Source organism: Ranitomeya variabilis, chromosome 7 (genome assembly GCF_051348905.1).
Source record: "Ranitomeya variabilis isolate aRanVar5 chromosome 7, aRanVar5.hap1, whole genome shotgun sequence".
Taxonomy (NCBI): domain Eukaryota; kingdom Metazoa; phylum Chordata; class Amphibia; order Anura; family Dendrobatidae; genus Ranitomeya; species Ranitomeya variabilis.
Genome location: NC_135238.1, coordinates 219,874,320 through 220,010,472, shown reverse-complemented (window position 1 = coordinate 220,010,472; position 136,153 = coordinate 219,874,320). Strand labels below are relative to the sequence as shown.

The window sequence follows — 136,153 nt, the reverse complement described above, 5'->3', positions numbered from 1 at the left end:
AGTGCAAAATAAAAGAAACTGGATAGATCTCACCCGTTCCTGTACAGATCGATAACCAAGGACCACTCTGGAGGAGAAAGGGGTATCTGGTCCACTATTGTCCCCTGTCGTGCCCCATGTGAGTGGCTTCCTATCAAGGGCAGTACCCAAGTATTTACAGATGAGACCAAAATAGAACTTCTTGGTAACGTCACTCGCCGTGTTTGGACAAAGAAATATGAGTACAACCCCAAGAACACTGTCCCAACCGTGAAGCATGGTGGGGGAAACATCATACTTTGGGGGTGCTTCTCTGCAAAGGGGACAGGACGACTGCACCTTATTGAAGGGAGGATGGATGGGGGTCATGTATCGCGAGATTTTGGCCAACAACCTCCTTCCCTCAGTAATTGCACTGAAGATGGGTCTTGGCTGGGTCTTCCAGCATGAGAATTACCAGAAACACAGCCAGAGCAACTAAGGAGCGGCTCCGTAAGAAGCATTTCAAGGTCCTGGAGTGGCCTAGCCAGTCTCCAGACCTGAACCCAATAATCGTTTGCATTTCTCCTCTTTTCTCATTGTTGCTCCCTGTAGGAACTTCAGGTCCCTGGATTTGACAGCAGAACTGTGTTTTTTTGGCTGAGGTTAGTAGGAACCTGAACCTGTCCTCCTTGTTTACTTCTGCTGGAACCACATCACAAAGCGCTGTCTGTTTTCTTTTCTATTACATAAATCGACTAAGAGAAGCTCAGAAAGGAGAAGAATGAGTGAAAAACTCCCAATCAGAACGATCTCACTGACAGATTCTCAGATAACTCGTTCTGCAGCCGGCAATGGACAATACAACACAGAGGCTACAGAAGGCAAACGGTGCGAAATGGTGAATGAAACCCAACTGCACAAACAATTAGGCCGAGTGCAGACGATCTGGAAGTAGCAGCACATGTCCGCTGCGTCTATTGAATGCAGGCGAATCCACGTGTCCACTGAACCGTGCGGATTTACCACGTCCAATACATTCTATGGGTGAAATTTCTCTTGTGGAGACTCATCTCCGCAAGATACATAGACATGCTGCGGTCTGGAGAGACGCGTCACATGTTCGTCTTCGCGGGTGATTCATGGGCGTCTGTGCACACATAGTGGACACGGGAGTTCTAGAAATCCCATCCACTATGCTGTAACATCTGGACGCTGAACAAGTACACAGCATCCAACCGGCAACACTTAGGCCGGGTTACATTAGTGTTCCGAGTCCACAGAGTGGTGCTGTGGACTTCTTTCCTTAGCTCCGCCTACTTTCACATGCGTCCTGCGTTCCTATCTTTAACATTGTGTACGCAGGGACATGCATTGTATGCCGATGCGTCGTTTTGACGTGCCCGCCGAACACAACATGTTGCATTTTCTTGCATTCGGCGGGCACATCAAAACGATGCACGTGGACGCCTCCGCATACAACGCATGTCCCTGCGTACACAATGTTAAAGTTAGTGACGCATGCGGAAGTAGGCGGAGCTTAAGGAAAGAAGTCCGCAGCACCACGCTGCGGACTGAAACGCTAATGTGAACCTGGCCTTCCTGATCATGGGAACGTACCCTTAGAAGTCAAAAAACACACGCCTTTAAGAAAAACAACCACAATGCGTGAAGGTGTACAACCCCTTTCAATGAAAGAAAAAAAGGATAACAGCCCTGAGGTGGAGAATCACATTACCAGCTCGCTTTTAACGCACAATGAAAGTTGTAAAATAAGTAAAGGAAATCATTTTGGAGGGAGGGAAGGGGTTAAATATGAGGCCATATAAAGTAGCTTTCATTCTATGGGGGCATGATGGGAGTTGTAGTTCTACGCTTACCCTGGTGGCTGAACAGCCTCCATATCTTGGTGAATAGGATTCCCATTCTTGGACGCTCTCCTGTCGGCGGCACCAGGCGACTACAGGCCGCTTTACCTCACGGGCCGCTCTCCCACGGGCATGTCTCCGTCACTAGACGCTTCCCACAGCCGCCATGTCCACAGCTGGAATCAGCCACTGACACCCCGACTCTTTCATCTGACACATAGCTCGTCGCACAGCTAATGACGTCAGCAGGGAGCACCCAGAATAAGCTCCTTCCGTTCTATGTCCTCGATTCAGCGGCCATTTTTCTGTCGTCCGTCGCGTAGCCTTTCATTATAAATTGGTCTTTGACAAAATGGCTGCCTCCATTCTACTTCAACAGCGTTACTGGAGACATAAATATTAGCTTTGGATTCGCCGGAAACTGAAACCATGAAAATCTAAAGAGAAAAATTATTGCAGTTTAATTGTAGGATGTAAGCTAATTGCCATCTGTTAATGATATTGTCGTCTTCACTTGTTAAAATAAATGAGCAAATGAAAAGTAAATAGAGATGTATTACCCATAGTAACCAATCAGAGTCTAGCTGTTATTTTTACTAGCTACGTGAGAAAATGAAAGCTGTGATCTGATTGGTTTCTATGGCTGTGACAGAAAATAGCAGCAAAACTGACAGAAAAAAATGTTTTTTGTTGCCCATAGCAACAGAAGGCTGCATTCATTTTTTCCAGTGTTTTTCCTTTTTTTTTAATCAACATAGATTTTTTATATTTTATTTACAAGTTTTTATTGGCCAGATTTTGGAGTATATGTATAAATTACTTATTAAAGGGGTTGTCTAGTGATGATAACAATAAATTTAATGATCACCGCACAGACTGATGGTGTTCCTGTGATGTCAGCGCTGTCTCTCCCGGCGGTCACATGACATTGTTATGTTGCTTGACGGCTGCGACCTTCACTGTTCCATCGAGGCAGAAGTCCACTCATTGTTTTTTTTTATTTTTTTGGTATAAAAATTATTATAAACATTATTATTTAAATAAATTAAATGGGTCAGCAATATGGTTTTGGGGCTCTACATTAGGGGGCTGATGATTTTTCTGCTATCCATTCAGACAACAGGTGATAAACCCCCTTCATCCCTCCCTGCAGGTGATAAACCCCCTTCATCCCTCCCTGCAGGTGATAAACACCCTTCAGCCCTCCCCGCAGGTGATAAACCCCCTTCAGCCCTCCCCGCAGGTGATAAACCCCCTTCAGCCCTCCCTACAGGTGATAAACCCCCTTCATCCCTCCCTGCAGGTGATAAACCTCCTTCATCCCTCCCCGCAGGTGGTAAACCCCCTGCATCCCTCCCCGTAAGTGATAAACACAATTCAGCCCTCCCCGCAGGTGATAAACCCCCTTCAGCCCTCCCCGCAGGTGATAAACCCCCTTCAGCCCTCCCCGCAGGTGATAAACCCCCTTCAGCCCTCCCCGCAGGTGATAAACCCCCTTCATCCCTCCCCGCAGGTGATAAACCTCTTTCATCCCTCCCTGCAGGTGATAAACCCCCTGCATCCCTCCCTGCAAGTGATAAACCCCCTTCATCCCTCCCCGCAGGTGATAAACCCCCTTCATCCCTCCCCATAGGTGATAAACCCCCTTCAGCCCTCCCCGCAGGTGATAAACCCCCTTCAGCCCTCCCCGCAGGTGATAAACCCCCTTCAGCCCTCCATGCAGGTGATAAACCCCCTTCATCCCTCCCCGCAGGTGATAAACCCCCTTCATCCCTTCCCGCAGGTGATAAACCCCTTCATCCCTTCCTGCAGGTGATAAACCCCCTTCATCCCTCCCTGCAGGTGATAAACCCCCTTCAGCCCTCTCCGCAGGTGATAAACCCCCTTCAGCCCTCCCTACAGGTGATAAACCCCCTTCATCCCTCCCTGCAGGTGATAAACCTCCTTTATCCCTCCCCGCAGGTGGTAAACCCCCTGCATCCCTCCCCGTAAGTGATAAACACAATTCAGCCCTCCCCGCAGGTGATAAACCCCCTTCAGCCCTCCCCGCAGGTGATAAACCCCCTTCAGCCCTCCCCGCAGGTGATAAACCCCCTTCATCCCTCCCCGCAGGTGATAAACCTCCTTCATCCCTCCCTGCAGGTGATAAACCCCCTGCATCCCTCCCTGCAAGTGATAAACCCCCTTCATCCCTCCCCGCAGGTGATAAACCCCCTTCATCCTTCCCCATAGGTGATAAACCCCCTTCAGCCCTCCCCGCAGGTGATAAACCCCCTTCAGCCCTCCATGCAGGTGATAAACCCCCTTCATCCCTCCCCGCAGGTGATAAACCCCCTTCATCCCTTCCCGCAGGTGATAAACCCCTTCATCCCTTCCTGCAGGTGATAAGCCCCCTGCATCCGTCCCTGCAGGTGATAAGCCCCCTGCATCCCTCCCTGCAGGTGATAAACCCCCTTCATCCCTCCCTGCAGGTGATAAACCCCCTTCATCCCTCCCTGCAGGTGATAAACCCCCTGCATCCCTCCCCACAGGTGATAAACCCCCTTCATCCCTCGCTGCAGGTGATAAACCCCCTGCACCCCTCCCCACAGGTGATAAACCCCCTTCATCCCTCGCTGCAGGTGATAAACCCCCTGCATCCCTCCCTGCAGGTTATAAACCCCCTTCATCCCTCCCTGCAGGTGATAAACCCCCTTCATCCCTCCCTGCAGGTAATAAACCCCCTGCATCCCTCCCCACAGGTGATAAACCCCCTTCATCCCTCGCTGCAGGTGATAAACCCCCTGCATCCCTCCCCACAGGTGATAAACCCCCTTCATCCCTCGCTGCAGGTGATAAACCCCCTGCATCCCTCCCCACAGGTGATAAACCCCCTTCATCCCTCCCTGCAGGTGATAAACCCCCTTCATCCCTCGCTGCAGGAGATAAACCCCCTGCATCCCTCCCCACAGGTGATTAACCCCCTTCATCCCTCGCTGCAGGTGATAAACCCCCTGCATCCCTCCCCACAGGTGATAAATCCCCTTCATCCCTCCATGCAGGTGATAAACCCCCTTCAGCCCTCCCCACAGGTGATAAATCCCCTTCATCCCTTCCTGCAGGTGATAAACCCCCTTCAGCCCTCCCCACAGGTGATAAACCCCCTTCATCCCTCGCTGCAGGTGATAAACCCCCTGCATCCCTCCCCACAGGTGATAAATCCCCTTCATCCCTCCATGCAGGTGATAAACCCCCTGCATCCCTCCCCACAGGTGATAAACCCCCTTCATCCCTCGCTGCAGGTGATAAACCCCCTGCATCCCTCCCCACAGGTGATAAATCCCCTTCATCCCTCCATGCAGGTGATAAACCCCCTTCAGCCCTCCCCGCAAGTGATAAACCCCCTTCATCCCTCCCTGCAGGTGCTGCTCATTCATGTGTATTTGGGAGTCCATATAGATATCTTACGATTGACTGATATATGAAGTGTATGGACCCATCAACCCTTCCAAGACCGGCCAATAAAATTGTGTCGCCAGTTTCAGAAAATCATAACATTGTATTTTTTATGTTGATGAGGCAATATAAGAGACTGGTGTTTTTGCTTGCTTAGCTGTAATTTTTATTTATGCCATTTTGGGGTACAAACGAGATTTAATCACTTTTGTTGCATTTTTTGGGGGGGGAAGTCTTTTTATTTTATTTTTCAAATTGAACATAAAAGCAGGCACTTCCCATCATTGAGCTGTCTTCTGCAGGCGTCAAACACATTTCAGCCTAGTTAAACATGTTCCATTGTGGAGGAGTGCAGGGGAATTGAGCTTTACGGAAAAGCCATTAACCCTGGCAATTATTTAAAAACACACAGGCAGCTATCCTGGTGTAGATGGCAGGAGATAAAAACGTCCAGGCAGGATACTGTACAGGAGCAGGGAGTGCACAGAAGCATCCTGTGAATTCTACAATTAGATTAGACCTATGAAAACTCAGAGAGGTGGGGATTATCAGGAGAACACAACGGAGGGAGGGGTCCGCAGCACCGAGGAGAAGCAGAGTGCTGCTGGAATATGTCGTTTTAGCAGTGTAAGAACAAGAATGCCCATTCTGCTTTGTAAAGAGATAGATAGAGATGAAAAAGCGCAAAGGTACAGGAAGGAAACCTTATGTTGGTTTAGTCTGTAGATTAAAACCACAACACTATTCCGTAACCTTTTTTTTTTAGGTTATACTGACAGGCAGTGGCCAAATGAAGTCCAAAAGCCTTTTTTTGGCATCCGCCTAACTAAAGGAACATTATGGAAACATTTTTTTTTTAACCTCAAGAGTTTTCCTGGTGTTCAAGCTAATCATTAAAAAATCAATAAAACTGAGCCTAACAACTCGGAGCGCTGCAAATAGTGTTACGCATTGTTAAGCCTCATTTTCTTATCTTAAAGGGGTTGCCCTGCACTTCAATAGAATGTTTCTATTTTTCCTTCGGAATCATGCAAAAAAAATTTTAATTATGGAAATACCTTTTATTCTTATAATCGTGTATAGTCTGACTGTGTACTTTTTCTCTTTTTGTGTGTGTAATGATACTGTGACAGTAATAATGTTTAACACTTAGACTGTGACATGCCAGGGGACTATGATTAGTAATAATGACGCCGAACTGCAAAGGTCACACACATACTGACGTGTAACAGCGGAGAACTCGATATCCTGGGGTTGTGATATGCTAGGTGTACGCTGATTGTCCAGTCCTGCTGCTCATAAGAATGGAGCTCATTTACTAAAGGAAGCCATGCACATTAGGATATACAGTAATTGCATCGTGTTACAGAGGTCCAGTAATCAAAATTAATATATTGTGAAATGAAATGTCTTTCATATATTTTCATGCAATCCAATTAATATGTTACATATTGGTCATAAACCCTGACCTTCTGCAGATATACAGAGGAACAATGTAATTTAAGCTATTCTATTCTATTCCGTCAGTGTGATTTTACTGTACACCGCACTGAATTACTGGCTTTTCTATAGAACACCGCTGCGTATTTCTCGCAAGTCACATGCATGGTCCGTGTGTAATCCGTATTTTTCTCGCCCCCATAGACTTTCATTGGCGGATCTTTTGCACAATCTGCTGACAAACGTAGCATGCTGCGATTTTCTCAGCCCGTAAAATACGGCCAAGAAATATATGGCTGGTGGGAGCTGCCCCATAGAGAAACATTCGTCCGTGTGCAATGCACTGTTTTTGCACCTCTCGCTCGTCCGTATTCCTCTCTAGTGTGACCCCGGCCTTATAGTTTCCGCTGGACGTCTGTAGACCTTTATACTGTCCTGTTTTGTAGAGTTCTGCAGTTCTATAATGTTCAGTAGAGCTGTATAAAGTTCTACCGGTTTACAAACTTCTGTGGCAGGGTCATACATAAAAATCATGGGGCCCCATAGCAGAAATTGTAATTGGGCCCCCCAAAAAATATTCATGGGGGTCACAGAAGAGCGTATTTCATCCTTTACAAAGTAATTTGCCTCCTACCGAAGCCCTAGTTTCTCCTTTCATTGCACCCATAAAGTATGATACCAACAAATGTGCCAAACAAACACTGTATGATACCCCCACAGTTAATTCCTCCACAATACCCTCCACTCACACAGTATGATGACCCTACTCTACCCCACCTCAACTCACCCAGAAAAGTATGGTGATCTCCAACAAAGTATGATCTCCCAACTTTGACCCCCTACGCAGCCCTCCATGCAATATAATGAGCCTACATACAGTTTAATGGCTCCACACCTCACCACACTGTGTAATGGCCCTCACTAGCGCTCCTAACAGTATAATGGCCTCCACACAGTATGATGGACCCCACACAAACCTTCACACTGTATAATTGCTTTCATACGGTTTAATATCCCCACATAACCCTCCATAAACTATAAAGGCTCCCACATAGCCCTCCAAATATTATAATGGCCCCCACATAGCCCTTCAAATATTATAATGGCTCCCACATAGCCCTCCAAATATTGTAATGGTCTCCAGATAGCACTCCATATAGTATACGGCATCGCATAATCATCCATATAGTATACTGCACCCCATAGTCCACCATATAGTATAATGCACTCCCGATAGTTCTCCATATAGTATAATGCACTGCCTGTAGTCCTCTATATATTACAATGCATTCCCCATAGTCCTCCATATAGTATAATGCACTCAACATAGTCCTCCAAACAGTATAATGCACCCCTATAGTCCTCTATGTAGTATAATACACTCTCCACAGTCCTCCATATAGTATAATGCACTCCCCATAGTCCTTCTTATAGTATAATGTACCCCATAGTCCTCCATGTAGTATAATGCACTCCATTGTCCTCCTTATAGTATAATGCACTCCATAGTCTTCCATATAGTATAAGGCACTCCCATAGTCCTCCACATAGAATAATGCACCCCATAGCCCTCCACAAAAAATAATGCATCCCATAGTCCTCTATGTAGTATAATGTATTCCATAGTCTTCCTTACAGTATAATGCACTCCATAGTCCTCCATAGAGTATAAGGCAACCCTATAGTCCTCCTCATAGAATAATGCACCCCATAGTCCTCCATACTGTATAGTACACTCCCCATAGTCCTCCATATAGTACAATGCACCCCATAGTCCTCCATATAGTATAATGCACTCCTCATAGTCCTCCATACAGTATAATGTACTCCCCATAGTCTTCCATGTAGCATAATGCAACCCCCATAGTACTCCATACAGTATAATGCACTCCCTATAGTCCTTCACATAGTATATTGCACTCCCCAAAGTCCTCCATACAGTATAATGCACTCCCCATAATCCTCCACATAGTATAATGTACTCCTCATAGTCCTCCATATAGTATAATACACTCCCCATAGTCCACCACCTAGTATAATGCACTCCCATAGTCCTCCATATAGTATTATATACTCCCCATAGTCCTCCACCAAGTATAATGCACTCACTCCCCATAGTCCTCAATATAGTATAATGCAATCGTAACGGAGCAGGCACACTTATGTTTACGGCTCTGCCCGCAATAGGGCAGATCATAGTGCATAGACGCAAGCCAGCGATTTCTCTGCACAAGCTCGAGATTTCGCCCGGCTATGTGGAAGATGCAGAAGGTGTCATCCACGTCAATTACAGCAGGAGGAAGGCTATCAGCAGCTGGGACCAGGGATAGAGAAGCCAGGAGGAGGGCTGGAGACCGCAGAAACCACTCCTGAGGGATCAGACCAACAGAATTAACATAAAAAAGGCACAGTAAAACCAAAAATACTCTGCTGCAAAAAAAATCAGTATACAGCAAGTGCTAATAAAAGGATGGAAAAACAGGGTATTTGGTTAATACTTTTTTTTGCAAAAAATGTATATTAAGTTGCTCTACCAAACGTCATGGTATACCCGTATTAGAACAGGTTTTTTTTGGTTCTACAAGACCAGGGAGTTTGTCACCCCTCATTGTGAGTCGTGCACTTAAGAGCCATTCTATGCAACGTGTCCACATTGGACATTTCCTTTCTGAATCCTGCTCATAGAGGTATTATACATATGACTAGATTTTTAAATACATCAGAAAGGAATTTACATACATTAGTTAGGACTGCTCTAATACGGGTATACCTTGACGTTTGGTAGAGCGGCCCTGTGTTTTTCCATCCTTTTATTAGCACTTGCTGTTTACTGATTTTTTTGTTAAACAGAGTATTTTTGGTTTTACTGTGGGTTTTTTTGTGTGTTTTCAGTCTCTTGGTGGTGTGAACCATGTCCCTATAGGCTTGTTCACTGTGTGCACGGCTCATGTGTTTCTGCTTAACATGCAGCGCAGGAGAACTTCAAAAAGTTTTTGAGAGGCTATAAAGGTGGAGTCAGGGGTTATATAACTATTGATGGAATGCAGCCGAGGCGCTGATTAAGGTCATAGTTTTAGTTGACACAGGACAAAACTGGTGACAGGTTCCCTTTAATAGAGTTGTATATGTGGGTGGACATAATACAATAAAGTTCTAGCGTAACTAGTACACGTATAGTGTAACTTACAGAGTTTTCTGCGGTTCTGTAGATCTTAGTAGGGTTTTATACATACAAGGAGAAGCAGGAGCAACCAGGTACAGTTTATCAAAGTATTATTTATTATTAATAGGATAAAGACCAGTAAATCCAATAACCATAGACCATCACAAAAGTTCATCAAATAATAAGACAAATACAGGAAGAAAACACACAAACAGTGTAGAAAAATTCTGGAGGTTACATATTGCCGCTGCCCAATAGTGCAAACTTGTACATGAAGCTCTAAAGTGCTTGTGCAGTGCCATGAGCCATTATTATCAAGGAAGCCGCCCCTTACATAAGAAATCTCAGGAAGTCATTACCAACAATAAGTGCATTTCCTAAGGGAGAAGGCTTACCATAGGCAGAGGTCAATATGTCCCCAGTGGGATGTTGCATGACCCCAAAGAAATGACCCCATGACGTTTCATTGGAGAAATTTAGGACACCCAGCAAAGCAGTCAAATTTACCACAAAGGCTCCTGAGACTAGGAGGATTTTTGTTCACATGTATTTATATCACTCCCAGTTTTGTCAGTTAAAGGGTTACGCACTTGGTTGTGGAACCAATGTGCCATGATCCGAGAGAGAACCCGGAGGGGTGTAACTAGGAGACCACCTGACTCTTTGCTAGAGCCCCTGATGGTGGGGTTAGACTTGGCTCCAGATGAACGCCAGTTGCTACTCCAGGACAAACTCACGGAGCCATGGCGGCTAACCCCCAAGGGGGACAGTGAAGCAGAACCAGCCAGGAACTGGATAGCAGGAGGGTTATGGCTGGTAGACAGATGCGGGATCAGGCACAAGCAGAATAGGTACAGGAACAAAGGACGGCCACAGGTATAGGGTCACGGGTGCAGGCACACAGGTGATAGATCAGGCGGATCAGGAGCAGGACTGGGCTCAGTCAGGATGGATACAGGTATGGGTTCAGCAGGACGGACTGGAACAGGCGCAGACAGGGCATATAGGATCAGGTAAGTGGGGCGGACAGGATGAGAGAGCACGAGTATGGGGACCTGACAACTAGCTAGCAAGATATACACTGACTAGATTGTGGCCCGATTCTAATGCATCGGGTATTCTAGAATATGCATGTCCCCGTAGTATATGGACAATGATGATTCCAGAATTCGCGGCAGACTGTGCCCGTCGCTGATTGGTCGAGGCAACCTTTATGACATCATCGTCGCCATGGCAACCATTATGACATCTACGTCGATACTGTGCCCATCGCTGATTGGTCGAGGCAACCTTTATGACATCATCGTCGCCATGCTGTGCCCGTCGCTGATTGGTCGAGGCCTGGCGGCCTCGACCAATCAGAGACGTGGGATTTCCAGGACAGACAGACGGAAAAACCCTTAGACAATTATATATATAGATTAACTAAAGTTGCTAAGGCACCTCCCAATAGTGGAGGATGCTCTATATACCAAACGCCTGGGGACGTCTTTAGCAGCGCACTGGCCCTGTAAGATGTAGGGAGCACACGCGCAGCACGCAGGTCCTGGGAGGAAGCAGAGGCCGCGGCAGCGCGAATAGATAAGTTCCTGCAAATGGAAGGAAGGGGACCCATGCAGGGCCACCGGCACAACTGTAATATATAGGATAAAGGATAACTTGCTGATCGCAGGGGGTCCGAACACTGGGACGCCCAGTGATAACAAGATTGGGGTCTTGAATGGAGCGTACGTGCGCATGCTTGACCTCTGCTCCACTCATTATTTATGGAATTATCGGAAAAAGCCAAGCACTGTACTCCACAGTCCTCTAAATAATAAATGAGGTGGAGGTCAAGCATGTGCTCCTCTGCTACATTCAGGGCTTCAGACTATCTCGGGATTGCTGGAGTGTCATAGAGGTGGAACTATCAGCAAAAAAATATATATTTTTGTTAATAAAATGCAAGATGCCCCCTCCACTGAATAGAAGATTTTTGTCAATAAACAGTGTACACAGAAAGCTGTCAATTAGTGGTGTGAGCCGGGTTATACACAGCTCAGCATTCAGGGAACTAATGGACCTGCAGTAGAGAAAACTGTGATTCTATCACAACTGCTGCACCCAGTAAACTAAGTGATACATAGCTGGAATCAGCATCTCTGTCTCTACATCATAATACTGTCACGGGTTTACTGCGACAGAGAGGGACCAGAAGAGCGCAGGGTCTGCTTGCATGTACTCCTGCACTGATTATAAGCACTTCTCCGTCATATTAAACAGTGCAGGTTTCTGTTATCAGTGCAGGGGTTAAACTGTTCAGCTTAGAGTCTCTGAAGCGTTCCTGCTTGGATGATCTTAGCTGTTCAGTATTGGCCGCTCCCCGCTCATATATATACTCACCTCTGAAATTCTAAATTGCCAGTGTTATTCTTGTACTGCCTGATGTGGAGTGGAGGTGTCGATTGTTGGTAGATGCGTTTGGAGTGTTGATCTGTGACTGTTGCTTGGTGTTTTGGCTGTGTGCAAATCCTTTTCCTCTCCTATTTGGTTTTCCTTCCTTTTCTCCCCGGTGTTCCTCTCTGTTGTTTGTGAGTGCATATTTGTATGTTTGGTGTTTTCATTTATCCAGGTACATCCTCCCTTGTTAGCCTGGTTTGTGTGTATTCATAAACTATTACTCTCCACTTCCCTGGGTGGGGGAGGGGGAAAGATATAGGGCTGATGCAGGGTTTCAGCAAGGTACGTGGCCCCGGCGTCTTCACCATCAGAAGAAATCCAGAAAGCAGGGATAGCTAGGGTACCCCTAGCATTAGGGACAGGAAAGGTGAAGTAAAACAAAAAAAGACACAAAACACATACATTTAAAAGATTTTTTAATTTATTATAGAAAAAAATGTTAATGCAGTTAAATTTTTTTTTTTTACTTCTAAATTTCATAAAACAAATCCAGAGAAATTAGGATGCCAGAAGCATGCAGTCTGCATTTGCTTTGTTAAATGTTCCGTTTTTTTCACAAAAATAACACCACTTTTTTTAAATCTCTGTAAGCCACTAAAGCAGAGGGAGAGCAGAGCATGCAACACTTTACGCCTTTGCATAGTCATTTTTTTTTTTACCCAGCATGCCTTGTTGAATGCTACACATATCCATAGATAAAAGTAGAAAGGGTTAATCAGCAAAAACATATACAAATTTTTTTTTTTCTTCCCCGACTGTTTTGGTTTAGTAAAGGCAAAATTAATTTCCACAATCCAGCTTCAAATGTTCAGCTTTGGGTATAGATCGAGTTTCACAACATGACATAAGCATCAGTGGGAATTCACATTTATTATAATGATGACAGATTACGGTAATAATTTTATATTTGCTCAGTTATCTTTAGTTTTTTTTTTATCACAGACTTTTTTAGTACACCTTTACCTCTTTATAAAGCGCTATCTACTTACATATGTGCTCTTGTTAAAATATATCTATCAGGTGATATCATCCATATTGTATGCCAAACCAGTGGTCTTTCTGAAATTGCAAAGAATTAGGGTTTTATTTTTCAAAAAAATGCATTTTGTCCTAAAATTAAAAAAAAATAATACATTTAAAGGGGATGTCTCAGGACAGACATTGATGACACATCGCTTCGGATTGCTTCAATGTTTAATTAAATGGAACTGACCCATTGCCATTTTCTATTTATGACATTTATTTAACCCAATAGTGAGTAGCCGACACTGAGGCCATTTGAGAAAGCTGAGCCTACAGGAGACATAAGTACACAATGATCAATATCAGGCACGAGACAACCCCTCAAGTCTGTGACTTGTCCTCTTCTGTTCAGTTGATTTTTAACCTATTTTTTGTTTAATCTATTGCTAATTAAGTTGGGAAACCAATATGGTCATCATTAAATCACCCATAGGGGCTAACAACCAGTTTCCCATGGTTCTGAATGGCAATCTCTGCCCATATGCCTGCATAGTCAGAATAATCTTTCAGACAAATAATTTGTGGGTAGTTGTAATGGTGGTCACATTGGTCTTCCCAGAAACGAGACTCGCCGAGAAACACAGTAGAATAGATAAAAACTGTAAGACAAAAGAGGAAAACTCAATTTTTTTTAAATTTATGTTTGAAAACAGCCTTTAAGGAGAACCTGTCACTTTCCATAAATATATAATTTTGTCACCTGATGTAAACGCCACTGTTCTCATGAATCTGTCGATGTTTTTCTTTTCTTCCTGAGCCTCTCCGTTCCTGAGATATTTCCACTTTTTTCCTGTATGTAAATCTAGACTTCGAAGCTAAGTGGGTGTGGTCTGAAAGGAGACGCCCTCCGCGAAGAGTTAAGGACCACCCCCACTTAGCTAGATTTACATATAGAAAAAAGGGGGACATCTCAGCAACGAAGAGGCGCAGGAACAAAAGAAAAACATCGCCGGATTCAGGAGAACAGCGGCATTTACGTCAGGTAAAAAAAAAAATACATTTATATAGAAAGTGACAGGTCCTTTTTCTTTACTCAGCATTTCAGGAACACTGGTTCAGCACACAAAAAAGGCTGGCTCACTATATCAGTTTATGCTATACACCATGGCAACAATGTCAGTGCTACTTATTACATGGAGCAGAAAGTGTCGTATATCGTTTTAAATAAAATATGAACCCGGAAAATAATCATCTTTATATATACGGCAATATGACACCAAACATTGAATGAAACACATCATGGTGACACATTAATCTACAGATCTCAATATATATATATTATTTTTCAATTTTCTTTATTAAAAACACAGCTGCCAAACGTGACAATCATTATTTAATTTTTGTAAACTAATCATCTTGTGCTAATTAATACAAATGTGCTTTATTACTTCAGTTTCAAATAATCGATATGGCAAAATATATGTATATATCTCTATTTATAATCTAGAACTATCTATACATTACATTATTTGGTCTATTCACCAGAAAATAATTACGCTCAAAATATGTGTCTATAGGATGCTATTGCATGTTGGGAATGTGGCCAGCCAATTGGCTGTGGAATTTAGGCACCATCGAAAATGAGGGTTTTCAGGGTGTCAGGGGTATAAGCACAGAGGAGATCTCTAGTTTATCTCCAGATGCTTAGGACAGGTGTTCACACCCTTGAGTACAATCAAGAACAAATTAAAATGAATGTTCAGCCACCTTTGAATATTATTTTTTCTATAATTCTTTTTTTTTTTTTTTACTATTTTCTAATGTGGTTCAGAGCTCAGTTTACCAAATAGAGAGCACCAAACTTCCCAGAGGACTGGTCCTTTGCCATTAATATGTATTTTTTTTAACCTGCTGTAGATGCTGCTCCTCTCCTGAATCCGACGTTGTTTTTCTTTTGTTCCTGCGCCTCTCCGTTCCTGAGATATGGCCCCTTCTTCGATGTACATCAATCTAGTCTTGTTAGACAAGTGGGCGTGGTCCTAAAGAAGACCCCCACTGAGAAGAGTTGATGACCACCCCCGCTTAGCTAACCAAATTACATTTACATACTGAAAACAGGAGGCCATATCTCAGGAACAGCGAGGCATAAGAACAAAAGAAAAACAATGCTAGATTCAGGAGAAAATCAGCATTTACACCAAGTAAAAGAAAATTACAAAATTTATCGCAAGTGATAGATACTCTTTATTTTTGACAGCTACAATATGTAACCATCAATACATGGAGTTTAGGCGGTTACTGCATAGAATTAAAGAGATTATCCAGCGTCATAAAATGCAAATATAAATTAATTAAACTTAGTTCATGTAAATTCGAAATCTGCACCAATATTCCAATTTCAGATCCAAAATCCTAGTCTTATGGTCTTCACTTCCACCTTGGTTCCAAAACAGGCAGAGAACTTCCTCCCTTTGTCTTAGCTAATGACCCGATGATGAGGGTTGGCTATGTTGCTCACTTCATTAATTACGCCAGCTCCTTCCACCGTCATAGTTGAAATAGATACAGAGAATGGAGCTGGCTTAGCTAGTGAATTGAGTCTGACAACCAGCCCCCTTCACATGTCGGCTCTGAAAATGCGATATTGCTGCAGATTTCAGAAATCAACTCCATCTTTTCAAAACATAAAGAAATCTTTTTATATCTTTGGACAATCCCTACGGTGAAACCACACTGATCTGGTGGCCGATGACTACTGGAAAATGGTGGCTGCACCACCTAGGTTCACTCCTATCTCAAGAAAACATATGAAGCTTTGGCCTCTAAAGTTACATACCTTCGTAAAGGTGGTTTCAGTGCAAAGGAAATGTAATATTACACGGCGATAGAAGCAATGGCTCAAATCCACCATTACGGAGACTGCCAGAATGGGAACCACTCATATAGAAGGGCTCCCCCCGTATAATGTCTGTATGTTCCTATAGGGCATATTTCAGAGGTCTTAGCTACACAACCCCTTTAAATTGCAAACTCCCTGTTTAGAGCCTACACTCTAGACCAGTGTTCCCCAACTCCGGTCCTCAAGAGCCACCAACAGGTCATGTTTTCAGGATTTCCTTAGTATTGCAAAGGTGATAATTGCATCATCTGGACAGGCAAGCATTCAGTCACCTGTGCAATGCTAAGGAAATCCTGAAAACATGACCTGTTGGTGGCTCTTGAGGAGCGGAGTTGGGGAACACTGCTCTAGACAATGGGCACTGCTATGGGATCAGATGTGTGGGGTCATTTGAAAACCACAAAACAGCCATTCGCAAATTTCTGATATCAACTTTCTTCTGTCCTAGGTTCTGCAAATTCTCAGTCTTTGCAGCAAACTGAAGATGGTTCTAAATTTATGGACCCCGGGAGTAGGCCCTCAATCAAGTATCCAGTATCTACCTAGCAATTTCCGTGAAATGCACAAAATCTTCTCCCATCAGTTGACATATGCATCTCATGGGGGTTTTTTGTGGCAAATCCCCCCACCATTGACTTCAATTGGGAAAATATGTCATAAAGGCCCAAAACAGTAGTACCAAAAGGTGTGGTAGTACCAAAAGACTGGCCACCAGTCTGCTTCTACCATCTGGGCACCTAGCCTCACACAGTCAACCACCACCAACTGATACAATTGGCCAACACTAAATAGCGTGAAGTTCCTAATTCTCAATCCGGACTGGTATCTCCGAAAGCACGGGATATCATTAACTGAAGTTTGATTGATGACTCTCTTACACCAAAGGCCCAATTCATCATTGAATTTGCATAGTAATTTCTTCTTTTTTTGGTCAATTTTGTTTCAACGCTTTTTACTTATTTTTCATTTGCGTTTTAATTTTTTACTTTGCTCCCTTTTTAAAAGTTTATTTTATATCTGTTCACCTATTTATATCTTCACCATTGTGGGCATTGTTTGGGGTTTCAAGATGCCTTTGGCTGACATGCCATTTGAGACATTTATACAGTTGCAAATTTTTTGAACAAATACACTCCAGTTCCTCTCTCCCCGGAGTTATTTTATCTATTTTGGACTTTTTTTGCACATATTTTGCCAAAAAAATGTAACTTTCTTATAAAAGTAAAGAGCATTTTTGCTTTTGCTAATTACCGTATTCATGAAACACTTGAATAATTTGGTTCAAAAAGCTTCTACAAATGCCAAAAAACAAAGAAAAAAAAAGGAAAAAAAAGGAAAAGTGACTTATAGAAAAAAACGCAAATGATGAATCGGGCCCCTAATGTTTTTCTGCTGAATAGACCATTACTTTTTGAACCGCATCATTACAGTCCCATTTTCCCCTCATACTACTGAAGGGGGATATATTAAAAAAGTAATTTTATTCAAAGAAATATACAATACAAAAAAATTCATAAAATATCATGAATCACAGGTAATATGAAACGTGTCCTGTTTTTTTTGTACGTGGATACGTGGTGTGCTTGGACATTTTGTATCCACTTTTTAGGTTGTATGTATTCTCAACACACCCTACTTTAAGAATACTATGGGAATCATTGTCATGGTGACTTGAAGGTCCCTACTTATACTTGATATGCCTTTTGGTTAGGTCTTCATCAGTCCTAAAAAAGGAGAAGTCTACTAAGGCTCAGAAACCTGTGGGTAATAGTGGATACTACCCCAACAAGGTGCCCACTAGAGATGAGTGGATCAATTTGTTGGACTCTGGTTCAGTGTCCTGTTCGGAAGCACCTGGTGGTTAGGTGGGAGGCCTACGAATTTCTTACCTTCCAGCGTTCCTGGCTCGGCTTTTGGTTACCCAGGGCTGGCGCAACGTCAAATGTGTATCACGTTGCACAGATGACATATCTGACAAATCAGATGCCACACCGGGGATGCTGGAAGGTCAAGGTCTATCCACCAGATACCACTCAACTGGACCAGAGTCCCAGGAACCGATCCGCTCATATGTAATACCCACAAGCTGAGAAATATAGAGCTCGCTACGGGTCAATGGCACGTCATACATGACATTAATCCCTGTGTTTCCCCTCTATGCCCCCCAAAAAAGGAGATTTTTGTGTACTCACCGTAAAATCTTTTTCTCCGAGTCATCATTGGGGGACACAGGACGAATGGGTGTTATGCTGCTGCCACCAGGAGGACACTAAGTTAAACACACACAAAAGATTAACTCCTCCCCTGCAGTATACACCCACAGGCTGGACAATCCAGAGCCAGTTCGGTAACAAAGCAGTAGGAGTAAACCAGTTATCAAACAGAAAACATGTCATAGTCAAAACACAGACTGAAAAGAACAATTGAGCCAACTAGGCTAACAGGGAGGGTGCTGTGTCCCCCAATGATGACTCGGAGAAAAAGATTTTACGGTGAGTACACAAAAATCTCCTTTTCTCCTACGTATCATTGGGGGACACAGGACGAATGGGACGTCCCAAAGCAGTCCCTGGGTGGGTCACCAGAAGTTATAAATGCTGTGCGAGCCTACAACTACAGATGAGACACAGCCGCTTGTAGGATTCGCCTACCGACGGAAGCGTCTGCCGAAGCCTGAAAGTGCACATGGTAGTGTTTCGTGAACGTATGTAGACTGGACCATGTAGCAGCCTTGCAGACTTGTGCTGCCGATGCCTGGTGCCGGATGGCCCAGGACGCGCCGACTGACCGGGTAGAATGAGCCTTGATCCCCGGAGGTGCAGCGTGACCCTTGACATGGTAGGACTCTTGGATGGCGGAACGAATCCACTTGGCAATGGAGGCCTTGGAAGCGGGTAGTCCCTTCCGTGGCCCCTCCGGAAGAACAAACAAGGCATCTGATCTACGGAAAGACGCAGTCCTGGAGACATAACGTCTGAGACCCCTCACTAAGTCCAGAGTGTGGAGCGCCCTTTCCGTGGGGTGGGAAGGCGCAGGGCACAGTGAGGGAAGAACAATTTCCTCATTAAGATGGAAAGAGGAAACGACCTTCGGAAGAAAAGTCGGACATGTCCGCAGAACTACCTTATCCTGGTGGAAAACGAGGAAAGGAGGTCGGCACGACAGAGCTGCCAGCTCAGAGACACGTCGAATAGACGTGACAGCCACGAGGAAGACAATCTTCCAAGACAAGAACAGTAAAGACACCTCGTGCAAGGGCTCAAAAGGTGGCTCTTGAAGAGCACAGAGAACTAGGTTCAGGTCCCATGGTTCCAAAGGCATCTTGTAAGGCGGAACCATATGAGAAACCCCCTGGATAAAGGTCCTGACCTGCAATCTGTTTGCGATCCTTCTCTGAAAAAGGACCGAGAGAGCAGAAATTTGGCCCTTAAGAGAGCTGAGTGCAAGACCCAAGTCTACGCCTGATTGGAGGAATTCCAAAATGTGAGGAATAGAAAAACGGAGGGGGGAACGCCTCCGATCCCTGCACCAGGCGAAGTATGCCTTCCAAGCGCGGTGGTAGATGCGCATAGAAGAAGACTTGCGTGCACGGAGCATGGTAGATATCACCGTCTGAGACAACCCCTTCTGCCTCAGAACCCAGGACTCAACGGCCACGCCGTTAAACACAGGGCCTCTGAGTTCGGGTGGTAAATGGGCCCTTGAGACAGGAGGTCTGCGCGATTCGGCAGCCTCCAAGGTACGTCTGAGACCAGTTGAACCATCTCGGCATACCATGTCCTGCGTGGCCAATCCGGAGCGATGAGGATTACTGGAATCCGTTCTGCCCTGATCTTCCTGATAACCTTCCCCAGAAGGGGAATTGGGGGAAAGATGTATGGGAGACTGAAGCCCTGCCATGAGAGGACAAGAGCGTCGGCTCCGAAGGCTGAGGGGTCGTGAGACCTGGCCATGAAGACGGGAACCTGACAATTGAGGCGGGATGCCATTAGATCCACGTCCGGGGTCCCCCAACGAGAGCAGATCTGGTGAAAGACTGCGGGATGAAGAGACCACTCTCCGGGATCGAGGCTGTGGCGACTTAGAAAGTCCGCTTCCCAGTTTTCCACGCCTGGTATGAAAACTGCTGAGAGAATGGAATGATGTGCCTCGGCCCAACGGAGAATTAGCGTCACCTCGACCATGGCCGCCCTGCTGCGAGTGCCCCCTTGGCGGTTGACGTAGGCTACTGCAGTAGCGTTGTCGGACTGGACTCTTACCGCACGTCCGGAGAGGAACTGCTGAAAATGATGGAGGGCTAGTCTGATTGCCCGAATCTCTAAGATATTGATGGGTAGCTGGGACTCCTGCGGCGACCAGCGACCCTGGGTCGAGTGACGCTGGAACACTGCACCCCAGCCGAAGAGACTGGCGTCCGTTGTGACAACCAGCCAGTGCACCGGAAGGAAAGACTTCCCCCGAGTCAGGGAGGACCTCTCGGTCCACCACCTGAGGGATTGTCTGATTTGGCGAGAGAGAAGGAGACGGCGGTCGAGCGAGGCGGGATTCCTGTCCCATACTGCCAGAATGGCGTGTTGTAAGGGCCGGAGGTGAAAAACCGCAAAGGGCACTGCCTCCATTGCCGCCACCATCCTGCCGAGTACCCTCATGGAGAAGCGTAGGGAGTGAGAGCGAGGTTGAGCAAGCTTCCGGACCTCTCTCTGTAGAGTAGATACCTTTTCCGGAGGCAAGAGTACTAGACCCTGAGAGGAGTCTAAGATCATGCCCAGGTAGGGTATGGTTTGGGCCGGGACTGGGGAAGATTTTTTGAAATTGAGTTTCCAGCCCAGGCGTGAAAGAGTATTTATAGTGACATCTACCGCCTCTGAACAGGACCGGAAAGAGGGACCCTTTATAAGAATGTCGTCCAGGTAGGGCAACACCACTATGCCTCGAGCATGGAGAATGGCCACGGCAGCCGCCATGACCTTGGTGAACACCCGAGGAGCGGTGGCCAGCCCGAACGGTAGGGCGACAAACTGAAAATGGTGGCCCTGGACCGCGAAGCGGAGAAAGCGCTGATGAGACGGCAGAATGGGAATGTGCAGGTAAGCGTCTTGAACATCTAGAGATGCAAGAAACTCGCCCTCTTCCAGAGAGGCAATTACCGAGCGGAGGGACTCCATTCGGAATTGACGCACACGGACGTACCTGTTGAGGAGTTTGAGGTCCAATATCGGACGTACGGAGCCGTCCTTCTTTGGTACAATGAAAAGATTGGAATAAAAACCTTGGTACCTTTCGTCCTGAGGTACCGGGATGATGACCCCGTCGTCCCATAGCGATTTTATGGCCTGGAAATACTGACGGACCCTTGCTCTGGGAGGAGGGGACTGAAAGAAACGAGATGGGGGAAGAGAGACAAACTCTATCTTGTAACCGACGGATACCAGATCGCGGACCCATCGGTCGGGAACTACCGAGAGCCACGCGTCCCGAAAGAAGAGTAGGCGGCCGCCAACTCTGTCGGTGTCCTTTGGCGTCTGCCAAGAGTCATTGAGGAGGAGACCTGTTAGATCTGGACCCCCTGGACCCCTGTTGTCTGGGTCTGCCTCTCCAAGAGGGAGAAGGTTTGTAAGATGGCTGGGAGGTTCTGTCCTTGCGCTGACCTCTCCCGACGCCAGGTGGCGCGGAGGAAGGATTGGACCAGTTGGAACCGAAACGGAAATATCGGCCTCGGCCCTGTTGGTTGCGAAAGGGACGAAAGGTCCGTTGCTGGGGAAGGAATTTGCTCTTTCCCCCTGTGGAGTCTGCGATCATTTTATCTAGTTTGTCCCCAAACAGACGTTCACCCTGGTATGGAAGGGACGTGAGAGATTTTTTGGATCCTGAGTCCGCTTTCCAGTCCCTGAGCCAAAGGGATCTGCGGACCGTGACAGCATTGGCCGCTGCCTGTGAGGCACAGTTGGCCGCGTCTAAGGATGCGGAAACTACAAAGTCCCCCGCTCTGGCAATCTGAGTGGCCAGGTGAGAAACCTCAGGGGGTAAGTCGGCATGAAGTGCAGTAGAGGCTAAAGACTCGGCCCAATGGGACATGGCTTTTGCAACCCATGTGGCGGCAAAAGAAGGAAAGAGAGAAGCCGAGGAAGCTTCAAAAGCCGAGCGAGCCATCTGATCAATTTGTCTATCCGTGGGATGCTTGATGGACGCGCCCTCGGAGGAAGATAGAACCGCCTTTGTGGCTAGCCGCGACACTGGCGGGTCCACGGAGGGTGACTGAGACCACTCCTTAGCAAGGTCCTGAGCAAACGGATACTTCAATTGCATAGCCTTCTGACCTGAGAAGCGTTTATCCGGACGGACTCTATGGAGATCGACAATGTCCTTGAATTGAGGATGCGTGGGAAAAAACCTATGAGCCTTTGTAGTCCGCCCAAATGACACGGGATGAGCCGCCTTAGACGGGGCTTCCTCCTCTAACTGTAGAGTCTGACTTACAGAGTCTATGAGAGAATCAAGGGTCTCTTGGTCATGACGGTACTCTGGGGAACAGGACACGCTGGAAGCGTCGTCCAGAAAAGATTCCCTGCTATGATCTGGGGATGAGTGACGAGAGACTTCGCTCTCTGAACCAGAAGGCTGATCACGGACCGGAGATATTACCCTGGACCTCTTTCTATATGAGTGAGGGCTTCTGGAAACGGAACGACCTCTGGGCCGTGAGGGGTTCTTAGACCGCGTTACATCATCCTTGGAAGTACCCTGGGTAAGGGACGGCTCACGGAGGGACTGTATCGTCCTTTCCAAGGATGCCACAGATCGAGCAAGGGAGGACGCCCATGCGGGGGTACTAGGTTCAGTACATTCCGGGTCAGAGGCCGGATTATCCTGTGCCGCGGGCATTTCACAGGCAGAGCACAGCGGGGTGGTGTGACCTCGGGGCAGAGAAATCTTGCAGGAGGTGCACACAGCAAAAATAACAGAGTGGGTCTTTCCAGTCCGTTTTTGCCTAGACTGTGACATATTTGCTGTGGAGTGAGCGTACTGGCAGGGGAGAGAGGCAATCCTATTGGGTGCGTCTCACCTAGGATCCGCGGTGGCTTGGCAGGGAGATCCTGAAGCTTTCCTCCTGTCCTGAGCGCTGCGGTGCTGCAGAGCCGCCAGTGCACTTCCTGGTCCAAGATGGCCGCCGAGAAGTGAGAAGGGCGCTTCTCGGGAGCGAGAAGCGCCCAGGGAGGGGGCGTGTCGTGGGCGGGCGGCGGCATGCTTGTGGGCGGGCGCTGTAGTCCGACCCAGGCCTGGGAGCCGCCGAGCCCTCTCAGAAAGGAAACGCTGCCCAGCGGCTATAGAGCCGCACGCTGCCCCGCGGCTGCAGAGCCACCCGCTGCCCCGCGGCTGCAGAACCGCACGTTGCCCCGCGGCTGCAGAGCCGCACGCTGCCCCGCGGCTGCAGAGCCGCACATTGTCCTGCGGCTGCAGGGCCGCATTTAGAAGAGAGTAAGGGGGGCTCCCTGCTGCCAGCTGGTCGGTCCCCGCACTTACCTTGTGCGATGGGACCGATGCTCCATCCACCTTCACCATGATAGGGAGAGGGTGGAGAGCTACTGCCGCCATGTATCAGCCACTATATCAGTGGTGGTGCAGTGGGCGGCTGCGCGGACGCCCTGTCAATTTGTCCGGCTGTGCCCTGGCTCCAGGAGACTTAGGTGGATGATTAGTCCCCATGGTCGCCTGAGAAGGATGGAAGGAGATCGGGACGCTAGGGAACCGTCGCCACACTGAAAGGTGAGCCAGGGCTGGCATCCATCGTTGCGGGAAAGGATACAGGAGGAACGCTCCGTGTACTTGCCCGTTGTTGGTGCGGGAGAGATCAGAGCTAAAAATTTGCCTGTCGCTCCCTTCTTTCCGTTAAATCAAAAACTAAAAATTGGTGGGGTCCTGAGGACCCAAGTGCCTCCTGAGACACTAAGTAAGAACTGGCTCTGGATTGTCCAGCCTGTGGGTGTATACTGCAGGGGAGGAGTTAATCTTTTGTGTGTGTTTAACTTAGTGTCCTCCTGGTGGCAGCAGCATAACACCCATTCGTCCTGTGTCCCCCAATGATACGTAGGAGAAAACAATTTTTTAGGTGGGCGATACGATGTTCTACAATTAACACCGTTTAGGCTTTGTTCACTTCTGCCTCCTGACTTCCGTTCATATCTTGTATAACAGATTGCAATGGCACCCGATAGATAGACCCAATTATAATGGGGTCTGCCAGGGGTCTACAGAGGTTTCCTGCAGTTTTTAATATGGGCACATTCAAAAGTAGCTTGAACTTCCAAAGGTGGCTCTGAAGTCCAAACAGCAGTGTGGACACAGCCAAGAGTTCCGTAAATTCTGTTACAAAATTTCCTTCGTGCTATTAAATTTTTCCCAGAGTAGGCATTTATCGCTATAGACAGCACAGACTTTATAGAAAGAAAGCAAGAAAGAAACCGTCTCTGTTGCCCATAACAACCAATCACAACAAAGCTTTGATTTTTCCAAAGGAAAATTTGAAATCAAAGCTGAACAGTTGCTAGGGCAACAAGGACAGTTTCTTTCAAATAGTTTCGTAAATCTCCTCCACTGTGTTGTCATAGCAACTAATCATATTTTATTCTTACAGTAACTTTTTTTAAAAAAAAGTAAAAGCTGAACTGGAATTTGGTTTCTACCGGCAATAATCCTTGTCTGCTCTAACTGTGACAAGGACGCCATCGGGTCCTATTGGGTCTCAGGGCCCAACTGCTATCACTGCACCATTAATAAACATGGCCCATGGGTTAAAAAGGTAAAACTGTGTTGCTCCTTTTAATCTATCAATGTGTTTTCAGACTACAAGAAAAAGGTTCGAAAGTTACATACAAAGTACACGGGTCCAATGATCAGTGCATAGTTAACCACTGCTAACCATGGCGCTATCATGCTCTCAAAACTATGTAGACAGGCAGCATTAATATCTTGGCAAAAGTAATTATTGAAGACTCTTTCAATAAAAGGGGGCCAAGTATATGTAAAAAAAAAAAAAAGTAGACTAACTGAAAACACACCATTCACATACTACTTGCAATGACAGTGCAGTTGAGAATTCACAATTATGAAGAATGACAACTTTCACAAAGGGGCTTTTAAAGAAAAAGTGTAGGAGGTGGTCTAAAAGATATAACAGCTCTGGCTATACAACCCTTAGAACCAGAGGGCTGTACAGTATAGCATGTTTGGCATTCAGCTGAAAAGGACTTAAGGGTGGAGCAATGTGAGCTACTGTCTGCTATTGGCAGCTGCTCACAGTGCCCCTCCCCCAGATGTTCTTTTCAGCAAGATGCTCGCTGCATAGATGTACCTCCTGGCATCTACGCGTTTAAACCATTATTTTCATCTTTAAACTTTTTTTTTTTGTTTATTTTTTTTTGTTTTATTTTATTGCATTTCTTCATCATTTGAAATAACAAAGGAAAATTGCAACAACAAAAAAAGTTAAAATCAGGATGGAATTTCATATTTTTCCTATGATTTTACAAAACCTGATTAAACACGGCCTAATGGAAGACTTGAAGAGAAGTTTTTAGTGTTTTTTTGTTTGTTTTTGCTTTATTTTATAGCCATTTTGTTTGTTTTCTGACTGCATGCAGACCAGTCCTACCAACCTACACCGTCTAAAATTCACTGCTTCATTATTTCTTATCTAAACTGCTCCAAAAATGAAACTTAGATGCCATTTTGTAATTTTGGGCTGGATCCATGACACCCCAATGTCGCCTTCATAATTTCAGCATTATACCAGTATTAGATGAATCTAGTCTGGCCAAATTTGCTGCAGTCTTCCTATAGAAAACTATTGGACATTATGGGCCCGATTCATCATTTTGGACTTTTTTCGAAGTCATTTTTCTTTTTTGTTTTTCAGTATTCGTTGCAGTTTTTAGAACCAAATTCTTCAAAACGGCGCACATAAGTTTCATGATTTTTACGCAAAATGTTAAAAAATGCTCTTTATTTTTCTGCTTACCATAATCTTTTTTGTGCCTTTTCTGAGCAAAAAGTACATGATCCTTTAACGTGAGGCAAACAGCTCTAACATTTGCTCAAAAATTTCTGGCTTACAAAATACCTCTCTAGGAGGGGGAACTGGAGAAAAAAAATTTTTGCAACTTTTTGAAAGGTTGCAAATCATCAGCAAACTTCTCAGTTACAAAAAGCTTGTCGAAAATGGCATGCAGAGAAAAAAAAATCAGATGGACAATTAGAAAATGAAGTTCAAAATAGGCGCAACTTAAAAGAAGAATTTAGCCCAAACCCCAAAAAAAGGTCAAAAAATAGGCGGAGATGCAATAATGAATCGGGCCTTATGAGTTGTAGCACTTGACAAACTGAGCTCTGCTGTACCCGGTCTCAAAAACTTCATGACGCTTTGCTTTGGTGTACAGAAATATGATTGTTGATCATTATGACTAAAGTGAGAACATAGGAAAAGGGTACAAAAAGAATGTAATAATTTTTAGAGAATCCTTAAAGGGGTATTCCCATTTTATGACATGATACAATATCGCTACTTTGTTTTGAATGGGGGGTCCACCAAGAGGATTTTACCCTTACAGCGGCCCTCCTGGCTACCCAGCTGTGCAGGGAACTGTAGCCAGCCGCATTTACGTGAATGTCAATGTGCTGCAGTACCAATGTGCTGGCCAGAGTATTGCTCAGCAGGGATAAAATGCATGGCCTTGGCTGTAAAGGGCCCCTTTATTCTCAGTCTCAGAGGTCACACCCTTGTCATTCACATCCTTATGGTATTTTCTAGATGGGAATAACTCTTTGATGATCATTTCTAAATGGGTTGGTGGCTACTTAATTTTCCTGGTGGCTTAGTGTTCCAAAATCTGGAAAAATGCACATTATTAGATTTCTCATGCAAAAACTAGGACTCTGCTGATTCAGTGAAGGCACTCCATGCAGACATTAGGTGAAGAAAAGCAAATTTCTGCCATTATATCCATGCATGACATTATCTGATTTGCAAATCTGGCCACTTGAAACGTATGTACAAAAATTAGACCAAGAAAAGCTATGGTATGACATCATAGGCATGCATGACATCACTGGTCGGTGTGACATCACGGTAGAATGTTCCTCAAAGATAGGACAGAGTACTTTGACACTGAAGGCAGAGATAGTAAAATATGCCCCTTTCTCATAGCCAATCCTCATGACATGATAGCAGTCATACGGGCAAAACTAGGCAGTGCATGAACTCGTGTTGTGCACGCCCCTGAGGACCCGCCCAAAGCAAAATATAGTGAATCACTTTAACATGGGTAAATAAAAAAGATTACATGCACTAGCCAATTAGGTCAGGTCTTACGAAAATGGGGGCACTAGTATTATTAGTGCTTACCCTTGCCCCCCCCACACCCCCACTTTGGTCCTGCTAATGTGATATGACTATATACATTAATGTATTCCCAATGTTAATATCATTTGCATACATTGTGACTAAATGGAAAAAGCAACCAGACATCAAATAATAGTAGCTTAGATAATACATGCAGTGGATGCCTTAAAGGGAATGTGTTAGGGCAATTTTACTACTAAAATTTGTGTTATGGCTGTATAGATCCTATTTCATCAATAAAACTGACACCTGTCTTGTAGTAATCGGATGTGCCAGCACTAAGAAATCAATCGTTAAAGTCACATGCAAATGAACCAGGAAGTGCATTGATGCACTCTGAGTACACGCCCCCAATGGACTTTTTGCCTAATTTGCATATATCTTCAAAGCCTGATTTCTCAGCACTGGCACATCAGATTATTACAAGACAGGTATCATTTTTATTGTTGTCCTAGGACCTATGCCATCACACCACTAGTTTCCACAGTAAAATGGTCCTGATAGATTCTCTTAAAGAAGAGAAGAAAGCAAATTGGGAGACATCAGTCTTTCATTTTCTCTATAACATTGTGTATAATTTAAAAGGAAGTTGCAGCAGTAACCAGGTGCGTAAGGGGAACCAAAGGCCCCTTTGCCACATGAAGAAACAATAGTACTAAAATAGGAGAAGATATTTTCGGGGGCCCTGGTACAGATTTTCAGGATTCCGGAACTTTTGCTTTGCAAATAACAGACATAATGTCAGATTTTGGTTACCTTCTATAATTACATGACTGTATCCACCAATTCCATTAACCTATTCAGTGCTGGAGTTCTACTGACATGGTAAAAAAAGGCAGTTAAGGCAAATAAAGGAGTTTTGTCTTAAACCGTCCTGCTGAAGAATTCCTACAAATCTAACAATCTATTCTCCAGGACCTGGCATTATACAGCGCTGTTTTCATGCGTCCTTCAGCATACAGTACATAGATAACATTTCTGTACATTTTATGGGCTGTCAATGTGTTTTATAGAAAAGCACCATGTATCTCGTTCTTGTTCAGCGGATCTCGGGTTATAATCGGAAGATATACGGGTGACATAATCCAGTCACAGAACGCTCACTACCGCCAACTGTGAATATGTTACCAATACTCCATCAGTTTATAAAAGAAAAGACAATAAATTATGTCAACCTTAATTTAAAGGAATTGTCTGGCTTAAAAAAAAAGATTCACAAAAGCCAAGACCCTATTTCAGAATTCTGAGTATACAGAGATTGCCTAGTTTAGGACCCTTATCTAATAGCCATATGGCGAGAGTGGCCACATAGAGGGTCTCACATGTCGGAGGGACCAGTGACTATATGAACATCTACAATTCATACATTGTTATGCTTCATTTCACCTGCGGGGGAGCTGCTGGGAAATTTAAGACTTGCTTTTTGGATTTTCCCACAGAACATAAGGGGTCTTAGTGGCACGGCAACACCCATCTATCAAAAAATAATTGTTTACAGCAGATCACCCCTTCACCCGTCTAAGTAAACCAAGTTCGAAAAATAATTAAATACCACAATTAACACCAAAACATAGGATTGCATTTAAGAAGCATTGCTTGATGATCTGTCCTCAAGCTCATGGTATGTGACATGTTTACATCAGTAATTATACCCCCTAATTGCAAGAAAACAAAAGATTGATCCATGCCTAGTTTACTGTGTACGACCTTCGCATCGGGCCACTCTCAGAGCGAAAATCAATATGACTGCCTAACCTATACCTAACCCCAAGAAAAGCGATGTCAGAAGTGTCCAGTAGTTCCAAAGGTATAGGGTCTTATATGCCTCGGGTTCGCCCCTCTGGACTGTATTCTGTTTTAGAAAGGAGTTCTACATCAAATTTATTAATTGTGGAAGTTGAGATTAAAAAAAAAATCACAAGATTTGACTGTTGTTCCTATGTATGAACTAAAAACAATCGTTTAGATGATGAAACGGTCCCAGGGTAGGTGATGAATGTAAGATCGCTGGTGGTTTGACCACTAGAATCCACACTGATCACAAGAACGGGGGCTCCAAAGTTCTTTGAGTGAAAATAACAGTAGTGAGCATGTGCAACCTCTGCTCCAGTCACTGTCTACAGGAGTGGTGGTCGCACATGCTCACTACCGTTCCATCCACATAGGCAACTTTGAGAAGCTATGCTCAGGATCTGTGTGGGTCTTCGCAGCCGGACCTCCAGTGATCGTACTTTTAACCCTTATAAACCTATTACAATATGGTTTAGCAGAGAAAAGATAAGGAAGAGAGTTGGCAGCTTGACCTAAATTTTAATCAGATTTTTGATAAACTGGTCAATCCGAGGCTGGACACGCATCTGTCTGAGATGGTTTAGTGACTCCTGCATTGAGCAGGGGGTTGGACATGATGACCCTGGAGGTCCCTTCCAACTCTGACATTCTATGATACTATGATTCATGACCCAACAGTTTAACCTGATCTAATAGGACGTAAGCCTTAGACTATAGAGTTGTCTTTATATTGGGTGCCAATCTTTTCCCAATCCGGGGCTCCCAATACCAACTCTTGTGCCCCATTGTAGGGTCCATTGGTACCATCAATCAGTTATGTAATGTTGACGAAGGTTGGCATAGACAACCCCTTTGCATTTGTCCATTACTCATATAATAGAAGAGGATCATCTATTTCAGTCCTCCGTTAGTCAGAGCAGGAAACTACGAGGAGCATGTCTGAAGAACCCATATTCATGCCCACAAGGTCATCTCTTCCAATAACTCACCACAGTTTGGGTCATTTACACCTCGCGATCTGACAATCTGCCCCGACCGTCCTGTTTTCAGCTCCAATGCATAATATATGTACAAATAACTATTCCCACGCATGCAACTAACAGCAGACATCTGCATTAATTTGGGCGACATTGCAATGGACACTACTTACAGAATCTAAGTTTTTCGACGACAGTGAATTTAAGCACGTTGCCAAGTATACCAGTTGCTAGAATACCAAGAAAATACCTTGCATATATAAAATTTCTCAATCGTATTTTATGAGCACCTAAATGAAGTCCAATATTATTATACCGGTCAATCTGAGAATTATGTGTTGCCATAATGTCAGGTACAGAATAAAGTCAACGTTAGCCAGGCTCAGTTATATTTCTCTGGTCGTTTTATATATTTTTATCTATATGGGTCGAGAAGGGGGTCTATTAACAAAAATAAGTAAATAAACAGGAGGTCCTGTTTGAATGGTTAATGTCATCCCAAGGTATGATGTAGTCTAATAATGAAGGTCTATATAATAGATTTTCCTACAGTTCGGTTCAACACAAAGTTTAACGGTGGGCCAAGAAATGGGGGATTGGTGTTTTGTTATTTTTTGATTATAGGTATATATATTGCAAATTAAAATGAAAAAAAAAAAAAGACAAATTAACCAACAAGCTGGCTCCTCACTCTGGACAAGAAGAGCCATACTTAGGTTGACTCCACCCTTGAGGATCAATAGGCGGGACCAGTAATTGCGGAAGTATTATTTTTGGACTGTTATTATGATTTACCCTTTTTACTAAAGACGACCCAATGACATTATCAACAAAACAGAACATTACTCAGATTGACTTCTCGGCGATCAGTTACACCTTAAAGTGTCAAGTCACACATTGCGGAAAATTGATCAAAAAAGGGAAGTAGAGCGCTCACATTTCCGAAAAATAAAAGCAGTATGCTATCTTTTGCTACAGTAGTTTTGATAAATCTTAGTCGATATTAGGCTATAAACAATTCTTTGCCATTTGAGTGCCTCAGTCATGTGACTCTAGTCCAACAGGTTTTTTTTTTTGTCCCATCAATAACTTTTCATTCAGCAGTAACATGTGCACCCAACAAAAAGTTTGTAGCCCGGGTTTTATAGCACATGTTCACCTTTTAACCCTGTGTCATTTTAAGATTGCAGCTTCAATTTTTCTGATACAGATCTTTAAAAAGTTGCACAGAAATAGAGATATATTATGACAGCTTCCCGCATACAATTTTATTACTATATTCAATACATAAGCAGTATGCAGTTGGCTCCTAAGCTCCCCCTAGGGGTGGCCATGATATTATCATTTACCTCTGTGTCTGTGCAGGAGGTTCCGAGTTCAGTATCAGAAAAAAACGATGCTCTGACTGCTAAAAAGATATAATAAAGATATATTAAAATATATATTTGGTACATAATAGTGCCAGGCAAAGATTAACATTTTAACTTTGACAATATCCTGATTTCTAACTTTTGTAATGCAGAAACACACCGCAATTTGAAAAATATGTCTATGTATATTTTTTTTTTTATTTTGCATTAAACTAGAAAATAACATTTTTTTTTTGCTGTAGGTAAAACTGTATGAGTTTGTCTATGTTTTTGTCCAAAGCTCATCAAAGTGAAATTTGATGTCATTATTGCCTATTTTTCTCTATTGTTTCAACCCCCACAAAAAGAAACCCACAAACATCTGAGCATATTTTTGTAAAAATGTTAAATTATTTCAATCAGATTTTTGGAAAGTTTTAAAATTCACTTTTAAGCTTTGTGTGTTTTTTTTTTGTTTTGTGTATCACTATTACTAATAATAGGAAAACTGCTGAAGACATGTTTAATATTATATAGTAAAAAATAAATGTATAGAGATTTTATGTTATTTTTTTTTTTAATTATTAAACGTTCTCTTTTCTATACCCATCGCACCCGTAATCCTATCCAGGTTATTTTAAAGTGACTGCAACATGCTCAAGTAGACTTTCCAGTCAATTTACCCGAATTCCAACAGGAATTGGCTTTATAAATTGGTTCCAACTGGAACTGTTCTTTTGGAAATTTCCCAGTGCGGGAAATTGTTCCTATACATGCCTTGACAAGTACCCTAACACAGAAGTGACCTACTAAAAATCCTCAAAAGCCATGGGCCGGTTAAGCCACGAGAATCTCCTCACATGGTAACAGTTTTAGTTAAAAGATCCTATGCTATCAAAGGATCACCAGTGGGGGGGGGGACCACCAATGAAAGGTCAACTGGAATCATCACTCAAATTAAGAAGTTGGCGAGATATCTGCTCATCCCAACATAACGATGGAGGTCATGTTCATTCCATATGCATTTTTGAAAAACCCACTATGCCTTTTCTACCCTCTATACGGCTCAGTAGATTAAGTAGAAAGATTAAGCTTTCTGTGATTAACTTAACTTTCTGGCTTGCTTATGGGAGGGGACTATCATAAAGACAGTTATTCCAAAAGATCTACCCTTCCCATCGTTAGAAGCTATAATATGTTTAGGGAAGAAAAATTATGATAGAAGACACATTGGAGAACCCATTAAGAGATGTATCCATGCTAGGACCACTTGTTATCCATGTAAGGAGATTGTGAGGACCCACCCCTGAGCAAGTCCCTGTGCAAGACCCGCCCATGCTTTACCTGGTTGTTTTATTTAACTTCATGCAAGGAGATCTCCAAAACTTCAACGGCCCAGGTTATCAAGAAGTAAAGTGGACAACCCCTGCCCTAGACTACAAAATGGATGTGTGCAATAATTGTTGTAAACACATACTGCTCAAATGTAAATGTCAAAGCAAAAAAAGAAGGTTTGTTGAGAGGGCACAATAAATTTCTACCTACACGGAACTACTTATGAATGTGGTTAAGCATTTTGCCTGTGATGTAGCATCAAGTGACACTCGTACAGCTGGCAAAATAAAGTGATTTGTATATTCTATCTACCTTATGTTGCTGTCCAAAACTTGACCTTTTTGTTGTCTTTTTGACCCGCAATGCATTACTAAAAACAATGCACTGGAAGTTTCCTGGACAGCAAAACGGTCAGTGACCACAATTTTTTCAAGTTCAAAAAAACTCAAAGCCTGTGCCTGGAATCATGGCTATATCCTCCTGGAGAGCCGCGGTTCCGATGAGGTTTATAAGTGTCCTGGTAGGAATCGGAGTACTCTTCTTCCACAAGAGGATAGTGGTCACGACTGTGTTGAGAACTGGAAGACAAGCGGTTTCTGCTTTTCCGAGCTCTTTCGTTGTGATAATTTTCATCTGAGGTCATTAAACTTCGTCTCTCGATGGGGGAATTTTCGGTCGAGTGGTTACTATGTCGCATTCGTTGGCTCTGCAAATAGCAATGAAATGAGAAGGATTTTCGATGGTTTTTTACTCCATGGTACACCAAGTTTGACTTATACGACTGGACCTGTTTCTTTTATTTTCTTGGAAAGCTACATGAACACGAATTTAGCCACAAAACCATGAGAAAATACAGATTTTGTCACAGTTTCTGCTTTGCACATTTCACCTTTTGCATTGCATTGAACATAAAGACTTTAAAATCTGCATTTCATTATCTTGTGATTACTAGAGATGAGCAACTGATTCACTCTGCCCTGGTCCCGCGTCCAGTCCTCCGCGGCAGTCTGCTTCATTTCAGCGACCTGGGTGTCTCTGGTGGTCACTAGGCCCCGCAAATTCATGATGTTCGTCGTGCTGCAACTTTATGATATTGAAAGGTCTAGTGAGCGCCTGAGATGGTCAGTGTCATGAATGTATTTGTAAAATAGGACCAATCTCTCAGACCATCTCTTGAGAGGCGACACGTCACCCTCATATTGAGCACAGAAGCATGACTTCATCATAAAGTGTAAATGAAATAAAAGGAGCTAACATGAACATCCCATCTGACCCCTGTTGCTCTATGACCCCCCTGCTGTGAACAGGTAATTGAAGTAGGTTATCTGATGGGGAGCAAACATAAAATCTGGACACAGAGGCCGGGATATGACAATTTTCACGCATGGGTTAATAAGTTTCCTTTCTTCAAAGCAACGTTTGGCCAAGAATGTCAGACACTTTGGCATCGGAATCTAGATATGAATATTGAGGTTTTGTGACAGGCATTGATCCTATAGTTATGGGAGACATATTTTCAGCATCGTGGCCCCAGGACAAACGCAATGCATACTATATACTTGCATTTCGGTGATACCTGCCTACCAGCCCCAAATTAATATCTGCCAGATGGATAACGTTGTATATGACATGTCTCATATCTATAGAAAGCTAAAATCATGATCAGAGATATGGCATTTATATCTCCCGCCTGGAACTTCCAAGGGTGCAGATTTCTTTAAGGTTGGGGATCTCATAATTTTTGGTACCTGATTCATATCTCATTTATCCGCCTGCATCTGAGGTCAGATGGATAACGTTACATATGCCATGTCTCTTATCTGTTGAAAGCTAAATTTATGATCAGAAATATGGCCTTAGTATCTCAAGCCAATTGTTAGGGATCTGACCGCTGCATCCCATCAAACCTAAAGTGGTAGTGATTTTTCTGCTCTACGTCCCCCCTGCACAAAAGCGCCATGGGCTGTGCCGGGAACTGCAACCAAACCTTCTCTATGAGAGAGGAGGTCGGTTTAGTTATTAAAAATGGAGCAGCCGGCCTCCTTCACACACAGCCCTGATTACTTGACAGCAAAGGGATAGACATTGCACTTCTGACCAGGACTAAAAAAACCATTGGGGCCATTTTGGAAAAAAAAAAGGTATATCGGTAAGTTCTTTAAAATCAAATTATTAAAACATCTAAAAGTATTTTTTTTGGCATTGAACAACCCCTTTAATTTTGTACCTTTTTTGAATTGATAGTACAACATATTAAATAGGATTTTCCTGTATTAAGGGGATATTCCATCACTTGTTGATCAGTGGGGATCTAACTCATCCGCACCAATACTCAGAAGAAGGCTTTGCATAGTGGATGACTGGGAGCGCCTTCTGCCCCTTTGATTTGGGCAGGGGCAAACATATCATTGGTGTAATTTGTGGGAGGCAAGGGGGCCCATTTCCATCTTAAAAGCTGGTGGAATTGTGCATTATGATGATCTATTGGACTGTAAAGGGCCCTTATTGTGTTCTTGCACTGGGGCCCTCTTCTATCTGTGTCCACCAGTGGATTTGGGATTGCTGGATAACCATAGATCAGACCTGTGATCCTAACCATATGGAATCACGTTGTATGATCATAATACCCCTTCAATTATGAGTCTGGTCACAATTAAGGATTCGGTTATCCATGCTGGATACAGTTATTTGGTTCTGTCTCTAAATAATCAGAAAAATGGAATATTGTCATCCCATGACCGATACCTGTAATCCAGAGATCGCTGTTGGGTATGATGTGAGAGCGGTGGATCCTAGGTTTCTCCCCAGAAGAGGAGTCATGGGTGTGCTACTCGTGGTATGTGTGGATCGCCAGTAAGCTTCTAGATAATCCGCCAAGTGCTCACAGGCGTCTTCTAGTTGATTCTCATCCAAAATTACATCAAACATTTCCTGTTCGGCAAAAATAAGAGGAAATGTGGATCTTGTAAAATAATCGACAGTGTTATTTATTTTTTCCATAAATCAATTAAACTTAAGATATACTATAAAGTTTATTATTTTTATCAGAGCCTCTTGAACTGACCTTTCATTCTCAAAATTCTCAATTCACGGATAAAGTATGAGATAGGAGATGACAGTTGGTGCTTGTAAAATGCTATGGAGAGAGGAGGAGCTAGAGGCGGAGGCAGACATTCCGCTGCAAGTTCTTCTAAAATGATAGTTACAATTTAAGGTACAAATTGGTAAAGAGAATGTTCTCTGTTATAGCGAGGAGAGGGACTATTTCTGTTAACGAGCTGATTATTTACATTATTTCTGTACAGCAAGGAGCCAGCGAGTTTAATTAGTGGTCTCCTTAAAGGGACCCTCCAGCCAAAAACGGTGTAATGACTTATATAGGGCTTGAGGGGTCAAGCTGGCCACAGGGACTCTGTCCTTGGTTTTATTTTGTCTATATCTTTGGACCATGCATTTGGCATAAAACAGAATATCAGTTCTTTCAAAAGGAACTCATTGTCTCTCCTGACATTCCTGTTTTTAGTAAATAATTGTATTTCCCATAATATATAAATTCTGGAGCATCTGTTCTTATATCTCTTCATTGTGCGCTGCGGAATATGTTAGCGCTATATAAATAAAATTATTATTATAATTATTATTATTGTGCTGTTCCTCTGTTATTTCTCTGAATAATTTGACATCTGGGTGTTTTCAGTCAGGGGTGAGTCCCTGCTCAGTCTGATACTGTCCAATCATTTCTGCACATGTCAGACTGTGTGGTGACGCGCCCCTTTGATCAGTTGTTCATTCATTCATTCATTCGTTCATTCATTCGTTCATTTATTTCTAGAAGGAATAACAGGAACGACACCACTGTATTAAGATATATGGCGTAAGGAAAGGCGACGCTTGTTAGAGCTGGACAAAAACACCAAAAGTCGCTAAATATTAGCGCAGCCTCGAATTGCGTCAAACTTTTGCAACTTTTCAAATATTTTACTTTCCAACAAAATTTAGGCATAAAAGCTTTGATGAAATGGGCCCAATGTCCTTCCTGATCACTGCCATGAATATGCAGCGGCACAGTTTTCTGTGTGTTGTATATGGTGTGTATGTATGCAGCAATAATATGTGTGTTTATGTAACAAAGCTGTGTGTGTGTGTGTGTGTGTAGTAGCTCTGTGTGTGTATAAAGCAGTGGTGTGTGTTTATGTAGCAGAGCTGTGGGTGTGCAGCAATGATATATGTGTGTATAAAGCAGTGCGGTGTGTGTTTATGTAACACAGCTCAGAGCTATGTGTGTGTATGTATGCTGCAATATTTGTATGTATCAGCTCTATATGTATAAAGCATTGGTGAGTGTATGTATGTAGCAGAGCTGTGTGTATGTATGCAGCAATGATATATGTGTGTATAAAGCAGTGCTGTGTGTGTTTATGTAACACAGCTCAGAGCTATGTGTGTATGTAGTAAATCTGTGTGTATGTATGCTGCAATATTTGTATGTATCAGCTCTGTGCGTATAAAGCATTGGTGAGTGTATGTATGTAGCAGAGCTGTGGGTATGTATGCAGTAATGAAAAAGCAGTGCTGTGTGTGTTTATGTAGCAAAGCTGTGCGTGTATGTAGCATTTTCAATTGTGAAAGAAACATACATTTTTGATTGATAGGCAATGCACATTGAAGTAACATAAAATTACATATACTCACTGGTGGACATTGGGCAAGTTTGTCAGCAGCTACTAATTGGACATTTAAGTGTTTGCTTTGGGATTTTCCTCTGGATTTGATGAGTCGCTGTAATACCTGGAATACAAGCATCAAGTATTTTATCAATATAAAAAGTTTAGATAAGAATCAAGTCCTGCACATTCCTACTACTTTATTATGTGATTAGTTTCTTGCTTACTACACTATACTGCTTCTGCTGGTCTTTCCTTGCTCATTGACCGAATTGAACAGACTTTTAGCTCACTACATGTGACTCCCATTTTAAACTGGGAAACTTCATGTCCCAGCATCCCCCTATTTCTCCTTTCTGGCTCCTTTTTCATTTGGATACATTCTGGGCTATAGCTGTCATACAATGGAGTAACAGAACAAGCTCTCCCATTATTAAACTCCTTAGATGCAATGGTCACTATTGACTGTGGCATCTAAGGGATTAAATTGCCAGGATCGGAGTTAGTTCCAGTTCTGGTCATTGCAGCAGTCTGTCAGCTATATGTAACAGCTGATATTTGGTGCAGATGATCCTATCGGAATAACTATCTCAAACTGTCAAACTCAAAACCTCAATGTACAGTACAGTTACAATGTGGTGCGGAAAGAGGTTAAAACAAAATACAGTAAGAGTCTTATCTCCCCTTAGTGGCAACTGCTGCTGTTTAGTTCAATTCCAACAAACCACTCCTGTAACCCCATGTTTTTTTTTAGTTAACTCTCCTCCAACTCACTGAGTATATTAAAACAATGCATCCAAGTCACCTGCAAAGCAATGCAGAAAAAAAGGAGCTCCGACCCATACAAAGTAGTATTAAAGAGACTGTGTCATGAGAAAATGACCTACAGTTTAAAATCAGTGGACGCTGATTAACTGCAGAGATCACATTTTACTGACTGCAGAGGTTACATTTCACTGACTGCAGAGGCCACATTTCACTGACTGCAGAGGTCATATTTCACTGCAGAGGTCACATTTCACTGACTGCAGGGGTACATTTCACTGACTGCAGAGGTCATATTTCACTGACTGCAGAGGTCACATTTCACTGACTGCAGGGGTACATTTCACTGACTGCAGAGGTCACATTTCACTTGAATGTAGAGGTCACATTTCACTGACTGCAGGGGTACATTTCACTGACTGCAGAGGTCACATTTCACTTGAATGTAGAGGTCACATTTCACTGACTGCAGAGGTCATATTTCACTGCAGAGGTCACATTTCACTGACTGCAGAGGTCACATTTCACTGACTGCAGAGGTCACATTTCACTGACTGCAGAGGTCACATTTCACTGACTGCAGAGGTTACATTTCACTGACTGCAGAGGTCACATTTCAATGACTGCAGAGGTCACATTTCATTGACTGGAGGGGTCAAATTTCACTGACTGCAGAGGTCACATTTCACTGACTGCAAAGGTCACATTTCACTGACTGCAGGGGTCAAATTTCACTGACTGCAGGGGTCACATTTCACTGACTGCAGAGGTCAAATTTCACTGACTGCAGAGGTCATATTTCACTGACTGCAGGGGTCACATTTTACTGACTGCTGAGGTCACATTTCAATGACTGCAGAGGTCACATTTCACTGACTGGAGGGGTAACATTTCACTGACTGGAGGGGTAACATTTCACTTGACTGCAGAGGTCAAATTTCACTGACTGCAGAGGTCATATTTCACTGCAGAGGTCACATTTCACTGACTGCAGAGGTCACATTTCACTGATTGCAGAGGTCACATTTCACTGACTGCAGAGGTCATATTTCAATGACTGCAGAGGTCACATTTCACTGACTGCAGAGGTCACATTTCACTTAAGTGAGAAGAAATAGTCTCCTAGCTCTATATTATGGCCATTGATTGATTGCAGCGGTCTCCTGATGGTCTCCCACGGGAAAAGGAAGCATCGAAACAGGTGAGGATAACAAGGGGAGTATGTCAGTATTATTTTTTAATATCCCCATAGTCCCTTTATTATTTTTAAGTACAAAATGCTTTTTAAGACAAACCGAAAGAGAGTAGTAGACAGTGTCAGGAAGAGCGCGGTCCACGATATAATTTCCGAAAGTGTGACACATGTGACAAATACTGTTACCTTTGGAGAAGACACTTTGACGTGAACGATAATCGGCGCTAAAGACGTCTTGATTAGTTGTGCTGGATGATTAATGGTATCTGCATCTAGAATCACAAGCTGTAACGAGCGCGCCAGCTCAAAGATTCGCTCTATTTCACTCTGTACTTCGGCTGGGAAAAAGAATGGAGACAATTATCCCTATGCAAACATAATCCAGGCCATTGTCTTACAGCAAATAATTACAACAAAAAAAGCAAATACTGACAAGCAGGGAAAAATCTGTCATTGACAAAACATTAACAGGATAAAAAGCGCAATAGGGCCTTATCTGGGTATTTTGGGTAGAGATTTAATGGAAAGCTGCTCACCTGTGAGATTCGTGTGTGACACGACCACTATCAGAACCTAGTTGTCAGCCACCGTGTTGTGTACGATATATAAGTGGCCTTCCAGTGCGCTGCCGACTCAGGAATGAATCGCAAACAGTTTCATGGAAGGTGGTTTATTTGTCAACTCGTTTCAGAGTCAAATCCGACTCCTTCCTCCTGAATATCAACAGCACTGGAAGTCTGACTCTACTATTGACAAAACATTGGTGCAAACAATGCAAATTGAACTTTAGCGCCACCTATTGGAAGCAGCAATCCTAAAAGTCAATATTGACTCTTCAAGGAGCCTTGCAATATGATTTAGGATAAAAGCAAACCAGAATCTCAAATTTGCAGACACGGTGTTTTGGGATATTGCCCCTCATTAGTGCAAAGTATGAGACCTGATTTGGCTAGGTGAAATCCCCAGCACCCCCTGCTGGCAACAGGAGATACTTCACCCTACAATGCAAATCCACAGCACCCCCTGCTGGCAACAGGAGATATTTCACCCTACAATGCAAATCTACAGCACCCCCTTCTGGCAACAGGAGATATTTCACCGTACAATGCAAATCCACAGCACCCCCTGCTGGCAACAGGAGATATTTCACCCTACAATGCAAATCTACAGCACCCCCTTCTGGCAACAGGAGATATTTCACCCTACAATGCAAATCCACAGCACCCCCTTCTGGCAACAGGAGCTATTTCACCCTACAATGCAAATCTACAGCACCCCCTTCTGGCAACAGGAGATATTTCACCCTACAATGCAAATCCACAGCACCCCCTGCTGGCAACAGGAGATATTTCACCCTACAATGCAAATCTACAGCACCCCCTTCTGGCAACAGGAGATATTTCACCCTACAATGCAAATCCACAGCACCCCCTTCTGGCAACAGGAGCTATTTCACCCTACAATGCAAATCTACAGCACCCCCTTCTGGCAACAGGAGATATTTCACCCTACAATGCAAATCCACAGCACCCCCTTCTGGCAACAGGAGATATTTCACCGTACAATGCAAATCTACAGCACCCCCTTCTGGCAACAGGAGATATTTCACCCTACAATGCAAATCCACAGCACCCCCTTCTGGCAACAGGAGCTATTTCACCCTACAATGCAAATCTACAGCACCCCCTTCTGGCAACAGGAGATATTTCACTCTACAATGCAAATCCACAGCACCCCCTTCTGGCAACAGGAGATATTTCACCGTACAATGCAAATCCACAGCACCCCCTTCTGGCAACAGGAGATATTTCACCCTACAATGCAAATCCCCAGCACCCTCTGCTGGCAAAAACCCTACAATAAAAATGCACAGCACCCCCTTCTGGCAACAGGAGATATTTCACCGTACAATGCAAATCTACAGCACCCCCTTCTGGCAACAGGAGATATTTCACCCTACAATGCAAATCCACAGCACCCCCTTCTGGCAACAGGAGATATTTCACCGTACAATACAAATCCCCAGCACCCTCTGCTGGCAAAAACCCTACAATAAAAATGCACAGCACCCCCTGCTGGCAACAGGAGATATTTTCCATGCACAGCAATTCTGAAGCATCCCCAGTTGGCAAAAGACAATATTTCAGCCCACAATGCAAATCCACAGCACCATATGCTGGAAAGAAAATATATTTCATATACTTTTTTTGCTTTATTACGTTACTTTATATATCTTCTTGTGTTTTTTCACCCATATTTAAGAGCGCAACATATTCATAAATCAACAATTATACCCTTCTGATGATAACCTGACCTACGTCAGTATCAGTATGCCAATACTTATAGCCTACGTAACTATACCCTAAAATATGTTGTAACAGGACTCTAGGACAGGACAACCTTGGAGTCCTTTCTAAACTATTGTATTTAAAGGAGTTCCCTTTGTATCAAAACCCCACTCCATTTTTATTGTTTCAATTAATACTGAGCTCAATATTAAAAGGCAGAGATGCTGAGAGTCACACACTCACAAGTTATTGCATGAGTACAATTTATATTTGGCAAAGTTTGGAGAAGTTCAAAATTTTTGCAAAGTCGCCCCTTTCACAGACCAAACTTTTCCACTCCCTTCGGTTTCCTGTGTCTGAATGCAAGAAATCCCTCTGAAAACAGACCTTCTGCTTTCTAGGAGGTTTTAGCTGAGCTTTGGAAATTTGCCAACTCTTCTCGGAATCAGGAGGTCTCCCTATTTTTTCACCAGAAGAGTTAGTAATTATGGTGCAAGGAACGGTTCCTGGTCTTTTAATGATGGCGTACTCTTAGGACCGGCTATCATTACATGATCCATCAGAAAAACCTAGAAGTGATGATCATAGAATCATAGAATGGTAGAGTTGGAAGGGTCCTCCAGGGTCATCTGGTCCCACCCTCTGCTCAATGCAGGAGTCACTAAATCATCCCAGACAGATGTCTGTCTGGCCTCTGAAGACTTCCATTGAAGGAGAACTCACCACCTCTTGATTGAAAGCCACTAGCCCATCATTGAGATACAGCCATATGTGAGCGCCATTACTCCACCTTTCCGCCAGGTCAGTCCCCCACCAGTCACTTACTAATAAATGCATTCAATATATTGTTCACAAGACCCATAAATAACTCCGAGCACAAGACCTGGCTGACATGGATCTCTAAATATATACCTGCGATCTGTGCACATGTGATTTACACGGCATCGAATTATCAAGTTTAAGAAATCTGCTGTTCACATCTAATTATCGCTTCCCTTGGTGATGACTGGATATAGCTACACTGCGTACTATGCGGCTTAAAATATGGCGAGAATGTTCGCGAGTTATCAGCGCGGACGGATAATCAGCGAGTGTGATTAACGAACCATTAAATGGATATAAATATACAAGACTCATTATTCTGACATAGTGTCGTTCAGAAAAAGATTGCGGAATGGCTCCTGTTCATCTGTTTCAATCGGATTTATTAAGATTGAGAAAAGTTCAATGGATGCAATGAAGCAAAGCATTGAAAGGTGTTAAAATATTCTTAAAGGGATAACCCCTTTAACTAGTATTTCCTAATAGCGTATATGAGATTCTAAGACCCCCTGATTAATTAAAGGGGTTGTCCTGGCCTATAATATTGATGACCTATCATGTTATTAGCTGATCTGCAGTACCCAGCAGCGACCACTACCCGAGCTAATAACAGGTGATCAGTGGGGGTGTCGGCTATCAGACCTCCACCGATCGGATATTGATGACCTAGCCAATAAATAGGCAAATGATATTATATGCCCGGACATCCCCTTTAAGTCTTTGATTTATAATAAATAGTTACATTTTGTAGAGTGATGTAATGAAAGATCCCTTTAAATGGCTTTCACGGGTAGGAAAAAAACGCTTGCTATCATATATAATACAGGGTCCCTTGGATTCCTGTACTACAATCGCTGCTCTTAATCCATCAAAAAGAAAATATCAGCGGAAATATTCCATGAAACAATTCGCTTGTGTTGGGTTTTAATTAAAGGCGCGCGGCCCCGCTGGTTAACATTTCATTCAGACTATTGATTTTTGTGGCTGATCTTTGCTTTTCACATCAGCAGCCTTGGCAAGATCTACGGCGTATCTGGAAATGTAAGTGGATTTGTTGTGTTAAGTTGCACAGTAATTCACAGTGACACCCACTGTCAGTCACACGGAGAGCGCAGCCCGCATTAAAGGGACGTGTCATTCCTTCTCCGAGAAAACCGCTTTAGAGACCCAGTGGTCTGTAGCACGTTTCATAAACCGAGGGAATGTGTGCAGACAAATGTGTCTAGTAATTGAGAGGAAAAATTAGCCTGAAATTCCATTGTGCGCTCACTGAAGAAAATGACGGCAACTTTTTTTTTTTGCAAACAAGCATGAAGTGGCACATGAACGCACTGGATTATGTAACTAAAGATGCTGATATGACACAGCAAATGCTAACACAGCTCGTATCCAGGATGAAGCAGATATAGCAAGCGTACGGTAAAAAGGATTTCTGGGATGTTTACATGGATTTACATTTAGTGAAAGGGATCTCTCACTACATTTCATTATATAAACTGCATATATTATGAAATAGATCCTTTACCTGATGATGCTGCTGTACTTACTGTGAAAATCCATGTCAATGGCTGTATAATGCTTTATGAAAGTTTTCTCCCATTCTATGTCCACCTGACTAACAGATCCTCAGTATCCCTCCTCCCTGATTCTGAATCTTAACTCATCTAGTCAGACAGACAGCTCTGCAATGTCTCTCCTCTCTGCTGCTACTGAATCTCCAACCACCTAGCCTGATTGACAGATCCTCAGTGTCCCTCCTCCCTGCTGAATCTCAGTCAACCTAGCCTGATTGACAGCTCCTGTGTCTCTCCTCTCTGCTGCTGCTGCTGAGTCTCTGCTAAGTTAACATGATTGACAGCTCCTCAGTATCCCTCCACTCTGCTGCTGTTGATCCTCCGCCCACCTAGCCTGATTGACAGCTCCTCAGTGTCCCTCCACTCTGCTGCTGTTGATCCTCCGCCCACCTAGCCTGATTGGCAGCTCCTCAGTGTCTCTCCTCCCTGTTGCTGTTGATCCTCTGCCCACCTAGCCTGATTGACAGCTCCTCAGTGTCCCTCCTCCCTGCTGCTGTTGATCCTCCGCCCACCTAGTCTGATTGGCAGCTCCTCAGTGTCCCTCCTCTCTTCTGCTGTTGATCCTCTGCCCACCTAGCCTGATTGGCAGCTCCTCAGTGTCCCTCCTCCCTGTTGCTGTTGATCCTCCTCCCACCTAGCTTGATTGACAGCTCCTCAGTGTCTCTCCTCCCTGTTGCTGTTGATCCTCTGCCCACCTAGCCTGATTGACAGCTCCTCAGTGTCCCTCCTCTCTTCTGCTGTTGATCCTCTGCCCACCTAGCCTGATTGGCAGCTCCTCAGTGTCTCTCCTCCCTGTTGCTGTTGATCCTCTGCCCACCTAGCCTGATTGACAGCTCCTCAGTGTCCCTCCTCTCTTCTGCTGTTGATCCTCTGCCCACCTAGCCTGATTGGCAGCTCCTCAGTGTCTCTCCTCCCTGTTGCTGTTGATCCTCTGCCCACCTAGCCTGATTGACAGCTCCTCAGTGTCCCTCCTCTCTTCTGCTGTTGATCCTCTGCCCACCTAGCTTGATTGACAGCTCCTCAGTGTCTCTCCTCTCTGCTGCTGTTGATCCTCCGCCCACCTAGCCTGATTGACAGCTCCTCAGTGTCCCTCCTCTCTGCTGCTGTTGATCCTCCACCCACCTAGCCTGATTGGCAGCTCTTCAGTGTCCCTCCTCTCTGCTGCTGCTGAATTTCCGCCCACCTAGCCTGATTGGCAGCTCCTCAGTGTCTCTCCTCTCTGCTGCTGCTGAATTTCCGCCCACCTAGCCTGATTGGCAGCTCCTCAGTGTCCCTCCTCCCTGCTGCTAATTCTTCACTCATCTAGCCTGACTGACAGTTCCCAGTATCTCTCATCCCTGCTGCTGATGAAACTCTGCCCACTTATTGTTACAGCTTTTCAATGTCTCTTATTCCTGCTGCTACTGAATCTCCGCCATCCTAGCCTGACTGACAGCTCCTCAGTGTCCCTCCTCTGCTGCTGTTGATCCTCCGCCCACCTAGCCTGATTGGCAGCTCCTCAGTGTCCCTCCTCTCTGCTGCTGTTGATCCTCCGCCCACCTAGCCTGATTGGCAGCTCTTCAGTGTCCCTCCTCTCTGCTGCTGCTGAATTTCCGCCCACCTAGCCTGATTGACAGCTCCTCAGTGTCTCTCCTCTCTGCTGCTGTTGATCCTCTGCCCACCTAGCCTGATTGACAGCTCCTCAGTGTCTCTCCTCTCTGCTGCTGTTGATCCTCCGCTCACCTAGCCTGATTGGCAGCTCCTCAGTGTCCCTCCTCCCTGTTGCTGTTGATCCTCCGCCCACCTAGCTTGATTGACAGCTCCTCAGTGTCTCTCCTCTCTGCTGCTGTTGATCCTCCGCTCACCTAGCCTGATTGGCAGCTCCTCAGTGTCCCTCCTCCCTGCTGCTGATTCTTCACTCATCTAGCCTGACTGACAGCTCCCAGTATCTCTCATCCCTGCTGCTGATGAAACTCTGCCCACTTATTGTTACAGCTTTTCAATGTCTCTTATTCCTGCTGCTACTGAATCTCCGCCATCCTAGCCTGACTGACAGCTCCTCAGTGCCCCTCCTCCCTCACACTGCTCAGTACCAAACACTTGAGCTCTATCATTATTTTGATTTTAGGATTATACAGCCATTCTGTCTTGGATTTTTACAGTAATTACACCTGCTTCCTCAGGTCTTAAATGTTTATTTCATTATGTATGCTGTTTGAATTGTAAAATCTGGTGGCATCCTCATTAAGTAATTGGCAAGAGTCACGGAACAAGCAGCACCTTCTTCATTGTACTACTAAGGCAGTGTAGTGGTCTCTGGGGTTGTATTTCTGTCCTTTTGATTTAAATGAGAAGAGCTGCAATACCAGAAAGAGCCACTGGGGCATAGACGGCGCTGTGTCAGGTCATTGCAGTGAGGAGGCCTAGTCAGCGGAGGTCGCGGAGGGGCGTAAATTCCAACTCCTCCCAAATCCATGGCCATCAGTGTAACATCCTGAATAACCTTATTTACATTTTGGCATTGATAAATTCAAGTAGGTAAATAGCAGGATGTTGTAAGAATTAGAACGCTTGTCTGGGACGTTGGCCAACTCCTAATATATCTATCAACATGAGGGTCCAAGAAGGAGGAAAGCGTAGCTGCCAACAGTCCCAAGTTTACTGGGATTGTCATGATTTTTCAGTGGCCATCCTAGGATGGAAAAATGGCGGGGTTTGTGTAGATCACAACAAAGGGTGGGCATTACCAGGGGAAATCGGGGTCTTTCTGGGCAGGTTTGGGTGGGGCCTAAACACCCCCTCATTACCAAAAGTAGTTCTGGTAAGTATGAAAAAGGAAGAGGAGAATGGCTCCTCGGGGGTGGGGGGAACATGGGATTTCAGGGAGGGTCCTAAGGGCTATTAGATGTGATCTAGAGATGATAGAAATAATGAATAAAAGAAGGAGAGAAAGAAAAAAGGATGAAAGAAAACAGAGGGAAAAAGAAATAAAGTGTGAGGTAGGGAAAGAAAAAGAAAGAGAAAGAAAGATAAAAAGAAAGAAAGTGTGAGGTAGAGAAAAAGAAAGGAAAGATAAAACGAAAGAAAGAAAGTGTGTGGTAGGGAAAGAGAAAAGAAAGAGAAAGAACGATAAAAAGAAAGAAGTGTAAGGTAGGGAAAGAGAAGGGAAAGAGAAAGAAAGAGAAAAAGAAAGAGAAAGAAAGAATGAAATAAAAAATGTGAGGTAGGAAAACAGAGAAAGAACGAAAGAAAGAAAGAAAGAAAGAAAGAAAGAAAGAAAGAAAGAAAGAAAGAAAGAAAGAAAGAAAGAAAGAAAGAAAGAAAGAAAAAAAAGTGTGAGGTAGGGAAGAGAAAGAAAGAAAAGGAAAGTGTGAGGTAGGGAAAGAGAAAGAAAGTGTGAGGTAGGGAAAGAGAAAAAGAAAGAGAAGAAAGTGTGAGGTAGGGAGAGAGAGAAAGAAATAAAGAAAGAAAGAAAGACAGAACGAAAGAAAGAAAGAGAAAGAAAGAAAGAAAGAAAGAGAAAGAAAGAAAGAGAAAGAAAGAAAGAGAAAGAAAGAAAGAAAGAAAGAAAGAAAGAAAGAAAGAAAGAAAGAAAGAAAGAAAAAAAAAAAAAAAAAAAAAAGAGAAAGGTTCCAGCCTCTATGGTGCTGGCAGAATACTGATGACAAGAACAAGGTTAATTCCTTCTTTGATTCAGCGTTGGTATATAGCATAGGAACCATAAAACTTAACTTTTAATATATAAGAAAACTTAAGACCCTAATAAGCCAAATATATGACATTAACATATACAATGTGCTCACGACGAACCAGTGCAATAAAAGAATTGGGGGGATGGCCCCCGTTTCGCTGGAGATTACCCTCAGGGGGCGGCATAAGAGATAGTGATCAATAATACGGTTCAGTCCCTTTAACCCCTGTCGCGCACTAACAAGGTCAGCACCCCAGTGTAGCCCTGCAATAATGAACCCCGGCCATTCCTGTGCGTTTCAGCCTTATCTCGTAGGCCTCATCAGGGGAATTGTTTTTAGTCACCGGGTAAGTATATAAATACTAAATATTGAACGATCCTTGAGCCCTGTGTTGGCACTATTAGCTCAGGCCAGGCATGTCACATATGATAGCGCCTAGTGTGTTCCTATCATCTTCCTCTGCCGCCCCCTGAGGGTGATCTCAGCGAAACGGGTGACATCCCCCCAATTCTTTTATTGCACTGGTTCGTCGTGAGCACATTGTATATGTTAATGTCATATATTTGGTTTATTGGCGTCGTAAGTTTTCTATCCTTTATATATTAAAAGTTACGATTTCTGATTCCTATGCTAGATACCATTGATCCATGGGGAAAGGTCCCGAGCGGCCATATTGGCTACATCTTCTTGGATTCAGCGCAGTCTTTTTCGGCCCTATGTGCTTTGCTGATACTGTAATTAGCTGCAGATTTTCCATCCATCATTTCTGGACCTTGATATCTGTATATTGAATATTCACCAGTTATTTCGCTTTTATTATGACTTTTGCTGTTTCTGAAAATGTGAAGTTCTTACCCAAACTGGACCTGGTGTTTGAGCGCTCGATTATTGCTCTTCTGCTGGGATTATTCAGGACCGATCTCTTGGCCAGAGAAATGTCAGCGGTGACCCTTGTGATGGATATCCTAGGATAAGGCAGAATATGTGAAAATGACAGACTGATATCGATCAGAGGACGAGTTCATGGATTTTCACACTTTGTTTCTGCTGTCCATTGTGGCAGCAGTTTATATTCAGAATATTTCTGATTGGGCTACGCATAGATTAATGGACTATGATGATCTCAGCCATACTGCTTAGTTATTCTACTTTTACGCTACCGCTTTCTGTATTCTGCTCCTGCATAGACTTCTATGTAAAGCATCTGCACAAAATCAGAAAAAAAAGTCTAATTTTTTTTCCCTCAGGAATAGTGCCACCTTTGCCACTAGGTTGTGTCAGGTATTGCAGCTTAAATGAAGTTGAGCTGCAGTACTAAATACAACCATGTACAAGCGTGGCGCTGTTTCTGAAGATTGGGGATTGTTTCAGTGTGCACAGAACTTGTGCACATAAAACGGTATAATATTTGTCTTACGAATGTTGTAGTGCCCCCCTCCCGAACTTATATATTCCATGTAACCGGCCAAAATGATGAAAATGGGGGATTCCCGTGCACAATGTCCCACATGGCCCATGCACAGAATGTAGAATGTCACCTATGTAATGCATGGTGGGTTTTTTCCCTCACCTCCCATCAAACCTGTGCTTCAGGAAGTCAAAAAGGGCTTTCTGCATCATGTCCGTCACCTTCCCAGAAAAGAGGAGAATGAAGATACAAGGAGGAAAGAAGAGAACAGAATAAGGTGAGAAAGAAAGGACAGAAAATGGAAATGTCCTCACTATTCATTACATCCAGCAGCTGGGAGGGAACCGCTACGTGTCCTTCATGGAAGGAGTTAACTGCTGCGGATAATTTCCAGGATTTAACTGATCTGTTCTTTGAAGAATCAATTATCGCCCACAAAAATAATCGGACAGGTTTCCCTCTCGTTGAAAGGACATAAGCAGAATTCTTCAGATCTACAAAGTATCAGTGTCTGGGAACGGGGCTGCGGATAATCATTAACTACACTTTCCATGCAAATTATATCTATCAAATCTATCTATCTCTATTTATCTATCTATTATCTATCTATCTATCTATCTATATCTATCTGTTATATATCTATATATCTATTATCTATCTATTATCTATCTATCATCTATCTATTATCTATATATTATCTATCTATCTATCTATCTATCCATCTATCTATCATCTATATATTATATGTCTATATATTATCTATCATCTATCTATATATCATCTATCTATTATCTATCTCCTATCTATTATATATCTATATATCATCTATTTTCTATCTATTATCTTTCTATATCTATCTATTATCTATCTATCATTGATTATCTATCTTTCTATTATCTATCTATTATTTATCTATTTTCTATCTATCCATTATCTATTATTTATCTATCTACCTATCTATCTATCTCATATATCTCATATCTATCCATGTACAGGAGCTTCTCACACAATAACAATATCATCAAAAAGTTAATTTATTTCAGTTCTTTAATACAAAAAGTGAAACTCATATATTATGTGGAGTTATATACAGTTGATGGCCTTTTCTTAACAATCCTTTCAAGGCTGCGGTTATCCCGGTTGCTTGTGCACCTTCTTCTATCACACTTTTTCCTTCCACTCAACTTTCCATTAATATGCTTGGATACAGCACTCTGTGAGCAGCCGGCTTCTTTATTATAACAAATAACCTAAATTCATTTATTTATTGATGAAATTGATTAAAAACTTCAATTTTTATTGTACCTCAGTTAAAACCATGACACAACTACAACAGATAGACACATAAAACACATAACCGTGCTCTCTATTCTGACCCTACGATGGGGCTTCTATGTCATGCACTGCCTGACAGCGGAGGTTGGCACCCTAAACATAAAAACGAGATTGGCGCCCCCACTCGTCGGCGGCTGACCCTAGTACTCCTGCAAATGGCTCTAAATAAAGTGCTTCAGGCTCACTCTCACTTGTAACCGACAGGAAATTGATAGAGCAACTAGAGGAGCTGATTAAATCTGTATGTGTTGCACGGAGCTCTTTTTTACAGGGTGAGAGACACGGACTAAGACAATAAGTGAAAAATCAAAGAAAAATGTGCTCGTGCTCAAAAAAGAAAACAACTCACTCAACCTGACCCCTATTGATAACAAGCCTGCCTGGCTGTGGGGGTTGGCACCCTACTGTGCAGCGGATATGGCGCCCCCACTCACCGACGGCTCACCCTAAACTTGCCCTATTGATAATGGGCTAATAGGAAATGCCATAAAAACATGCCGATAACACCCCAGGCAGTAGACAATAATTGCCAATACATACAAAAACCTGTGACCCTCAACCGAGGACTTCACAGCGATATTTGCAAACAAATGGGTAGGGAGTGAGAGTAGTTGATACTTATCAGAAAAGTAGATAGACTGAACGCCTCTACGCGTTTCACCAGAGCGGATCGTCAGCTGACACAGTCAGTGCAGGGAAGCTCTCGGCAGCAGCGCATGCATATTAGCAGCGCTCTTGCCGAAAGCAGTTTTAACCCTGTGGACACCGAGGGACGTGACAGACATCAGAATGTGAGTATGTACTGTTTTTTTTTTAACTTTTACAATGGTAACCAGGGTAAATATCGGGTTACTAAGCGCGGCCCTGTGCTTAGTAACCCGATATTTACCCTGGTTACAAGTGAACACATCGCTGGATCGGCGTCACACACGCCGATCCAGCGATGACAGCGGGTGATCAGCGACCAAAAAAAGGTCCTGATCATTCCCATCGACCAAAGATCTCCCAGCAGGGGCCTGATCGTTGGTCGCTGTCACACATAACGAGATCGTTAGCGGGATCATTGCTACGTCACCAAAAGCGTTATCGATATCGTTATGTGTGACTCAGCCTTAAGGGACATTTTTAAACACTTAGGATGCCTTTGCAGGTGTTTTTTCATTAATTATTCTAATTTACTGAGATAACGACTTTTGGGTTTTCATTGGCTGTAAGCCATAATAATCAACATTAATAGAAATAAACAGGTGAAATAGATCACTCTGTGTGTAATGACTCTATACAATATATGAGTTTCACTTTTTGTATTGAAGAACTGAAATAAATTAACTTTTTGATGATATTCTAATTTTGTTAGAAGCTCCTGTATGTATCTATCTATCATTATCTATCCATCTACCTCTTATCTATTATCTATCATACAAATTATCTATCATTCTAACTCTATCTATCTAATAAACATCCATTTATAAAGTTAGATAACCATTTTATATTTTTAATTTCTATACATCTATATCTTTTACATATACGTTTGACTTTTCCAATTTTAATAAAAAGTGTATGTTTACTGTACAAACTTTTTATTGCTTTGTTTGGATTTAATTGGTATCATGGCAAATTGTATAATTTAAAGGGAATCTGTCAGCAGGTTTTTGCTATTTAATCTGAGAACAGCATAATGTACCGCAAGTGAGTCTGATTCCAGTGATATGTCACTTATTAGGTCATGTGCTGTAGTTTCAATACAATTTGTGTTTTATCAGCAGGAGATTATCACTGCAGGACAAGGTCTCATGTGCAGACCAGTCAAGCTACTCTGCGTAACCACACCCCCACCACTGATTGGCTGCTTTCTGTGTATATCGTCAGAAAGCTGCCAATCAGTGGTGTGGGCGGGCTTATACACAGCTCAGAGTTGAGGACCACAAAAAAGACTACTTTTATATACAGGGAAGAGGGGGCAATATCTCAGGGATGAAGAGGGACAGGAACAAAATAAAAACTGTGCCAGATTTAGAACAGCTGCATTTTACACCAGGTACAAAAAAAATACATATTTTTGAATGCAGCTCCAGAATACACTCCGGCTCCTACTGGTGCCCAAAGCCATCAAATCTTTCTGCTACTGTCATTAGATGGTCACCTACCTCATAGCCTTTGAGTGATGGACCCACTAACACTACAGGCCTCATGGATGGAACAACGTCGTAAGGCGCAACATGTTCAGTCTGAAAGCACAATAACATGGCATTAATGACTGTGCAGCTGGCAGTCAGAGGACGAGCCGCGAGATGCAGTCACAACAACTCACCACTTTCTGCTTCGGCTTGGCTAGAAAACAAAGAGAAGACAGTCACATCCATGTACCGAGAGATTATGAATGGAAAGCATGTGTTACTGCATCGAGATGAAATATCACAGTGCCAAAATAAATACCAAAATAAAGCAGCAATCAAGAAGTTATACACATATAATACAGGCCTAAAACGACATAATAAAATAAATAGTGGGCGGTTTGCTCCAGAGAAGGTAGCCCCAAAGGAAGGGGGAAAGTGCAAAGTCCCCTCGCAGCTCCAGAAGAACACCTCCAATGGAGGATACAGACACAGAAAAAAAAATGAAAGCTCCGTCTAAGGAGCGCAGAAAGAAGACTCTGACACCAGGATAGGGTTAAGCCACAACGCGTTTCAACGGAAATACCGTCTTCATCAGGAGGACATTTTTTTGTTCCCCTGATGAAGACGGTATTTCCGTTGAAAGGCGTTGTGGCTTAACCCTATCCTGGTGTCAGAGTCTTCTTTCTGCGCTCCTTAGACTGAGCTTTCATTTTTTTTTCTGTAAAACGACAATGTCGTAATGTGTGTCGTAATGGACACATGTTCTATCTGTGAGAAACAGACATTTAGGTAAGGCTGTAAGACCAGGAGCCCCTTTACGGAAGCTGTTTTTGGCCTCTCGACTAACACACATTTTTTTTGTCTAAACGTAGTCATGAAAAGCAGCGGTGATCTGAAGAAGGGGAGAGAAGCTGCACAACACTTCTCCAATATCTGGTTTTCCTGTAAGTCCGCCGCCGCCGCGCTCTTGGCCCAATCATTAGCCGTTGTTCAGACATCAGAGCTCCGGACTTTCTAATATTAGAAGGAGGCTCCCCGGCTCCATCGTGTGTTGACAGGCGGCTGCAGATAAGAGGTTTTCGCACATCAGGAGCCTCAGATATGTCATTATCCAGGGGAGACATCACTTTGCAGCTCTGATTATGCACATAAAAGATGCCGATTATTATTTATTCCAGTAGCACCCAAACTGAGACTAATTATATTTGGCAAAGATGCAGCAAAAGAACCAAGGGCGAAGGAGGCAAAAAAGGCCAAATATGGCACTAATAGAGACATTCAAAAGACTGCCATGAATAGTGACAGCCACAGTGACCATATAAACAGTGCCAACAACAGTGACCAAATACATAGTGACACCAATAGTGCCTACATAAATAGTGCCACCCACAGTAACCACATAAATAGTGCCACCCACAGTGACCAAATAAAAAGTGCCACTGATAGCGCTCATATACATAGTGCCAACCAGTAACAAAATAAATAGTGTAACCGATAGTGCTCACATAAATAGTGCCAACTACAGTGACCAAATAAATATTGCCACTGATAGTGCCAACATAAACTGTGCCACCCACAGTGACCACATAAATAGTGCCACCTATAGTGCCCACATAAATAGTGCTAACATAAATAGTGCCACCCACAGTGAACAAATAAATAGTGCCACTGACAGTGACCACATAAATTGTACCAACCACAGTGACCGCATAAATAGTGCCACCCACAGTGACCACATAATTAGTGGCAACTACAGTGACCACATAACTAGTGCCACTCACAAACAGTTCACAGATAAATAGTGACAGAGTGCCCTAAAGGAATATCCGCTCACATGATTAACATAGCCAAAATGCCACACATGTGCCAGCCAGAGTGCACCAATTAATAGTGTCAGCCGGATTACCCACATAGGTGTCTCCATGGAGGCAGAATCAGGAGCCCTAAAATCATGAACCCATGGAACGCGTTTGCCATGTGCTGCATATCGTTATACACACAATTATTTATTATGCTTTGCTTATATGGCGCCATTAATTTCCACATCACCATACATACATTATCATCACTGTCCCCCATTGGGGCTCACAACCTAAACCCTGAGCCCAGGACCCCAGCACTACAATACAACAGTGCTAACCACTGAGCCACCATGCTGCCTATAAGTGCCATGGTTAGAAGGAAACAAATAATTAAACTTACCCAGCTGTAAGAAATTATTTCTGACTTTGCTGTGTAGACTGAGAATGGGTTAACAGAGCCATCTCATCATTAGAGGGCTGGGTCAGCAGTTCCCGAAATATTTCAAAAAAATGTTTACAGCAAGATCATATTTGCCATTTTTTCAAGAAATGGAGGATTGCAATGCACTTCAAATTTTTATTTGAGAGATTACACCACCTTTCCAAAGGCCGCTCCCCATCCAACCACGCTCTGGTCCCATCCCCTCAATTTGTCAAGGCATGGTGTCACAACCATAAAAAAAGTTAGGGTATTTTGTTTTCCAGGAGGCTTACGTGGCACAAACTAGATTTGCTACCTTGTTTGAGGATCCAGGAGGTCTCCCTTTTTTGTGGGGGTGGGGAGTAAATTATAATTGAAATTCCGAAATAAAACAACATGGAAAAGTAGGGAAAAAAAAGCTAAAAAAACCCTGTCTACCATCTTTGTTGTATAAAAAAATATATACAAATGACTCATACATTAACTGATCTGATACTAATGATATAACAAACAGCCATAAAGCTTTTATTGATTGATATAAAATGTAATTATAAAGAGGCCACCATGCCGAATTATATGGACAGCTTTCAACCTAGTGCTACGGTATAAAATCCAGACATAAAAAAAACAAATTCCTCCTCACCAGCAGATGGTGGGGTTGCCCGAAATGTTCCCGTTACCATTTCTCCAAGGCTTGAAGATGAAGTGCCACTTGGTTTACTGTGGAAATAAATACATTAATTAATGAAACCTTAAAGGAACATTCACTATAGAAAAATAATAAAAAATCACTACAATTGAGAACTATATAAAATGATAAAAAAAAATATGTAAAATATTTGAATAAATTGCTTGATATTTTTTGTGCTAATTTTAAGTTAGGAGGTGCTATATTTTTAAAAATTTCTACAGGATTCTTGTTACTGGATTGCAGCGCACTGTGTCAGACTTTCACACGGAGTCAGCCACGTCTGCAATTTGCGCACGTGCCTGGTCTGATAATTTAGTGCACACATATTCCTAAAATTCTTTTACAGTTCTTTATTTTATTGCATGTGGTTATTGACGACGGTAATGATAGGGGCTGAACAGCCAGCTGGAAGCGCTAGAGGGGGCTGTCAATCATGGGTGATGGAGAGGAGCACATTTTTGGTGCTGAGGATCAAGGCAAAACGTAAAGGGTGTAAAGAATTTTTTTAAAATTTAAAAGTACATTTCGATATTGCACAATTATGGCATATCTGCATCTATCTAGAAAAATGAATTCTGTCTTCTTTCGAAGATTCGAAGTTCACTTCTTTCGAAGATTCAAATTTTCTACAACCTCTTTAATTTTTAAATTGTTATTTAGAAAGAAAATTGAACAATCCGGGGTATTGTTTTGCTTTCTTCTGGATGAACCCAGTTTATAAAAACCTTGACTTACCCTGTATGAAATCGCCCTCTCTTCTGTTCTTGCTGTATTCTAATATTCTCCAGTCTCAGCGGACTTGGAATGAAGCCGATCTCACAACCTTCTTTAACTAACCTCCCAATCCACCAGTCATTGTTGTATTTCTAAAATCCACAAACATTTGTTTTTACAATTTCAGGAAAAAAATTGTGAACAATTTTGACAAATCTTTTGATCAAATTTTGTCAAATTTTGAAATAAAATTTTGACAAAATTTTTAAATCGAAGTTTGAGCAAATTATCAATAAAACCAGCCGAGTTGTATAGAAGTCTTGGGACCTTATTGTGCCTCTGTATGTCTCCCTAGCTATGAAGCTGACCAGAATTACTATATGGTGGCAAGAAAAAGGTTATTCCACGATACTGGAAATTCTGCATAACCAAAGGGTGAGGTAAAAGGAAATTGAAGTATATCTGCATGGCTTTCATTACATAACCGAGGCCAGGTACTGACATCACAGTCACAGTTTTATGGCTCTGCAGTACATCAGGAGTAAGTAATATATGGTTGGCAAAGACTTTTGTGCTGAAGAGGTTAATCAAATCCTTCCTCCGGAGATCTGGCACCTGGTCAGTTTTCCTTTTAGCCTTAACAAGCTGCGGTCTGACCGCTGATGTTTTATTAGCTGGTGACAGGTGGAAAGAGAAATCCATCCCAGATTTACCTCTTTAATGTGTAAAAAATCCTTGGCATCGAAAGAAATAGCAGTGCCCGGTACAGGGACATCTTCATCCAGGGCCCCGCAGTAACTCACATTCGTCCTTACAGCAAATGCCACTGGTTTGGTCTAAGGACACAAAGACCCGTCATGAATATCCGTGTAAATCTTACGCTCTAGTTCAATGGCAGATATTGACTTTAGCATTTACAGTAGACGCTGCCAGGTTATTAGAGAATTACAGAGGTAGTCGAGCTGAGCTTGATGGTAGGGCAACTTTCAGACTTTCAGAAAACTCAAATCTAGCACCGGGCATTTTACAGTCATAGGAGCCTTCATGCCATTTTGAAAAAAAAGCATAACAAGTCTGAAATACTTTTAAAACATAACAGTTCAGCATGTGCAGGTCTACATGTGATCCTTCTGCTACATACACATATCTTTACATATCCACCAGAAATAATTTGACCAAAATATCATTGATCCAGATGTCATAAACATTTGAGCCATGAAGTCAAGAAATATCCAGATAAGACACCAGGATAAATCATAAATTAGCAGGTTCTGAATGGTAAAATGGGTGATAACATGAAGAAAAGCTCCTGTTTCCACCCACACCACTCAATTAGGGTCACTGGAAAGAGTGAAGGGGGAGAGATGACAGTAGCAGATTATTAATGGGAAAATGGGTGATAACATGAAGAAAAGCTTCCGTATCCACCTACAACCCTCTGTTAGTATCACTGGAAAGAGTGAAGGGGGAGAGAAGACAGTAGCAGATTATTAATGGGAAAATGGGTGATAACATGAAGAAAAGCTTCTGAATCCAGCAACAACCCTCTGTTAGTATCACTGGAAAGAGTGAAGGGGGAGAGATGACAGTAGCAGATTATTAATGGGAAAATGGGTGATAACATGAAGAAAAGCTTCCGTATCCACCTACAACCCTCTGTTAGTATCACTGGAAAGAGTGAAGGGGGAGAGAAGACAGTAGCAGATTATTAATGGGAAAATGGGTGATAACATGAAGAAAAGCTTCTGAATCCACAAACAACCCTCTGTTAGTATCACTGGAAAGAGTGAAGGGGGACAGATGACAGTAGCCAGTTCTGAATGGTAAAATGGATGATAACATGAAGAAAAGCTCCTGTATCCACCCACACCACTCCATTAGGGTCACTGGAAAGAGTGAAGGGGACAGATGACATTAGCAGATTATTAATGGGAAAATGGGTGATGACATGAAGAAAAGCTTCTGTATCCACCTACAACCCTCTGTCAGAATCACTGGAAAGAGTGAAGGGGTGAAGTAGAGATGACAGAATCAGGTTATGATTGGTAATATGGATGATAAATTGGAGAAAAGTTCCTGTTTCTCCACCCTGTGATCACTGGAGGTTAAAATATAAGAAAGAAGACAGTTAATAGGCTGTGTTTAGAAAGAGGGCTGATTACAGGAAGAAAAGTTCTGGCATACTCCAGTCTGGGGTCACTGGAGGCTGTTACGAGTGAGGGATGACAATAAAGGCTCATTCAGACATCCGTGCTTTTTTTCATGTATGACAAAAATATTCCTAGTTTCGTCAATGAGATTAAACTGAGTTTGGTCTGAGTTTCATAAATTTTTCTCGGAGGAGAAAAAAATAAGTTTTTCTACCTTTTCCTATCTAGTAGTCCATGGAAAACGGACAGCACTCAAATGCTGTCTGAATGTTGTCCAATTTTTGCACAGATCCATGGACTTGCATTGCTGATTTTGATCTGACACCTGGATCAATATCGGACATACCTCTGCGATTTTGCTCTGTCCAGAAAAAAAATTCACATCTGAACAGTTCTGTAGACTGTACAAGGTATGAGTGCTATCCGTGAAAAACATGGATAGAACTTATATATGAATAACGGACGTCTGTATGAAGCTTGAGAGACTGCAATTAGTAAGAGGGGTGATAACATGAGAAAAGGTACTGTGTCCCATATTGGGGTCTATGGAGGCTGGGCAGAGGGAGAGGTCACAGCAACAGCCGTAATTAGTAAGAGGGTTTCATGACATGAAGACAGTTTCATGTATCATCCATCCTGGAGGTCACTGGAAGCTCCACGGGGTACAGGTAATGGTAACAGGCTGTGATTGGTAAGAGGGGTGATTATATGAAGAAAATATCCTTGGGTGGAGAGATGACAGCAACAGGTTGTAATCATTATAATCTTTGCTCCTAATGCCTAAGTCTCCCGCTCCCGAGTCCCAGCCTCTTCGTTATACACACACAACTTGTAACTTCAAAACATCGCTGATCCTCAAATATTGCCCCTAAACTATGGATATCGCTAAGAACCTACGATCTCTGCTGAAACCCTAGAATTCTAGACACGGCAAGCATTTGATGTCATGACTTCTGTGGAACATGTTGGTGCTATATAAATAAAATGATTATTTTGTAGCCTCTCGATACTCCTGTATCCTCTATGACATGGTAGGATAAAACTTTTGTGCTTATTTGTATCAACAATATCATATATTTACTAAATACAAGGAGGGGCACACCATTAAAGCAAACCCTGACTCTGCTATAGGGTCTGAAAAGGGGCAGCTGAGAATGACTTAGTGCCAATGTGCAATGTGAACCCCCGTCCTGTCCAAGAAATAGGGTTAATATAATGTCAGTTTATAAGACGGACCCTTTTTTTTCTATGGGGTCCCTTTTGCTCTACATACTGTATGCTCCACATGATATAACTGGTATTGATATACATGATACATTTGTTGGCTTTGATGTGATTACTGCACATTGTTTCCTCATATGTATCTATGTATCTGATATGATGCTTTCGGTCAGATTTCTAGCGGTTTCGCCTCTCGGTGTGTGCCTTACTTTGGCTCTCTCAAGTTGCACTGCAGCTTGCTGTTCTCTCTCTTGGCGTATTGCTTCTCTGTCTTCTTCCAGAGAGACATCAGAATCGGATGGTCTGCTAGTGTAAGAATCTGCTGATCCCTAAAAGACAGAGAACACGAATTAGGTCAAGATGCAACGAAAAGAAAGACTTCGTACAGTATGTCCAGCTATAGGTTTATATGGGTTCTCGCAGGTTTTGGACAACTATATAACGACCAGCATAAAATAGAGAATAACAGGAGCACGCACTGAGACAGATTTATTTATCCAATAAACTTAGACATATGAAAATGCACCAAATTGTTCCCAATGGCTCAGAATGAATGATAAATTTGGATATTTTTGTCTATTTTTTTTTACTACCTACTAGTTGGTTAACTTTGCATCACTATTTAGCTCCAAAATTTTTCTGCAGTCGTGGTCAAGTTATTATTATATATAAATTATTTTCCTTTCTGCTAAGCTACACCCCTTGTAAACAATCCACAAAACGTATCTGGAACACAAGCACAGAGGTCTAAAATGAAATCAACAATTTATGCAAAAATGTGCAAAATTTGCTGCATTTACTGCATACTTTCTCGGAATGTCCAGGAGGCTCCGAGAAAATGGGAAGAGTTGGAAACTTTCCCAGTCACTGGAAAAGCTTTGAAAAAACTACCAAAAAAGCAGTGTTTTTAGTTTTATTTTTTATACATTTTGCAGAGATTTTGGCATTCTGGGGATAGGAAATGGGTTAAAAAAGGGGGTCCTGCGAAATGATTCAGTACACTGTAGAATCTCCCGCAAGTTCAATTCCAAAAGTAGTCAAGTATGATTTACTACCAAAGTCAAGGTGCACTTACAAAAACTAAGTCTACCATAGTGTACCATTAAAATCACCGAATCAGTTACTGATTTTCACGGACTTTCTCAGAAGCGAAGACATTCGTTACAGCTGCTCTCGAGACTCATGAGAGACTCCTAATGGGAGTCCACTTCAGTAGAATAAGGTTTCATGTTCAGGAGACTGTATGGGGTGAAACACAGAGTTTTCAGGGGCTCCGGTGTTGTGCTCCAGTTCCGAATTTCCGTGATATTCTAGGGTATATTTGAAAACTCTACTGCAATGTCCGAGAGACTCCCAGAAAAGGGGAGCTCACCCGGATTCCAAGAGGAGATGCCTAAAGTTGGCAAGTATGTTCTACAGGAAGACGCATGAGATAGCGCATGCCACAATTTAACCCATTCTTGGCAACTTTTATGGAGGTCCCTCCAGGAGATGGTTGACGAAGAGATGGTTGCCGTAAATTCCAATCTACCTACCATCCACTGTATATGACTTTTCTGGACATTTGGCCCACGAGGCTCCATCACAAGCAAAGTGTTGCTTCCCATAAGGTTTTGGTGATGCCCGGAAGATTTGCAAACTCTGGGAGATCTACCCATTTTTTCCCCGTAAACCCTATTATGACTTTGTACATTACAGCTTGTAGTGCTTGTATTGCAAAACCGGTAGATTGCAGAATTTTTACCAACATCTCCCATAAAGCCGCTCGGTGCTGCTGTAATTTCAGAAACTGGAGCTGGTGCCTGTGCTGCATTATTCAATCACTATAGTTACAGGCAGAATATTGCAGTGAGGCTGCTGTATGTGTGTCATCTCAAGTCTCCCCGGGACTCCCAGAACTGGCTCACATTTCACAGAATTAAAGGGAACTGTACATTGCATTAGCTATGTACAGGTCATTATGGGTCGGAATAACCGTAGTAGGTGCCAGGTTTCTCCCCTGGGGCAGGGGTCTTTTGCTTTGGAAGTAAAATTGCAGTATTTTGTAGGAAAAAATATGGCTGTATTATATGGGGTCCTTAAGGTCCAGATGTTGCATTTCTTAAAGTGGCACACAAGAAAGTTATCACGATGCAGAAAATTAGCACTTACAACAAAAACCATTAGACTCGTACAGTTAGGTGTCAACTTACAACTTTCTGCTTCTGAATATCTTTGTCATTTTAAGAAATGCTACATCGGTACCATTGTTTGCATTATTTAGCTACTGTATAGCAGTATTATTTTATCTGTTGTTCAAAATCTTCTTTTTTTTTCTTTTTATCAAAATGGCCTTGAAAGCTGTAGCCTTTCTGGGAAAGAGCTCAGTACATTTATACATACGTATCAGATTCCTCGCTGGCGTATATTGAAATGTGATGGTGTGACGTGTGAGATTAAAGACAGAGCTGGTGTTATGTTAAAGCATGAATATTCTCGCTAACAGTCCGGTATTTCACAGGACTATCCAATTATTGTAGTCATGAACAGGACGATTTTATTTTCAAAAGGAGTCCATCCTGGCAGTTTGAAAAAGTTTATTCGAAACGTGCGTCGGGGTGGAGGGACATCTAAAAGCCGTGGCCGTAGCCCTGCACTAGCTCGTACCACAGCAAACATCATTCTTCTATAACAGTCTAGCAAGCTATTTCTCATGATGCACTGACCCTTTATAAGAGAGATATATTTTGCACATATGCACTTGCACCTTTCATTACTTCTGGCCCCATATGGATATTCAATAGCGGGATGGATTAACTTGTTTGTCACCCATTGTATGAGACAGTGACGTTATATATTCTGTTCTATTGTATGAAATGATATAATTGTGAATCAGTGTGGATCATATAAAACAAACTCTGTGTGTAATATTTGGGCTATTGTGCTTATATTGTAAGGCTGGCCCTATACTGTTTTATTGTGAGTTGGTCCCTACATTTTGAGGCACCTTGTTATATTGTATTTGTGTTCATTTAATTATTTCTAAATAAAAAAAATGATATTTTAATCTTCTAAGTGGTCACTTGTGTATCTACCATCATGAAAGTGATGTTTTGGTGGTGGCATAATTGATTCCAGTCTCAGGTAGGGCTGAGCAGGGCTTATAATGTTCACAGGAACATGTATCCACAAAGGCCATAGAATACAATACAAGCACCAGTAGAACGTGGAAGTACAAAGTCATGTCTGGGGTCTCCTTCACTATCCAGAAGCCTCAACTTTTACCTAATGGATGACAAAAGGAATAAATGACTGACGCTCTCCCCAAATATTGTTGTCTACTACAACTCTCCACCCAACACCTGATTGACAGTTCCTCAGCGTCCTTCTCCTCTGCTGCTGCTGAATCTCTGCTCATCTAGCCTGACTGACAGATCATTACTGCTCCTCTTCTACTGCTGAATCTTTGAATCTTTGGTTATCTAGTCTGACTGACAGTTACCCAGTGTCTCTCCTCCTCTGCTGCTGAATCTCTGCTCCTCTAGTCTGACTGACACCTCATCACTGTCCCTCCTCCTCTGCTACTGAATCTCTGCTCATCTAGTCTGACTGACAGCTCCCCAGTGTCCCTCTTCCTCCTCCTCCTCCTCTGCTGCTGAATCTCTGCTTATCTAGTCTGACTGACAGCTCCCCAGTGTCCCTCCTCCTCTTCCTCTGCTACTGAATCTCTGCTCACCTAGACTGACTAATAGTTCCCCAGTGTTCCTCCTCCTCTGCTGCTGAATCTCTGCTCATCTGATTTGACTGACAGCTTCCCAGTGTGCCACCTCTTTTGCTGCAGAATCTTTGCCCATCTTTCCTGACCGACAGCTCATCACTGCCCCTCCTCCCCTGCTGTTGCTGAATCTCCGCAAATCTATCCTGATTGACAGCTTCTCTGTATTTCTTCTGTGCTGCTCCTAAATCTCCATTCATTTAGCCTGATAAATAGCTCTGCCCCTCCTTCATGCTGTTGCTGAATCTCATCCCATGTGGCCTGATTGAGAGCTCTTCAATGTCCCTTCTTCCTGCTGCTGATTCTTGACCCATCTAGTCTGATTGACAACTCTTCAGTGTCCCTTCTCTACTCCTACTGAGTCCCGGGCCCACCTTAACTAATTGGTAGCTCCTAAATGTCCCTTCTTCTCTGCTGCTGCTGAGATCTCACTCTGCTCAGTACAAGCTGCAGTTTTCAGTCGTCAGGCTGAGAGGGTAAAGAATTAGCTCATGAACATATCGGAATACACCTATATGATTATTTTGATAGATATAGCACACCAAAAATACTAAAACAATATTTGTTAAAGCAAAAAATAAACCTTATTCACAAAGAGATATTAAAAATGTTTAAAAAGGTAAAGCACCACAGATAGACAGAGGTGGGTGATCCTGGAAGCCAAAATAAATCACCACATATTGTATAAGGTAACCAGGAATATTAGAGTAACGGTTCAATCAAACATATAATTTGTAGAGCTACAGTCCATATTATAGCAGCAAAATAGTTGTAAACAAACACATGTAGTCAGCAAGTGCATTGAAAAAGGTAAGTACCCATAGTGTTAATTAAAAATCATAAATAGATAGCTGTATATATGTCAGACCATAAGGTAGAGCTAAGTTATATTACCTGCAGGTAAGGGGTTATCCAGGCACCCACACTTGACACGTGTTTCGCAATGAAATGCTTCATCCAGGGTGAAACGCGCGTCGGGTGTGGTGGGTGCCTGGATAACCTCTTACACAAGGACCTCACTTTCTCTCTCTGTCCCTTTTAGGTAGGACACTACCCGCCTGGCAGGTAACTCGAGCCTTTTTACAGGGTCTCTCAGATGACTCCGGGCTCTATGCGTTACTGTGTCTTTGGGTGTTAATGGCGGACAGGAAACTTGCAATCTGCTGTCCGCCGATTTCTGCTGTGGGACATAAAGTTACCACCACAACCTCAGTCTTCCAGCCACCGGCTCCTGCACTTCAGCGTGGAGGAAGCTCAGTCTCAGCTTCTCTCCAGCTCTTCAACTCGCCTTTGCTCCTTCCTCCTTTACTCTGTCTACAACTGTTCCGTTCCTTTCCAGGAGCTACAGAACACGGGTCTCCACGGCCTCCGATTTCCTCACAGGAGCTGCAGATCCTCACGTCTTCTCGGCCCCTCTCTCTTCCTGACTGCTCTCAGTCCCTGTGTCTGGCAGACTCCTCTACTTTCCCTCCAGCCAGAATATATATAGGGGAGCCACCCACAAAATTGGATCAGAGCTCCCCCTTCTGGCCTGGAGCAAGAACATGTTGCATGTTTGTGATAACTGTTAAGGGGATCCTTACTCGCTTCCAAGCATGGCATCACCCTCCACATGAGGAAGGCAATACCACTGTAACAACCAGGAACCTGGGGTGTTACAATGACAAAACTGACTTCACTTTGCGAAGAACTTTGTAATTTGACTCAGCGCCTATGCAGAGCGCAACAGCTGATGGCAAAATAATCTCGACTGCTGCACTCTGTGTATGAACTGGTGACAGTAGCCATTGAGTCAGAAGATGTGGTGCTTGCCAGCGCCATTCGGTATGCCACTGAATAGAGGGCCCCTATGCAAGAACAGTATATGGAGCCCCTCACACTAACCAATAGCTTATCATGCAGCACCTACTTTTATTTGTACAATCATCCTACCTCTCTCAAGAGGGATCAGTAATTCTTAGCACAGTCTACTAGTCAGGAGTTGCACAGGATGCCCATATAGTATATCCCTACCTGGTGCCGGCATGGAGGATGGAGCCCAGACATTCGGGTCGAAAGATAATTCACTCCTCATGTTATATCATTCATGGTGTTAACTTGTAGACATTGGAGATTTAAGAGAAGGAAGGATGTATGCCGCTTCCATGCTCTCGACATGAGCCGCCATATTACACACCTTATAATTTCACGCTGAGTGTGTTTGTGAAAATGACTTTCTGGCAAACGCAAACAGCTTTACTGCGTATAAGTGAAAATGAAAACCGTTAACCCCTCAGTGGTAGATGTAGCGCCAGATCTTTGTCGTATTCATCGGTAGAAATTTCATTTATAGATTAGTTTTAACCAATGATAAAGGCGTTTGTTCACTTCTATTTTTTATTTTACAAATGGGCCTGTGGAAATCCGAAAGTAAAAAAAAAACATTCTGACTTGCCGGAATCTTGCCGCTTCTCTGCACCACTGCCTGTGCTCTCCCCCCACCACAAATTATTATTATTATATTTATTTATATAGCACCATTAACCCCTTCACCCCAAAGCCTGTTTTCAACTTCCTGACCAGGCCATTTTTTTCAATTCTGACCACTGTCACTTTATGAGGTCATAACTCTGAAACACTTCAACGGATCCCGGTGATTCTGAGATTGTTTTCTCGTGACATATTGTACTTTATGATAGTGGTAAAATTTATTCGATTTGACTTGCGTTTATTTGTGAAAAAAAAAAACGAAAATTTGGCAAAAATTTTGAAAATTTAGCAATTTTTAAACTTTTCGTTTTTATGCCCTTAAATTAGAGAGTCATATCATACAAAATAGTTAATAAATAACATTACCCACATGTCTGCTTTACATTAGCACAATTTTGGAAACATAATTTTTTTTAGGGTTAAAAGTTGACCAGCGATTTCTCATTTTTACAACAAAATTTGCAAAACCATTTTTTTTAGGGACCACCTCACACTTGAAGTCACTTTGAGGGGTCTATATGACAGAAAATGCCCAAAAGTTACACCATTCTAAAAACTGCACCCCGCAAGGTACTCAAAAAAATTTCAAAAAGTTTATTAACCCTTCAGGTGCTTCACAGGAATTTTTGGAATGTTTAAAAAAAGTTGAACATTTAACTTTTTTTCACAAAATTTTTACTTCAGATCCAATTTGTTTTATTTTACCAAGAGTAACAGGAGAAATTGGACCACAAAAGTCGTACAATATGTCCAGAGTATGCAGATACCCCATATGTGGGGGTAAACCACTGTCTGGGCACATGGCAGAGCTCGGAAGGGAAGGAGGGCCATTTGACTTTTCAATGCAAAATTTGCAGGAGTTGACATTGGATACCATGTCACATTTGGAGAGCCCCTGATATGCCTAAATAGTGGAAACCCCCACAAGTGACACCATTTTGGAAAGTAGACCCCCTAAGGAACTAATCTAGATATGTGGTGAGCACTTTGAACCCCCAAGTGCTTCACAGAAGTTTATAATGTAGAGCCATAAAAAAAAATCATATTTTTTTTCACAAAAAATGATCTTTTCGCCCCAAATTTGTTATTTTCCCAAGGGTAACAGGACACATTGGACCCCAAAAGTTGTTGTGTAATTTGTCCGGAGTACGCTGATACCCAGTGTGGGGGTAAACCACTGTTTGGGTGCATGGCAGAGCTCAGAAGGGAAGGAGCGCCGTTTGACTTTTCAGTGCAAAATTGGCTGGAATTGAGATCGGACACCATGTCGCATTTGGAGAGCCCCTGATTTGCCTAAACAGTGGAAACCCCCCCCCCCACAAGTGACTCCATTTTGGAAAGAAGACCCCCCTAAGGAACTTATCTAGATGTGTGGTGAGCACTTTGAACCCTCAATTGTTTTACTAAAGTTTAGAATGTAGAGCCGTGAAAATTAAAAAATCACTTTTTTTCCACAAAATGATCTTTTAGCCCGCAATGTTTTATTTTCCCAAGGGTAACAGGACCGCGGCATCAGAGGGGTTAAATGCCCACGATCGGCGCTAGCGCCGATCGTGGACATTGCTGCGGGGTGTCAGCTGTCATATACAGCTGACACCCGCACACGATCGCCTCGGTGCTCACTGTGAGACCGCGCGATCGTGCCGCCGTACTAGTACTGCGGTTTGCGGGAACTCAGTTCCCGCAGAGCAGTACTAGTACGGCGCTAGTAGGGAAGGGGTTAATTCCATGGTGCTGTACATGGGAAGGGGTTACATCAAAATACAAATATCACCTACAGTAAACAAACCAACAACGACAGACTGATACAGAGTGGAGATGACCCTGCCCGTGGGGGCTTACATTCTACAGGATTATTATGGGGAGGAGACAGTAGGTCGGGGGTTGCCGTAGCTCCAATAGTGGTGAGGTGGCCGTGTGGTCATTACAGGTTGTAAGCTTTCCTGAAGAGGTGGGTTTTCAGCTTTCTTTTGAAGGATCCAAATGTGGTTCATAGTCGGACGTGTTGGGGCAAAGAATTCCAGAGGATGGGGGATATTCAGGAGAAGTCTTGGAGGCGATTGGGTGAGGAGCGAATAAGCGTGGAGGAGAGAAGGAGGTCTTGGGAGGACCGGAGATTATGTGAGGGAAGATAAAATCTCATTGCTTCCTCTTCTGGACCAGACTGAATGTCCCTGCTGCAGCCAATCAGAAAGTTGCTTAAAGAGAACCTGTCATCAAGTCAAAAAGACCAGTTCTTTTATTACCGCAGGTCCCCTGAGTAATGTTTTTTTCCTTTAAATCACTGGTTTCAGAAATAGGAGTCTTTTTATCTAGTGATAATTTGTATAGTCTTTACTAAGAGGGCGTGGCTCACTGGATCCTCTGGGGCGTGTCTTTAGGCTGCTCTGCATTATAATGTTGTTAGCCACGCCCCCTTCATCAAGATCATAAAAATCAGCACTAAATTAAAAGGCCCCTATCTCTGAAATCATATGACGGATTTAGAAAATAAAAAAAAAAGAATATTCAGGAGAGCTGTTGGAATAAACTAGGGGCAAAAACTGGACACTGTTGACCTGATGACAACTCCTTTTCAACTTTGTATATATCTGTGCAAAGATGCAGCTTTTCATCTGTAAAACAATATGTGTGCATGGCAGAAAAACGTGAATACACAGCGTTGCCTGATAAAATCGCCTGTAATTTGAAGTTATTTTCTGTTAAATATTTTTCAGCCATTCGTTATTTGGATGACAACCAAGAATAATGCCAAAATATCTCTGGTAGGGAATGGCGAAACCACTGAATTTTCCCTGGACTCCTGCTGGGAGCTAGAACAGTAAAGTGGGATTCATATGTTATTCTCAGTTCTGGCAGAAATGTTCCCACCTTTTCTTCGTCCGTCTGTGGCAGATTCTGTCTGGGTAAGTTACAGATCGATCGGTCATGTAATACCTATTTTTGGAGCACAATGACCATTTGCCCCCAGGAACAACAGGTTATTGGGTTCCTTTGGAAATTGGGAATATATGACTGCTTACCTAAGCAGATGTTCCTATAATATCACAAATGCAAAACTATAAAATACTAATTTCTTATTATTTTAAACATACTGGATTATTTATTTCAATACTTTTTCATGCCAAGAAAGTCCAAGTCCACAACAGTTCCTACATAGGAAACCTAACCCATCACTCATACAAGCAAAATGGCAGCGATTAAGACAGACAGAGTTCAGTCGTAAAACAGAAGTCTGGTGAAGGTCAGGGCAGGCCGCAGACAGGTAAATGGGGCTAATGGATAGTAACAGGAAACAATACACCCTAGAAGAAAGCAGGAATCTAATGGATTTTATTGCTAATGCTCAAAATGATGCCAGAAGATCTGTATAAAATCCAGAGCTGCAGGACAGTGGTTGATACCAGGGGTAATTAGCGCTCCTGGCTTTTTCATAGACTGTAAATCTGCACATGGCCCGCAGCAGAGCTGTGCAACCCAATTGCGGCCAGGAAAAAGATGCTGAGCAGTGCAGGAGGTAGGACGGTGCAGTGTGTTATTTGCACTAAAGACCTTTTCAAAACTCTTTGTTGTAAGATTGCACTTACTACGTGTCTTGGGGGACACTCGCTTGGCACGGGATTCAAGCACACGGGCACGGTTTTTCACACAAAACAGTCTATTTGGTTTATTAAAGACTCATAAGCCATATCATGAACAGTCCATTACACACTCCATCATGACTTTTGGATATGGGTTGGATCCCACTCCATCTTAAGACCACCATAACTTCTGTAAACCTAGGTACTAAAATAAATACACACAACACATTATTTTGGTTGTCGAAATGGCCACAGCTTTATTTAAATCACAGGATTAAACAATCACAGTAGGAGTCAGGTGGAGTGCTAGTACATTGGGATTCACAAGTACTGCGATATCCCCAGCTGTCTGACATACAGCACCAGGACAGACAGCCATAAAGGGGCGGCACGCACTGGCTTGCCATTCAAGCAGAGCCAGTAAACTTTCAGGGCACCAATGACCCTATTATCCTCACTCCTGAGCTTAACCACTGTGCCCGCCCCTGATTGATGTTACCATTACAACGTCCTTGAGGCTGGTCACCAGAGCCAAGCCTGCTCACCACTATGAGGTTTTACATCCTCTATTACCGTATTTTTCCGACCATAAGATGCACTTTTTTTCCTCCAAATTTGGGAGGAAAGTGTGGGTGCGTCTTATGGTATGGATGTAGCATGTGGGGAGGGGGGCAGCAGTGAGTGGGATTGCACTGTTATCCCACTTCAGGATGTCCCCTCTGCCCGGAATCAGCGCTGGGAAAACCATTTGGTCCCGATGATTAAGTGCAGTGAATATTCATTAGCGGCTCCCCGCCCATCCATCAGCTGAGCGGTGAGCCGGGAGCAGCAAATGAATACTGCACTTAAGCAGGGACACACATGGCTTCCTCAGCGCTGATTGCTGCAGCAGCTGGGGAGATCCGTGTGTCCTGGGGAGGAGGCAGCAACAGCAGGGGCCAGAGCGGAGAGGAGATCGCTGTATGCATGCCTGCCATGCCTGGATGCCGAGTGCTGTGCACAAACAGGACCTGTGTGATGTCAGGAGTGGGCGGGCTGGAGCATCACATGGCAGCTCAGAGCCCTCCCTCTTCTTGACATCATCACAGGTCCTTCAGACTCCCCACTAGAATCTGCAGCTTCCTCTTGTAACCTGTGCTGTGGAGAGGCAACAAGAGGGAGGGCTCTGTGTGTGCAGCCATGGGATGCTTTTACCTCACCACAGTGTGGCTGGCTGCCACAATTAAGAGGTTAGTCTTTACAATACACAATAAAGCACTCTGCCACTCCTGTGGTGAACTATAACTCCCAGCATGTCATAGGATCTGCAGCACATGCTGGGAGTTATAGTTCTCCCATGGGATTTTAAAGCAGCACTCCAGTGTTATTTTGCAGTGCTGGAGTGGTGCTTTCACTATAAGCCCTGTGCCCCCAATCTTATACTCACCCTCCAGCATCTTCATATAGTACTTCACAGACACCACACTGGTCCCGCAGCTTCCAACATAATAACATACTATTATATGTAATAACACCACATATAATAGTATGTTATTTATGTTATTAAATATTTTACCACATTTTTTTGCTTCAAATATTTTTTTTCCCTATTTTCCACCTCTAGAACCTGGGTGCGTCTTATAGTCCGATGCGTCTTATAGTCCAAAATATACGGTAGTTAAAATGAGTCCACCTTAACTTGTCTGCAACTTCCACCTGACTCCTAAACCGCAAAGCCGTGACGGGTTATAAATTCCAAGACTCATTTGCCACTTTTTTTTTTAAATAATTAAATCATTTTTGTAAACTTAAAAACTAGAAGTCCCTGCAAAAGCATTAACGGGACTAAACTTGGCAAACCTCCGACTCATAAAGAGTCATCCTACAATGCTCAGGAGAGGAAAAAAACCCTGTGGAGGAAACCTCCAGGGAACCATGGCTTAAGGATTGCCCTTCCCTTGGGCTTAGGTTACCACAAATAATAACTCTTTATAGCCAATATATAATTAAACCTGGTACAAGATATACAATGACAAATTCAAAAATACAATGAAGCATCTATCATTATACAAGCAATAATTAAAAAGTTTTAGGACAGAGAGTATAAACAGGGCGGGAGGGCGGGTACTGTTTCCTCCTGTCCATCTTGTGAGAGAAAGAGGGAGAGCCAGAGTTGCCTCCCCTATATAAGCTCCACCCTCCTCACAGTAATACACCAGGCACAAACATCTAAACTCCTTCCTCTTAAAGCAACAACACTCTTGTTTAAAATCTACACCGCAATACAAACAAAAGCTGCAGGAGTTCTCGGTCCACCCATCCCCAAGTCATGGCCACCTCCGTCTAGTCTCCGGTGGTTTCTGGACATCACATTAAGTCTCAGATTCTTAGTCTGTGGCAACTACACACTCTGGTCCTCGCCTGACCAGTTGTCATGGGTTACCATACAGTTCATAGAACAATAAGCACCAACAGTCTATGGAGGTACCTTACAGGAGCTTCTGCTACACCTGCTGACTCCTTGTCAGTCCTCTCTTCCAGGTAAGCTGCCTCACAGGGATCACCAACTTGCCTGGGCGGCACACATTAGTCAGTCCAGACCCACCGAAGGACGGTAGCTTCCCCAACAGTTTCACTGTGCGCTTTTCAGGAATCTGGTCCTACTCCCAGGACCTCCCAACACACAAGCATGTGGCCTGTTCAGGTGCTATTCAGGACTTCGTTCAACACCCCAGTCATGTGACCTGTCCGGGTGCTATTCAGGATGGTAGTCCAACACCCCAGGTCACCAGGTCCAAAGCCCCACCATGTGCTCTTCAGGAAGCCTCCTCCCAGGTCTTCCAACACAGGCTTCAAACAGGAAACTCACAGGGACATACACAGGACCATGTGACCCACACCCTGGTCACATTATATACCCGTAACCACTCCCCTGGGTGGGAGTGTGGGTGTGTGTGGCTAGTTTGTCCCGCCCATCTCACATAACTAGCCCCGCCAGCCTCCCATGCTAAACATACAACACTCTAACTATAGGACTACAGGTCCCAGAACACTACATCGCTTCAGGCTGGCAGCGCAGAGTCTTCTCCTCTGCGACACACGTATCGGCCATTCACAATACTGCCGGACTTTATCACATTACCAGTTATGCCTGCGATTGCCATGCATTCTCACAGCCTCAATACGCCTCCATGCGTATACTGGGGAGACCATGCAGCGCCCCCTACCTGTTACAGGGGTCACTGCATCAAATTGCATGCAACTTTAAAGCCTCATAATTTTGCTTCCTATTTTTTTTATTTCGGCTTCCCTTTAAAGAGTTCCTGTCACTCGCTCAAAAATTTGAGTTAAATTAATTTGCAAAGAATCCCTGAACTTCCCTAATTTAGCCTCTCTTTTCTGTTTTGCGTCGTGTCACTCCATTGCAGAGATGTTCAGACTTGTTGATTTCAGACCCCAGAATGTGAAATCTCTGCTTTGCAGTCCAACATGGCATTTTTTCAGAGTCTTCTCTGGGGACTTGAGAGTTATCCCCCTTCCTGACAATCATAGCTCAGCAGTGTCTGTGCCTGTTGAACTACTAAGTCAGGCTGTGATTAGCAGTGTCTGGGAGGGAGAGGTGAAAGTGTATGCTCCCAGAGAATACTCTTAGGAAACAACCAGTTGGGCTGCAAAAGAGAGATTTCACATACTATGCTCCAAAAGCAACAAAGCTTAATATCTCTGCAACGGCTCGACGTAGCACAAAACTGAAAACAGCAGCAGAATCAAGGGAACCTACTGATTTATATAAGGCATGTATCTCAAGGGTTTTTTTTATAGCAACTGACAGGTTCCTTTTAACTTTAAGTTTTAAAAAACAATTGGATAGTAAAATTTGTAGCTCAAGTCTCCTAGACCTCAATGCAAAATCTGCAACAAAGGACAGTAACACACGTAAGATATAGAACCCAACAAATGAAAATGGGTCCACAATTATAATTCCAGATTTTGCAACTTAGAACAAAGGGAACTGGTGTCTCAAATTCCCTAACAATGAAGTCCCTCTAAAGAGGAAAGTCCTACACAGATTAACACCACCCAGAAACAAAAAGCATGGCCCACTTATTTCATAGACCTCATGGAAAATGGTTTGACTCTTAACCAGGAAGTCCTTATTTGCCACATGAGGCCCTCATTCAAATTGGGCAAAAGTCGTAAGAACCAGTCGATAAAGATTAGCCAGCTATCTTAACTTTATGGAGGCCTCCTGACTCTCTCCCGACTGAAGAAGGTTAACCTAGATGATGAAATTACTGGTGGTTTTCTCCTTTCTCCCCATTAGTAAGGCATGAATGTTCAGATGAGCTCTCATGTGAATGGTGGAATAGTGAGAAACTGCCAAACCATCAGCCAATATCCATCTCATGTGTTGGCCAACTGTACTGGAGCCTACTCATCTACTAGATGGTTCTTTGGGTTAGAGCTCTTCACCATGACTAGGTGTAACAACAACGCACCATTGAAACGCCATTGGTCAACAGGACAATTACAGAGACAGCTATTTCCAAAGTGTCTCGTAAAGACAACCAAGTATAGGAACTTCAAAGGAACAATGCTAACAAAGAACAAACCAATTTATGTCGATCATTTCTACCATGTCCTAGCAAGCCTATCAATACCCAGCCTACCTCCACCCCCTCATTTCATCAAAATACAATCCTCCAGAGATTACTGCCCACTCTGTCCAAACAACATCATCAGCAGCGGTGGCGGTGTACCGTAAGTCACTAAGAGATGGCTCATTTAAAGACTTTCCTTCTATTATTCTGCAAATGTCTGCTTACATAATGCATTGTGTTCATCTCACAATTCATCATTATTTCTCTCTACTTTCAGTCAAGGCCAGGATGCTCACTGCCTTCAGTTTACGTCTCACAGGATTTTAACCACTTCGCTCTGGGGATATAATGATTACCTCATTTTCACACTTATTGCAGAAGCTGAGATTATCTTTTCTGGAGGAATTGAATTTGATTTCTTTTTAATCATAAAACAAACAAACAAAAATTACCAACAACTTATAGAGCGAGCCACCGCATGCATCCCAATGGACCCAACATGCAGCGCCCATGATGCTGGATGGTAGGAACACTCTCATCATCAGTGTGATCCCCTGGCACTCTACCTAAATACTGTGGCCAAACCAGAATGGACTTGTTGGCTTCCTCGTCCATAATCTTGTAGAGAAAGAATTGTGTAATGTTTATTTTCTCCGAGGCATGGCCAGTGAAATAGTTTAAAACTTCTTCACGAAAGTCAATAAGTGCCTTCCATAACATTGTATACCTACGGAAATGGTCTAATCTAAGGGGCCCAAGGCCACCTCGTCTTTGTCTACAGACCACCCTTAATTAACCGATATATCATGGTATCTACACCAAGCAGCCATAACATTAAAACCGCTGGCCTAATATTAGGTAGACCTCCCCAGGGTTGGACTGGCCCACCAGAGAACCAGAGAATCCTCCGGTGGGCCCTAGGTTTTCGTTCAGGAGAGTTCATAATGCAAATCTTGTAGTCGCTATGGGGCTCTTCAGTAGGGGATAAAGGTGGGCCCTCAGAATCAAATCCTCTGGTGGGCCCAATGTTCTTCAGTCTGATATTGGACCTCCCTCTTCTGCTGTCAAAACTTGTGGGCTCTACAAGACCTCTAGAGATGTCCTGTGGTAACATGCCCTGAGATAGAAGTGTTTTTAGATGATCAATCGGATAGAGATCTAGGGAATTTGGAGGCCGAGTCAACATCTTCACATCTTTGTGATGGACCTGAAACCCCTTTGGACCCCTACTCAATTTTTGCACTTTAGTTTTTTTCTTCCCCTTCTTCAGAGCCATAACTTTTTTTTTTTTTTCGTCGACATTGCTTTGTGAGGCCTTTTTTTTTGCAGAACGAATTGTATTTTTTAATCACACCATTTATTTCATCATGAGATGTACTGGAAAGTAGGAAAAAAATTCAATTGCAGTGAAATAGCAAGAAAAAAAAGCGCAATTCCGCAACTGTTTTTTGAGTTTTTTATTTACAGCATTTATTTTACAGTAAAAATGACTTGGCAAAATAAATCTTTAGATCAGTATGACTACAGAGATGCTAAACATGCGTAGTTTTGGTTTTATTTAAGTGGTGAAAAATGTTTCAGAATTTTGTAAAAAAAGAAAAAATTGTATCGCCATTTTCAGTGAACCGTAACGCTTTCAATTTTGGGGATATGAAGCTGTGTGAGGGCTTCTTTGTGCCATAAGCCGATGTTTTTATTGATATCAGTTTTGGTACATATGATGTTTTGATCGCTTTTTATTACATATTTTTGCAGCGTCCAATAAAAAAATAATAATTCTGGCGTTTTGATTTATTTTTCGTTACGCCATTTATTTATCGGACTAATTTATTTTATATTTTGATAGATCAGGCTGTTATAAACACAGCGATATCAAATATGTGAATTTTTTTATTTCTTAATTTTAAATGGGGTTGGTTGGAACTTTTATATTTTTTTCTGATTTTTTAAAACAGCTTTTTTTTACTTTTCACTGCTTTGGTTAGTCCCCTTAGGGAACTTGAAGCTGCAATCGTGCAATCGCTTGTGCTATACATAGAATCAGCACTGCTGTATATAGCAAGTATCATGGTCTCCTATGAACGTCAACTACACGCTGGCTATCACAGGAGTACCATCCTGACAAGTACAGAGGTCTTAAGCATACTCCTGGCCGTCATAGCAACACATCGGCACTAGTGATGAGCGAGTGTACTCGTTGCTCGGGGGTCCTCCGAGTATTTGTTAGTGCTCGGAGATTTAGTTTTCATCACGGCACCTGAATGATTTACAGCTACTAGCCTGCTTGATTACATGTGGGGATTCCCTAGCAACCAGGCAACCCCCACATGTACTCAGCCTGGCTAATAGCTGTAAATCATTCAGCTGCCGTGATGAAAACTAAATCTCTGAGCAGTCATAAATACTCGGAGGTCACCCGAGCTTGCTCAGGAAAACCCGAGCAACGAGTACACTTGCTCATCACTAATCGGCACCCATTGACCACAGGCGCAACAATGGGCCATAGAATGATGCGCCCCCTGCCGATGCACTGTAAATGCCACTGTCAGAGATTGTGTAGCTGTGAATCCAGCTCTGCTGTCAGAAAGACTGGTTAGAAAGCTCAGCACGATCTTTATGTATCACCCACTGCCTGTCTTCTCACTCTGCTCCTACCTGCTCGTTCCCTCTCCCCTAGAGTATAATTTGAGGTGTAATATAGTCGACCACGTCACAGGTGCGACATTGGGCCATAGAATGACGCGCCCCCCTGCCGATGCATTGTAAATGCCACTGTCAGAGATTGTGTAGATGTGAATCCAGCTCTGCCGTCAGAAAGCTCAGCACGCTCTTTATTTATCACCCACTGCCTGTCTTCTCACTCTGCTCCTACCTGCTCTTTTCCTTTCCCCTAGAGTATAATATGAGGTGTAAAATAGTCTGTCTTGCCTTGAGCAAGATAGAGATGGGCTGTTTTTACAGAGTAAATGATGAGTTCAGGATGTAAATGGGAGGGAGAGAACTGGCTCATAAGTGGAAAAAGAATCCCAATTGTCTGATATATTGCAAAGTTTCTAATATTTGCCCATACAATTAATTTATGCAAAGGTTGTTGACAGTAAAGTTCACAGGGCCAGTGTTTACAGCCCTTCGGTGGTCTCGGTCTGCCGGCCAGCCTGGAACGTTGCCCACGACTGCCACAGAACATGTCTGGTGTAGGCTTGATCTTGCAGCAAGAAAGCATTCTTGAAAACCTGCATCCTGCGGAGAGCGCTTACAGTTTTTGTGCCAAGTTGACCAACGCTTCACGGGTCAAGGTAGCAGAACTTATTAACTCCACGACAAACAGGGTTAAGGGTTTGATGAATGGAAGCAGTGGCAAAACTATGTTTCAATATGAATATTTTACATTTATACCAAGTAGATACTATGAAATAATAGACAATGTCCAAAAATTAAGGATCTATTTATTTCGGACTGACAATCGTTTTTGTTCTTGGTGAGATAAGCCTCCGCCAGACATGACTGGAAGTGACTTTCTTATAGAGAGCACAAGAGCACTCGAAAGAGCGTGCGCTCAAGTGTATGGGAGGGTCGGGCAAGATAGATTGGGACCGATCGATTATCCAATCATTTGGCCAAGAGCTATTTATTGTGTATTGGCTTTAGAATAAGGGTGACCACACACATCAGATGGCTCGTGTCCATCCCCCCTCCATACATGTGCTTGGCTGAGCCAGCATTTGATCTCTAGGGAACACGGGCCTAAGACACTGCCAGACTCTTGTGTTGTGGAGGGCAACCATCTTATTGTCTCCTTCGTATGGTAGTGTGGATCGTGGACATCTGTAGGTCTTGGTTAGAGGTCGATGGGTCGTAGACCTTTTTATTGATGTTATGACCATGTCTCCTTTTCACATCTCGTTAAATCAACGGAGTTGTCCACTATACAATACAAGAAACATCCACATACGTCCCGGACAGGAGCCGTTCCAGCGATCTCGCCCAACGCTGATGTGACAATTTTGTGTCTTGTTAGCGCTGCAGTCAATCTGCGACTGGGAGACACAACGGCGTCGGTCCGGGAAGCATGTAGATGTATTTTTATTATTATTTTATATTTGGGGTTGTAGCATTTTAGACGGTTTAGATATTTTTTTTTGCATAGTACATAGCCATCCTATCGACACTTTCCTAAATTTTTGCCTGACGTTACAAACAGCCGAACGACGCTGTAAAATAAAAAGCATCGCGACACAATCCAAAGTGGTAAAAGCGACGTAACAGACCATCGGCACTTTAACGTCTGCGCTTTACAAGCCCCGTGTTAACCTCTTTTACCAGCGCTGCAACATGTTTCTCGGCTCCACGGCTGGCACGGAAGGGGGAGAGCCATATGATTTTCTATGTGATATTTACCGCGGCTCTGAAGCCGCCAGTAAGGCATTAAACATTCAGCAGCTCTCCCTATGTTGTTGCTTGGCACAGGGTGAGGTCGGCTTTCACAGCCTACGGAATAATTTGATTCAAATACAGCACAATCGCGCAGGTAAAGATTACAGTGCAACCCTCACTTACTCCATGGGAATCTGTTACATATGAAAGCTAATTGATCCTCTTCAATTTGGAGCAAATAATTTTCCTAGAAAAGCTTCCAAATAGCTTGAAAATAATACTAAGTACTGCTCCTGCCATACAGGCGCGTTCACACTACTTCCCTTCTAGAATTGCTGGCGGCTTCCCAAAATTCTAATTTTAAAGGGGTCACCCTGGATTAGGAAAGGGGGTTGCTGTTTTTTTTCCTAAAGCAATGGGTGATATCAAATAAATATGGCTATAAAAAAAACTACTTTTTGTATTTGCAAATAAAATCACCCAAAAATCCATTTAAGATGCATTCAAACTTTGAACAGTTAATAAACACTTTACGTACTTGACTATATAGGGTGTTCTTAACCAAAAACATCATATTCTTTTTGAGTTGACAGTTCCTCTTTATCAGCACTCTACCAGCACTATAGGTGCTAGGACTCCCTTCACTTCCCAGCTTTAAATTGCTCCTGCCGTTGTCCAATAGCTTGGCGGCGTCTTTGCTGCTAGAGATGGATTACACTTGACAACAGGCAGGACATAAAAAGAGACACTCTGCACTTCGGAGGGGTTTTTTTTTAAAGGGAAAGATTCTATAATTTTTAAATAAAGTGATTAGCAGATTGTCTATTTATCACATTATCTATCAAATGAGAACAAATTTACTAAAAGTACAGGGAGAATTTAAAGGAAAACTCCAGATATTTTATATTGATATATAGTATCAAATAAAAAAAAATGCAGAAAAGTTTAAAGTTTTTCGATTGATGCAATTTTTTTAAATACTTTTCTTCCTTGTAATCCTTTGTCCACAAGCGCAGGTCAGACTCACACAATGTCAGCCAAAGTGCCTCTATTATCAAGAGTATCGGAGAGACCCCCGTTAACAGTGCCTGCAGAGCGCCCCCAATAAATTATAGTGCCCACGTAAAGGTGGCAACAGAGTGACCTCAAGAAGCAATAGTGGCAGCAAAATAGACCCCATAGACTGCCTGATGCCTAATTTTTGAGCTTTTCTGACCTTGTATGGGGTTTAGTTGACTGGGTGCAGCTAACACCTGATATGATGAGATTTTGTATATGGGGGGAGAGTCTACTAGGAACGTTCCGGCTTGGAATAATAAGTGTCATGCAGATAAGAGTCACAGACGGCGAAGTCTTCCATTTATATCGTGAGCTATGTCAGTGCTGGAGCCGGCGTTTAACTGTTTAGTTGTTGGGTTGTCAACGTTTTTATCGTTTTTCTAGGACGAATAGCACCATCAAGTATGAAAGACTGCGCAACAGATGCTCGGAACTTGGCCACCAATGAAAATACGAGTACAGCCTCAAATGTGGAAAACGGACATTAGTCACTAATAAAGAGAACCCAAAGCATTAACCATACACAATAAGGAGGAAAGATAAAAGTGAGAGCTCACCTTTCACTGAACTTGGCATTTTTCTTAAAAAAATTTTGTCCAAGAGACCAGATAAGTGTCAGACAATGGTGGATAGCCATGAGCTGGTCTATTGGACAGAGTCATGAGTTTGAGATAGTGAGAAATATCTGTGTTTGGAGTCAGGTCTGATGAGACGAGAAGTGACCCTGCAACCAGACCGGCTGGTGTCACCATTGATGTGGATAACTGCTATTATTATTAGGTCTGCTGGATGAGTGGTAAACTGAGGTGGCCTTGGATGATGTGAATGGTTTAGGTTTAGGACCGTCTCCATTCTTTTATCTATATTGTCGTTGGGTATAAACCGAGCTGCCCTGGTTGAAGCAAGTGACCTGAGTGACCTAACTAATGCTAAACTCTGCAACCATCTGCTATGAACTATTTTGTGAACTGTATCATGAGACTGCTGCTGGTAACTGCAAATCTCAGGGCCTCAACTCTGATGTGTAACCATCAAGCTCAGTACCTTAACTCTGATGTGTAACCACCAAGCTCTGTGCCTCAACAATATGTAACCACCAAGCTCAGTGCCTCAACGCTAATATGCAACCACCAAGCTCGGTGCCTCAACTATGATGTGTAACCATCAAGCTCAATGCCTCAACTCTGATGTGTAACCATCAAGCTCAATGCCTCAACTCTGATGTGTAACCACCAAGCTCAATGCCTCAACAATAATATGTAACCACTAAGCTCAGTGCCTCAACGCTAATATGCAACCACCAAGCTCAGTACCTCAACTATGATGTGTAACCATCAAGCTCAATGCCTCAACTCTGATGTGTAACCATCAAGCTCAATGCCTCAACTCTGATGTGTAACCATCAAGCTCAGTGCCTCAACTCTGATGTGTAACCACCAAGCTCAATGCCTCAACAATAATATGTAACCACTAAGCTCAGTGCCTCAACGCTAATATGCAACCAAGCTCAATGCCTCAATGCTAATATGCAACTACCAAGCTCAGTGCCTCAACTCTGATGTGTAACCATCAAGCTCAATGCCTCATCTCTGATGTGTAACCATCAAGCTCAACGCCTCAACTCTGATGTGTAACCATCAAGATCAAGTGCCTCAATTCTGATGTGTAACCACCAAGCTCAATGCCTCAACCCTAATATATAACCCCCAAGCTTAGTGCCTCAACGCTAATATGCAATCACCAAGCTGAAGTGCCTCAACTCTGATGTGTAATTGCTAAGCTCAGTGCCTCAAAACTAATATGTAGCCACCAAGCTCAGTGCCTCAACTGTGATGTGTAACTTCCAAGCTCAGTGCCTCAACTCAAATATGTAAATACCAAGCTCAGTGCCTTAATTCTGATGTGAAACCACCAAGCTCAGTGCCTCAACGCCGATGTGTAATCAGCAAGTTTAATGCCTCAATACTGATGTGCAGCCACCATGATCAGTACCTCAGCTCTTATGTGTAACCACCAAATGCTATATCTCAATAGTGTAACAGCCAAGATTAAAAAACTTTAACAGCTACACTAGTTGCCTCACATTGTTGTCTCACATTTATAGTGGTTCTGATGTGGAAAGCTATGAATAACTGGTACCGCTTTCCAGCGAGGTTTGGACTGAAACTGAGTTACACTCGGTAGCATACGAAACCATACTCGAGACTTACACACTTGATGCAGAGGAATCTGTGAAAAATAGTGGCATAGTGCCTAAAAATACCCCCAGAGGTGCAGAAACAGTCTATAATAAGAGGTGTGTCCCAGCAAGTTACAAAAAAGCTGGTCTAGCCTCTATTACACCCATAATAGCGCAGGGGGGCTGACAGTCATCTCCACTTGGTGGATCATCCAGAAGAGATTGAGGTCCCTGGGTCCCAGTGTAGAACCGCTCAGTGAGGTTGTGAAAAAGTTATGTGTTCATCTACAACTGCATTGTGAGTTTCTTCAAAGGCGAGCCCCTCTTGCAAGTACAGTACACTTTCAGGGAACACATGATTACTTTTGCCAAAACTTTTTTTCACCTTTGCTTCCACCTCAAAAATGCAATACAACCAACAAAGAGCCTCTGCAGTGTTAGGCTTCTTACACACAGCACACTGTTGTGTAACTGGTAGCATTTTCCATGTTATGTCATGTGTAACACCCCAGGAAACCGGTTGTTACAGTGATGTTGCCTTCCTTTCGGGGAGGGTGATATCATGCTTGGAGCCAAGGAGGATTCTCTTTACCAGGTAAGCACCTACATTCAACATGTTCTGAATCCAGACCAGAAGGTGGAGCTCTGAACCCGGATTCAGGGGAGCTTCCCTAACTTTAAGTGTTCTGGTCTGGAGGAGGAGTGAGATCAGTCTGGAGCACACAGTGAGGAGAGACGAAGGAGAGAGTGTGGAGAGTTGTGCAGCCAGGACTGAGCTGCAGCTCCGGGAAAGGAATAGAACCCGAATGGTTGGATAGTAGTGGAGCTTAACAGGAAAGAAGCACAGTGAAAGAGAAGGGGGCTCAGAGGGGAACAGTGTCTGGACACCCTCAGAGCTGGACACCGGGAGCCCGAGGTCGTGTTGCACTCTAGGACGCACGACAGAACCGGATAGCATAGGACTGTACGTTATTTGCCCACACCAAGTCTGAGGCGAAGCAGTAATCTGAGAGCCCGGGTCATGATAGAGACCCTATAAAACGGCTCACACTGCCCACCGTGCAGGCCCCTGTCCAAGGACAGGAGAAAAAAGGGGTACCTTGCCAGAAAGCTACAAGCAGCAGGGACTTCACCAACTAGCGCAAGTAGGAAAGGCTTACAGACCTCACCTGGGAGAGGGATGCCCTATTGCCTCCAAGCCGACCGGACCACAGCTACACCTGTACCTGGTACCCTGGACTGAGGCTGACTGCTATCATCAGTAAACCAGGTAAAGACATTATAACCCTGTGTCCTCCATTTATTTGCCGCCATCCACAACACCAGCCATACACCTTGGGAGCCCTGGGGACCCCGCTTCACCTGTGGGAAGCGTCACCATCTTGCTGCAGTAACATCACCCCAGAGGACCCCTTTAAACAGGGTTCAGGTGATATCAAGAGGCAGCTTAGAACGCCATGCCAAAAAGATGGAAAAAAAGTAAATGTGCATATTGGGTAGAATGCCGCACAGCTATGGTGCATATGTCAATAGTTAGGAGCAGTGATCTAACCCTGTGGCTGAAAAGAGCAGTGACCTAGAGATCTGGCGTGATTGTGTCGACCTGCTGGAGTGTTCCATGGATAGAGATTGCCTAGGATATTGCAAGTGGTTACAGACTACTTCCATCTTATAATTTGTACCATGGGCCAGTAAAAGCTGGTTCCTGTTGCTGTGTAATCTCTGTAGATTTTTATATGTAAACACCAAGGACTGTATCTCAATTCTGAAGTGTAACCACCAACTCTTTGCCTCAATTTGGAAGTGAAACAACCATCAAGCTCTGTACCTCAAGTTTGATCTGCAACCACCAAGATCTGTGCCTCAATTTTAATGTGTAATCTCTAAGCTATGTGCCTTAATTTTGATGTGTAACCACCAAGCTCTGTGACTCAGTTTTTAATGTGTAATAACCAGGCTCTGTGCCTCAGTTGTGATATGTAACCACCAAGCTCTGTGTCACGATACTGTGTGTAACTGCCAAAATTTTGTTCTCATTGAGAAACTGTAACATCTATGGCTTTTGTCTCATACTAAATAAACACCTGTTACTGTTGAACCTTGCTAGGTCTGTGTGAGTCATTGTTCCAGCCTCAAAGAGGGTACCAAGTTAAGGGTTCATGTGCGACACCACCCAACACACAAACAAAACTGACCCTCTTACAGGAACAGTCATGTCATATACTTATATGGGTGTTCTTGTATCTGGTCATGCACATAAGGCCAAATACACATTGGACCCCCAATGACAGCTGTTGGAGTAATAAATACTCATTTGTCATTACAAATAATAAAAAATAGAGACCTAACTACATGCTATGTGTGTTATATATGGGACATGAGATTTTGGGGAGTGACATATTGGATCTCTTGCTACAAAGTCTAAATTTTCTGGCTTTACATGGATCTACAACATCATGGCAGACAGGTAAGTTCTGCGACAACTGAGCTATCGTAATGCACAATCCCAATAATACATATTGTAAATCACCCCTGAAATGCTGAGGACCCCAACCAAGAAGGCCAAGGCTCCAGCTGAAGTTGTAAATCACCCCTGAAATGCTGAGGACCCCAACCAACAAGGCCAAAGCTCCAGCTGAAGTTGTAAATCACCCCTGAAATGCTGAGGACCCCAACCAACAAGGCCAAAGCTCCAGCTGAAGTTGTAAATCACCCCTGAAAAGCTGAGGACCCCAACCAACAAGGCCAAGGCTCCAGCTGAAGTTGTAAATCACCCCTGAAATGCTGAGGACCCCAACCAACAAGGCCAAAGCTCCAGCTGAAGTTGTAAATCACCCCTGAAATGCTGAGGACCCCAACCAACAAGGCCAAAGCTCCAGCTGAAGTTGTAAATCACCCCTGAAATGCTGAGGACCCCAACCAACAAGGCCAAAGCTCCAGCTGAAGTTGTAAATCACCCCTGAAAAGCTATGGACCCCAACCAACAAGGTCAAAGCTCCAGCTGAAGTTGTAAATCACCCCTGAAATGCTGAGGACCCCAACCAACAAGGCCAAAGCTCCAGCTGAAGACAACCCCGATTTGGAGGTGACTTTATAGTAAATTATTCGCCCATAGGGTCTGTTTCTTATGGAACAGCACACAAATAACCTATTAATTATATATCCATGGTGTATAATGACAACAGAGCTGATGTTCAGATGGAGGGTGGACTCAATAGGACTTTGCAGATATATCCTTTCTATAATGCAGACTCTAGTCATGATTGTCTTCAGCTATAGGTCCTGAAACCACTGACCTAACCTTATCACAGTATATAAGCTAAATTGGGTGCATAACTATTGGGGGTATGGTCACAGTGAAGCGCCGGAGCCTGAGAGGGTCACAAAGTCTCTCTGCTCCATATGATGACACCAGTCCTAAAAATGACATAATAGGGTTTGGGGCCGAGGAACGTCCAAGTTACCCCTTTGGTTTTGAGGATAGGGTAACGGTTACGATGTGATACTTTAACCTTAGATAAAAGCACAGACCTCCTTTAAATTCTAGAACAATTTCCTAAACCCAGCCCCAATGTGTCCGATAGAAATATGAGGTCGGTGGTTCTGATTTTCCCTCCAAGAGCTGCTGTTACTACACAGGGGCTACATCTCCAGAGAGCGAGCTTGTCTCTTCTTCTAAAGATCCCTCCTCCTCCTCCTCGGCCTCCCCCTGAAAAGGATAGATCCTGCACATCTTTTTTTTTCCCAGGCAGGAGAAGCGTTGCCCTGCCTCCTCCTTCTTCCATCGACATTTCAATGCAAAAACATTGCAAATAATGCATATTCCTATCAAAACCTCCACCCCTTCCCCAGCGAACGAAGGGGATGGTGCACGGTCCGCCGTGGTCCGTCACTGGTTAATATTGCAGGAGAGGCTCAACGGGCACATGGGCCACCGTGCAAATCTGCCCTAAAAAAAAAGCCACAATTGACACCGTAGCTTTATAACTGCCGATGCCAGGACAAAGGGATCAGTCGCCGCTGACATGTAATCTTATCCGATCCCCCCCGTGGTTATCACACCAGTAAGTTTACACATCTGCAATGACGTAGGCACCGGACCCATTTATGAAAATTAATGACTTCTTACATAACGAAATATAGCCCTGCCCGGTACATTGTTGCATTGCTGTCATCACACCGGACCGTCACCGATCGCCCACCCTTTCCATCCCGAGCGTGCCCATGAGATCTAACATTGGCCTTATCATTAATATATAACATTATCTCTCTATTAAAGGGATATCGTTGCAGGTCATTCTTCTTTTGCAACATAGACGACCAATGACCCTACCAAAATCCAAAATCCTTCCCAACGGGGGGGTCCCTTTAAGCATCGTGAATGACCTGCCATCGCCGGTACAGTCAAACCCTTTGCAACAGTCAAGCATGCATCTTCCTAGATGGAAGGATGAAGAAGAAGAAGGAGGAAAAAAAAGAAATGCTTACCGCCTCCGAATCTTCAAATCCATGTAGGTACAAATTGTCGTACATGGAGGTCTAGAATCCAATGCACCTTTCAATACAGAAAGAAAAAAAAAAAAAAAAGAAGAAGCTAGCTCGACCACTGCTGGGAATTGAAGGCCTCAGCAAGACACCGAGCCTGAACTGTGATTTTTTTTTCTGTTTGTATTCCCAAGCCAAGATGCTGTTCATTCATATTATAGAGGGGAGGTTATCCCTAGAGGCAGTTCAGACCTGGCATTTTTATCTGTGTTCCAAATTCAGAGCATGAAAGCAAAACCCTTCCCCACCAAGGACTGGTGAGAGACCCAGGAATGTGCCCTGCGATTGGCTGCCAGCTCTCAGCTGAATGTTCATTTGCTTTGATAGTAAGATGACGAGCAGAAGGTCTAGAATGTGCAATGCAAGAATCCTTCCCCGATTCCTTTTCCTTTTTTTTTTTTTTGCTTTCCTCCCCCCCTCCCCGTTTGGAAATTCCTGCTTGAATCCTACGCCGATTGCAAGCCAAATATGTTAAAATAAAAAAAAAAAAAAGAAAATTGCAACAGTTTTCACTTGTTGTTTATTTACACTGTGAATGATTACTGTTTACTAAATGGATTCACAATGAAAAGGAAACAATTAGTTACAAATTATTTACTCAATAAAGATAACATTTTTCAAGTCTGTTGCCATTTAGCTTTTTTCATTTCTTGCAAATCATTTTTGTTTTTCTTTTTAGGATTAAGGAGGAGTAAGGAACCCATAAAAATAATTTGTAGGGAAAAATAAATCGGGAAATGGTTAGGGGTTGTGATAGGGTGATGAATAGGCAAGAAAGAAAGTCGTTACCCAATGTACAATCATGTGCATACAGTACAACTATTTTGCAGTAGTTCCTGGGAAAGTTGGGTGATGCAAAACCCGCAGACATTTCAATACAATGTTCCTTTAGTCTTGAAAGACCGATCTTTCTGTCATTTTTGGAAATAGTAAGATTTGCCTTTCAGGATTTAGGAAAAGTTGAAGGGGATGTCTGGGCACGTGATATTGATGACTTACGTCAGATGAGAAGACTTTATGCTTGGCTTGGCCTGACCACCCGGTCCATGCACTAACTGCTTCATAGGCATATATAAAGCAGTGACTTAGGATACTCAAGGGTTGAGCTGGTTTTCCATTCCTTACACAGTCCGTGTTTCATGGATGTTTGAAACCTATCTTATTTTTAGGGTAGATCATAGATATCACATCAGTGGCGGTCCAACTCCCAGCATCCAGACCGATCAGTAGCGATCTCTTGGACAGGAGATGACTACCCCTTTAAACTCTTTCTGAATCTCCTCCACACAATACAAGTGCTTCTGCCTCTAACAGCAGCGACCAGAGATTGCTCCGATTGCTGCTGTTTAGACACATGCTGGTGTCAGTCTCTGACAATGATGTTTCAGTGTTGCAGTGTAGGTGAGTGTCTGCTCCGGCACCCATCACCACCTCATGACACGATTATGGGGTGCCGATGGATTGCCTCATTGAAGGCCTCCAGAGCCAAATCTTTGTCTTCCCATGAAACTGATGGGAGAATGTGATTTTTAACACATTCTACAATACCAAAATATTGCAGTATATAGTACAAGCGAGCAGACGATGAAGGGTCAAGTCCCCAAAGAGTTGCTAAGTAAAAATTAATTTAAAAAGATTTAAAATATTTAAAGAAATAGAAAATAAACAGTAAAGTTTGAATCCAACCCTTTTCCCAATCCAAACATAACAAAATTTAAAAAAGCTAAAAAAAAAATAATAAAAATAATGATAAAATTGGCATCGCCATGGCTGAAAAATAAGAACAATGACATTATAAAATTCTTTAATGCATATAATAAAAGGCATAAATAAATAAATGGCAAAACGCAATAAAAAGCAACCAACATGGTACAAGTATGTCTCTTGAAAGAGGGGGAGGAGAGATCGAGAACACAAAGTATAGAAATCCGCCTGGTCACCAGTCGGGAAGGAGCTAAAAAGCAAAACCCAAGCCAGGTCATGGAGACATTAAGGAGACCGCAGACAGGAAGCAGGATAACTGGAAGCCACAGACAGACTGGAGACATCCCAGAGACTGCAGACAGATAGCAGGGTTACTGGAAGCTGCAGGCTGACAGGAGACGTCCTGGAGACCACAGACATGTAGCAGGGTTACTGAAAGCCAAAGGCAGACTGGAGACATCTGTAAGACAGCAACATGTCGCAGGGTTACTAAAAGCTGCAGGCAGACCAAAGACCTCCAAGAGACCACAGACAGGTAGCAGGGTTACAGGAAGCCGCAGAAAGACTGGAGACATCCCAGACACTGCAGACAGGTAGCAGAGTTATTGTAAGCTGCAGACAGACTGGAGAGGTCAAGGAGACCACAAACAGGTAGCAGAGTTACTAGAATCTGCAAGCAGACATGAGACGTCCTGGAGATGGCAGACAGGTAGCAAGGTTACTGAAAGATGCAGGAAGATCGGAGACATCTGGGAGACCGTAAATAGGTAGTAGCGTTACTGGAAGCCGCAGCCAGACCAGAGATGTATGGAAGACTGCACACAGATAGCAGGGCTTACTGGAAGCCGAAGTCAGACATGAGACATCCGGGAAACTACACACAGGTAGCAGGGTTACTGGAAAGCGCAGGCAGAATGGAGACCTCTGGGAGATCGCAGACAGGTAGAAGAGTTACTAGAAGCTGCTGACAAACTGCTGGAGACATCTGGGAGACCACAGACACGTAGCAGAGTTACTGGAGGCCGCAAGCAGAAATTATTATCTATTTATATAGCACCATTGATTCCATGGTGCTGTACATGAGAAGGAGTTACATACAAAGTTATAGATATCGTTTACAGTAAACAAATTTGCAGTGACAGACTGGTACAGAGGGGAGAGAGGACCCTGTACTTGTGGACTTACATTCTACAGGATTATGGGGAAGGAGACAGTAGTTCGGGGGTTGCAGTAGATGCGATGGTGTTGAGTTGGCCGCGTGGTCATTGCAGGTTGTAAGCTTTTTTGAAGAGGTGGATTTTCAGGTTCCGTCTGAAGGATCCAAATGTGGTGGATAAGCGGACGTGTTGGGGCAGAGAATTCCAGAGCATGGGGGATATTCTGGAGAAATCTTGGAGGCGATTGGGTGGGAGCGAATAAGTGTGGAGAAGGAGGTCTTGGGAGGACCGGAGATTACGTGAGGGAAGATATTGGGAGATTAGTTCAGAAATATGCGGAGGAGAAAGGTTATGGATGGCTTTGTAGGTCAGTGTTAATAGTTTAAACTGGATACGCTGGGAAATTGGGAGCCAGTGAAGGGATGTGCCCTGATCCGGGCACATGGTGGGGTAGAGATGATGGTCGGCGGCACAGTGGAAGAAGCGGAAAGTTCAATAGATAAGGTCGCAGTTGAAGCACGCAGTCCAGTGGACACAGCCACAGGCCGGTCCTTAGCAGGCACCGCAAGGATGGGACTAAGCAGTGCCTCCGCGGTGGTGAGCGGAGCCAAGGTATGCACTCTATCCTGGTCACTACCCAGTGCAGATGTCTCCCTGGGCTGGGGGTAGAATGTGTCGGCAGTATCGCTAGCCGGAGATACAGGGACAGCTGTATCACTACTCACAAGCTCATTCCCCGCCAAGTGTCCTGTCTTCCCGCTCAGACTGCTATTTATGTCAGACCCGCCCCCCTCAGTCAGGTGTCCTGAACTGCTCCGGTCCGAAATGTCTTCCCCCTGAAACACTGGTGACAGCCCGGACAGTTCCGTCCCAGACACGCAAGAGAGACCGCAAGTTCGGCTCTCCTCCCTACAGACACATAGCAGAAGTCTTGGAGACGGCAAACAAATCCCAGGGGTCCTGGAAGACCAGGAACAGGTCGGGATGCACCAACAAACTAAGAGATTTAATGCCAAGACACAGGTGTGTGTCTTGGTAGACGTTGTATAGACCCGGGCAAATGATCACATGGGATCACACCGGGACACCTGCAAAGCCCGATGTGAAGCACAACAGAGGTCAGCAGACTTGAGTGAGGGGAGCACAGTCCGCATCCAGGACAGGTGCGTAACAATAGTATTTGGGAAAGAAGGAAGCAAAATAAGGTAATTCAGTAGATTACAAAAATGCATGACTTTGTAATGCCTGTAAAGCCCCTCAAAACCTCCAATATGAAGCAACCACGTGCCATTTATAACACTAGTGTCTTCTTCTGTGGTAGAGGGGCTCGACCATCCCTAACACCATTGATTTCCAACATGGGGCTCTCCAGCTGTTGCAAAACTGTAACTCCCAGCACATCCTGACAGCCGCAGGCACTATCCGGTAAAACCAACAATAACTGAAAACCAGCAGAAATCCATTGCCACCAGTAAAAGTCCGTTTATCTGAATCCCTTGCCACTGGCTGATCGGACCTGGAGGGCACATATTTGTTGAAGTAGATGTATGTATTTTTCCTCTACAATCTGAAATAGTTTTCATGCTATAAGTGCCTCCCTGATTATTGCCCCCATCTTCAATCTCTTAGAAGACAAGAACAGCAATTATAGGGATATCCAGGTATTGATTATATTGCTTTCCACAGACTGTAACATAAGGTATAATTGAAGCCCGGACTAATTAATTTTGTGGGAGCATAAAATTACTTTTTGAAGCATTTGTCACTATTTTAAGTAGCACATTCATTTTCCTGTAGCGGGTGCATAAACTTTACCCAATGCTTAGCCTAATGGTGTAAGCCTCGGATGTAGGCACCAATCATTTTTCTCCAGTTGTGTCAATAACAAACTCATTTCAGTCAGACTTTGACAAATTGAATGAAGAAAAGAGCTGGAGACAGAAAAATCTAGGGGATTTAAAGACGCAGATTGGATATTAACTGTGCATCTGTGGTTATAGGGACATCTACAGAAATGATAGGGCCCCTTAGCAAAATGTAACACAACATTGTAACTCAGAAAACCAGCATTATTACATTGATTGGAGTTCCAAATCCTCTGCTTCCTTCATTTAATTAAAAAAATATATATATATCGATATGCGGCCACCACTAGGGGGAGCTCACTGAATATGGATTTATAAAGAGACAGCTATGACTTGATTCTGTAAATGAGGCCATAAAGTGAAAATCATATAGAACCACCAATACAAAAAATACTTTATAGATAGAATAAGTACGATGTAAAAATACAATTTTTATTAAGCAATAAAATAACAAACATGCATAAAACAAGGAAAGACCACAGCTAAGGAACAATGGTGGACAAACCCCCTTTTAAATCATACGTACAAAAAAGGCTACATACATATCATATATTAGCAGGAGGAGCAGAAAGGGCCTACAAGGCTAGTCAAGGTAAGAGCAGTGTATAAACAAAAACACAACTAAATATGTCCATATAGAATATAGTCAGACTAAAAAATGATATAAAAAGTAGTTATAATTAGTATATATGCATCCCAGTATGAGATCTGGCAAATAAAAATAGTATACTACTCATGATATACACCAGGGATATAGTAGACCACAACAAATATTAAAGGAAAGCGTGTCAAGAAAATTATACATCAATATACCTGCAGCAGACCACCTAAGTAGGATTCTAGTAAATCATTACCTTAAAGGTTTGTATGTCCAGGAGGCCACTACACCCGACGCGCGTTTCGCATTGAAATGCTTTATCCAGGGGTGTTGTTATTTTATTGCTTGATTTTATTAATTGTTTAATAAAAGGATGCCCAGGATGTTGCTAGAGTCTATAAAATTCATTGTCACAAGTGTTATGACCTGGGGGTTAAGGAGCAACATGGGACAAGCTCTGAGGAGGTGGTATCTGTACTGACCGCAGTTCCTGATCCTAACACCAACACTAGAAGTAGCCGTGGGATGTTCCTGTCACTCCCTAGACACCTCGTCACAGCCTGAGAACTTACTACCCCTAAAGATGGAAACAGAAAGCTATCTTGCCTCAGAGAAAATCCCCAAAGGAAAGATAGCCCCCCACAAATATTGACTGTGAGTGGAGAGGGAAATGACATACACAGAATGAAAACAGGATTAAGCAAAGGAGGCCAATTCTAACTAGATAGAGAGAACAGGAAAGGATACTGTGCGGTCAGTATTAAAAGCTAAAAAATCCACACAGAGTTTACAAAAATAATCTCCACACCGACTCATGGTGTGGAGGGCAAATCTGCTTCCCCAGAGCTTCCAGCTAAGCTGAATATATCATACTGAAAAGCTGGACAGGAAAAAACATAACTTGAGCTGAGCGATTAAGTCCACAGCAAGTGGACAACAAAAGAACAAGCAAGGACTTATCTTTGCTGAAATAGACAGGCAATCAGAGAAATCCAAGGAGAGATCTGAATCCAACCAAGAAACATTGACAGCTGGCACTGGCTGAAGACTAGAGCCAGGCTAAATAGCAGAGCCAGGAGAGATGATCAGTGGAAGCAGCTGCTAATGCTAAACCCAAGGAGCAGCAGTTCCACTTAAAACCACCGGAGGGAGCCCAAGGGCAGAATTCACAAAAGTGCCATTTACAACCACCGGAGGGAGCCCAAGAACGGAATTCACAACAGTACCCCCCCCCCTTGAGGAGGGGTCACCGAACCCTCACCAGAGCCCCCAGGCCGATCAGGATGAGCCAAGTGAAAAGCACGAACCAAATCGGCAGCATGGACATCGGAGGCAACAACCCAAGAATTATCCTCCTGGTCATAACCCTTCCACTTGACCAGATACTGAAGCTTCCGCCTCGAAAAACGAGAATCCAAAATCTTCTCCACCACATATTCCAACTCCCCCTCAACCAACACCGGAGCAGGAGGATCCACAGAGGGAACCACGGGCACCACATATCTCCGCAACAAAGATCTATGGAAAACATTATGGATGGAAAAAGAAGCTGGAAGGGCCAAACGAAAAGATACCGGATTGGTAATCTCAGAAATCTTATAAGTACCAACAAAGCGAGGCTTGAACTTAGGGTAAGAAACCTTCATAGGAACATGACGAGAAGATAACCAGACTAAATCCCCAACACGAAGCCGGGGACCAACACACCGACGATGGTTAGCAAAACGTTGAGCCTTTTCCTGAGACAACGTCAAATTGTCCACCACATGAGTCCAAATCTGCTGTAACCTGTCCACCACAGAATCCACACCAGGACAGTCAGTAGGCTCAACCTGCCCTGAAGAAAAACTAGGATGAAAACCAAAATTACAAAAAAAAGGCGAAACCAAAGTAGCCGAACTAGCCCGATTATTAAGGGCAAACTCGGCCAACGGTAAAAAGGTCACCCAATCATCCTGATCAGCAGACACAAAGCATCTCAAATAGGTTTCCAAGGTCTGATTGGTTCGCTCAGTTTGGCCATTTGTCTGAGGATGAAATGCTGAAGAAAAAGACAAATCAATGCCCATTCTAGCACAAAAGGACCGCCAAAACCTAGAAACAAACTGGGAACCTCTGTCAGACACAATATTCTCCGGAATGCCGTGCAAACAAACCACATGCTGAAAAAACAATGGAACCAAATCAGAGGAGGAAGGCAACTTAGGCAAAGGTACCAAGTGGACCATCTTAGAAAACCGGTCACAAACCACCCAGATAACAGACATCTTCTGGGAAACAGGAAGATCCGAAATAAAATCCATGGAAATATGCGTCCAGGGCCTCTCAGGGACCGGCAAAGGCAAAAGCAGCCCACTAGCACGGGAACAGCAAGGCTTGGCCCGGGCACAAGTCCTACAGGACTGCACAAAAGAACGCACATCCCGCGACAAGGAAGGCCACCAAAAGGACCTAGCAACCAAATCTCTGGTACCAAAAATCCCAGGATGACCAGCCAACACCGAACAATGAACCTCAGAAATCACCTTACTAGTCCATCTATCAGGAACAAACAGTTTCCCCACTGGACAGCGGTCAGGTTTATCAGCCTGAAATTCCCGGAGCACCCGCCGTAAATCAGGGGAGATGGCAGAAAGAATCACCCCCTCCTTGAGAATACCAACCGGCTCAAGGACTCCCGGAGAATCAGGCAAAAAACTCCTAGAGAGGGAATCAGCCTTCACATTCTTAGATCCCGGAAGATACGAGACCACGAAATCAAAACAGGGACCATCGAGCTTGTCTAGGATTCAACCGCTTGGCAGACTCGAGGTAAATCAGATTCTTATGATCGGTCAAGACCACAACGCGATGCTTGGCTCCCTCAAGCCAATGTCGCCACTCCTCGAATGCCCACTTCATAGCCAACAACTCCCGATTGCCGACATCATAATTACGCTCCGCAGGCGAAAACTTTCTGGAGAAGAAGGCACATGGTTTCATCAAAGAACCATCAGAACTTCTCTGAGACAAAACGGCCCCTGCCCCAATCTCAGAAGCGTCAACCTCAACCTGAAAAGGAAGAGAAACATCCGGCTGACGCAACACAGGGGCAGAAGTAAATCGACGTTTAAGCTCCTGAAAGGCCTCAACAGCCGCAGAGGACCAATCCATCACATCCATCACCTTTCTTCGTCAAATCGGTCAGGGGCTTAACCACACTGGAAAAGTTAGCAATGAAACGGCGATAAAAATTAGCAAAGCCCAAAAATTTCTGAAGGCTCTTCACAGATGTGGGTTGAATCCAATCATGAATGGCCTGGACCTTAACAGGATCCATTTCTATAGCCGAGGGAGAAAAAATGAAATGCAAAAAAGACACCTTCTGAACTCCAAAAAGGCACTTAGACCCCTTCACAAACAAAGAAAGCATTAGCACGAAGGATCTGAAATACCATCCTGACCTGTTTCACATGAGACTCCCAATCATCGGAAAAAATCTAAATATCATCCAAATATACAATCATGAATTTATCAAGATAATTCCGGAAGATATCATGCATAAAGGACTGAAACACAGATGGAGCATTAGAGAGCCCAAATGGCATCACAAGGTATTCAAAATGGCCTTCGAATGTATTAAATGCTGTTTTCCATTCGTCACCCTGTTTAATACGAACAAGATTATATGCCCCTCGAAGGTCAATCTTAGTAAACCAACTAGCCCCCTTAATCCGAGCAAACAAATCAGAAAGCAAAGGCAAAGGGTATTGGAATTTGACCGTGATCTTATTGAGAAGGCGATAATCAATACAGGGTCTCAAGAAGCCATCCTTCTTGGCAACAAAAAAGAATCCCGCTCCCAACGGTGACGAAGACGGGCGAATATGCCCCTTCTCCAAAGATTCCTTAACATAACTCCGCATGGCGGCATGCTATGGCACAGACAGATTGAAAAGTCGGCCCTTAGGGAACTTACAGCCAGGAATCAAGTTAATAGCACAATCACAGTCCCTATGAGGAGGAAGGGAACTGGACTTGGGCTCATCAAATACATCCTGGAAATCCGACAAAAACTCAGGAACTTCAGAAGAGGGGGAAGAAGAAATTGACATTAAAGGAACATCACTATGTATCCCCTGACAACCCCAACTAGTCACAGACATAGATTTCCACTCCAGCACCGGATTATGTACCTGTAACCATGGAAAACCCAGCACAACAATATCATGCAAATTATGCAACACCAGAAAACGACAATCTTCCTGATGTGCTGGAGCCATGTACATGGTCAACTGTGTCCAGTACTGAGGTTTATTCTTGGCCAATGGTGTAGCATCAATCCCCCTTAAGGGAATAGGGCTTTGCAAAGGCTGCAAGGAAAAACCACAGCGTCTGGCGAACTCTAAGTCCATTAAGTTCAGGGCAGCGCCTGAATCCACAAATGCCATAACAGAAAAGGACGATAATGAGCAAATCAGGGTAACAGACAAAAGAAATTTTAGGCTGTACAGTACTAATGGTGACAGACCTAGCGACCCTCTTAGTACGCTTAGGGCAATCAGAAATAGCATGAGCAGATTCACCACAGTAAAAACACAGCCTATTCTGACGTCTGAATCCCTGCCTTTCTGCTCTAGTCAAAATCCTATCACATTGCATAGGCTCAGGACTCTGCTCAGAGGACACTGCCATATGGTGCACAACCTTGCGCTCGCGCAGGCGCCGATCAATCTGAATGGCTAGAGACATTGATTCGTTCAAACCAGCAGGCGTGGGAAACCCCACCATAACATCTTTAAGGGCTTCAGAAAGACCCTTTCTGAAAATTGCTGCCAGGGCATACTCATTCCATTTAGTGAGCCCAGATCACTTTCTAAATTTCTGGCAGTATACTTCTGCCGCTTCCTGACACAGAGCCAGCAAGGTTTTTTCTGCCTGATCCACAGAATTAGGTTCGTCATACAGCAATCCGAGCGCTTGAAAAAATGCGTCTACATTAAGCAATGCAGGATCCCCTGACTCAAGGGAGAATGCCCAGTCCTGAGGATCTCCACACAGCAGAGAAATGACAATCTTCACCTGCTGAATGGGGTCACCAGAGGAACGGGGTCTCAAAGCAAAAAACAATCTGCAATTATTTTTAAAGTTCAAAAATTTGGATCTATCCCCAAAAAACAAATCAGGAGTAGGAATTCTAGGCTCTAAAGCCGGAGTCTGAACAACATAATCTTGGATACTCTGTACCCTTGCAGCGAGTTGATACACACGAGCGAACAAACCCTGAACATCCATGTCAGTGCCAAAATCCTGAACCACCCAGAGATTAAGGGGAAAAAAAAGACAAAACAGGCTGCAGAAAAAAAATAATGGCTCAGAACTTTTTTTTCCCCTCTTTTGAGATGCATTCAACACATTGCTGGCCGGCTGTACTGTTATGACCTGGTGGTTAAGGAGCAACATGGGACAAGCTCTGAGGAGGTGGTATCTGTACTGACCGCAGTTCCTGATCCTAACACCAACACTAGAAGTAGCCGTGGGATGTTCCTGTCACTCCCTAGACACCTCGTCACAGCCTGAGAACTTACTACCCCTAAAGATGGAAACAGAAAGCTATCTTGCCTCAGAGAAAATCCCCAAAGGAAAGATAGCCCCCCACAAATATTGACTGTGAGTGGAGAGGGAAATGACATACACAGAATGAAAACAGGATTAAGCAAAGGAGGCCAATTCTAACTAGATAGAGAGAACAGGAAAGGATACTGTGCGGTCAGTATTAAAAGCTAAAAAATCCACACAGAGTTTACAAAAATAATCTCCACACCGACTCACGGTGTGGAGGGCAAATCTGCTTCCCCAGAGCTTCCAGCTATACTGAATATATCATACTGAAAAGCTGGACAGGAAAAAACATAACTTGAGCTGAGCGATTAAGTCCACAGCAAGTGGACAACAAAAGAACAAGCAAGGACTTATCTTTGCTGAAATGGACAGGCAATCAGAGAAATCCAAGGAGATATCTGAATCCAACCAAGAAACATTGACAGCTGGCACTGGCTGAAGACTAGAGCCAGGCTAAATAGCAGAGCCAGGAGAGACGATCAGTGGAAGCAGCTGCTAATGCTAAACCCAAGGAGCAGCAGTTCCACTTAAAACCACCGGAGGGAGCCCAAGGGCAGAATTCACAACACACAAGCCCCAAGATATGTTTTTCATGACACCCCTTTTACCCATGAAAAAAAAATCAAGGGTGATGTCTTCTCGTATTGGAGTAGTTCACTTTGTCGTTTGTTTTCTATCTGTTTCAGACCACTATGAAACCTTCCAGCCCCGGCTTGTCTCTTGACAGAAACTCCCCTGACCTCATGTGGTTACTTTATCCCCCTTTGTCTTGTCCCGGTCCTCTATCTCTTGTTTTATTTCCTAACCTTCATTTGCCCATTACTATTTGCGTAATATACCTGTCAGGGGTTTACTTGGTAAAGTGGATTCTCTAAGCTGGTGGTCTGGGTAAACAGCACAGATTGCAGGCAATGGTGCAGCAGATCGGGTCTTGATGAATGACACATGGATCAACAAGATACAGGACAGCAGGGTATGCAGGATAGCAGATAAGAAGAGCTGGTAGCACAGATACACAAGTTAACAATAACTGTATAGGAACCTGATATTTTCCAGCATGGATGCAGTTAATCACAGGCATAGTCTGATATATTTCAGCAAGGTAATGGTTAATCACTGGTATGACAGGAGGAAAAAATGTCTGGTATAATCCAGCAAGGAAATGGTTAATAGCAGTGATGTAGTGTATGCAAATTGGGACTTGTAGCGAGGAAATGGTTAACCACAGGATAACAGTGAAGTATAGGCAAACTGGAGACTCCCTTAAAACATGTGTTACTTTGACTACAGAGGCCAGATGTGATCGATGGTTTGTCTCTGGACAGAAACTCCCTCGACCTCATGTGGTTACTTTATCCCCCTCTGTCTTGTCCAGGTGCTCTATTTCTTGCTTCATTTCCTAAGGGTACCGTCACACAGTGAAATTTCCATCGCTACGACGGTACGATTCGTGACGTTCTAGCGATATCGTTACGATATCGCAGTGTGACACGCAGCAGCGATCAGGGACCCTGCTGAGAATCGTACGTCGTAGCACATCGTTTGGAACTTTCTTTCGTCGCTTGATCACCCGCTGACATCGCTGGATCGTTGTGTGTGACAGCGATCCAGCGATGTGTTCGCTTGTAACCAGGGTAAACATCGGGTAACTAAGCGCAGGGCCGCTCTTAGTAACCCGATGTTTACCCTGGTTACAAGCGTAAACGTAAAAAAACAAACAGTACATACTTACATTCCGGTGTCTGTCCTCCGGCGTCTCAGCTTCTCTCCACTGTGTGAGCGCCTGACGTCCGGAAAGCGAGCACAGCGGTGACGCGGTGACGTCACCGCTCTGCTTTCCGGCTATGGCGCTTACACAGTGGAGAGAAGCAGAACGCCGGGGACAGACACCGGAATGTAAGTATGTACTGTTTGTTTTTTTTACGTTAACGCTGGTAACCAGGGTAAACATCGGGTTACTAAGCGCGGCCCTGCGCTTAGTAACCCGATGTTTACCCTGGTTACCCGGGGACTTCGGCATCGCTCCAGCGCCGTGATTGCAACGTGTGACCGCAGTCTACGACGCTGGAGCGATATTCATACGACGCTGCGACGTCACGGATCGTGCCGTCGCAGCGATGGAAATTTCACTGTGTGACGGTACCCTAACTTTCATTTGTCGTTTACTTTTTGTGTAATATACCTGTTAAGGGCTCACCTGGGTAAAGTGGATTCTCTAAGCTGGTGGTCTGGGTAAACAGCACAAATTGGAGGCAATGGTGCAGTAGATCAGGTCTTGATTAATGATACATGGATCAACGAGACCCAGGACAGCAGGGTACGCAGGATAGCAGATAAGCAGAGCAGGTAGCATAGATACACAAGTTAACAATAACTGTATAGTAACCTGATATTTTCCAGCATGGATGCAGATAATCACAGGCATACCGTGTATTATATTTCAGCAAAGTAATGGTTAATCACTGGTATGGCAGAAAAACACATTTTGACTTGTATAATCCAGCAGGGAAATGGTTAATAGCAGTGATGTAGTGTAAGCAAATTGGGACTTGTAGCGAGGAAATGGTTAACCACAGGATAAGGGTATGTGTCCACGTTCAGGAAACGCTGCGTTTTTGACGCAGCGCTGAGCCGCAGCGTAAAAAACGCAGCGTCCAGATGTTACAGCATAGTGGGGGGGATTTAATGAAATCCCGTCTCCACTGTGCAGGAAAAAACGCATGCGTTTTTCCCGTGAAAACGCACATGCGGTGCATTTTTTAAGAACGCAGCATGTTGCTACAATGAGCAAAACACGCAGCAACACCGCAGGTGACCTGCCAGTGACCTCAGGTGCATTTTTGGTCAGGATTTTACTTGCATAAAATCCTGACCAAAGCCTGAAGCAAACCTGACCGTGGACACATACCCTAACAGTGAAGTATAGGCAAACTGGAGACTCCCTTAAAACATGTGTTACTTTGACTTTTGAGGCCAGATGTGATCAATACTTAAAACAATTGTGAGAAATGGATAGCTTGCTGGCTGAGAGGTTGGTGTGTGCAACACCTAGTAAGCTGAAGTAAGTTTGGAACTAATGCTGATGGTAACATGGAAGTCAAGAGTAGCAGAGGTCTTGGTAGACACTTGGCTGGAGTTGAGCCGAATGAAGTAGTAGCAAACTCATGGCATGTTTGAGGCAACTGTGGACAATGCTACTTTAAAGGCCTAGGGTGATGATGTGAGGACTCTAGGGAGGCAGGTATAGGAGAAGGGAGCAAGGCCCGGCACTGGAGCCGAGACAGGTGAGTAACCATACTAGTAGTGGCAGGTGAAAGTGGTCATACACAGGGGAAAGGCTGTTGTTCCCTTCTCCAAGTCATCATAGCTGTTCTTCTTGTGTTTCACCATCAGAGGTTGTGGTTGCTACATACTGCCAAAAATGAAATATTACACACAAGTGGGGAAAAGGTGGATGGGAGATAGGTCAGAGCATAGCGCTGGAAGACACGCAGCTGGTTCTTCAGCTCACTGTATGCTCAGATTTTCTAGCAGCCCTGCCATGAGCGGCGTGAACAGGGTGGAGGAAGTGACAACTCGCCTGCATACATGTCTCGGTTATAAAAAATAGGTTGTCAGTTTTTAAGCCCATTCAGTTATTGTTCTGAAAAGCGAAGCTGAGAACGTTTCTTACTGCAGAATCCTGGCTGTCTCCTTCCAGGAAGCGTTTACCTGTTGGGTAAGTTTACCCACATGTCTCCAGCAGTGGTAACTTCATGCAGACAGCGCTGCAACCAATCGCTAAGCTTAGTGGCTCTGTTGATGAAAACAAAATGAGTCTCTGATCTCAGTGATTAGCTGCAGCGCTGTCAACGTGATGTCACTACTGCAGCCAAACATCAAAGCCCAAGGCAGCAGCGAAGTCTCCTATGTTATCTGTGTACATCACATGTATGTGTGCGGGGTACATCATAATTAATTGTGCGCTGCTTTCAGCAGCTGAGCGACCACTCCAAGAAATCTTACTCCGAACAAGAGCTGGCGCACAAATTTGCTGTTATTTATGCCGCAACACTGAACCAATCAGATGTTATCGTCAGCGCCCCCTCCTGGCAAAAAAATGATCCACTTTTGAAAAAGTTGTAAAAACTACTAAAGTGGCAAATGTTTTGCACAGTTATAAGTTGCACACACTTCTTGTGACACTTCAAGCAACTTTTACACCAGTAAACTACCATAAAAAGCTTGATATATTGGGGGCTCAAAGCCAAAGTTTGTAGTTTTCTTGCACTGTGTCAGACCTTCTCTCTCAACCCCGACAATGTGCGAAATAATAAAAAAACGGTAAACATATTAGTAAGTAAAATACACATAATTAGGACGTCAGGATAATGGAATCCTTTTAGATATCCAATATCATCTGATCTATTCGCAGGACGGTCGTATTGATGTGAAGAAATTGCAGTACCACTTACTTCTAATAGGTGGCGACAGAGCTGAATTTATGAAACTAACTGATCTCTTTCTGGATACACTAAACACATTTATGATTTGAAATGTAAAACGGATTAATAATCTTTGGAATCGCAAACATAAAATAGGGTCACAATGATGCTGTCATTATCATCAGGAATGCATCACTGAACTGCCATTAAAGCTGCACACAGGGATCTCAAAGAGGCAGATATGGGGCTCAAAGAGAAAGGGGACCCAGCCCTGGGTTAGTGCCATCCCCTTTGGTACTGAAGATACTTCCACTATAATTTATGTCAGGTTCTGGCATCAATTTTTTTAAAAAGAGCTGTATCCAGGGAGCACGGTGGCTCAGTGGTTAGCACTGTGTGGTGGCTCAGTGGTTAGCACTGTATGGTGGCTCAGTGGTTAGCACTGCTGCTTCGTAGCATTGGGGTCCTGGGTTCAAATCTTACCGAGGACAACATCCGCAAGGAGTTTGTATGTTCTCCCTGTGTTTGCGTGGGTTTCCTCTGGGTTCTCCAGTTTCCTCCCACACTCCAAACACAAACTCAAAGGGAATTGTGATCTCCATTGATGATAATGTATGTAAAGCGCTGCGGCATACTGGACCAGGTTCAATGAGTAGAAAAAAAAAAAATTATATCACCGGAACCGCTTCTCTATAGTCAGAGCTGTGTCACCAACATTTCGTTCAAGAGCAATAAACACTTTTTTCCGCTTGGACAAAAAAATGTGAACGCTGCAGCCAATCAGTGGCTGCGACTCTGGGCCACGAGGTATTACACTTATCTTTTATTTTTTCCTTAATGGAACCATTTCAAAGGGGTTGTCCCGTAGCCGACATCTCATTTAGCCAGTTGCAGACCGCCCGTAGATTTTAACCGTCCAGGCGGTCCACAGCAATAAAAATAATAAATTAATATGTTAAAAGCCCCCCAACCATTTACCAAGGTGTTTTGAAAACTTATTGGGGGCAAAAAAATGCAATAAAGAAATAGAGAAAAAAAAATCGACACCGCCATCAGAGTCGCTGTATCTTGGCCCGCCCCTGTTGGAAAAAAAAAAATCTGTCTATTTATTTATTTTCTACTGACAATAGAACACAATGTAACATGTTTTTTTTTCTTTAGCGGTCCTTTGTGTCGGGCGGGCAGCTCTGAAGCACAAACTGCTGCTCTGCCATGTCTACTGTGCAGCCTAACATAAGAGCACTTTCACAATTATAATATTTGGGCAGAACTGTGCTTTAAAGACTGTGGACACTGTTAACCCCTTCACGACCTTGGACCGATAGGTACGCCCAAGGTCGTGTCCCTGCCTTTGATGTGAACCCGCATCTTTCCCTGCACATGACAGCTGATCTGTTCCCCCCCAAAAAAGTTATGGCTTTGGAAAAAAAGGGGAGGAAGAAATGAAAGTGCAAAAATGGAAAATCACAAGGTGGTTAAGGGTTTAATATAGAAAAATTATATAATTTATTTTTTATTTTTTAAATGTTAATGGTCACGATGTGGAAAAGCGTGTTTCCAACATGGCTCACTTACAAGCCCGCCTTGTATACAGTTTGTAATATACTCCTACTTCAAAGCTTTCCTCGTTGCAAGGTCTGAGGATCCTGGACACTGCTGTTTTCATTAGCTCTTGAGTATCAGCTCAGCTTCTGCCCTGTACTGTTTTACCTTCTACAGTCCCAGAACAATGTCTTCTCCCTTTCGTTGACAAGACTCTGATGCTGAGGCATGTATGATCCCCATACTCTGCTGTTAGACGTAAATTCTCTGCTCTCTAATACACAATTTATGTAATTCAACCTCACTACGCCTGTGCTTTCCTCCCTATATACAGCCTGTGTAATCTACCCTCCCTGAACACTTGGATGCTTTCCTCTCATCTGCTGTGAACAACCTCTTTTAAACTTATAAAGAAGGAATTAGTGGTTGCACAGAGAGTAAACAAGGTCAGGAGAACGGTGCTGTGAGATCTATATCAGCTTCAGCAGGACAGCCGACTATGTGAAGGAGTTACCGGCGCTCTGCAGCAGCAAAATGGTGGGAAAATTTAATGAAGACTGTTTAGGACATTGATTTATTTTGCAATTAGGAAGAAAATGAACAATAATAAAAAATATAATTGCAAAGGTGTCCATAGCCTGTAATATAATTTGCACCTATAATAAAACTGAAACTCCGAATCTCCATATTCCGTTCAGGATTCAAGCACTAAAATGGAAATGAAGTTAATGCAGGGTCTGCTCGCCCTTATTATACATTCTGTAGCTCCTGCCAGAATATTCCTTTGTACCTGACTTGTAATGATGTCTTTATCGGAGCCTATTAATAGAACAGTCCAGAGCGCTCCGTTCTATCCAACACCGGAATATTCAATGCGAAAAACTGCAAACAAGCTGCAGGCCTATTGTAAGATAAGTTACCAGACGAGAAAAACTTTGCTTCTTTTTAAGTTGACCCTGTTCCTATTTTGTGTTCACCGAAGTCTGGTTGCCATGGAAACAGAACCAAGTCAAAAACTGAACTTTGTTCCGCAATAATTTTTTGGCTTTTTTTTTTTGCTCGAGATCCTGACTTTCGATGCAGACTGAAGCTGGAGCTGATGCAACAGTACGGGGGATTTTTTTTTTCTTATGCGCAACAATGTGTCTATAGGAAAAAAATAAATAAAATAAAAAGAAAAAAAAAGAATGTATATATGTATATATATATATATATATATATATATATATATATATATATATATATATATAAGCTTTTTCTTGAAAAAAAAAATACAGTCAGATGTGTGGGAAGAAGCTTACACATAAACATGACTCATAGCCCCGGGAGCCGAGAATCTCGACAGGTTTTACACTTGCCTGTTTTGTTACCAAATATCTTAAATGCCGTTATCCTCATCAATGTGAATAAGGGGGCTCTAATTGGGACATTGGGAATATGGAGGTGACTTAAAGGGTTAAAATTGTCCATTAAAAAAAACCTCCGCAGTATTCTTCATTAACAGGAAAATGAATCATTAAAAAGTTTCTGCAACTTTCTAATAGTTTGTTTCAGAATTCGGTTTGCTAAAACTGTTTGCTAAGTTTCTGCACAACTTTTGTCTCCCCAGTTTTTCCGACTTTTTTTTTTTTTTTTTAAAGTGTACTGGGGCGCAGCTGAAGGAGGCAGGTTATGCGGTTTGATTCTTCATCATTTACAAGATCACTGCTTGCAATCAGTGAATGGAGACAGCGAAAGGCAAAAATCCATCAATTTTTAGGCTGCTATGGCGTTCTTTCATACTTTTGGTAATTTAATCACTATTTTCATGCAAGCGTGGAAGATAAACAGAGAAAAACTTTAAGGCCATGTGTGCACGGATCAGATTTGGTTTCCTTTGGTACATCGGTACTACAAATCTCTTTTCTGGTCTGACTGTTTGTTACAATGTATCAGTGCAGGTAAGATTCCACTAGCTCAGAGAGGCATGAGTAGCTTATATACAATTGTAGCAAACATCTCAAAAACGCTGGCACATAAGTGCAAAGTTGGAAAAAGACCTATTGTTTAAATAATGTTTTTGCATTAAATGTAATTTTTTGCTTTCATTTTGCCAATTTTTTGTTCTATATCACAATCAGTATTAAAAATAAAAATGAGAAATCCTGCAATTTTCACACCGGCCATTAGGGCTTTTTAGACTCTAACTTCCTATTGTTTCAGGAAACAACACATGTACATGAACAACAATGTTCGAATCCCAGCTCTTTCTTTTGTATTGAAGCATCTAATGCACAAGTGCAAAAAAAGTCTTAGAATAGAAGGGGAGCAGGTGAGCTGTAACCACCGCCTATTGTTGGATCCTGAGTTATCAGCTGTGTGTACATATGTTACTTGTCATTGTAATCCTGCCTCTGATTAAAATTCTTCCTGAAAGTACAAGTAGTAAGAGTCTGAAGAAGCCCTAGTGGTCAGTGTAAAAATGACAAGACTGCTAATTTATTTATTTTTTTAATGAAGTCTGTGATGTGAAAAAAATCATTACCAAATATATATATATATATATATATATATATATATATATATATATATATATATATATATATATATATATAAAATACATGTAACAAAAAATGGACTTAAACAATGGGTAGTTTCTACACATTCCCTTTGATAGCACATGCTGGATGAAAAATTTTGTGCCTCTTTATACACTTTTGCTTTGCTTTATACCACCTCTTTGCCTTACTTTGTGCCAAGTTTTATGCTGAAATGTTGGTGCAATTTGGTGCATATCATCACATTTAGATCACACCCCCCCTTACCTCTATAGACACAGATTGCCTGGTTAACACCACCCTTGTTGAATGAGTCGCAAAAAGTGTCTAAAAAATATAAGTAGGTCTAAAAATCATGCACAAATCATGTTTTTTCTGACATTTTACCCTAAAGTCTCTTATAAATCCGGCCAGGGAACAAAGTTTATTCATTCCATATAAGACAATTTCCATCCAAACGTCTGCAGAAAATAAATCCGGAAAGATTTGCTTGTCTCTCAGTTTGGTTACACTGTTCGTGCAATTGTGGAGTCTGAATGTATCACACAGAAGTTAGATGGCATTTATCTGGGTCAGTAAGATTAATTTGCATCACTGTTAGAAATGGTGCCAGTTTGTCCCCGATAGGAGCAATGTATACACCATAAATCACTAATGTCGTAAATAGCTGTCATCATTTTATTATCTACTGATACATCTATGGTATATAAAATTTCAAAGCTTTAACTACAACGTATATCTGGTTATGTTTTCTGGTCAGAAGGAACGGCTGACCCTCGGATTTGTGTCACTGGTCAGCACAAGGATTAGTCCCATTGTCACTCAACAATAGCATGTGAGTGGGGATGCAAAAATAGATGCACCATGTAGTAGGCATCACTCACCGCTGTTACACAGGCTGCTCCCCGTGTCCTCTGTGTTACACAGGCTGCTCCCCGTGTCCTCTGTGTTACACAGGCTGCTCCCCGTGTCCTCTGTGCTACACCGGCTGCTCCCCGTGTCCTCTGTGCTACACCGGCTGCTCCCCGTGTCCTCCGTGCTACACAGGCTGCTCCCCGTGTCCTCCGTGCTACACAGGCTGCTCCCCGTGTCCTCTGTGTTACACAGGCTGCTTCCCCTGTCCTCTGTGTTACACAGGCTGCTTCCCCTGTCCTCTGTGTTACACAGGCTGCTCCCCGTGTCCTCTGTGTTACACAGGCTGCTCCCCGTGTCCTCTGTGTTACACAGGCTGCTCCCCGTGTCCTCTGTGTTACAGACTGCTCCCCGTGTCCTGTGTTACACAGGCTGCTCCCCGTGTACTCCGTGTTACACAGGCTGCTCCCCGTGTCCTCTGTGTTACACAGGCTGCTTCCCCTGTCCTCTGTGTTACACAGGCTGCTCCCCGTGTCCTCTGTGTTACACAGGCTGCTCCCCGTGTCGTCTGTGTTACAGACTGCTCCCCGTGTCCTGTGTTACACAGGCTGCTCCCCGTGTCCTCTGTGTTACACAGGCTGCTTCCCCTGTCCTCTGTGTTACACAGGCTGCTCCCCGTGTCCTCTGTGTTACAGACTGCTCCCCGTGTCCTGTGTTACACAGGCTGCTCCCCGTGTCCTCTGTGTTACACAGGCTGCTCCCCGTGTCCTCTGTGTTACATAGGCTGCTCCCCTGTCCTCTGTGTTACAGACTGCTCCCCGTGTCCTGTGTTACACAGGCTGCTCCCCGTGTCCTCTGTGTTACATAGGCTGCTCCCGTCCTCTGTGTTACACAGGCTGCTCCCGTGTCCTCTGTGTTACATAGGCTGCTCCCGTGTCCTCTGTGTTACACAGGCTGCTCCCCGTGTCCTCTGTGTTACATAGGCTGCTCCCCTGTCCTCTGTGTTACACAGGCTGCTCCCCTGTCCTCTGTGTTACACAGGCTGCTCCCCGTGTCCTCTGTGTTACACAGGCTGCCGCCAGTGTCCTCTGTGTTACACAGGCTGCTCCCCGTGTCCTCTGTGTTACACAGGCTGCTCCCCGTGTTCTCTGTGTTACATAGGTTGCTCCCGTGTCCTCTGTGTTACACAGGCTGCTCCCCGTGTCCTCTATGTTACACAGGCTGCTCCCGTCCTCTGTGTTACACAGGCTGCTCCCGTGTCCTCTGTGTTACACAGGCTGCTCCCGTGTCCTCTGTGTTACACAGGCTGCTCCCCGTGTCCTCTGTGTTACATAGGCTGCTCCCCTGTCCTCTGTGTTACACAGGCTGCTCCCCTGTCCTCTGTGTTACACAGGCTGCTCCCCGTGTCCTCTGTGTTACACAGGCTGCTCCCGTCCTCTGTGTTACACAGGCTGCTCCCCGTGTTCTCTGTGTTACATAGGCTGCTCCCCTGTCCTCTGTGTTACACAGGCTGCTCCCCGTGTCCTCTGTGTTACATAGGCTGCTCCCCTGTCCTCTGTGTTACACAGGCTGCCGCCAGTGTCCTCTGTGTTACACAGGCTGCTCCCCGTGTCCTCTGTGTTACACAGGCTGCTCCCGTCCTCTGTGTTACACAGGCTGCTCCCCGTGTTCTCTGTGTTACATAGGTTGCTCCCGTGTCCTCTGTGTTACACAGGCTGCTCCCCGTGTCCTCTATGTTACACAGGCTGCTCCCGTCCTCTGTGTTACACAGGCTGCTCCCGTGTCCTCTGTGTTACACAGGCTGCTCCCCGTGTCCTCTGTGTTACACAGGCTGCTCCCCGTGTCCTCTGTTACATAGGCTGCTCCCCATGTTCTCTGTGTTACATAGGCTGCTCCCCTGTCCTCTGTGTTACACAGGCTGCTCCCGTGTCCTCTGTTACACAGGCTGCTCCCAGTGTCCTCTGTGTTACACAGGCTGCTCCCCGTGTCCTCTGTGTTACACAGGCTGCTCCCGTCCTCTGTGTTACACAGGCTGCTCCCCGTGTTCTCTGTGTTACATAGGTTGCTCCCGTGTCCTCTGTGTTACACAGGCTGCTCCCGTGTCCTCTGTGTTACACAGGCTGCTCCCTGTGTCCTCTGTGCTACACAGGCTACTCCCCGTGTCCTCCGTGTTACACAGGCTGCTCCCGTGTCCTCCGTGTTACATAGGCTGCTCCTCGTGTCCTCCGTGTTACACAGGCTGCTCCCCTGTCCTCCGTGTTACATAGGCTGCTCCCCGTGTCCTCCGTGTTACATAGGCTGCTCCCCGTGTCCTCTGTGTACACAGGCTGCTTCCCCTGTCCTCTGTGTTACATAGGCTGCTCCCTGTGTCTTCTGTGTTACACAGGCTGCTCCCCGTGTCCTCTGTGTTACACAGGCTGCTCCCGTGTCCTCTGTGTTACATAGGCTGCTCCTCGTGTCCTCCGTGTTACACAGGCTGCTCCCCTGTCCTCTGTGTTACATAGGCTGCTCCCCGTGTCCTCTTTGTACACAGGCTGCTTCCCCTGTCCTCTGTGTTACATAGGCTGCTCCCTGTGTCTTCTGTGTTACACAGGCTGCTCCCCGTGTCCTCTGTGTTACACAGGCTGCTCCCCGTGTCCTCTGTGTTACACAGGCTGCTCCCCGTGTCCTCTGTGTTACACAGGCTGCTCCCGTGTCCTCTGTGTTACACAGGCTGCTCCCTGTGTCTTCTGTGTTACACAGGATGTTCCCCATGTTCTCTGTGTTAGACTGCTCTCCATGTCTCTTGCGTTACACAGATTGATCCCCATAGTCCCCTGTCCATAGACTGCTCAACATGTGCTCTGCGCTACACAGACTGCTCCTATAGTCCTTCCTCCACAGACTGCGTCCAATGGTTTTCCATGACATACAGGCTGCTTCCCTCCAACACATAGACTGGCCCTTATACTACCTCTGACAGACTTCTCCATCATGCCCCTTTCTCTCACAGACTGCTCTCTATGCCACCCTATACCACTTAGGTCGATCATCTCCAACTTTATCCGAAAGGTGTAAGTAATCTGTGCTCTATTCCCAGCACTTTCTAATCGTGCAGGAGGTGAGACCAGGAGGCCAGCTTTGTATCCTTGCATCTCACACACTAAGAAACCTAAGCCATGGTGGGGGCGTGTTCTCTCTCTGGCCGGTGTCACACTTGCGAGTGTGATGCGAGAAACTCGCACGAGTCTCACGCACCAATACCCGGCACTGCCGCCGGCACTCGGGACCGGAGCATTCAACTGCACAGAAATACATGTAGCCGCACACTCCGATCCCGAGTGACGGCGGCGGCAGCATCGGGTATTGATGTGAGAGACTGGTGTGAGTTTCTCGCATTGCACACGCAAGTGTGACCCCGGCCTTTAGGATATTGCGGCCTGCTTATGATTGGAGATATTGAAAGTCTAACATAACTCTTAACGCAAGTATGAACATAGCCTAAAAAAGATACAGTGGGGAAAATAAGTATTTGATACACTGCTAAATTTGCACGTTTTCCCATCTACAAAGAATGGAGAGGTCTGTAATTGTTATCGTAGGTACACTTCACCTGTGAGAGACAGAATCTACAAGGAAAAAACAGAAAATCACATTGTAAGATTTTTAAAGTAATTAAAATGCATTTTATTGCATGAAATAAGTATGTGATCACCGACCAACCAGGAAGAATTCTGGCTCTCACAGACTTGTTAGTTTTTCTTTAGGAAGCCCTCCTACTCTGCACTCATTACCTGTATTAATTGCACCTGTTTCAACTTGATACCTGTATAAAAGACACGTGTCCACAGAGTAAATCACACTGCAACCTCTCCACCATGGCCAAGACCAAAGAACTGTAAGGACACCAGGGGAAAAAAAATTGTAGAGCTGCATAAGGCTGGGATGGGCTACAGGACAATAAGCAAGCAGCTTGGTGAGAAGGCAACAACTGTTGGGGTGAGGATTCTGAGAAACGTCAGGAGTTAGGACTCCACTGGCTCCAGGCTTTCATCTTCCAGAACCTTTGCAGCACACAATCCAGGGGACACTGAATACATTAAAACAGTCAAACGTTTACTGAGCAGCTTACAGTCATTACAATGGAGCATGTAGGATATGGTACAAAAGGTTACAGTCTTTCCCACAGGTAGTGGACATAACTTTAGCCCTAGTTCTTGGTATGGGTAGAGCATTCCTCTGCTAACTCCTCTATCACTAGGAATTGTTCACCTTTCATATCTCAGACATGATTAAGATCTTCTAGATCAAAACGTGTCGTTCTTTCCACTTGTCTGCATCCACTTTGTGCAAGGATCTGCACTATTTTATATTTTATATGGATCAATGAAGACTTTTTCGAAATTTTTAAGGAGCTGGAATTCGCGCTTTTCTTCTCATCCTCCATTACTACACGTCTGGGTCAGGACGAAGTTTCTGCGCTCCGTTGGTCTGTCGGTGAGCTGGCTTTGGCTCTTGTAGCCTATTTTTTCTTTATCATTTATACAGTAGCATTGATGTCTTCATGGAGGGGATGGCAGCTGGTCCATCCTTTTACATTTCGCCCTCCTTTAATAATGGTCATCCTCGACCATCCAGAAAACCTGCACGACACCAATGCATAAAACAAACAAAAAATAAATTAATAAATTATTTGCTTCTCCACTAGGTTGGGACCCAGAACCAAATGTCCATGCCCATATTTAACAGAGGCCCACAGGCCAACACAGCAAGAACTCTTCCTGTCCAAGGGCACAGTCCTCAATGTTCCTGGCCTGACTGGACCATCAGGTCATCCATCCCCCCTCCCCCAAACATAGGTCCTTACGACTAGGACACAGTCCATGTGAGGTACAGTCTCTTGTTCCCCATCAGTCCATAGGATAGGGACACAGTCCATATAGAACAAATTCCATAGGGGCATTGGGACAAAGTCCCCTACTGGTTGGGCAAGGTCCCCCAGAGAAGAGTATAGAACCCTATCGCAGTGCAAAGTCCTTCAACCAGCAGGGGGATAATAAGCAAGGAACAGATCAAACCTTCAACCGTCTGTGGCCAGCAACAAAGAGTCTTGAACAGATGGGTCCTAGATCCACAGAAACTTTCGTCCTCCGGGAGTTCCAAACTGCTCCAGACAAATTTGCAAAGAGCACAATGTTTACTTGAACATCAGACTCAGTTTTACTCACCGCTCCGCTGTCTCTCCTCTAAGGGACCCAATAACCTTCATTACCAGATCACCCGACTGCACTTCACCATCAGGCCATAGGCGTGTAAGTCTCCAGACCCCGACATCGCTTGTGACAGGAACTGACACCTCACATGATGATGCCTTCTCACTCGGTATCAGAGTCCCACCAGACAGGGAAGCGATCACTTCCTCCATGAAGTCATCCTTCAGCCTCTGTCTCACGAGAGACATCAACTTCCACAGCTGACAACGGTCTCTTTCCCCATCAAGATTGTCCAGCTGAGACCAGACCACCAAAGCAATTAACTTCTCGTGTGGCAAGAGGTGCATACCCCAAGTTGAGGTTAACCTCCAGCATTTGGGACTGCGGGGTCTCTGAGTACTTGAGTATTGCGGGCCAGAATCCAGGCTGTCGTCCATGACTCCAGCTCAGCCTCCGCCCTTTCTAGCAGGCCACCTGGTCTTATCTTCTATCTCCAGCAGCTGGCGCACTCGTCCTCCATCAGCCTTCTCCTCAGCTGATTCATACTGGGCCAACGTCAGTTGCCGCTCTGCCATTACTTCATGCTGCTGTTCTCCCAAAACCTTACAACTCTCAAATGGAGTTGTCTCTTCTGGCTCCTGAGGCCCATCATAGCCCCGCTTTTTCACTGGGTGGCGTCTGCCCTGACTCATAGCTTGGTTTGTCAGCCTTATCAATACCCGTTCGTGCCTCCTCCAGAACAATCTGGTAGATATGGAATTTAAGGCCCACCAGTACCATCTGTGTGGCCTCTCCACGGCCTCATTACCCTGCATTTCGGGCCTTTGTTGCCGCTGTGGGTTTCGATCCAGATTGTGTCCTCCTGTACAATCTCCTTGCACTGGTCCGCTGACCCCTTTACCTCATGGCTGATATTGACTTGCTTAACCTGCCTCTTGATCAGCATCAGGCATCTTCATCAGAGCTCCTCTCATAAGCTCCTTCCTTAATACGCGCTTCAGAGAAAATGGTGGCATCCGCTCACTTCCTGTGGGTTTGACTCCAGCTCTACCTGGGTTGAACTTTTGGGGAGACCTTCACGTCATGCTTCACTCTCGGCAACTTTGCTTTTGGCCACGCCTCCTGCATCCGCCATCTTCCACCCAATGGGCCCCGCCTCGCACTGTTGCGCCTTCTTTAAGTATGCATCTCCCACTCTGGACTGGAAAATGGCTGCAGGGCACATCCTTCTTCTGGCTGACATCCTTAGGGGCTAGACACATTTTTGCGCTCTCAGGGCCATCCACACCCACAATAGGCAGTCCTTCTTCTTCTTTACCGCCACAATCTTGGAGTCCATGCTTCTGGCCTCCAACTTGGCCTGCATGTATTCCATCTACGTCATGGGTCTGCTCTACCCAGCTTTCTTCATGTGAGGAACTCATAGGTATCCACTGGCTTCAGGCTTTCATCTTCCAGAACCTTCGCAGCACACAATCCAGGGGACACTGATTACGTTGAAACAGTACCATTTTAACTGAGCAGCTTACAGTCATTACACTGGAGCATGTAGGATAGGGCACAACAGTCTGAGAGTTTGAGTCCATCTTTCCCTGCAGCTTCACAGGCTTAGTGAACCCAAAGGTCCATCTTGAGGTCCCCAGGCCGACAGACAGATTTGCACGGCAGGGTTCTATGGCAATCCACTGGACCGAGTAACAGGGTCATGTTGGCCCTAGCAGCCCACTGCTTATAACAACTGGCTATCACTTCACCACATATTCTCTAACTAAACTCTGCTTCCTGTTTCTCACAATAACCAAAGATTCACAAACCTCCTACTACAATGAGCTGGCCTTAACTCTCACACTGTCTCTGTGCCTGCTGTGTTGCTGGCAAGACTTCACCTACATTCTAGATAGTGCCAACTTGTGATAGCTAGTACTGCAGCCTACAGGGAAATTAACACTTGCTATCATAAGGATACATATCAGGAACAAAACATTATTCACATCCTACAAATTCTATACCACAGTAGAACTGATCTCTTCAGGGGGGAACACGGCAGCTGGTCCATCCTCTTACAGTGCTGAAAGTTGCCCTGAAAGGTCTGTATGTAGGAGTTGGCCAAAATCCTTGCTGCAGTGTGTGCAAACTTGGTCAAGAGCTACAGGAAACGCCAGACCTCTGTAATTGCAATCAAAGGTTTCTGTACCAAATATTAAGTTCTATAAAAACAACTGAGTGGCGCCTAGTATTAAAGGGTTACTATTATTGCTGCAAATACAACAGTTACCACCATTAACTGTATAATGAGAAAAAATCAACCTAGAAAATGGATATAAAATATCCGTATTCGCGCTAATAGAACCCTAGTGTTAAAATGTACATAAGTGGATAAATAAATGCCAAAAGATACCGCCTGAGATGGATTTATAACCAAAGATCACACCTCTCCATGCAGGTGAAAGGAATGGTCAGATAATAGATGAAGTATTTCTAAATATGTTGAATAACACCAGCAATCTTACCTAGAAGAAGCGTTCATAATCACAGGCAAGATGCTTGATTGCAGGCTTTTTTTCCCCACGCTGGATAAGGTGCTTGGTTGAATAAGGTGCTTGCAGGTTGTGTTCTCCAGCGGCGGCTATTGGCGTGACACTGAAGATAATGGTGACTGGTTCTTACTCATATACGCCAGCTGCCTCGGCCGATAGCAGCGTGGCGTTAAGAGGAGCTCGCACTGGTAGCGACGTATACTCTTACGTGCAAGCCGGTGTCCTTTCAAGTGCGCAAAGTGAAAGCGGCGCCGAGAAAGGACCTGCGTGCCGGTGTGAGTGACGTGTCCGCCCACGTGACTAAGAGTGCGCTACGGATGGCGGTAGGGACCACAAAAGTCAACGCGTTTCGGAGACGTCTGTCTCCTTCCTCAGGAATGGGGAAATATTAAGTTCTGTTTTTCTAGTGTAGCAAATACTTATTTTCATGCCATAAAATGCAAACTAATTATTTTGCAGGTGAAGTGTACCTATTCTAAAAATTACAGATTTCTCCATTTATTGCAGGTGGGAAAACTTGCAAAAATCGACAGTGTATCAAATACTTATTTTACCCACTGTAACTAATCTTTGTGTGCACAGCTGCACTGAAAGATGCACAGCTCAATAATTTACTATACAGACAAAAGTATTGGGACATCTCCAAGATCTTTTCTGACCTCCCTTCCTACATCCATAGACATTAATATGGAGTCGGCCCTCCTGCAGATAAAACAGCTTCTGCTCTTTAGGGAAGGCTTTCTACAAGATTTTGGAGGCGTCTGTGGGAATTTTTGCCACTTTATCCAGAAGATCATTTGTTGCGTCAGACACTGATGTTGGGGAGAGGTCGGACTCGGTCTCAGTTCTAGTCCATCCCAAAGGTATTGGATGGTGTCGAGGTCCAGGCTCTGAGCTCTTTGCCAAACTCTGTACCTCAGTCCGGCCTCCAAGGATGCAGGATGAGATAACTTTTTACTGTAGCCAAAAGATCTCACCCCAGGGTGACCATGGTCGGTTCAGCAAGCTCACCAGGTCCATCTAAGTGACTGACCTCTTCCCCCCAGAAGAAGATGAAGGTCGCCGGCTTTTCCTCCCATCCACTTTAGTAACGAGCAGAGATTCCTTCACAAGTTATTTTTAGCCTTCATATGCATAAATAAGCGGCACTATAACGAGTCCTGATAAACCTTGAATAGAAATATCAGATCCATCTAATGAAATGTCACTCTCACAATTACAATTTGCTGAACCTATTTCTGTGACTTTTGCGGTGACGTATTTAATGCTGTCTGTTTTGCCATCACTGCCATTTGGAAAGTTAATTTTAGAAGCTGCAGACGGCCAAAAATTGAACCACGCACTGTTATTACAGTAGGCAAACGATTCCTGAAGAATCATGGGTGCAAGGAAGAAGACCATGAAAAACCGGATGTGAAGGAACACTAGTAAAGATTGTCAGACCAAGTCTACAAACCTATGACATGAATAAAGAGTGAATTAAACCTACAACATAATGCAATGAATAAAGAGTGTTAAAAAGGGGCACCACACCAAAAAACAGCCACTGATAAAATGAAAACTGTAGAGTCCAGAGGAGATTTTTCACTCTGGGCCTTAATCCAATTCTCACAAAACTGCCCAAGTTTATATATATATATATATATATATATATATATATATATATATATATATATATATAAACATACATATATATATATATATATATACATACATATAAATAGTTCTCCCTAAATAAGTTACCCAATCATAAGCCGGTAGCAACACCCTAGAGAAAGAAGAAGCCCATACCGTTTTTTAGTTTTCACTGGAGGCGTGTACTTCTTCTCCCTCTATAAGTTACCCAATAGTAAGCAGGCAGCAAGATCCTAGAGAATACGCCCCCAGTTCGTTTTCACTGGAGGCGTGTACTTCTTCTCCCTATATAAGTTACCCAATCGTAAGCAGGCAGCAAGATCCTAGAGAATACGCCCCCAGTTCGTTTTCACTGGAGGTATGTACTTCTTCTCCCTATTTAAATTACCCAATAATAAGCTGGCAGCAAAACCCTTGAGAGGACATGCCCACACCATAGCTTAGGTTTCTTAGTTTGTGAGATGTAAGAACACATCGCTGATCTCCTGGTCTCACCTCATGCAGGATTAGACAGTGTTGGGTATCGCTCACAGATGATTCATGCCTTTCTGATAAGGTCTCTGTGGGAAAAGGGACAGCACAACTGAGTTTAGCTGTGTCACATTGCAAACTCTTCTATCAGCTCTGCTGCACTTGCTCTCCATATCACTTCCTGTCCGGAGGTGAGAGCTCAGATTGTAGGCTCACAATGAACAATGCCATAGATCCCGACCAGATAAGCTAATACACTATACAATGAAATTCATAATTGTACCCATAGACCAGGAATGGAATATACATTTTACCTGATACATAACAATACACGTGTGTTAGTCTATTTTATATCTGCCATTCTGTACAGGAACCAGGATGCTCATGATGTAAAATGCAAAGGTGGTCATGTATAAGTGTAAATGTATTTTTATTTTAGTATATTTTATTAGGTAGGATGATTCATGAACAGAATGCCAGAAGTAAAGAAAACTGACACGCATATATTGCAGTGTATTAGTGAACATTTTAATTCCTTTCAGGGTCTATTGGTACAACTGAGTTTTATATGTGTGGTTATCTGTGCTCTACACCCAGCACTGTCTAATCGTGCAGGAGGTGAGACCAGGAGGCCAGCTTTGTGTCATTACATCTCACACACTGAGAAACATAAGCTATGGTGGGGGCGTGTTCTCTCTCTAGGATGTTGTCCTCTGCTTGTGATTGGGTAACTTATATAGGGAGAAGAAGTACACGCCCCCAATAAAAACTAACAACACCCACTTGCATATTTTTTTTTAAAGTTAACTCATTAGGTGCCAATACTTTGATTGCTAATATCTCCGCAACAGAGAGGCAAAATTAAACAAAAAAAAAAGGACGCCCACAATTTATTTCACTCTGCAGTTCTATTAGATCATGTGCACAGATCAACGAGAAAGAGTTCGTTCTCTAGCAGAACCTATTGGAAGTATATATCCCTTAATTAAATGTCCGATCCTTTAAAGCGGTTTTCCAGTTTTGGCTGCAGTTTTTTTTTTTATAACTGTTTTTAGCACCCTTCCTAGTCTGCCACTGCTCCTGGCGTTTGTGTTATTGTCTGCAGCACTGAGGTTATAACAACAGTGCTGCAACCAATCACTGAGCTCAGTGGTTCCGCCAGAGCTGACGGCATGAGCCGATAGCTGATTGGCTGCAGAGTTTTCAAGTGGGTACTGTCGGGCATAAGAAGAGGGGTGTCCACAAGTAGCACTGCACCTAACCCAGACATTCCTCCGCTGCCTTTCTTTCTGCAGCTCTGATGATGGAGACGCTCTCCTCCGTCACATTCTCCCTTTTTAATTTTTTCTCCTGCATGCCCGCACACTGTTTGCAAATCATCAGCCTACTTTACATACAGGGCACCTTAGCAATTACCCACAGGACAGACCGCACGATGCTCAGCAGCGACTGGCACCCTTGTCTGCGGGTTTACCATAATAATGAATGGCACTGGCTGCCCAGCTCTCCACGGTGGTCAGTGAGATCTGCAGATCCCCGTGGAGCAGACTGTACATTAGATCTTATCACTGTGCATACTGGTAAAGAAGATAAAGATGGGGGTCCCAATAATTCCAATATTGGGGTCTGGGTACCTTGTGTGAATAGGACGGTATTGCACAGGCTCAATCATCTCTCCATGCACTGTCTATGGGAGTCAGGGCCCTGCATGTGCACTACCACTCCTACAGACCCCATAGAAGTGAATGGAGCAGTGCTACAATATATGCATTAGCCTTACATTCCAGAAACCTAGTTCAAGGGAACAGGGGAGAGGTCCAACTGTTTGGACACCACACAACTCATACATTTACCTCCATACTGTAGATACGTCATAAATGTTGTCTGGGTTTCCAAACCCCTCTGAGACCTTCAGAAAAACTTGCTAGATTATGAAATTCTTTCTACAGCCACTAGGGGGAGCTCTCTGTGCTTTATTACTGGAGTTGTACAAATCCCTCCACAGTGAGCTCCCCCTAGTGGCAGTTGCAGGCAAAACAAGTTGTATCATGTAACTTTGGCTGTGATTCTGAACAATGTATCCGAAAATAGAATTAAATCATAGTTTAGGCCACCTTTCGTTAACCCTGCACCAATTTTAGTCCGAAATGCACTTCTTTATAAGAGGCTCAGGCTCTGTCCGCCATGCTTTACACTACAGCTATGCTTTAATCCCAATGACTTGTTTGTTGTTTTTTTTAAAGCAGCACAAGCTGACACAGGGCCTCAATGGTACAGTTATCTGCAGCGTAGTTGGAACAGTTGCCACTAAAGCTGCTGCTCATGGAGAACTCACAACCCCCGATGCTGCCTAACCGAACATCGCCACTGTATATGGAAGCACAAAAACTCATCGGGATAACGGCAGATAACTGTAGTCGGTATATAGGGGAGACCTATAAACTGCAGAATATGTTAACGCCATATAAATAAAAATTATTATGAAACCTAATAATCAATGTCTGGCGCAGCTGAAAAGCTGTACACTACTGCCACCTGGTGGTGAAGAGCTAAACATAGATTACACATAAAATATAGGATTGATAGTGGACGTTTTGTGCACACCTGTCCATTTACGTTACTTTTTTATTTTGTTTTTTAAAGCAAATTTCATTAAAGGTAATTTTAATAAATTTGATTATTTATAGTCAGTGGAAAGATGGATGAAACCAAATGTGAAACATGTTAAAATGACATATGAAGGATTTCCAGCAGGGTTGGCGTAACTATAATAGGTGCAGAGATTGCAATCGCACCATGGCCCTAGGGGCTAACCTTAAAACCAGGACTTGTCATACTGTGAGGCGAGGGTCCCTGCCTTAGGAAAAGAAATTAAGATAACATCGGTGGGGATCCAATATTGCAGATATCACTCTGATTACACACTCATCAGAGTGTGATCCGATTTTCTCAGATGAGGAAAAGATGGAGAACAAAATGTTTCCATCTTCTCCATTGTGTCAGTTATGGAAATGGGACTGCACTCTGATGTCATCCAAGTGCAGTCTGATTTCCACGCACTCATTGACTTGACGGTCTGCGCCTGTCCTAGTCAGCATGTGCGGCGTTGGAAAATAGCCCTGAACTATAGCATGTGCATGTCTCAGAGTACTGTCTTGTCTATCAGCTTCTGCACTGGCAGATATTGAGAAGGCGGATTTGCAAATTTCACACGAATGGTGAAAAAAAAAATATTTTTTTTTGAAGACAACAACCTGACAGAATGTGGGCAGAACTTCCCGATCTATTACACTCGGAGAAATGTTCTTTGTACTTTGCGGAGTTTAGTAGAGAGGTTGAGTCATCCCTGTCCCCCACACGATCGTCTTCGTGGCACACACACCGATCTGCATGATGACTATTATACTTGGAAGTAGGAGTCCGCACGTGAACCATTTACCAAAGTTCTGCTTTCTTAAATGCATCTTCAAAAAAAAATAAATAAATAAGAGGGCGGAGAGAATCAGAGCAGAAACAAAGACAATCAAAGTTATTGGGGGCCGCCGAGAAAATAATTTGGTGTCGGCTTTCCCACCAGACATAATGCACGGATAAGTGAAATGGTCAGCATACTCTGCACAAATCATTATTGTAAAATAACTTTTGCCCTTTCTCCACTTATGAGCCACGTCTTCTCCGCACAGGTTTCCCAGAGCTCATCACTCACTCTAGGATCCTGCTAAAATCCACAAGATGGACTTTCAGAGGACTAAGGGGTCAGACTCCATGCTGCCGATGGAGAAGGGAAAGGAGGGAGCAGCCGCAGAGATATACGAATATATGGAAAAAAAAGGGAAAAAAAAGAAGGGACTGTGCTACAAAAGGCAAAATAGTGCACTGGTAGGCGTATGCGATACACGCACCTTCCCGTTGTAACCTTAGGTATTAGTAGGGATGGCAGCCAGGCTTCTTGAAAGGATCAGTTGTGAAATTGATACCCTGAGAAAAATCGATATATTTCTTGCAGAAATCCGCCAAAGTAATAAGGAAAATTACCAGTAAGTGCACTGGAGAGTGTCAAAGCACTTCCTGCTCTCCAGCCCTTCCTCCTTATTCGAGTCCCTGCAGCTGCATGTTTTGTGGATTTTCGACAGCCACAAAACATGCTGGGATTGCCTGCTGGAAGAAAACTAACTTTTTTCCTCCTAGGAGCCGCCAGCTTTCAGTCGTAGAGCGTGCATGGGGCACTGCTCACAACACCACTCTACAGTATATTGTGACCGGTGGCTGGAAGAACTTTGACAGTCGCTTCTACAGCACATCTGTGCAGAGCGAACTGTCAATCAAAGTGCTGGAGCAACAGACACAGCTCATGATTTAGGAAGTGATGTGGTCGGTGACTGTAGTCGCTCTGCACTCCCCTATGACTGACTGAAAGCCGCGGTAGTTCTTGGGAGGAATAAAGCTTATTTTCTCCTGGTAGCCGCACTTCCAGTAAGGCAGCCCCATAGAATTGTAACACTATTTACCAACAAATGAATCCTTTATAGGTAAATAGAATTTTCCAAGGTGACAGGTTCCCATTAGAGGAAACTTAGTGCGGCTCTATGCAGACAAGGCTGCCCTGTTCCACATCCTTTGTTTGTCTTATCAAATTCTTTGCCGACTGTATCCAAATGGCGATTACAGGGATCACCCCCAACAGTATCGGACAAGGAAGAGGTCATTTACTCACTGCGTATGGACGAGGTTACTATGGTCTCTGCTGATCAGTGATTAGAGACTGCACTCGTGAAGATCTACGAGAAGTTTGGGTAAGGGTCCAGGGCTAAAGTCAACTGCAAAAAGTCAAAGGTTATGCTTTTCAGGGAATTGCAGCTATCTTCATCTCCACCCTTCCCATTCAACAGCCAGTCTTCATCAAGATCCTGGGGAGTCAAGTTCAGGTAGAAATGTGCAGTTCCACACACTTGGGATAAATGCTAGGTCAAAGTCAACCATGGTGGAGCCTTAGACAACTCATCACTGAGGGCAAAGCACTAGTTATGTGTTACGAAGTTCTGCTTCTGCTCCAGTAAACCAGTGACGGCCCCCTGTTGCCGCCATTCGCACAGCCATCACCTGCACTGTGCTTTGTGCGAGGATCCAAAATAGAGAGAAGTGGACTATCACGTCCCACAACGGTTACTTGGAAATTCCAGAAATCCCAACCCCGCTGCTGACCTCTTCTGTGTGTCTGTTCACTGGAGTCAGGCTTTTTGGGCAAGACTATGCCCCGTTCCTTACTCCTATGGCGAAGGCTTGGCTAAGACAAGTGGGGAAGCTTCCCTTTAACAACTGGCACACTCTCTGGTTCTAAAGGGATGTTGTCAAATTGCAAAAATTCAAATTTTAATATGGAAAAACAAGAAAAATACCAAAAATAGATCCCATATGATTATGTACAGTACTTGGGCCTATATAAGACCTACCAAGACACACGGGTCTTTGTATTAAGACTTTCTAGCTGCTCCAAAGTTCTGTCTGCTACCTGCTCTTGGTCTTCCAGAACTTCTGAAGAATGTCTACCTGTAGATTCCAGAACGTCTCCTCTCAGCCCGCAGCTTCCAGGACATTTATTAACTTTTCACAGTCTTCAATTACCTCTGCTATGTGTACAACCGCCATTTCCATGAAGTCTCCTGTGGCTTCCAGGACCTCTGCTACCTGTTTCTGGTCTTGCAGGACCTCTGCTACATGTCCACCTGCTGTTTCCAGGACGTCTCCTACCTGCCTGTGGTTTCCAGGACCTCTGCTACCGGTTTTCAGTCTACTGGTCCCATATCTCTGCCATCTGTTTCCCACATGCTTCAGATGCCTGCCGTAGTTACGTCCATGGCCTGCTTGCCCACCAAGACCATGAGCTTTGAGGATCCACTTCACTTAGTGAGCCTAACAATTTGCTTGTTGCACGTAGGAATGTTAGTAAAGCATTTGTATGTTCTCCCCATGTTTGCGTGGGTTTCCTCCGGGTTCTCCGGTTTCCTCCCACACTCCAAAGACATGCTGATAGGGAATCTAGATTGTGAGCCCCAATGGGGATAGTGGTGATTAGGTCTGCAAAGCGCTGTGGAATTAATGGCGCTATATGAGAGTACAATAAATAAAGAATTGTAGTATGATGTGCTGCGGTGTATCTGGTTCTATAGAGGACGTTATTATTTATTGTGTGCTGTGTTGCTGTATATTATATATTTGTCAATGATTGATTTATTTTAAAAAAAACAACAAAAACATTTTTTGTCAAAATATAAGTGTGTGTTTCAAGGACAACCTATTGATATCAAAGGTAACCATGTAATGCTCCATCTCCCCTGCGGGGGCACTGCAGGGAAGAACCCAAGTTTCACACAGGCTACAGCTTATCTGTACAGAGACAAAACCTAATATCGCAATACAACATAACAAAAAAAAAAGTTTTGTGCAAGGCGGAGAAACCCTTTAAAGTCTTTACCGAATGCTCCTTTCTTCCAGCGTCTGCTAGACACAAGAATTTCCGAGCAAAAAGGAATTCTTCGTATTAATGTGACACATGAGGGATGATATCAGGAGGACGTACGACAAGGGCTGACCTACTTACTTCCCCAGCCTAATATCCTGGTAATTGGTTACGTTCCCAAATGAAATTCTGATTGAAATTCTATACGCCAGATGAAAGCGAGATAATGTCCCCACATCAATTCCCCGTCCGCGGCTTCCTGCCTCCAACTTTTTTAAAGCGACATTTAAATATTAGAGAACATTTCATGGTGTCAGGATTTGTACAAAGCTGAAATTATAGATTTGTAATGTGCATGAAGAAGTTAAAGGGGAACTCTAATAAGAAAGTGCACGGGACGAAAACTTGTTTTCAGGATATGTAGCGCGGCTGCGGCGCTGTAGGGGCGATAGGGTGGTTTCCTTACATATTGCTAACTGCAGAATGAGTTAACTGAGAATCTGTCAGTGAGCTGGTTCAGACAAGGACTTAGTTTGTGCCTACTTTATCCATTCCGCCCCCCTCACTACCACAAGGTCTGTCATCATAAATCTGCACAGAGTGATAAGAGGTACAACTATTAGATCGAGTTCACTGATGGATTCTTAGATGACTCAATCTGCAGCCAGCAATAGATTGTACAACACAGAGGGTATAGAATGCAAACTGTGCAATATTTGTAATAAAACCCAATTGCAAAAGTGATTTTTAGTCCAAAATATATGGATTTAAAGGGGTTGTCAGGTCAAAATCGATAAGTCTGCACTCTTTCTTTTTCTAATCCTGCACACCCCCTTTAAGGATTAGCACTGGCAAGTCTAGCAAATTGAACTTTTTTTTTGTTCCACAGCTTTAACATGTTTCAATGGAAAGTCTAGAAAATGCCTAGTGTGAAGTGCTAAATATAGCAGCAAACGTGTGAAATGCGATTTAAATAGAAAAGTACATGATCCGCGGAGAAAAAAAATAAAAAAATAAAATAAAGATGGTGGGAACCGACATCATCATCATCTTCAGAGATTTGTTAATACAAGTACATGAATATAAAAGATGAGGAATTGGACCAGGAAAGGCGAAAAATGCTAGAAAGGGGTCCGCATTTCTGAGGAGGGGGGACCAATTAACATGTTTCGGAAAGTTGATTTTGTTTCTCTAAGAGGATTCAGATTTTAAAGGGATTTATGGTTTACAAAACTGATTTTCAATGTAGTTACCAACAGCGTTCTTCACTCTGGAGGACCAATGCCTTGTAATACCAAGTTTCTCCTCTGGGTGTGCTGCAGTATAAAAACACACCTGCTATTGAATCGATCTTCAGAGTACAGTTGATCGCTGAGGCTCCCTCCTATCCGGTGAATATGTAAGCTCGCCATTTGTCACACCACTTCTGCAGGCGACTGAGTAGAGCAAGAAAGAGACAAAGAAAAACGGAGGCCACACCAATGGCATACGGGAAATCTACACTTATGGTCAAATTAAATAAAAAAAATTAAATCAAGAAAAGCAAATTAAAAGCAAAAAAATCTATCATAGGCACAGAAACAATACTGATGCGTTTTGAGTCCGGCTGACACTAAGGCTATGTGCACACGTTCAGGAATGTCTGCAGAATTTTCCTGAACAAAACCGCACTTTTTCTGCAGGAAATCTGCTCGCGTTTTTTTCAGGAGCTTCCCAATGCAATAATATAGCGGGGAAAAAAACGCAGCATGTGTACAAAAACTGAGGAATGCATTAAAATGATGGGATGCTTACTGTAAGCGGTTTTAGGCGGAAATGGCCGAAAAAACGAGAAAAAAAAAACCGCAAAAAATCCTGAACGTGTGCACATAGCCTTAATCATAGTTTTATGGTGTTGTGTTTAAGGAAGAAGGTCCTGGCAGTGTAGTACATAGATCTCTCCTGTTCACATAGTCCAAATAACGCAACATGAATTGTTCTGTTCTAATCTCCCGCAACCATGACATTTGATGACTTTTTAGGGCCCGATTAATTATTACATTTTATACTTTTTTTTTTTTTGCAAACTTTAGAACAAAATCTAAAATTACTTTTATCTTTAACTTTTTTTGTGCCTTTTTAGAACAAAAAAAAAAGTTGCTTGTTTCATTGCATAGTCGCAAAATTTGCAACAAAAATTAAGAGGGTGAAGGATTGGGGCACATTTGCACAAAAATGTTGCAATTGATAAATCGTCTGCAAACATCTGGAAAACAAAAAAAGCATGCCCACATGGGGGAACATAAAGAAAAAAGAAGCCACTATAAAAATATAATAGAATTTGAGAAAGGCGCAAATTTAAAGAAAAATTTGTCACAAATCGAAAACAGTCTACAAAAATAAAGCACAACAGAAACTAGACTAAAAATAAGGCACAAACGCAATAATGAATCGGACCCAAAAATAAAGAGCATTTTTTTGTTTTGCTCAAATCTCATGAACCACGTGCGCCATTTTAAGGATTGGAGCGCAAAACGGAAAAAATAAACAAACAAAAGTGAGGTAGAAAAACCATAAATGATGACTGGGCCCTTACTGTGCGGAGAGCAGCTGTCGCTTTCCTTCCCTCTCCCAGCAGTCAGCAGTTTCCCAGTGTATCTATTAGCCAAGTGCAGGCAGTCACGCAAATCAAATTCTTAGAAATGCTCCCAGTAAAGGAGAAAGGAAAAATATACGTGAATTTGATATGTCATAAAGTCTCACAGGGGTTCTCTAAGATTGTGGGGGAAAAAACAGTTTTTAGAAACAGCGCCACTTTTGTCCATGGCTATGTCTGGTATTGCTACTCAATCCTATTCAAGTAAATTGCACTGAACTACAATACCAGTCACAGTCTAAGACCACGGTCACTATGTTACATCAGTATTTGTAAGCCAAAACCAGGAGTGGGACAATCAGAGGGAACGTATAATAAAAACACGTCACCACTTCTGCATTTATCACCCTCTCCTGATTTTGGCTTACAAATACTGATGTGAAATACTGACCAAATACTGAACACGTGAACGTAGCCTAAGAGTGCCACTGTTTCTGGAAAGAGGCAGCCAGGGCCGGCTCCAGGTTTTCATTGGCCCCAGGCAAAAGTCTCATTGGATCCCTTTAACACATACCATGATTCATGATGCACAGATATGGCAGAGAAATATAGGTATAGTACAATGCCGAAGATTTCACTTACTACTTACACGACATGAGTGATATCTATTGCAAATTCTACAGCAGCTCAGAAACCGAACAGTATAGTCCTCCATACAGTATAATGGGCCCCATATATTGCTCCATACAGTATAATGGGCCCCATATATTGCTCCATACAGTATAATGGGCCCCATATATTGCTCCATACAGTATAATGGGCCCCATATATTGCTCCACAGTATAATGGGCCCCATATATTGCTCCATACAGTATAATGGGCCCCATATATTGCTCCATACAGTATAATGGGCCCCATATATTGCTCCATACAGTATAATGGGCCCCATATATTGCTCCATACAGTATAATGGGCCCCATATATTGCTCCATACAGTATAATGGGCCCCATATATTGCTCCATACAGTATAATAAGCCACATATATTGCTCCATACAGTATAATGGGCCCCATATAGTGCTCCATAGAGTATAATGGGCCCCATATAGTGCTCCATACAGTATAATGGTCCCCATATATTGCTCCATACAGTATAATGGGCCCCATATATTGCTCCATACAGTATAATAAGCCCCATAAATTGCTCCACACAGTATAATTGGCCCCATACGGTGCTCCATGCAGTATAATAGGCCCCGTATAGTGCTCCATACAGTATAATGGGCCCCATATATTGCTCCATACGGTATAATGGGCCCCATATATTGCTCCATAAAGTATAATGGGCCCCATATAGTGCTCCATACAGTATAATGGGCCCCATATAGTGCTCCATACAGTATAATAAGCCCCATATATTGCTCCATACAGTATAATGGGCCCCATATAGTGCTCCATAAAGTATAATGGGCCCCACATATTGCTCCATACAGTATAAGCCCCATATATTGCTCCATACAGTATAATGGGCCCCATATAGTGCTACATTCAGTATAACAGGCCTTATATATTGCTCCATACAGGATAATGGGCCCCATACAGTGCTACATACAGAATAATAGGCCCCATATATTGTGCCATACAGTATAATGGCCCCATATATATTTCGCCATACAGTATAATGGGCTCAAATAGTGCTCTATCCAGTATAATGGGCCCTATATAATGCTCCATACAGTATAATGGGCCCCATACAGTATAATACCCCATGCAGTATAATGGGCCCCATATAATGCTCAATACAGTATAATGGGCCCTATATAATGCTCCATACAGTATAATGGGCCCCATATATTGCTACATACAGTATAATGGGCCCCAATATAATGCTCAGTGCAGTATAATGGGCCCCATATATTGCTACATACAGTATAAAGGGCCCCATATAATGCTCAATGCAGTATAATGGGCCCCCATATATTGCTCCATACAGTAACAGTATAATGGGCCACATATATTGCTACAAACAGTATAATGGGCCCCATATAATGCTCAATGCAGTATAATGGGCCCCATATAATGCTCAATGCAGTATAATGGACCCCATATAATGCTCCATATACTATAATGGCCCCAAATAGTGCTCCATGCAGTATAATGGGACCCATATAAAGCTCCATTCATGAAAAATAAATAATCAAATACTCACCTCTTCCCATTCCCTGCTGCTCTTCCTATCACACCCTTCGCAGAATACATGGCTCCTGTCTAATATAAATATGTGTCTCTCTGTTGTACCTATAAAAGGTTTGACAAACAGGAGGGCAAGAGCAGAGAGAAAAAGATCCAACCCCGCTTTATGTTGAGACAAAGACCCATCCTCACTTGATAAAGAAAGACCAGCACCATTTTCTTTGGAGAGACAAATACCCATCTGCTCTTCCTGTAAAAATACAAACACCCAACCCCACTTCCTGTAGAGACAAAGATCTGCTCCCATTTTCTTTAGAGCGGCAAAGACCCGTCCTCACTTCCTGTAAAGCAGCAAAGACCTGTCCTCAGTTCCTGTAAAGCAGCAAAGACCTGTCCTCACTTCCTGTAAAGCAGCAAATACCTGTCCTCACTTCCTGTAAAGCAGCAAAGACCTGTCCTCACTTCCTGTAAAGCAGCAAAGACCTGTCCTCACTTCCTGTAAAGCAGCAAAGACCTGTCCTCACTTCCTGTAAAGCAGCAAAGACTTGTCCTCACTTCCTGTAAAGCAGCAAAGACCTGTCCTCACTTCCTGTAAAGCAGCAAAGACCTGTCCTCACTTCCTGTAAAGCAGCAAAGACATGTCCTCACTTCCTGTAGAGCAAAGACCTGTCCTCACTTCCTGTAAAGCAGCAAAGACCCGTCCTCGCTTCCTGTATAGCAGCAAAGACTTGTCCTCACTTCCTGTAGAGTCAAAGACCTGCCCCCCTTCCAATAGAGCAGCAAAGACCTGTCCTCACTTCCTGTAGAGACAAAAACCCACCCACCTCTTCCTGTAAAAATATAAACACCCACCCCCACTTCCTGTAGAGTGGCAAAGACCCGCCCTCACTTCCTGTAAAGCTACAAAGACCTGCCTCATTTCCCGTAGAAAGACAAAGACATGCCCAAACATCTTATAAAGAGACATAGACTCACCTTCACTACCTGTAATCCGTCTTGGTGTCTGTGCTGCTGGAGATGGATTACACTTGACAACAGGCAGTGGAGAGCAAGTAACACAGAAGGGAGGCATTGAGTGTCCATCAAATAGGACCAAATTTCCGGGGGGGGGGGCGGGGGTAAAATAACAATTTAAAAAAAAAATTATAAAAAAAATATATAATTTGTAGGTTGTGTATTATCTATCAAGTGAGATCACATCTGAGAGTACAGAGAACATTTAATACAATCACTTTTTACATAAAAATTACAAAGTGTTAAAATGAGAACATTATTAGACACATGGAGATTACTGGAGAGACTGGCCTTAATGGTTCTCCAAAATAATCCATTAAGGCAAAATAGAATTTAAGAAAATCTGAACGTTACTTAATTGTCACTCTGACCACAGCGTGCAATGACTTGTCGATACCCCCCCCCCCTTATTCTATAAAGATTGTGACATCATGGAGGATAAGTGACAATGCACTCGCTTGTGTATATGCTGTATATGTCCTTGGACAAAAACACTCTAGAGGTTATTTAATCAATCCACCACGGTTTCCTTACCTGACACAATTATATTTCTCAGGTTCCAGCTGGCTTGTTAGTGATCGCTCGCACCATACAAGCACCACGACCAATGTCAGAAAATAAGAAGCTGGTGTAAGCTATTTTTTAATAGGCGTTAAATGTAAAAGGAGTTCTTCAAGATAACTTCCAATACAAAATATATATATAAAAAAAAAAATAAGTCCAGAATATAAAAACATCTAACAATAACCGCTACAATGGACACCATAAAGAAATTGAAGCACCATTTATTTTGTCGCTGCACTTCTCCCAAAAAAACAATAACAATTGAAAAAAGTTGTATGCCTCCCAAAATCATACCATTAAAAATATATATATATATATAAAAAAAAACACCAACTTTTCAAAAAGTTTCAAAGTGCTATTTTATTACAACCAGAATGTCATTTGTGATTCATAATGTGGTTTCTTTTTTTTTTTTTTTTTTTTTATCTTGGAGGAAGTTCCCAAGAATGTAAGAAGGTCATAGTATCCCCATAGTGCAGTTCTCTGTTCAGAATACATCCCGAGGTCCCGGTACTGCAAAGCAGCAATAAGAAATGGAGGCCTTCCACAATGCCACTAGTCAGTGAACCATGCACCGCCATTCATTTATCAACCCTGGGGTGGGAGAAGTGCAATGCAGCAAGGATGACACATGGGAAGGATGTGCACCATATTCGGTATTATTCTACATGGCAAAAAGGGGTATGCAGAACTAGAAAAATGTCTGCTCCAAAAAACAAACCAGCACCTCTCCTGTGCATAGGCTTTGCCTGGTATTGCAGCTGTCAAGTAAATGTTACTGAGCAGATATAGGTTTCTCCAAGGAATATTTAACTCCACGATGACCAATGACAAAAATATAAGAGCGCTCATGTGAACTAGCACATTCACCTGCGACCATCTTAATACTTCCTATCTCCTGCGGGGGCGCTGTAGGGAAATGAAACACTAATTTCCAGGCTCAATCACAGATTACATCGGATTGCTGGAGAGCCTAGCAGTGGGACATCTTCCACAGCTTCTAGTCTGGTGGCAATTCTAACGAAAGAGGATTCTGACCTCGAAAGAACCGCGGTTATTTTGAAATTCGAGCAGAGCCACATGGCCGGGAGCATCGTTGTGCAGGGAAAACTGAAGGGATGAGGTGCTAAATTGCATCCCCTTCACTATCTGGCATCAGTTGGGAGTCACAGAAGTTGGACCCTCAATGATCATGAAGTTGTGGATATCGTAGTATCCTCCCCTAAATTTATTAGATGGGATCATCGCTTTAACCTGAAAAGTGGTAATGCTCAGCGCAGTATCATATAATAATGGACAGTACTGACGATCTCCTGTCTCGTATTCTACATGTCCCAGTGAGACTAAAGATCCCCGATATAAAGGAGAAGGGTCGTGTCCATCGAGCTGAAGAAGCGCTGTCCACAGGGCTCTATTCAGATAAAGCGGTTTGTAGGTTCTCGTTCCTATCATGATTCTGTCTAGCGCATATATAGCATGAAGTATTGGTCCTCCCATCTTTAACACGATGTTCAGGTTTTTCTTACATTCCCATTGTCCCCAGAGTATATCATCCAGCCCCATTGCCCCCAGTGTATAACCACTGGCCACGCCATGCCTTTACATGTGGCACAACGGGTGGGGCTAACAAGCTCACCGATACCGGCATGGTCCTGTATTAGGAGCCACCGGGGTAACAGGTCCGTTCATGACATTTCTTCTCTTCTAAGTCTTCTCCCATCACCCGTGAGTGATATTATTGAGAAGTGGAAGAAACCGCATCAACTCAGCCACGAAATGGAGACCCCGTAACGTTACAGAGTGCCAAGTGCTAAGGAGCAGAGGACAGAAAAGTAACCACCGCTCTATTGACTCCATGACTGTCATAACACCAAAACCAGATCTCCTCTGGTATCAGCACAAACACTGCGCCCCCAACTGGAGCTTCATGCAGCCGTACATCACCAAGCACAATGCCGAGCGTCGGATGGAGTGGTGTAAAGCCGCCACCACTGGACTCCTGGAGGAGACGTGTTGTGTGCAGTGACTGATCACAATTCTCAACCTGCGTATGATGGAGGAGTCTGTGTTTGGTGATTCCAGGAATACATTACCCGCCTGACTGCATTGTGACGCTGTACAGATGGTGGAGGAGGATAATGCTATAGGCATGTTTTTCAGGCGATGGCCTCGGCCTCTTAGCTCCGGTGAAGTGAAATCTCAATGTTTCAGCACAAGACATTGCGCCCCAAAGCCGGAAGCTACAATTTTTCCATAGTTTGGGGAAGGCGCTTTCCTGTTCCCCATGACTGTGCCCAGTGCACAAGCTCTATAAAGACATGGGTGGGGTAGTTTGGTGTGAAGAACATGACCGGACGCACAGAACACCGAACTTAGCCCCATCCAACACCTGAACTAGACCGCAGACTGTGAGCTCGATCTCTCTCCAACATCAGGGTCTGACACCACTAATGAGGTTTTAGATGAATGGGCAAAACTTCCCACTGACCGACTTCTGCCACAGCGGTAAGGCTCGTTACAGGGGAGAGCAATGATACTTTGCACTGAGTGGAGCACCTATGTGAGCAGAACATAAGCGAACAGTACATAGGAAGGTTTCCATTTACTGACAGCAAGCAGAAATCTTGAAAGCAGCGAGTAATTGAAACACAAAGATGTTTAACATTAGGTGCTAAAACTCCCTAAGAGTAGACACTAATCTATCATTTTATATTTACTATTAGTATAACTAAATAATTTTGGATCCTCTTTTGTCTTCTGTATTTATAAAAATTAATTACACCCACAGGAAGCATCATTTTTTGTGAACTTTCTGCCCTCGTTCCCACAACAAATTAAAATTGCTTTTGGTGCTCGCACCGGTCTGATATGTCGAGGAACTGTCTTGATTCTCATACACTAAGTTACCAGCCATTATTTTTGAGTAAGCAGCTCATCAGCATCCTGCCAGCACTATAGGAGCAGGAAACTCCTTACCCTCACTTCCCAGCATGCATTGCTTCTCCTGTCCTGAATCAAAATCTCGTCTATTTTTTTTTAGGGCTGTTTGAGTTTTGACAGACAGAAGGACATGGACACAGAGACAAAGACTAAGCCCCTCTTCTTGAAATCAGTCTCAGCATCTCTGCTGCTAGTGATGGATTACACTTGACAACAGGCAGGAAACACCGAATGGCTGGAGTAACACCACACATTTTAATTTCCTATCATATTATCTATAAAATGAGTCCAAGATGTCCGAAAGTACAAGACGCACGTAATTTCTCACTTTGTACAAAGGTCAGACTCATTTTTCATGTCTCAGAAAGTAAGTCAATGCCACATCTACGGTATAAATTATTCCCATGCTCTTGAGAATATATAAGCCGTGTACATGCCCCCGTCTCATTAACATGCTGTCATTATAACCCAAGCTCACAATATCAGTAGGACGTACGACTTATGCTGCAGTAGCACAAAGTGCAATGATAAAAAGCCAATTAAAATGTTATACAACATACAAAAATCAAAACTCACAGTATTGGCCACACGCTCGATTCTGTTTTAGGTTTTTCGACCTCTACTGGGAAAAAAAAAAACAACACTGCAGGGCATACTTTTTGTTATTTTTTTTTGCAGGATTCCTCAGAACTAAAAAGTCCACTACGCTTTTCTATATGTAGAAAAAAAAAAGGATACGATCTTTAGGCCTTAATCAGGTGACATGCCCATGGCGACGTTTGGCGCCCATACCGGGAGCTTCACGGCACAAACTTTAAATATGTTCATGTAACAAGCTGTGAATGTAGCCTAATTCTGCACAGTAGCTCTCGTTACGCCAGCAATGTTTGCAAAAAAGAAGCTCTTCCTAATTTGTAACTGGAAAAAGTTAGAACCATATGTCAGCCATTTTGGAGGATTTAAGAAGTTCTCTTTAGTCACTCAGTCACCCAAGCTAAACACCATGTCTCCTTGCCTCCTTCCCCAACTTTGACCTCACTTATCTACAGAATGTCACTTAAAGGGGTAATCTGGCTCCAATGACGTAACTGTCTACCATGCACGAGGAGCATGTATCACCTACCGGTCTTACTCTAATAAATAGGATAGGTGCAATCTGCCACTCGAACACAAACCAGAAGATATCGGTCATGAAAAAAAAAAAAGGGGAAAAAAAAAAAGTCCAGCTCCTAAAATTCCAAAGTCAAGACATGATCAGAGCAACGTGTGTCAAATGCTCACAGGCGCTCTTTATCTGAGCTGAAAAGCGTTGCTCTGATCAGGTCTTTCTGGGTTTTTTATGCCTGTTACACACGTGTGGTCACACGCTCCCGTGGCCCTGCACGCCCAAGAGCCAATTAAGTGAGCTGGATTCATCCATTTTCCTATGCAGAAGATATCTGTAACCGTGACATCACTGACCCCACTCACATCCAATGCGTAAGTGAGCGAAGCTGGATTACTCCTTCGAAGTAAAGTTTAAGACAATATATCAATTCGCTCGATGCCTCCTGCTCAACAATATACTACCTCTAGATCCTGATGACAGCAGGGTTACTGGAAACTTTTATGGAACAGTCAACAAAATCACATTTTTTATGCCATCTTGTTGGATTAGTGCATATAAGGAGGTCAATGATGTGAGTACTGGGGGAGGGGGCCAAGATCACATTGACTTTATCACTTGTTATGGGTGGTAAGAACACGTGCACATGGTATACAATATTGGCTAAGCTCCGGATCATGGAGAGGAGATGAAATTGCAAACAAGTATAAACTGAAGACTAAACCACCTAGGGCTCATGTTGTAGATCTCAAATACAGAGGCACATACATTAATTTCGGAAATACAGTCAATTATGTATTGATTAACAGTAATAATACAATTATCATCTTACCTGTCTGAGGATGAAGCTTGTAGAGGTGGTACTTCCATCTGACCTCTTCAGTCTACTTCTTCTAGAAGCGGTTCCTCTCGATACCTCAACAACAATGGGAAAATTCCCTAAGTACAATGAAGACCTGACCTCTAGCTCTAGCTACATGACTTGCATTAGGATCTCAGAGACTCTAGATTTCCAAGTAATTAGACCCAAGATAATTCCAAAACTAAGAAAAGCTTCAATGGCATGACATACCATCTCCTAACGAATACTTACTGTGTGTTTTAGTCACTCCACATAAGAACATTTAAAAACTAAGTAGACCTCTGAGAGATCGAGAAGACCTTCTGTGACATAACAGAGTATCTCCTCTAAAAATATCTATCCAAAAACCACTCTACAGAAGAACATTTAAAAACTAAGTAGACCTCTGAGAGATCGAGAACTTCGAGACAAGGCATGGTATCTTCTAACAAATATTTATCCTACATCCATCCTACAGAAAAAGATTCAAAAACTAGGAAGTCTTCCAAGAGATCTAGTAGATCTTCTGGGACATGATATAGTATCTTCCAACTAATACCTATCCTATAGCCATAGAAGAGAAAACTATTTGTAAACTAGGAAGACCTTTGAGAGATCTAGTAGACATTCTGTGACAAGACATAGTATCTCCTAATAATTATCCTACAATCACATTATAGAAGTACACAGTCAGCCTACAGATACCATCTCTATGGTATTTCTTCCATCTGGCTCTCTGCCCTCGTTATAGACCAAGGGGTCAACCTGACAAGGGACAACCTGAGACTGATGCTAGTTGTACCTAGAAGATTGGAGAGTGCAGTACCTCAGTTATTCCATTTTTTGGGTAGGAATTCCTAGACATGTCTACAAGAACATGTCCTCACAGCAGGGGCGAAGGAAGATACGCTCATCAGTGCTCTTGGACAAGGTCCTACTAGCTCTTCACAGTCAACATCATTTCTTCTTTTTCGATACAGCCGACATCTTCAGCACCACAGCTTCAAGCCCAGCATCCGAGAGAAGAGAATTGAATGCTAACCCTTGCTGGATCGCTGATGCTTCAGCAAAGTCTGTTCATCTCAGAATCAAGTCCACAGTCCATCTAGTCATAGATATTCACCCTCCTTCTTCATAAAGGGTTCTCGCCAGCTATGACCTACCTCTCAAGGTCTTCCAGAAAGAGTGAGCTGGACTGGCAGTCTTGAAATGTAGATTTAACACAAGACTGTGATAGGCTGCTGATTTTTCCAAGACCTGCCTTAACCGAGGAGATGTGAATTAACCTGTGATGACCCAGAGGAGATGTTTTGCGTTCTTATTTTTAGAGGGGAATTGCAAGACTTCTCCAATCTTCTTATCTCGGTGCTGTTTACATTGCTCTATTCATGATTTTTAATGAACATTCCAGTTCTCTGGGAGCTTGGTGGACAATTTTAGAAACTACTAGCAGTTGATTTGCAGAAAGCATTGCCATATGTCTCTGCATGCATCAGTGCTGTACTTTCTTGAGGATAGTCTGTGCGGATCTCTAACTGCAGCCTTCTCTGTGTAGCGGGGAGTCTTGTTCTTTCCAAAACCTCTTGAAATCCTTAACACTGCACCAAGTTTAGCAGAGCTTTGGGAGGCAGCCGGATAATTGCTACCTTGATGTTCTTCCTCTGTCACTGTTCCTAGAGAATATTTCATTTCCAACCATCCTATTCATCGTAAGTAGGATGATTTTACTTATTTCTTCTCATTCGTGGAAACTTAAAGGAGCAGCAAGACCGCTTCTAAAAACAGCTGCAATTATGATGTACATGCGGTTAGATCAATGGAGAAGAGATTTTTTTTTTTGGAGTCTCCCTTTAAAGTGGCTGATAAAAGAGAACAATAGACTGAATTTATAAAAAGGAAAAACGAATGAGAATTTGGGTTTAGTGCCTCTTTCAGCTTCGTATGCCTAGTTTTCATAGA

General features: G+C 43.5%; 2 protein-coding genes across 3 annotated transcripts in view; both read right to left on the bottom strand.

The window, feature by feature from the left end:
* ARL5A (ARF like GTPase 5A) overlaps positions 1-2,038 on the bottom strand; it is an 11,134-nt gene extending 9,096 nt beyond the window's left edge. Inside the window, exon 1 of the mRNA XM_077272958.1 lies at positions 1,839-2,038. Coding sequence (XP_077129073.1) covers positions 1,839-1,884 — 46 coding nt within the window. The 5' untranslated portion in view covers positions 1,885-2,038. The remainder of the gene's footprint in view (positions 1-1,838) is intronic.
* A 29,366-nt stretch (positions 2,039-31,404) lies between these two features.
* CACNB4 (calcium voltage-gated channel auxiliary subunit beta 4) lies at positions 31,405-135,418 on the bottom strand. Of its 2 annotated transcripts, XM_077272956.1 has the most exons (14): positions 135,021-135,418; positions 134,186-134,269; positions 60,060-60,179; positions 57,193-57,315; positions 56,501-56,631; positions 55,718-55,794; positions 53,046-53,065; positions 52,882-52,962; positions 49,562-49,620; positions 48,847-48,956; positions 39,823-39,974; positions 37,705-37,800; positions 35,758-35,943; positions 31,903-33,718 (listed from the first exon to the last, which is right to left on the bottom strand). In XM_077272956.1, the coding sequence occupies exons 1-14, from the start codon at positions 135,057-135,059 to the stop codon at positions 33,458-33,460; spliced, it is 1,539 nt and encodes a 512-aa protein (XP_077129071.1). In that variant the 5' UTR covers positions 135,060-135,418; the 3' UTR covers positions 31,903-33,457. The 2 variants fall into 2 exon arrangements, with proteins under 2 accessions (XP_077129072.1, XP_077129071.1); XM_077272957.1 differs by lacking the exons at positions 134,186-134,269; positions 135,021-135,418 and adding an exon at positions 86,335-86,716 and having other exon boundaries at positions 31,405-33,718.
* Between the last annotated feature and the right edge of the window lie 735 nt (positions 135,419-136,153).

Coding starts and splice junctions, on each gene's coding strand:
- CACNB4 (XM_077272956.1), bottom strand. CDS start 135,059: ATGTCTAGGAATTCCTACCCAAAAAATGGAATAACTGAG. Junction 60,180..134,185: donor CAAGCTTCATCCTCAGACAG/GTAAGATGATAA, acceptor TCTGTCTTTTAG/GGATCAGCAGATTCTTACAC. Junction 49,621..52,881: donor CATCACTCAAAGGCTATGAG/GTAGGTGACCAT, acceptor TTTTCTGGGAAG/GTGACGGACATGATGCAGAA.